We start from the raw sequence: 136,361 nt of genomic DNA, 5'->3' as shown, positions 1-136,361 counted from the left end.
ATTTCTATTGAAATATAATGCAATTAAACTTTACTATATCTATAAAAACAGTCATTTTGATGTAGTTGTTCAAATAAAATTTAAATAGCCTGAAAATTATGTGAAGCAAGAGAAAGGTTTACACTTGAAGTTTCTGAGTAAAAATTAATTGTCCAGGGGGTGCCTGGGTGGCTCAGTTAAGCATCTGCCTTCAGCTCAGGTCATTATCTCAGGATCCTGGGATGGAGCCCCCGCAGTGGGCTCCCTGCTCAGTGGGGCTGGTGAGGGGTATCTGCTTCCTGTTTCTCCCTGTCCCTCTCCACCACCTTCTGCTTGTGCTCTCTTGCTCTCTCTCTCTCTCATAAATAAGACCTTAAAAAAAATTAGTAATCAATATCTGGTCATTTTCCCTCGGTAACTCTTTTTTGATTTGATTATATTTTGTTTTGACATATTATGATTTTTAAAACATTAGTAATTGCCTTTGGAAAATTGCAATCATATAGTATTAAGTTAATGGCTATTTGCATGTATCTCAAGGTCTCTGAGAAATGGGAACATTACGATGTGGGTGGTCATCACAAATGCTGCTTGTCAATTATCTTTGGTTCTATATTCTATATGTCTTAGCACTTGTAGGATTGAATTTCTTGGCCCCTTGTGATTGAGTGGGACCATATGCATTACTTCATCTGGTTAAAGAGTTATGAGTAGAAATGAACTTTGTCACTTGTAGGCTGAGCATTTCATTGCAAGACTCTCCTGAGTGTCCTGCCCAGGTGTCACCCGGCAGCATTTGATATTGTGAGTGCTCTTAGCCGGGGTCCTTGAGTCATAAAAATAAGCAGAGTTCCTAACCTACAGTGGACATGTAATATATTAAGAAATGACCTTTGCAATTCAAAGGAACTGAGATTTTTAAAGATTATTTGCTATGTAGCATAACCTACCATACCCTCATTCGTACATTTGTGTCACATATAATCTATAAAATGAGAATGCTAGTAACAGGTGTATGAAACAAGGTCTAACTTTGGCATGAGTCAAAAAGAATTTTAAAAAGAGTTTGTCTGTATTTACAGGTATTTTTTGACAGCCAAAAAAATTTAGGATCTTCTTGATCCTCTGCAAAAAATTTAATTTTTTAAAAAATAGAACCAGGTCATTTAAAAATTTTTAATAACTTGATTGAAGTATAATTGATAGACAATAACCTGCACATATTTAGAGTGAACAGCTTGATACATTCGACATATGCATATAGCCTCGAGACCTTCATCACAATCAAAACAATGAACAATTTCCCTAATTCAAACTTTTCTTTAAGCCCTTTTCAACCACTTCCATCACCCTCATCTGAGTACTGATCTACTCTCCATCACCATGTAGTAATTTGCATTTTCTTTAATTTTATATAAGATCATGCAATATCTAATCTTTTGTTTAATTTCTTGGCTTCAGCATGATTGTTTTGAGAGTCACTATATTGCTGCGTGTGTGAACAGATAATTTCTTTTTATCGTTGAGTAATATTTTTTTGTTGTATGGATATAACATACATACCAGATAAATACACAGTACCTTCTAAATCCGTATGTTTATTTGGTCATCTGTTAATGGCCATTTGAATTGATTCCAGTATTTGGCTATTATGATAAATGTGTTTTAAGAATTCTGGTACAAGTCTTTATATAAAATGTGCTTTCATTTCTCTTGTGTAAATACCTAAGAGCAGAATGACTAGAATGAATAGTAGGTGTAAGCTTAACTTTTTATATTTTTATTTATTTTTTTATTTAATTTTATTTTTTTCAGTGTTCCAAGATTCATTGTTTATGGACCACACCCAATGCTCCATGTAATACATGCCCTCCTTAATACTCACCATCATCAGGTTCACCCATCCGGCCCCCCCCCCCGCCTCCCTTCCCTCCAAAATCATCAGTTTGGCTTAACTTTTGTGTGTGTGTGTGTGTATGTATTATATTATTTAGTGGTGATTACTGATTGTATTACTTTTTATTAATAGTAATGTTACTATCATGAATCTTGGCTTAACTTTTTAAAGGAACTCCCAAATTATTTTTCCAAAGTGGTTGCAATGCTACTAGCTGTTTATGAGAGTTCTAATCCCTTCACAGCTTCTCCAACACTCAGGATGGCCAGTCTTTTTAATTATAGCCATTCTGTTAGGTGTGTAATAACATCTAATTTTGGCTGTACTTTCATTTCCCTAGTTGCTAATAACGTCAAGTATCTTTTCATGTGTTTATGTACCATTTGTTTGTTTCTGGTCAAAGATCTGTTTAAATCTTTGCCCTTTTTTCAGTTTGGATTGGAATACTGTTCTTATTATTGAGTTTTGAGACTTCTTTACAAAGAGGCGAGAGAAAATCTGGGGAGGGAAGGAAATGTTCATTATGTTGATGGTTTCCCATATGTATACATATGTATACCTATGTCTAATGAAATTGTACATTTTAAATATTTAGGGTATGGCAGTTGTATCTCGAAAGAAGGGGGCTGTTCATATTTGTAATCTCAATATTTATAATACACAAGGAAATTTAATTCAAATAAGTTATATACATTGTACATTTAAATGTTTGAGTGATATACACACAATTTCAGGTTGCGACCTACCCATGTCATTCTGACTATTGCAATCTATAACATAGTTAAATTTGTCAATTTTATTACACTTATAAAAATTCGTTAGTACTGAAAAAGTACTTATTTGTTAAGTCTGCCAATTAAAATACTTTAAAGAGAAATTACATTTATAAATGTAGTTTTGAAGGTTTTAGGGTAGTTAATTACCTAAGCTTTAAAAAGGTAACAGATATTTTTCAGATGCCACTTAAAATGATTTTTAAAATTTGGTTAATTTAAAATGTTTTCTGAATGGAACAACAAGATTTGCAAACGAATTTAGTTACTTAAAAGGAAAACTCTAAGCTTTTGCTGCCTAAGGCAATTTTAACTTTGATCTGGAGAGATAAGCTGTTAACGCTGTGGCTTATACAGCAGACCTCAAGGTGCTACGAATGAAGGTTTGGTGACAGAACAGACAATCTCAGGACTTGCGGTATTGACCAGGAAAACCATAAAGCTAATGGCGCCAGAGGTGTTTTTCCCCTCACTTCTCACTGTGTCCATCTCCTTCAATGATCGCTTATAGGGCTGGTGAACAATTACAGTCACTATAAAGTTTACAGCATGCTGGACGTGAAGATGTAAATATATTGTATATACACTAACTGTGGCCTCCAGGCCTGTCAGCTCTGTAGAATATGACAATGCCTTATGTTAGTAATGGCTGAGGTGCTGGAGTTTAAAGTCTCAGCTAAAAACATCCTTGATATATAACGTAACACTTTTATAAATCATAATTTTTTTTACCAGATAAGTTCACAATACCTTCTAAATCCATACAGTTAGGACCCTTTCCAAGCAGTCTTGGTATTTTCCTCTTCTGGGCTACATCCTGGTCCACCTTCCTTTCCCTTTCCTATGGGTGCCTCTCTTGGCAAAAAGGTGATCTCAGAGAAATATTTAGGTTCTAACTGCATGAAAGCAAGTCTGTAACCTTGATATTTTGAGGAACTGGATGAGGGAATTGGTTTTCATCCCTGGCTGCTGAGCACTGCTTTTCTTCCTCTAAGAAAAGTGGTTTAAAAATATACAGTGGAAAAAAGACAGTCTCTTCAATAAATGGTGCTGGGAAAATAGGACAGCTATGTATAGAAGAATGAAACTCGACCATTCTCTTACACCACACACAAAGATAAACTCGAAATGGATAAAAGACCTCAACATGAGGCAAGAATCTATCAAAATCCCGGAGGAGAACACAGGCAATAACCTCTTCAACATCGGCCACAGCAACTTGACTCCAAAGCAAAGAAAACAAAAGTGAAAATGAACTTTTGGGACTTCATCAAGATCAAAAGTTTCTGCACAGCAAAGGAAACAGTCAACAAAATGAAGAGGCAAGCCATGGAATGGGAGAAGATATTCGCAAATGACAGTACAGACTAAGGGCTGATATCCAAAATCTATAAAGAACTCCTCAAACTCAACACACACAAAACAGATAATTACATGAAAAAATGAGCAGAAGACATGAGCAGACACCTCTCCAAAGAAAACATACAAATACCTAACAGACACATGAAAAGAGATTCATCATCATTAGCCATCAGGGAGATTCAAATCAAAACCACATTGAGATACCACCTTTCACCAGTTAGAATGGCCAAAATTAACAAGACAGTAAGCAACAAGTGTTGGAGAGGATGTGGAGAAAGGGGAACCCTCTTACACTGTTGGTGGGAATGCAAGTTGGTGCAGCCACTTTGGAAAACAGTGTGGAGACTCCTTAAGAAATTAAAAGTAGAGCTTCCCTATGACCCTGCAATTGCACTACTGCGTATTTACCCCCAAAATACAGATGTAGTGAAAAGAAGGGTCATCTGTAGCAGCAATGGCCACAGTCACCAAACTGTGGAAAAAGCCAAGATGTCCTTCAATAGACGAATGGATAAAGAAGATATGGTCCATATATACCTTGGAGTATTGTGCGTCCATCAGAAAGGATGAATACCCAACTTTTGTATCAACATGGACAGGATTGGAAGAGATTGTGCTGGGTGAAATAAGTTAAGCAGAGAGTCAGTTATATTCAGATTTCACTTACTTGTGGAGCATAAGGAATAACACAGAGGACATTGCAAGATGGAGGAGAAGTTAGTTGGGGGAAATTGGAGGGAGAGACAAACCATGAAACTGTGAATTCTGAGAAACAAACTGAGGGTTTTGGAGAGGAGGAGTGTGGTGAATTGGGTGAGCCTGGTAGGATATTATGGAGGGCACGTATTGCATGGAGCACTGAGTATGGTGCATAAACAATGAATTTTGGAACACTGAAAAAAAATAAATTTTAGCTAAAAATAATTGATCAAGGATACAATTCTTATTTTAAAATTCTAAATGTTTCTAAATCATAGAAACTCTAAACAGTTGTGCAACATAAAGTAAATTGTGGGGCAGTTATAGTTTAACAACAAAAACACTGCTTGAGGTCTAAGGCTAAGAGGCTGTCCGTACCTGGACATCATTTCCTTCATCTGTGCAAAGAGGTGCCTAAGGACAGATTTAGCACCAACATTGCTTGACCTTGATGAAGAAAACATAGTTGCATAGAGGCAGAGGGGCACCTAGAAGTTTTATATGCATTTGGAGATTCTCAAGTTGGTGCAAAGCAAAATGGAGTAGAGTATTGAGATTTGAGTTGAACTAGAGATCACAGAGAACAAAGATTTTGATTCTGAACATCCTTCTGAATCTGAAGGCTACTCATTAGAGGAAGCAGATTACCCTCTGGTTATGTAAATTGTTTTGTTTTTGTTCTAAGCTACCAAAACTAAGACCTGGTAAGGTCAGATTTCACCAAAAAGTCTTTAGCTTTTTGAGTAAGACCCCCAAAGGCCCAGGAAGAATTATAGTGAAGCTTACTTACTCCATCTCCTCAACAAATCTAGACTTGATGTAGACACAAGTCTTGCCATACTTTTTTGTAAAGGGTTTTAAGTAAGTATTTTTGGCTGTTGATTGCAGCTATTCAGTTTTGCCATTGTGACACTAAAGCTACCACTGGCAATACCTTAATGAATGAGTGTGGCTGTGTTCCAATAAAACTTTATTTATAAACCCAGACAGCAGTCTAGATTTGACCCATGGGCCATAGTTTGATGATCTCAGTGAGTCAGAAGAGGATTGGTGTAAAAATCAGTTTGTTGGTGGTTTGATCTTAATCCCGTTCTCAGCCAAGTGTGTAAAATCAGGAAGTCCCCCTTCCTTCTCTAGAATTCATAGTTAATGTTGAATGAACGTTTCTTATGTTGCCATAATTTTATGAGCCTCATCTATTTAATGCTCATAGCTTCTCAAAGCCAGTGATATTATTAGCTTAGAGCATAGCTAGTGAGTTTCAGAATGACAGTTTAAGCCAGGTCTGTGTATCTCTAAAGCTCGTATTCTCATTATAACCAAACTGTCTGCTAGTGAAGTGGTGAACTTGAATTTAATATTCCCTAATTGCTCTTCTGTAGTTGATACTCAGTTTTTGGTGGAAATAAAAGAGTTCTCTGTAGGATTGACTTCTTCTGTTCTGATACTTGGGACTTTTCTTAAGAGAGTTGCTGAATTTCTTTTGTTTTGCTTGTTAGGTATAAGCTCTTTGCATTTGGTCAGCACTGGAATGATACTTTAAGGAAACCCTGATATGTTCCTACCAAAAAATAAGGTTAACCAAACTTCCCCATCTTCTACAGGATACCTTGCCTATAATTGGCTGCCTCTTCCTAGCAGCGACACTTGGGCTTTAACTCAGAATTTGTGTGTCTCATTTTTTAAGAAACCTCATTGCCTTTTTTATATTCCCAAGCTAATGAGAGATAGGGCACAGACATTCATTAAGGCAGCTACTCCAAAGCCATCTAGGAGGCCATGCCTAATTTTTCTTCCCAGGACATGTAGGCATTCAGTGTTTATTAGCAGGACAATACAAATGTGAAATGCTCTAATTAGCCTGCACTCATTTAAAACAAATTTTCCCATGAAATATCTTTAGAAATCAGATTAAGTATAGGTCTAGAGAGGAAAAGCAAAGGCTTTAGAACTTGAGTAATATATTGAGCAATAGTAGGCACTCAGGAAATGACGGGATTAATTTTCTTGGCCATTGCTGTTAGGTTTTAATTTAAAGAAAACTATGTGTGATGAAATTAGTGATTTATGTAAGATTTATAAAGCCAGCTAGAAAATAATTTGCAAGGTTACATTACTGTGTATGTGGTACATTGGTTTTTTTTTTAATCTATTTTGCCTTTAGATTAACCAAAATATTTTGATATTTAACTGAAACTTCTATTAGAAAAAAAGCAGTGCTCTAAATTTTTTTCCATTCTTTTGGAAATTGAGGGCTAGGAGGGAATGGATGCCAGAAAGTCAGTGATACAGAAGGTGAAATCGAAAGATAATGTAAAAGTAGGGCCAGGGGAAAAGGAGGAGAGTTATGTTTAAGATAAAGATAATTCTTCTAGAATCTAACTGAGAAGGAGAGAGAAGCAAATGAGAGAAGAAACCGAAAGTTCCCAGAAAGTTCATGGAAATTGTTAAAATGCAGGAGGGCAATGTAGGACAAAAAGAGAAGCTAAGAAGGTAGGAGAATGCCGAGGAGAAAGGGAGATGGGGAGATCAGAACGGGGCATAGAGGAGAGCTTGGGTGGCTCTGTTGGTTAAATGTCGACTCTTGATCTCACCTGAGGACTTGATCTCAGGGTTGTGAGTTCAAGCCCCATGTTGGGCTCCATGATGGTCATGGATCCTACTTAAAACACATGTGCGCACACATGAAATGAGAAGCTGCTACAGAGTGAAAAATGAGGGCTAACAAAGAGCCAGCGCTCAGAAGGACATGGGCAGGTGAGTGAACAGTCACAGAGAGAGCTAGTGTGAAGAAAGAAGAACCTCAAGGAAAGAAGGAAAGGGGTGGAGGTGGAATGTGAGAGCAAGTTACAGGTGGCCCTCCCCAACTGCCTCTGCTTAAATTTCTCCCTCCCACACACTTCCACACTTCCTCTTCCTTCTCCTCTTCACTCAGTTTCAAACCTGACACCAAAAGGGAGCAACCTGGTGAGACACATGAAAGTAGGGCAGAAAGGCTTCAGGAGGAAGGCAGTAGTCATTATGTCTCATGACCTTCTCCAGATTGGCAAATGAGTTTCAGTTTAAATGCCACCTTTAATTGATGACAGTGCCCAGGCATTGAGTCGTCTCCTGGGCTTAGCAGAAAAGGGTACAGGGGGCAAACATGGAAGCTTCTCATGCCCTTGATAATAGCCAGTGGTGTAACTGAACAAGTATTTGTCATTTTGGAGTTAGACCCTGAAATACACTGACAATCCTGTCTCTTAAGACACTGGTTTTGTCTTTTTTTCCCTGAAGTTCTTTTCTGGTTTGATAATGATTTTCCTAATTCCTTATTCCCACCTCTAAACATAAATAAGTTCAAAGTTCTGTTTTTCAAGCATCTTTGCTCCTGAGGTCTTCTTAACTATTGTCATTTATCATACTCATTTAGCAAACATTGAGCCTTTGCTAGATGTCAAGACATCTGGTAGGAAATAGGATTTAAAAAATTGTAAGATGAAGTTCCTGCACCTAAGAAACTAGAGTCAAGTGACACGGTCTGGCCAGTAATAGGGCAATTATAATAGTGCCTCAGGAGTGAAAAGCTTGATGTGTTTTGGGACGGCCTAAGTTGGACATCTCATCCAGCCTTGTAGAATGAGGATCAGAGGGCAATGAATGTCAGAAAGAAAGTAGGACAAAAATTGAAACTTGGAAGATTCCTATGAGTAGAGTCAAAGAAAGAAGAGAAGGAAAATGGAGTTCTGTTGGCAAAAGAATCATGACTGATTGGGGAACAGAAGTAGTTCAGCATGGTTGAAAAGAAGAGACAGGGTGTGTTCAAATGATGTGTGATGTGGAGCACTGTTGTGTTGGCGAGGGGGAGAGCCTGGACCTGCCTTGTGGGCTGGAGAAAGCCATTCAGCGCATGGAAAAAGGAGAACATTCCGTTGTGTACCTCAAGCCCAGCTATGCTTTTGGCAATGTGGGGAAGGAAAAGTTCCAGATCCCGCCGAATGCTGAGCTGAAATACGAAGTACACCTCAAGAGTTTCGAGAAGGCCAAGGAGTCTTGGGAGATGAACTCCGAGGAGAAGCTGGAGCAGAGCACCATAGTGAAAGAGCGGGGCACCGTGTACTTCAAGGAAGGCAAGTACAAGCAAGCTTTACTGCAGTACAAGAAGATTGTCTCCTGGCTGGAATACGAGTCCAGTTTCTCTAACGAGGACGCCCAGAAGGCCCAGGCCCTTCGGCTGGCCTCCCACCTCAACCTGGCCATGTGTCACCTGAAACTACAGGCCTTCTCCGTGGCCATTGAGAGCTGTAACAAGGCCCTGGAACTGGACAGCAACAACGAGAAGGGCCTTTTCCGCCGCGGAGAGGCCCACCTGGCGGTGAATGACTTTGACTTGGCACGGGCTGACTTCCAGAAGGTCCTGCAGCTCTACCCCAGCAACAAAGCCGCCAAGGCCCAGCGGGCCATCTGCCAGCAGCAGATCCGCAAGCAGCTTGCGCGGGAGAAGAAGCTCTATGCCAACATGTTTGAGAGGCTGGCCGAGGAGGAGAGCAAGGCCAAGGCAGCAGAAGCCGCAGGAGACCATCCTGCTGACGCAGAGATGAAGGAGGAGCAGAAGAACGAAGTGGCGGGGAGCCAGCCTCAGGTGGAGACAGAAGCATAGCCTCTGCCCAGCCCTCCTCCCGCGGCTGCCTGCCTCCCTTGCTCCCTCCCCTCCTCCACCCTGTTAGTTTTGTAAAAACTGAAGAATTTTGAGTGAATTAGACCTTTATTTTTCTACCTGGTTAGATGGTGGCTTTGGGGGAAGGGGGAAAGGAGTAGGCTGGGGGATCGTTTTAGGTGGTGTCACCCCCTCGTCCCTTCCCCCATCCTCCATTACATGTGAACAAATGTCCATCCACACGCACACTCATCAGAACGTTAATTTATTTTGCTGCTTCTGTTCGCTGTGTCTATTTTTCAAATGGTAGAAGGGAGTGAGTGGTAGGGATGCTACGTGGGCTCTGATGTGAAACCAGGGTGGAGAGGGAGACTCCCGGGCAGCCATTTCCTCATCCTTCCCTCCTGCCGGTCCGTTCCCAAACACGAGGCCTCCATGTGGGTGCTAGGGGCATGGGAAAAACCACTGCTATGCCCGTTACTGCTCTCTGTTCCCATCCTCACCCTCGATGGTATAGCTGAGCTGTCTTCTGGTGTCCTGATGACCACCCCGTCCCAAAAACAACCCAAAAAACCAAAACTCTTATTTGTAACTTTTGTTAATCTCTATGGTGTAATTATTCCCACCATGGGCAAATTCAAGCTACTGACAGTTTATCAATGGAGTTGAAAAATTCCTGCCTATTTAACAATCATTTCCCAAAGGCCAAGAAGAACTGGCTCTAGAATAGCAGGAATAAGAAGTAGCCCGATCAAAATGGACCTCCCAGTCCTGGACTTTATCCCAAAGGCTCTGAAAGGTATTGATTCAATCTGAAAGTGGCATAATCACACTTTTCCTTTAGGTAGGTTATGCCACCCACTCTGTCTGGGGAGGGGCAAGGACAAGGCTGGAGGCAGCCTCTTACTTGCCTTCTGGAGCTTAAACCTTAACTCTGCTCCTTCTGTTTCTGTGAATTTGAACAAATCATTCTGTGGTCTCTTGTGTTTGTTCATCAAGAAAGTATTGGTAATACTACATAGGTTGCATTGTTGTTGTTTGGAGCAGAAAGAGATTCTATGGAAACACTTTTTAAATGTAAAATTATTAATTCATCCTTCCTTGACTTTCCTTGTCCCATCCCTTTCTCTTGCTCTTTCTACCTGTTATCCCCATAATCTTCTTTGTCACTGAGTGGTACAGAGAGCATTAAATTGAAAGCAAGTAATAAATTTGTTCTTCCTTAATATGCTAATAAATAGTTCATCCCCTCAAATAACTACCATAATTTCTAAATAGCAAGGAGTATTTATATTTCAAGTAATGTAATTTGTAAGTATGATTTCTGTTGGTGACAAAGTCAGAATATTTCTTGTATTAAAATGTATGCTCAATTTTAGTTTCAGATTAGTGAAAGCATTTAAAAATACTTTAAATGATTAGTAAATGTCATAAACCATAAAGACTAAAGCCATAAAGGTGAAAAAACTCCTGTAGAAAAAATTTAAGCTTCAAGTGTAAGGTCTGGGGAAGGTTAGATTATATAGACTTTAGAGATTTTTTTTTACATTCCTTAGATTTTATGATCTGTAATTGTAGAGGATGAACTATATCAACATTCCTCAGCCAAAGCAGTGTTGGTAGTGCGTGCCATTGTTGACAGCAGATAGTGCTTGTTGACCTAACTCTCTGCTAAAGACTATGGTAAGGGCTTGACATTGATCATTTTATTAATCTTTCTGACAAATTGTGGGTAGGCAGTACTATATTTATATTTTGCCAGTGGTAAAAGTAAATTACTGAAAGAATTTTTAAGCTACTAAAAATCTTATACATTTAGAAGTTGGGTGGTAAACCCACGTGCTTTTGACTCCAAAGTCTGTGTTTTTAACCATTTTATTAGTGTTTCCTGTACTCTAATCATTCTCATACTATTTACATGAATTTTTATCATATCACCTATACTATTTTGCTTAATATTTCTCTTTAAATTGAATGATCTTAAAAGAAAAATTCATATCACCATCATATTTGGAAAGCTTATATAACTTGACATAAATAGAAGGCACTCGTAAGAATATAAATAGAATAAAATGAAACAAAATTGCCCACTCTCAATTTCTTAAAAACAGATCAAGTCACAGAGATTCTAAAATTATAGTAACACCATCCTGAGACTTTCTCTTTGAAATAAGCAAAAATATTTTTTAAATTGTTAATGGAATTCCTTTTCGATGGAAAAAATGTGATTGAACGTTACATTGAACATTGATTGCAAATTGAGCATTGATTGAACATTGATTACAAATCAACTAAGTCTTCTTATAGGTGACAAGTGTATGAGGTCCCAAACTTTGGGAACCACTGCTCTGACCACCACAGGGCCTTGGGCTAAGATTCCTGGTGTAGAAAACACGAAGCAGCTATAACAATACTTGATCACTGTCCTAAGGAAGCAGAGACTAGGAGGTATAAGCATTTATCAGATGTAGTGGAGTAACACAGGAGTATTTCACTGGGACCTGCCTCTGCCATTTACTGCCTGGTTTTATCACCTATAAAAATCAAGGAGATTTAAAATATATTAGGGTCCCTTCTACCTCTGTGACTTTAATTTAGGAAGTGTTATTGAACTTGTTACTTTTTGTAGCCACACTTAAATAAAATTAAGAAGAACATTTTTTTATGTGTTATATTCAGTTTTGCTCCTCAAAGAGTTTAAGGATTTTGGGAAATGATAAGAAACTGTTTTCAAGGACACTGAAACAGAGAAATGAGAAGTGATATTATGTTTCCTTGCATTGATAAAGGTTTCTTTGCTCAGAGCTAGAAATCCCCAGAGCATTTGGTTGAGCTGCTTTCCTGAGTGGATCTTGGGATCATCCTTATGAAGGACAGGTTAGCTCACCAGAAGCTAACAGTAAAGAAACTGATGCCCAGAGATCAGACGTGACCTCTTCAAAGTCACAGAGTAAACTGGAGTCAGGAAGGAGGGGAAAAGCTCCAGAATTCTCAGGTATCAGCAGGTACTTCCACCCATGGTATAATTTTGAGATTGTTGTATAAAGCTTACACCTTACAGTTTCTAGCCAGTGGGTTTTCCTATCTATTCAACGAAGGCTTCTAGGTGGAATAACTTCCAGAAGGTCCTTGATCATGTGCACTTATTAGTAAGATTTTCACCTTTCCCCCATAATGATGTCTTAAATACTAGCGGGCAGAGTAGCTTAGCAATGCATGTTAATGGGTAGTAGGAAAAAAAATGCAACAAAGTGCAAAATTCGTCTCCAACTGAAAGATACTGATTCAGTGTCTGGATGGAGCTAAAGAATTTGCATTTTCAGCAAGCATCCCAGGTGATTTTGCTGTAAATAGACCATGGACCACATTTTTAAAAACTGTGATTGAAACCTTAAAAAGTACAGCTTTGGAGACATAAGAGTCTGAGCTCAATTCTTTCATCTCTTATTGTTTATATACCTGGGTCAAATTGCTTAACCTCCTCTGAGTTTCAGTTTCCTCATCTGTGAAATGGTCATGATAATAATAATAATAATAGTAATAATACCTGCCTCAGGAGCTTTTTGATGATTAAATAAGATTATATTTATAAAGTGGATAAGTACTTAACACAAGGGATCATGTTTATTATTTATTTTTAACTATTTAAGCTTTGGCTTCCATTTTTAATGATCAGAATATTCTGGACAGGATGTTTTCTGGATAGAGGGTTGTCTGTCATAGCTTCAGCAGACATATGTTATAGCTGGCTGTCAGGTCTTACTAGAGCTGCCCTTGGGAATCTAGCCCTGCTACTTATGTATGTCTTCACACAATTCCATTTTCCTGCTGGTGTGTAATGTCTATAATACTTAGGGTATTAAGCCCCTTCTACATAACAGAATTAACATTAGTTTCCACTCTGCTGCTGCTAAGCTGGAAGTCTGCATACGTTTATTTCTTGTACCGATTTATTATTTCTATGTAATAAATTTCTATGTAATAAATCGGTATATATATATATATATATATATATATATAATATATATATGGCTGTTTGTTAACCCTGATCTCATGTGTTGGACCATCCTCCCATTCTACTTTATATAGTATAGAAAGAAAAATATTGCATATAGTAATTTACATGTCTGTCTCCACCCTTTACCCACAATGCACACACCTTAAAGAATTTATGTTGGTATACTCACTGTCTAGAATAGCGCTCAACATGTAGCACTTGCTCAGTGACTGTTTTTTAAATTGATTAATGAACTTTGTAAATGAATTTACTAGAAATAATATGCTGTTACTGTAATTTTTAAATCCTTTACAAATGATAATTTTCTATCATTCAAGTTAATAGGCCACCGAGTTGTATAAATTGTATTGTCATTCTAAAAGGTTAGGCATTGGCTTCAATTTAAAAGAAATTGATAAAGCCAGTGCTGTCATCCAACTTTAAGACTTCCAGTGAAGCATTCCTTCTTGTGGGTCCTATTCCTGCACTGTAGATATGCCCATGTTTTCGCCTCCAGGGACCAGTGTTGTTTCCCTACTTGGCAGAATTCCACCCTCCTCCTAACGGAAGACTGATTTTGTTCTCTGCTCATATTTGCATGTAGCCTTGTGCCTCTGGGAAGCTGACCTGACCCACAGCTCCAGGCCCAGCCTGGCATGAAGGAAATACCATTCCTCTTGCCAGTAGTTAGTCTCAGGAATGACCTGAACTCAATATAGGCTGATGGTGTCAGTCCTGGTCTGGGAAAAGGTTCCTCTCTCCTAATGGGTGCCTGGAAGAGAGATGGTCTTTCTCCTTGGGCTGCATGCCTGGCGCTGCTGCAGCCAGTTGGCCCTTGCACCAGGATGATGCAAGCTGTGGTGCCGAGTCACCCAGTCCCGAAGCCTGCCCCACCTCTGGACTTCCTGTTATGTGAAATAATGACTCCCTTTCTGATTCAGATCTTCTCATTGAGACAGGAGACTCCTTTCGAACACGCCACTTTGCAGACCGTGTGAACATAGTGGTTCTCAAGTTCCTGTGGTGAGGAGAGGTTCCTAGGGTGTTGCAAGCTGCTAAGGGGTCTGTATGCACAGTAGGTATTGTTGGACTGAGTAAATGAAGATACAATTTCTGATTCATGAAGTCCTAAAAATTATTTGATAACTTAAAAACAGGGTGCTCTGAGAACACCAAAGAGTAAAAAAACAATAGCAATTCCCTCCGGGGAAATAAAATTTATGTCTCAGTTAGAGTCCTCAGTTCATAGTCTGGACTTCTCCAGTCCCTATACAGGGAACTCAAACAAAATACTTAATGAACTTTAGGTACTTGTTTGTAAAATGAGAAAAATACATCCCTGATTTGTCTTCCTTGCAGTGTTCTGAGAGGATGAGATGAGATACAACAAATAAAATGGCATTGAAAAATACAAAAGCACATTCTACATGGAAGAGGTAATTTTCGTTATGATATTATTGCTAGAGCTGATAATTTATTTATTCACTATACTTCCCCATGCCCACCCATGATTCTTTGTCACCACTTTTCAGGTAGCAATTTGGAAAACTTGACCCTTTTCAAAATTTGTCAGTTTTTTCATTTACTTTTAATGATAATACATCAGCATAAAAATGTCACTTCATCAAATCTTGAAATCCTAGCTTATGCTAGACTTTGTATACACCCAGAGAATTATAGCTGATTATTCCTACCCCATCTATAAATTAAAGACTCAATAAAATGACCACATCCTCAGTTCAAAGACTTCCAGGCTTTATGCCTAGGATTGGCACTTAAATTTCAGAAGGGAAAATTATTTTCTACAAGAAATTTTGGGAGGTCTGGGAAAAATAAACAAAACAAAAGGAAAATTGATTTTTTTATTTTACAAATGTAGCTTGAAACTGAAATCACAAAATAGAATACTGAGAAACAGAGCAGTAAGCCTTAATATCCACAGGCTCAGGCTGACATTGGCATGAAGTTCGGGTGTATGAACCTTGGCAGATACACGCAGCAGAAAGGGGAGAGAGATGACTATTCATAGGAGCTAAAACAAGGGCAGTCATGGTACACCCTAGAGGAATGCTGCCATTATGAGACAGTGAAGCTGATCAAATTAGGCACAGAAAGATAAAGCGGAAATACATACGAATCCATCCATCCAGACATGTATACATACATGTATACATACACACACATAAATGGTGCCTGGGATTTTTGTAATCACAGACTAGTAGTAATACTAATAATATGGAATATAAACTGTTGCTAAATACACAATCTCATATTTTCCTTATGGGCCTGAGGCTTAGACAGGGATTGTTAGTATTTTTACATGAAAAAAGGAAATGAAGTTCAGGAAGACTAACTGGTTTATCTCAAGTTGCAGAGCTGATCGTGTGTGAATTGGAATGTCAGTTGATCTCTCTGGCCTCAGAGTCCGAGGCTCATGCTCATTCCACTCTCCGTCCGGAGTCGTGGAGTCTCAAATGTTTTCAGGAATCTCAATGTGATAATAGTCTAACCCAACTTCAATTTAAGGACTAATCCTACATTTGATTAATTAGATGGTCACATCATCATTTTATACTTTAAAGAAAATAGAAATACAGTTCCTGTAGCCAATGGGATATATCAATTTTTCACCATCCCCCTTACTGAACAAATGTTCACAATACTAATAACACAGTAATACTCTAGTATCTTGCTTTCATTTTTCTCTAGCTCATAAATAATTGGGTTTTATCCCATGCTAATTAAATAAAATATAAAATAATAGTAAGAGCAGCTTTGGGGCACCTTGGTGGCTCAGTTGGTTGAGTGTCTGACTCTTGATTTCAGCTCTGGTCATGATCTCAGGGTCCTGTGATTGAACCCTACATTGGGCACCATGCTCAATGACGAGTCTGCTTGGGATTCCTTCTCTTGGCTTCCCCTCCCCCTGCTCTCTAAATAAATAAGTAAATAAATAAATAAATAAATAAGCGCTTCAGTTGCATAACTCCAGAGAGGAGGGACCAGCACACCGGATGCTGATGCCCAGCATTGACAGTGACTCACCATGTGACCCTGAGAAAGTCATTTTATTCTTTCTCTGCATCAGTTGCATCATCTGTAATGTGAGGGAGTTCCAAGAGATGACCCTCGAGGCTTTTCCTACCCAAAGGTTCTATACCACTCTCAGGAGCTGAATGGAGGTGATTGTATCTCAAAGCAAGAGCACAGAATGAATGGCTTCTGGAGGCCTTTTCCTTTCCCTTGTGATTTTCCAGTAAAAAATAGCAAGGATTAGATAGGAGTCTCCATATTCACTGATTCTTTTTTCAGTGGTGGTGGTTGATCCTTCTTCTCTAGAGAAATGTCGAATGTTGATGTGGCTTAGCCAAAACTGGTTAGGGAAACCCAGGGTACTCTAGGAGGAGAATTTATTTTATCACAATAAATTTTCAGTATCATGAACAAAATCTTTCCTTTCCTGATTGTTGTCCAGATTTACCTGAGATCTTACCTCACTATTACTTCAGTCCTTGTTTCTCTCCTACCATTAATTATATAATTTTATTCAAATCTACTGGGTCATACACTCTGGAACATTGGATGTTGCTATTTCATACACTGAATGGATTATTGTTCTACCATATAGGCCATTGTGGTACAAAGATGTGGTGAGTAAGGGTGAAGAGGTTGATAACACCTTAGCCTCAAGCAATTACACAGAACTGAACTTCTATCCACTTCAGTGTAAGGATGGATCAGACTCAGTGCATTTAATTTTCCGTATTCCTTGCCTAACTTAAATGTGTTTGAGGTGTACTTAATGTACAGTGTTTTGGTGTTTGAAAACTGAGTTTCATGGTTTTGCCCCTTGATAACGATATTAAACCCAGACTAGTCAAATTATCTGTGCCTTAGCCACCCTCATCTTGAGAGTGGGATTTAGGATCTATGTGGTGTCAATTTCACAGAGCTTTTGGGAGGATCAAATAGATGACGTGTCATGTAATTCCAAGCATAGCCTGGGTAACTTCAGTGGGATTTAATGACTGGGAGAGGCTGGAACTTGGAACTTCATCCACCCACTTGGATGGGACAGTGGTGGGCAGGGACTCAGCTGCAGCTGGTGCAGTTAGGAATTTTAGCCAGCCAATACAGTTCAGTTTTTCCAAGAGGGATAGAATGAGAGGCAGGTAGTGGTTAAGGTAGACTGTCTGGCTGACTTGTTTAAAACATGACTCTTCAAGTTTCACAGACCTTATTTCACATTTTCTACTTATTAGGTGTATAATTTGGATAAGTATTTAGTCTCTGTGGCCTCCGTTCACTTATCTGTAAAATGAAAATAATACTTTTCCTACAGCACTGTTGTGAGATGTGCATATAATTCACTTAGCCATCTCCCAGACACAGTAAATTGTATTGCTGTTATCACTAAGCTGTTAGCATGAAGGGAGTTTAATGTTAAATTTTGGGGATGTGGTTTCTCATGGGTGAAGCCAAGCATTATGGCAGGAAGTGGAGAGGACATTACTTGGGCATCACGTCTAGTGACAGAATCAGAGAACTCTATTAGCACATAGCTGTGTTCTGCCTCATGTTCTGTGCTGTGGGTAGGTGGAGAAAATGCAATGCAAATCCCCAACCTTAAAGGAGCTGGCAGTTTCTTTGGGCAAATTAGACCTGAGACCAAGTAGAAGTCAAGTGAGCTGCCCAGACCCCTAAGGGTGTAGGAGAATATTAAGAAGAATGCCTCAGGTGGAGTTCCTAAGAGTGCTAGGCTGGGGTGGATCCGAATCAGGAGCCCAGAAGCCTCAGCAGCTAGTAGAAGAACATCGCAACCCAGAACTAGCTAGTGTCTGATAACCAGATTCGGAAGACCATTTCAAAACTACAGAGTGCTAAACTTATGTAAGAGAGTATTAATAATAGCAGAAGGAATGTGGACTCAGTTTCTTTCCAGGAGAAAGAACATAGTAGGCAATGTTTGAAACAGGCCTGTGATGTCAGACAGACACCTGCAAGGAAGCGCTTGCTGGGGAAAGGATTTACATGGGCAGCTAGCCAGCCTGGAAGGGAGTTCCTGAAGCAGCAAAGACAGGATTATGATGGGATATTCTTCCTTACTGTAGTTTCGGTGTCTCAGTACGGTGATAGATGCTTGGTGTTCATTTTTCCTCTGCTCTTTTAAAGGAAACATAGACTTTGACTCTGCAGTGAATGAAGCTACATGGATAGACACTGGCAAACGCATGTCCTAGTTTTCATACGTCATACTGAGAATTTTAAGTTTCATTAAGTACAATTCCTTTATTTGATAGATGAGGAAATTGTGATGCAGTCAAAGGAATTTTGGCCTCTTAGCTGTGTGACCTGTAAGCCACTTAATCTTCCTGAGCTATTTTCTCCTGATAGGAGAAAGAAGAGAATCATGCCAATATAGTGCAGTGTTTTTGTTTCAATCAAATGAGATAATTCACGTGAAACCACTTATAAACGGTAAAGTATAATTTGCAAGTAAATGGTTAATCAGTGGGTCAGTTTCTGAGACACCATAAATCTGGACTAAAGGATCAGTTTGTTTCCTCTTTCTGGGAATATGTTGACTGGTATTAGCTGTTTGCTTCCTAATTTAGTGAAAGGTCTAAATCCTTGCTTTTTCTGTCCACTCCTTTAAGGGCTATGTTTATTAAATGTCATATTAATGAGAATTACCTGCGAAACTTGTTAAGAAGCAGTTTTTATAACCCTTTCCCTAGAGATTCTCAGTTGGTAGGGTGAGGTTAAGGGCCAGGATTCCAGTCCTGGGGGATTATAGACATTAAGTTACAGAAATATAAACTGAAATTTGTCCCTGGTGAATGAATTTGCTATGAAATGCTCGACTATACATGTTGCAACACAGGAGCCCAAAGTTGGGAATCTGGAGACCCAGACTTTATTCCTGGCTCAGGTACCAATCAGGACTTTGTACAAGGTGGGAGTTCCATAAATATCTACCTTAATGAGTGGATGAAATGACTTGTCCCATGACCTCAGATGTCTGCTACTTCCCCTGTCCAAGCATCTCTCTCCTCATCAGTAAAATGAAGGGGTTGAGCTAGATAATCTTCAATACCACTTCCAGCTTTGTGTGTCTTTGACCCTTCCAACTCTGAGGACTGCTGTGAAAACGAAGAATAGCTCCGTAGAAAGCTATGTATGCATCTTGAGAACCCATTTTTATTCTTTCCAGAAAATAAAGGTTTTCTGTAATATAATTTGTTAGGTTGGCATCCTGTTGAATTTTTTTTTCTTTTTATTTTTCTTTTTTTTTTTCTTTTATTTATTTATTTATTTATTTATTTATTTTTTAATTTCCAGCATAACAGTATTCATTATTTTTGCACCACACCCCGTGCTCCATGCATCCTGTTGAATTAATGCAATTTGTTAACATGGCTGATTTAATTTCAAAGAATGTCTTTAGCAAAAGGGAGGTTATGTTTGTTGATTTCTTATGTTATTATACTTAAATTTTAGAAATTTGGAGATAATTCCTTTTAAAACTTCCATACTTTTCTCATGTTATCAGTAAATGAGTATGTTCTGTCCCTGGTGAGTCCATTTTGGTCCAGATCCTTCTATCTTTTACCATAGCCTCCGGGGGCTTCCCACTCAATTCTAACCTTTTGTTCTGTTTTCACCATTCTTTTCCAAAAACAGCTCCCTCTTTTTTCATGGTATAAATCTTCAGTGGCTCTCGTATTAGGTTATTGGAATGACATTCAGAATGTCTCATTACCTCTCTAAATTTCCAGTGCATCCTCTTCTGTCATGACTCCTGTCTTTAGCCATCCTGGAAACTTGAACTTGTGATTGTCCATCATGCTTTAAGTTTAAGCTGTTTTTTTCTGCCCTGAATGACCTTCCTTTGACTCTATTTGTCTTTCTCAAAATTTAAAACCTAGATCAAATGTCATTTATACATTATGGCCTTCCTTGGCTACCAGCCTGAATTAAGCTTCTCCTGAACTTCCACAGTACTTTTAAAAGAGTATGACTCCACCAGGTAGAAAAAGAGAGGGGTCATTTCAGGCAAAAGAAAGAGCAAGAATCAAAATATAAACTAAAAATTAATTATATGGTATAGATTTAAACATTACTACATATAAATAGTAATAACAGCAATACTAATAGTATGTACGTAGACCAAGCTTATCCAGAATTAAGAGAATATAATGATTACTCATCTTAAGAAGTAACATATTACCAAATATATTGAAGCTCCTAGATCTCATGGCCTTCTCTTCCTGCCAAAGATAACCACTGTCCTGAATGTGCTGTTTGTAATTCTTTTGCTTTTTTACATATACATATAAAAGTTTGTTCCTTGTATGATAACTAGGTAAGTTGTTTAGATTTTTGTATGTCTTGATGTGCATATAAAATTTATTATACACTAGGGGCACCTGGGTGGCTCAGTGGGTTAAAGCCTCTGCCTTTGGCTCAGGTCATGATCTCAGGGTTCTGGGATCGAGCCCCGCATCAGGCTCTCTGCTTGGCACGGAGCCTGCTCCCCACCCCTCCCCGCCACCTGCCTCTCTGTGTACTTGTAATCTCTCTCTGTCAAATAAGTATATAAAATCTTTAAAAAAAAAGTTATTATACACTATATTCTTGCCACTTGCATTTTTTCTTAATGTTTTATTTGTAAGGTCTTATCTATGTTGATATGTACAGTTCTGTATATATCCCATGTTAATCGCTCTGCACTATTCTACCATGTGAATAAGTCTCAACTCATTTATGTAAAGCTCTTACTGATGAATATTCATATTGATTTATTTTTTCTCCCTTTTTTTTGTTGGAAAAACTGATATTTGAATATTTTTGTACATGTCCCCTAGTGTAGAGGTGTGAGAGTCTCTGACATGTTTATCTAAGGTTTGCATTGCTTGCTCAGGTGGTACATAGATCTTCAACTTTTCAAGACAGTATTGTTTTCCAAAGTGTTTTGGAAATGTGTAATATTAACCATTGGTAATTAGTCATGATTAAACTTTACTGTTTAAGACGACTATTAGGAAATAAAGCTGGAAAAGAAAGTTGGAATCACACTGTGCAGTAAGCCAGGGGCCTGGGTGTTTCAAAGGAAACCATCACTTGTGAGACCCTATAGGATACTTAACTTCTCTGAATCTTAGTTTCCTTCTCAATAAAATGGGGGCAGTAATGCCTTCCTCACAAGATTGTTGTGAAGACCTTAGCATGTGGTAACAAATCAATAAATTGTTAGATATTAGTATCAGAAATCATGGTGAACTGGGCATGATATAAATAGATTTATATTTTAGAACTTAATGGCATAGAATGAATGTTTTCAGGAAGATAAGAAGCTATGGTGATCATCTAACTGGTAAAAAATCCTCATTAATCTTTTAAAATATAATTCAGGGTTTTTTAGCTTTGACACAATTGAAATTTTGAACTGGCTCATCCTTTGTTTTGGGGGTGCTATCCTGTGCATTACTGGATATCCCCGGTATCTGTCTACTCAGTACCAATAGCAATCCCTCTCTCTCTCAATACGACAATCAAAAATGTCTCCAGATATTGCCCAGTGTCCCCTGAGGGACAAAAGTTCAACTACATGAGGACCTTTGCTCTAATTCCAATGTCAACTTCTCCATGAAGCCTTCCCAGTCTCCTTTAGAAAGATGGAATTGTTCTCTTTCTACAAGTGTGTTTGTATGGCGTCTGTTGCATGGTTTTCTCATTATTTATCTACTTCGGCACAAGGCCACATTCTTGTAAACCATATTGATCATCATTTGTAGGCCCTTAGAACTTACTAGGAACTAATGTAGATTTTTTAAATGTGAATTATCAAATGAATAATTCAACAATTATTACTGAGTATATCCCTTGTCCTAGAGACTGTATCAGGCGTTGTGCTGAAGCTATAGTGTTAAACAAAATGGCATGGTTCCTGATCATGTCAAATTTATAATATAATGGAAGAGAAGGAAAAGATATGTAAACAGTAAAATAAGAAATAGTTACAGAGGCGATAAATTCCATGAAAGAAATCCAAATGATGTTTTGACAAAAAAAATAATTAGGGCCTTTATTTATTTTAGGGCCTTTAAGTTTTTCAGGGAAAACAGTGTTGTTTAATTTGACACACGAAAGTTGACGTAAGTAAGTTGTAGAAAGAATTAGGTAGAAGAGCTTTCCAGGTAAAAGAACTAACTCAGAAATGTCCAGTTAAGGGGGGTTATGATAACTTAGAAACAGAGAGAAAGGTTGTACAATCAGAGCCCAGCCAACACAAGTAAGAGCAGCACAGGATAGAGATGAAGAGCTGACAAGGATGAGATCATTGTTGGCTGTACTAAACAATTTGTGTTTAATTATAAATGTAACGGAAATCTGTTGGACAGTTGCTTAGGAAAGGAGACACATGACCTGGTTTCATTTAGGTCTTTGGCCTGAAGCAACCTATTTTACTTCTCTAAGCCTTGGACCTCACAGGGGTGTTGTGAAGATGAAGTTAATTAACATGTGTGAAGCACTTCAACAGTGCCTGGCATGTATTCAATGTGTCTATATTATGATTATGATTATGGTTACCTTTTTAAAATGCAGTCTGGCCTTTAATATTTTTTAAATTTTTTTTCAGTGTTCCAAGATTCATTGTTTATGCACCACACCCAGTGCTCCATGCAATACATGCCCTCCTTAATAACCACCACCAGCCTCACCCAACCCTCCATCCCCATCCCCTCCAAAACCCTCCATCTATTTCTCAGAGTTCACTGTCTCTCCCCCTCTGATTTCCGCCAACTAACTTCTCCTTTCCATCTCGCAATGTCCTCTGTGTTATTCCTTATGCTCCACAAGTGAAACCATATGATAATTGACTCTATTTATTTCAATCAGCATAATCTCTTCCAAGTCCCATCCATGTTGATACAAAAGTTGGGTATTCATCTTTTCTGATGGAGGCATGATGCTCCATTGTATATATGGACCATATCTTCTTATCCATTTGTCTACTGAAGGGCATCTTCGTTCTTTCCACAGTTTGGCAACTGTGGCCATTGCTGCTATGAACATTGGGGTACAGATGGCCCTTCTTTTCACTACATCTGTGTCTTTGGGGTAAATACCCAGTGGTGCAATTTCAGGGTCATAGGGAAGCTCTATTTTTAATTTCTTAAGGTATCTCCACACTGTTTTCCAAAGTGGCTGCACCAACTTGCATTCCCACCAACAGTGTAAGAGGGTTCCCCTTTCTCCACATCTTCTCCAACACTTGTTGCTTACTGTCTTGTTAATTTTGGCCATTCTAACTGGTGTGGTTTTGATTTGAATCTCCCTGATGGCTAATGATGATGAACATTTTTTCACGTGTCTATTAGGCATTTGTATGTCTTTGGAGAAGTGTCTGTTCATGTCTTCTGCCCACTTTTTGACATGATTATCTGTTTTGTGTGTGTTGAGTTTGAGGATTGATCTTGGATATCAGCCCTTTGTCTGTAATATCATTTGCAAATATCTTCTCCCATTCCGTGGGTTGCCTCTTCATTTTGTTGACTATTTCCTTTGCTGTGCAGAAGCTTTTGATCTTGCTGAAGTCCCAAAAGTTCATTTTCATTTTTGTTTCCTTTGCCTTTGGGCACATGTCTTGAAAGAAGTTGCCGTGACTGATGTAGAAGAGGGTACTGCCTGTGTTCTCCTCTAGGATTTTGATAGATTCCTGCCTCATGTTGAGGTCTTTAATCCATTTCGAGTTTATCTTTGTGTGTGGTGTAAGAGAATGGTTGAGTTTCATTTTTCTATACATAGCTGTCCAGTTTTCCCAGCACCATTTATTGATGAGACTGTCTTTTTTCCATTGTATATTTTTTCCTGTGTTTTCGAAGATTTGTTGATCATATAGTTGCAGGTCCATATCTGGGCTTTCTATTCCATTCCATTGGTCTTTCTGTCTGGTTTTGTGCCAGTACCATGCTGTCTTGATGATCACAGCATGTGACCAGTGAGAGAAGTGGGAAATCAAAAACAAATGCTTGGTTTTTAGCATCTCTGACTGGGTGAATGGTGGTGTAATTCACTGTAATAGGACAGACTGTGGGTGGAGGTCTGGTTTGGGTAAAGAAAGTCAGGAGTTCTACCTTGAATGTATAAAAGCAAGTGAGCAGTCATGCAGTCATTAGTAATGAAGTTAAAAATACAAACATAGATTTGGGATTTTATGGATAGACTCAAGATGTTGTAATCAGTTAGATGTAGCTAGATTTTTTTAAAAAGTTAAAATTACTTCTACATTATTAGCTGGAGAGGCAAAGCTCTAACTGTAGGGAACAAAAGAAAAAGAGACTTGGGCATGAGGAAGAAATAATGAGTTAGGTTTGGGATGTGTGAGTAATAATGGCTGATGGAGTGTTAGAAGTTTAGATGAAGGGGAATACTGAGATAGAGACAGTGGTTTGGGGTTGAAACTTAATGGGTCAGGAATAAAACTATGAGACATACCAGATGTGAGAGCTAGGCAGTGAAGGAAAGAAAAATAAAGAAATGAGATTGAGAAAGAATGTTCAGTATGGCAGGAGCATAGCTGAAGAGAGGGGCACTGAAATGAAAGGCAGAGGGTTCAGGGGGAAGTGCAACAATCATGTCAAATGTTTTTAAAAAGATGTATTTATTATGAGAGAGAGGGCATGCATGAGCAAAAGGAGGGGCAGAGGGAGAAAGAAAGAGAATCCCAATCAGACTCCACACTGAGCACAGAGCCTGGCACATGGGGCTCAAACCACAACCCTGAGATTATAACCTGAGCTGAAATCAAGAGTTGGATACTTAACCAGCTGAGCCACCAGGCACCCACAGTCATGTCAAATTTTTATGGGAAATTAAATAAAACAAAAAAAGAATTTATTTTCAAATAGCTAATGCTCAACGTTTTTCAATACAATTGTAGGAAAGGGGCTAAATTAGATTTGGTGAATGCTGAATGAATGAGAGGCAAGGAAATACAATTCATAAGTAGACCCTGACCTCTTGAGGACCTTGGGAAGACAAGAAGCAAGGGAAAACTGAGGGAGTAACTTACAGAGAAAGATAAAGCATGTTTGTGGGTTAAAGGAAGAGCATCCTGTTGTGGTGAGACTATCAGAAGGAAATTTGATAGGGCAATTTTGCCTCTTGGGGGTGGAGAATATCCATGTGATGAGGAGGCTGGAGTGTGTTTATGTCATATAGGTTGTTATGGTAGAAAATTCCACAAGGAAACCTTCTAGAAGTATTCAAAGAACATGTAAACTGGGAGATAAAACTGCAGGGCAGGTAACCCCATGTATCATAATAAAATCCAAAGGTGTATCTGTATTTTATTTTATTTTTTTAAAGATTTTATTTATTTATTTGACAGAGACAGATACCACAAGTAGGCGGAGAGGCAGGCAGAGAGAGAGAGAGAGAGAGGCGGAAGCAGGCTCCCCACTGAGCAGAGAGCCTGATGCGGGGCTTGATTCCATCACCCTGGGATCATGATCTGAGCCGAAGGCAGAGGCTTTAACCCACTGAGCCACACAGGCACCCTTGTATCTGTATTTTATAGAGTTGTCAAAGATAGATAAAATTTTGTAGATTATTTTTTCTTCAAGGAGGCAAAATGTATGTGCATAGATTTTTAGAATATTTCCCTCTCCCCAGGTATGGTTAAGCCATATGACATATAAAAGGTAAATTCTGAATTATTTGGAAAACTTAACCATACTGAGTAAGTAATTGTGCAAGGTATTGGCTTAGTGATACCATGTTCTTTAAAATTATTTCTACTACTTGTGTACTCGCTTAATGTTCTGGCCCCATTGTTTACCTGATTTTTCTGTCATACATGGCCAAGTAGGCTATCTGTCTGTCAAGTATAGTGCCAATAAACACAAGGAGTCCTCAGAATCCTGAGAAATGTCTCTATTCTTTGGTACTTCAACTGAGCTGCCCTTCCACCATGTTGGGTAAGCTCTTCCCTTCTTCAGAGAACTACTTGGGAAATTCCCACTTGCATTCCACCTGAAGGTTCTAGCTGCTTCCCACCCACTCTGTATTTTTTTTTTAAAAGATTTTTTCTTTATTTATCTGACAGAGATCACAAGTAGGCAGAGAGGCAGGCAGAGAGAGAGGAGGAAGCAGGCTACCTGCAGAGCAGAAAGCCCGATGTGGGGCTCGATCCCAGGACCCTGGGATCATGACCTGAGCCGAAGGCAGAGGCTTAACCCACTGAGCCACCCAGGTGCCCCCCACTCAGTATTTTTAATAGCTCCCAAAATAGCTTCTGTCATCTATTTTTTCTGTCTTCCTCCTGATACAATTCCTCAAGTAATAAAAGCAATAATAAATACATATGGAACAGTTTTCAAAATGCTTCCATAGGCACATCTTTGTCTTCACTCCCAAGAATGAGAGAAAGCTCGAATTATTTTCACTTTACTGACTATTGAGAGATGTCAAATGATTGCCCAAGGTTGTTTCCTCCAGTAAATAAAGATGACCAGTGTGAAAACCTAAGTCTTCTGAAGTCACCTCTCATCCCGAGAGCTTCATTCCTTTAAAGAAATATGAAGTTTAGAGTTTGAAGGAAAAGGTTTTAGAAACCATCACTTGGAACCTTCCACTTACTGCTGATATCCCATCCTCAGTATCCTTGCAGGGGAGCTTTTGGCTCTTCTAGGCCCTTTACATTTTCATATGTAATATAAATTCAGCTACTCACTTTCTACAAATTGTCTTACTATAACTTTGAATATGCTGTTGAGTTGACTTTGTACATTAAATTTTGGAACATTTGAAATTTTTATAATTTTGAGTCTTTGTATCATGAATATGTTGCATTTCTCCATTTATTTCAGTGTTCTTTTCTTTTCAAGTATTGTTTCATAGTTTTCATAGAGCTTTTGCACATCTTTCATTATGTTTATTCCTAAAATTTTTGTTTCTGATGCTATTGTAAAAGACATTTTCATTTTTTATTTAAAAAAATTCTTTCTAAACAATTTTTAGATTTATGTTTTAAGTAAAGAATAGTTGCTGTATATTAGTTTCAGGTGTACAGCAGAGAGATCTGACAATTCTATGCATTACCCAAAGCTCACCTAGGGTAGTCACTGTCTGTCACCATACAAAGTTATTACATTATTGACGATATTCTCTATGCTATACATTTCACCCATGTGACATCTTTATTTTATAACTGGAAGCTTGTACCTCTTAATTCCCTTCAGTTATTTCTCCTATCCCTGTACCTCTCTTCCCTGTGACAACCACTAGCTTGTTCTCTGTATTTATGAGTCCATTTCTTTTTTGTTGTTGTTCGTTTGTTCATTTTTTAAGATTCTACATATAAGTGAAATCATATGGTATTTATCTTTCTCTGACTTGTTTCACATAGCACAATATCTTCTAGGTCCGACATATGTTGTGGCAAAGGGCAAAATTTCATACCTTTATTATGGCTGAGTAATATTCCTGTGTGTGTGTGTGTGTGTGTGTGTGTGAGTGTGTGTGTGTGTGTGTGTGTGTTTCTTTTTTATATCTTCATCCATTTATGGACATTTACATTGCTTCCATATCTTGACTATTGCGAATAATGTTGCAATAAACACAGGAGTGTATATGTCTTCTCAAATTAGTGTTTGTTTTATTAATAATTGAGAATTGATATTGATAATAATTAGATTTGGGTCTACCATCTTACTGTATATTTTACAAGTTTTCCCTCCTGGGATTTGTTCCCTTTTTCTCATTTTCCTGCTGTTTTTGCGTTGAGTATTTTTTTTTTAAAAGATTTTATTTATTTATTTATTTCACAGACAGAGATTACAAGTAGGCAGAGAGGCAGGCAGAGAGAGGAGGAAGCAGCCTCCCTGCTGAGCAGACAGCCCAGGACCCTGGGATCATGGCCTGAGCGGAAGGCAGAGGCTTTAACCCACTGAGCCACCCAGGCGCCCAGCAATGAATATTTTTTATGATTCCACTTTTGCTCCACTGTTGTTATACCTTTTTAAAAATTTTTAAAGTTTTACTCTAGTGTTTTCTTTTTTTTTTTTTTTAAAGATTTTATTTATTTATTTGACAGGCAGAGATCACAAGGAGGCAGAGAGGCAGGCAGAGAGAGAGAAAGGAAGAAGCAGGCTCCCTGCTGAGCAGAGAGCCCGATGTGGGGCTCGATCCCAGGACTCCGAGATCATGACCTGAGCTGAAGGCAGAGGCTTTAACCCACTGAGCCACCCAGACGCCCCAACTCTAGTGTTTTCAATATACATTTTAAGTTTTTGCAGTCTATGACTAAATATTATGCCAACGATTCATCATGTAATAATCTTATAATAATATGTTTTCATTTCCTCTCTCCAGTTATTCATGCCATTGTGGTCATGTTTAATTTCTTTATATATAATAAACCCACAAATATATTTAACTTTAGGGTATCACATCATTTATTTATTTTTATTTTTGTAGAGATTTAAAAAACTTTTTTGAGGATTTTATTTATTTGAAAGAGAGAGAGTGCAGGAGCAGAGGGGAGGGACAAAGGGAGAGGGAGAAGCAGACTCCCCACTAAGTAGGGAGCCCCCTCAGGACTTGATCCCAGGACGCTGAGACTATGACCTGAGCTGAAGGCAGATGCCCAACAGACTGAGCCACCCGGGTGCCCCAGGGCATCATATCTTTTATCAAAGTTACTAATTTTAAAAAATGTTCAAGTTTGGGTTTGGGAGTTAGTAGAAGTGAAATCTCATCTCATTTATTTTTGTTCCAGATATCATGGACTAAGTTTGACATTTTTCCTCATCCTTTAAAAAGATAGGACTTTTCCCTTCTATAATACATTTTTATTTTGTGAGATGTTAATATTCTAATGTAATGATAATTTAGTGGTTAAATGATTTTAGAAAATGCTATATACCTAGTTTTTCTCTAGGCATTTCACATGTACATTAGCACTTGAAAGATATCCTGCAGCTAAGCACAGCTATTTAATTTGTTTAAATCAAGATTGTCAAACCACATTTGACCATAAAAAGCTTTTATCTACTTGGTCTTGTATGGAATATACTTTGGAGATCAATGCTTTAGAATATATAAAAGATTTTTAATTTTATTGTTCCTAAATCCAGAGGTTAAATTATTGATCATATTTCATTCAATCATCCTTTCACACTCCCCCCTTACAAATAAACTGAGTGCCTACCATGTGTAATTTATACAAATAAAGGTGAAGTTGATCTTTAAATACAAATTATCTGCCTTCAAACTCAATACCCTTTCTTTTTGTTGTTGTTGTTTTTTAAATTAAAATTTTTTCAGTGATCCATAATTAATTGTTTAGGCACCACATCCAGTGCTCCATGCAATATGTGCCCTCCTTAATACCTACCATCAGGTTCACCAAACCCTCCACCCCCTCCCTTCCAAAGCTCTCTGAAAAACAAAGGTTTGCTTCTCAGAGTCCACAGTCTCTCATGGTTTGTCTCCCCCTCCAGTTTTCTCCAACTCATTTCTCCTCTCCATCTCCCAGTGTCCCCCATGTTATTCCTTATGCTCCACAAGTAAGTGAAATCATATGATAATTGACTCTCTCTGCTTGACTTATTTCACTCAGCATAATCTCTTTCAGTCCCATCCATGTTGATACAAAAGTTGGGTATTCATCCTTTCTGATGGAGGCATAACACTCCATTGTAGATATGGACCATATCTCAACAGGACAGTACACAACAAGTGTTGGAGAGGATGTGGAGAAAGGGGAACCCTCTTACACTGTTGGTGGGAATGAAGTAAATGAAGTTGGTGCAGCCACCAACTGGAAAACAGTTGGAAACTGTTTGGAAAACAGTTCCACCACTTTGGAAAACAGTGGAGATTCCTTAAGAAATTAAAAATAGAGCTTCCCTATGACCCTGCAATTGCACTACTGGGTATTTACCCCAAAGATACAAATGTAGTGAAAAGAAGGGCCATCTCTACCCCAGTGTTCATAGGAGCAGTGGTCATAGTTGCCAAACTATGGAAAGAAACAAGATGCCCTTCAATGAACGAATGGATAAAGAAGATATGGTCGACACCTTTCTACTGTGCTTTCCCGTAGTATGACAAGGGCCTCCATCAAAACTTCTCTACAAACCCCCTCCCCCCAGCAACAAGGGCCTCCATCAAAACTTCTCTACAAACCCCCTCCCCCAGCAACCCTCAGTTTGTTTTGTGAGATTAAGAGTCACTTATGTGCTGTGGTGAGTGCTGTGAAGTGTGTAAACCTGGTGATTCACAGACCTGTACCCCTGGGGATAAAAATATATGTTTATAAAAAATAAAAAATTAATTAAAAAAAAAAAACTTCTCTACAATTCCAGGTATTTCCAAGTCATTATGGCATGAAAAGTAAAATCCAAAACTAGCTTTTTCATTATTCCATGATCTTGGGTAAGTTTCTTTCTTGTTCGACAGAGCGATTTTCCACATTTTCGATCCTAAATATACTCCACAACATACAACAAAATGGTCTCTGAATATTATTCAGTAAAAGATGAGATTCCCACAGGCCTCTTAGTATATAAAGTTATTTTCTTTTTTCATTTTCTTTTTAGATACAGTTTTATACACTAAAATTTGTAAGTCTTAAGTATACAGTTTGATGCATTTTTATGGATGCATAGATCAGTATAGAAATTGCCTTAAAGGTTTCTTTGTGCCTCTTTATGGCCAATGCCCCCTCTCCCCATTCCTGCCCTCCCAACCACAGAGGTTCAGTTGTTTGAACTTCCGTCATCACAGAACGGTTTCATTTGTCTGGAACTTTATGTAAAAGGAATTACATACTATGTAGTCTTTTTTCTTTTTTTCTAAACAGGCTTAACCCACTCTACTCTTCTTGTATAAAAACATTACATGGTAACTATGTGGTCTTTTGTATCTGGCTTCTTTCACTCCACATGTCTTTGAGATTCATCCAAGTTGTTACTTTGTGTTTTAATGTCAATAGGGCTTCAGTCTCTTAATGCAATGAAAGAGGTTGGGCTAGATGGACTCTAAGGGCTCCTTGAGTTCTGACAGCAAGTGAGACGCTCTTTCCACTGTTAGGCAAGAATTAAAATGCAGGAATTCTGACCTGAATCAGTTGCCATGACACTGTAACAACATTAGGAATGACACCTTTGAATGTGTAATCCAATGAGAGCTTTCATGTTGCATGTCTGGGCTGGAAACATTTTATGCACCTGTGTTATGTAAGGACAGAAACCATAGTCTATCTCAGGATGCCCTCACTGACTTCTGGGTCCTCCCCTATTCAGCATTTTTTCTGTGTGACTTACTAAGTTGAATTGCCCATATTACACTTTTAAAATTGTTGATAAACAGGCTTAGAATAAAACTCTAGTGAAAAGCTCCCTCCTAATTTCACTTAGAAATCTGTATGTGTAGTGTTGAAGAGTTTAAGGGGTGCCTGGGTGTCTCAGTTGGTTAAGCGTCCAACTCTTGGTTTCGGCTCAGGTCACAATCTCAGGATCCTGAGGTCAAGTCCCACATGGGACTCGGTGCTACAAGCCTGCTTGAGATTCTCTCCCTCTCCCTTTCTTGCTGGACCTCCCTCCTCTCTGCCCCTCCCCTTGCTCGCTCACATGCTCTCTCGCTCGCTCGCTCACTCTCTCTCAAATAAATAAATACAATCTTTTTTAAAAAAGTGTTTAAGAGTCATCCATGGTGTTAGGATAATTCATATTCAAATTCTGAAACTTTATTCCTACCTGTGTGACCTTGGGCAAGTCTTAAACTCTCTGAGTCTGTGTTTCCTTACCTGGAAACAGAGATGAGGCTAGCTCCCTTACAGGGTTGTTGTGAAGAGCCAAATAAGAGAACATAGGCAGAGTGTTCATGGTGCCTGGCACACAGGCAGAGCTGCGTCTGGGATGCCTGTTAGCCTTGACGGACTGCAGGGTCACCTGCATCCACACTGTTTCATTGAACTTCCTTTGTACACCACTCCCATTTGTTCATGTTTGCTGGGACAAAGGTGGGCATAAGTAGTGGGTAAGGAACAACCACAGAATTGTTCACCAATCCTATGAAGGGGAAAATGTCCAATAGAGAATGGATTGGGACAGGTAAATGAGAAGAGCAAGCACTGGTCTACGGGATGAGAAACGGGTTCTAACAACTTGTCTGGTCATAAAACATTTCAGTCTTGACTGAAGCATTAAATATCGTTGGGGGTAGCAAAATAGTTGAATGGTTTAGTCTGTGTTTTTTTCATTCAAACCCTGTTCTGCCACTTATTCTCAAATTGCACAAACTCTTCAAAAGGAAATTTTTGTCATATGTGAAAGCGATATAATATAGAAGTTGAAAAATGAGGCTGGACTCAGACAAATTGGGTTTGAGTCCCAACGTTGTCATTAACAATAGCTGTACAGAATCATACCAGTTAGTTAATTTCTCTTCTCCTTGGCTTCCTGACCTATAAAATGTTAGTTGTCATGAAGATTGATTAACATAAGAAGAACACTTTTAACAGTGCCTGGTATGGAATGATCAGTCAACAAATGTTAGCTGTTGTTCCTGAAATGGGCCTGATGATACCCAGCCCTTCAGGTTATTAAGGGCATTTAAATGAGACACCAGAGATGAGATGACTGACACAGATACAAATGATACTTTGAGTCCTATTGCTGTGAAAAAAGTACAATGCATAAAAAGAGATCTGGTAATGTGATCAAGGATGAGAAGATTTAAGGAGAAATAAACATCATCAGTACCAAATTAATGGATTTACTATTTTTTAAAAAATGGAAGCATAAGAAAAAATGAATGAAAGAAATTGTGGTTTGTGTGATCTATATAATGAAATGCTCTTACTTTTGCTCTGAAATAGGGAAACCAAGTGGAAATTCTCAAGTCACACAATAAGTAATAATAATAATGACAGTGATAATACCATTAACAATAATCATGAAATACATCCTCAAGGAGTAAAATCTGAGAAAGTGTTTTTTCTCAGGGAATGTTCTATCTTTTATGGAGCCTATATTCTAGTGGAAAAGACAAATAGTAAAGAAGTAAACATTAATAATAAGAGGATTCCAGTTAGTGATTATTCTACAAAGAAAATAAACTGTCATGAAAATAAGAGTCATCCATGGTGTTAGGATTCCCGTATTGGGAATGCAGTAGGTGGAGGGTCTGTTTAAATTTGGTTACAAAGAAAGGTCTGTTGGAAAAAATATATATTTAAGTTGACTCTCATGTGGTAGTCAACCCCTCACAATTTAGGGGATGAGCTTTCCAGGCAGAAGGTTAAGCTCATATGAGATTCTAAGGTAGCAGTAAGCTTGCATGTTGGAGAAACAGGAAAAGGGCTGATGGTAATAGATTCTAATAAGTGAGAAGAAACAATAGTACAAGTTGACATTGGAAAGATTCATTAGAATTTTTTAGGTCAAAGTCTGGATCTAATTCCAGTGTGAGGTCTGATAGAAAACAGAAGCTCTGAGAAGGTGGTTTAATTGATCTGATTTGTATTTTTAAAAAAGATATCTCAGACTACTATGTGGAAAATTGACTAGCATGGGGGTCAAAATGGAAGCAAGGAAACTGATGAGGACGCTGGGAGCATCAGTCTTTATGAGAGATGGTTTGGGTCAGGCCACAATATAGAGACAGGTATACTATAGAAGAAAACTTGACTGGACTTAACTGGAAGATTAGGCTGAAAGGAGTCAGATAAGAATCATAGGTTTTCGGCTTAAGAAATACATTTACTGAGATAGGCTCAGGATAGGTAGGATAGGTAACAGAGTACAGTTATGGTTCAAAGGTCGATGAGCTCAAGCCTTAGCAGCTGAACTCTGTGGCTTATTTCACCATTTTCCGTTTGGTGTACATTTAAGTTGTTATTTGCTTGTATTTAGAGATACACAACTATCAAACTTATATGTTTAGGTTAGTGAATTTGATCTGTTGTGTCACTGGCATAAAGAAGTTAGATTACAGATTAAGATATGCATTTAAAATCCTTGTGCGTTCTCTATATTGCTTTGCAGAATGGCTGTATGGGTTTCCACAAACTCCTCCGCTGTTGTCAGTGTCTTTCTTTTTAAGCCTTGTGAATTGAAATTACATCCTTTTTCAAGTCATTAAATATTCAGGACCCTCTCTGTGGCCAGCTAATGCTAAATATTTTGGGAGGTTGCTGGTGAGAAGGTTATCAGAGAGAGCAAAGAATGAAATAATAATAACAACAAATACTGAGAACTTATGATTGCCAGGAATCATTCTAAGTACTTTATACATGTGCTAACTTATTTAATTTTAGTTATTTACTTAAGAGATAGCTGTTATTATTATCCAGAATTTCCATATGAGCAAAGGGAGGCAAGGAGAGATAAAGTAACTTGTCCAACCTTACACAGTTAGTGGCCGATGTAAATCCAGGCAATTTACTTCCAGAATCCATCCTTCTAATCATTACATTCTGTTGGCATCTGTAAGACACCTGATTGGTGAATGTTTTATATATATAAAGACAACAACGTGAGACAGAATCTGTGGCTCAAATGTCAGTCTGTATAGTAGTTAGGGAAAAAATACGTGTGGGTTGAATAAGTCAATATTGATTTAGTTAAAACTCAAAGTATTGAAAGAGAACATTTTTTTCTACTTTCTGCATCTCAGCTCAGTGACCAGAAAATCATCTTCCTCATTTATCACCATAACTGCCAACTACTGAGTGCCTACCATGTGCTAGGCCCCGAGTTATAAACCATATCCTTGCATTACCATCACCTTTTCATAGATGGAGCTAGATTAAGTGAAATCCATAAGATCCTAGAGGTATGAAGGGGTAGAGCCTGTATTCAATCTCAGTAACTGTAACTACCTTTAGAATCTTTAATCTTTCTACAGTGACAAACGGAGGGACAAAAAGATGTATTCAAAAGCTAGGTTGTCAAGGTCGAAGAATTCACTCAGATTCCCATGTATTCCAACAGGTAAATGACACACAAATTATTTGGTCTTTAAAAAGCAAAGATGAATAGGAAGATCTTGATTCTGAGGCTGGGAGGAGTCCCTGGAAGGTTTTTGTGGATGAAATCATAAGGTAAGATTTAAAAGTTAAGACTTTATATTAAATTTTTTTAATTTTTAATTTTTTATTTTTTTTAAGGTTTTGTTTATTTATTTGACAGACAGAGATCATAATTAGGCAGAGAGGCAGGCAGAGAGAGAGAGGAAGGGAAGCAGGCTCCCTGATGAGCAGAGAGCCTGATGCGGGGCTCAATCTCAGGACCCTAAGATCATGACCTGAGCCGAAGGCAGAGGCTTTAACCCACTGAGCCACCCAGGTGCCCCAAGACTTTATTTTTTAGAGCAGTTTTAGGTTCACAGCGAAGTTAAGGGAAAGGTAGAGATTTCTCATATATCCCTGCCAACCTGCCTACACAGAGCTCCCCACCAGAGTGGAACATTTGTTACAGTTGATGAGCCCAAGATATCATCACTGAAATCTATAGTTTACATTAGGGTTCACTCTTTATATGTTCATCCTACGAGTTTTCAGAAATGTGTGATGACATGTGTCCATCATTATGGGGTCATGCAAAGTATATTCACTGCCCTAAAAATCTTCTGTGTACTAATTATTCATCCCCAAACCCACTCCTAACCCCAGGCAAACCACCGATTTTTTTACTGTATCCATACTTTTACCTTTTCCACAATTTCATACAGTTGTAATCTGACCGTACCTACCCTTTTCAGACTGACTGCTTTCATTTAATAATATGTATTTAAAGTTCCTCAGTATCTATTCATAGCTTTTTCTTTTTAAAAGCTAATTTCTTTCTAGCCTGAATAATATTCTGTTTTTCTGGGTATACCAGTTTATTTATCCATTCACCTGAAGGATATCTTGATGGCTTTCAAATTTTAGCAATTACGAATGAAGCTGCTATAAATATGCATGTGCATGTTTTTGTGTAAATGTAAGTTTTCAGCTCTGTTGGGTAAACACGAACGCATGGTATTGCTGGATTGTATGGTAAGAGTGTGTTTAGTTTTGTACGAAACTGCTAAACCATCTTCCAAAGTGGCTGTGACATTTTGCACTCCCATCAGCAATGAATGAGAGTTTTAATTGCTTATATCCTAGCCAGCATTTGGTGTTGTGTCAGTATTCTAGATTTTAGCCATACTAATCGTTACATTTTAGTATCTTTCATGTTTTAATTTACATTTCCGTGATGAAATATGATATGGAGCATCTTTTCATATGTTTTTTATCTATAGGTGTCTGTCTTTGGCCCATTTTAAAATCAGATTGTTTCTTTTCTCAAATATTTTATTTATTTATTTATTTGAGAGAGAGGAAGTGTGCTTGTGGGGAAGAGAGGCAGAAGAAGAGAGAGAGAATCCCAAGCAGACTCTGCATTGAGCATAGAGCCTGATATGGGGCTTGATCTCGAGACCCTGAGATCATGACCTGCGCTGAAATCAAGAGGCAGATACCCAGCTGACTGAGCCACCCATGTGCCCCTCCAGCATCATTTATTTGAAAGATTAGATTTGCTTCCTTGTATGGCTATTGCCCCTTTGTCAAAGATCCATTCCCATATTTATGTCAGTCTATTTCTGGGCTCTCTGTTCTGTTCCATAGATCTATTTGTCTGTTCTTTCACCAATACTACATTGTCTTGATTATTGTAGCTTGATAGTAAGTGTTGAAGTCAGGTAGCATCACTCCTCCAACTTCTTTTTTTCACTTTGCTTTACTCCTTCAACACTGAATTGGCAATTCTGCATCTTCTGCCTCTTCATATAAACTTTGAATCACTTTGTTAATATTCACAAATAACTTACTAGAATTTTTATTTTGAAAATATGCATTGAATTTTTATTTTGAAAATATGCATTGAATCTATAGATCAGGTTGGAAAGAACTGACATCTTGATAATACTGAAGTCTTTCTATTCATGAACATGAGCTATCTCTTTATTTAGTTCTTTGCTTTCATTCACCATATTTTGTAATTTTCCTCATATAGGTCTCTAACATATTTTGTTATATTTAGACCTAAGTATTTCATTTCTCTGTGTGTTAATGTAAATCATGTTGTTTTTAATTTTAAATTCTATTTATTCATAGCTAATATAGAAAAGTGATTGACTTGTGGATATTAAGCTTGTATCCTACAACTCTGTCATAATCACTTATTAGTTCCAAGAGGTTTTTTTTGTTTATTTGTTTGGATTTTCTACATAGACAGTCATATCTGTGAAAAGACAATTATATGTTTTTCTTCCTAATCTATATAAATTAATATTTTGAGGAATGAATAGTAATTACCATTTACTGAGTACCTGCTAAAGCCTAGAAATTTTTAGATATCAAATAAGTCCTCATGATAGCTATAGAATAGTTTAATCTCAGCAAGACTCAGAAATTTCAATAATTTTTTGTTGCTTTCATGGCTGGTAATTATAGATTCAGGACCAAGAAACTGATTTAATTTCAAAGCCCTTGTTTTTCACTTGCCATTCTTCTCCGTCTTTAATTGATATAGGAACGTAGATCAGTAGTAGAATGTATAACATTGTGCAAGATTTGAGACAGTAGGAGGCATCAAACTTAATAATTAAAGCAAAAAGGTTTTGCAATGTCTGGGACCAATGTTAATGAAGGAAATTATTTTGCATGAACCAGAAAACATGTAATTGTCAACACATTCAAGGTATTTAAAATTTTAAATCTGAGAGAACACAAAAAAAGTTTCCCTTACCAGCATGTTTAGATACTCTATCAGATATTGTGGTTATGAACCTGTGTAAGGCTCTGTTAACTATGAGTCTTCTCTGTTAACTACACCTATGAAAACAAAAAACCAACTCATAATTTAATCACTAAAATTGTGTGTCAAATGGGTGATCAAATCAATAGGCTAGAGGAGGTCAGTGGAGGGAGTGTTCCCAGGTGGAGAGGAAGTCTTGTTGTAGCAACTGGAACTACCTTATTTTAAGGTAGCTGCTGGACTCCCTGATTGATCTTCTGCTCCCATGATAATATTGCATCATAAAAGTTGAGAGAAAAATGAAAAATCAACTAATCCTACTCCCTCAGTTCACCGAAGTGGAAACTGAGACTCAGAGAGGGCAATTTTAATGAAATCTAGCTTTTTGGATGATGAAATTATCCTCAATTCTGAATTATTCTGGCTTTCAGATTAGCATGTCTTTCCTTTTCTACAGGGTGTTTTTAAGTTGAGAGACCACTGAAAGGATGAGTTTTCTCATGTTTATGTCACTGTTTATATCCTGGCAATTTGATTTAAGTTGAGTTGTCTGCCTTAAATGCTTTGTAGAACAAGGTGGGATGGAAATAAATTAGAAAGTGAGCAGAAATAGACATGAAAGTCCTGGATAAAAATGACACCTTTAAATCTAAGGAAATCTTATATGATGAATCATACTTCATGCATTTCACATTATAATTTTACCTTGGAGAGTTTGATAGATATTAAACACAGTGTGATTTGATTCTAAAAAAGATAATAGGTGGGGGGTGCCTGGGTGGCTCAGTGGGTTAAAGCCTCTGCCTTCGGCTCCGGTCATGATCCCAGGGTCCTGGGATCGAGCCCCACATCGGGCTGTCTGCTTTGCGGAGAGCCTGCTTCCTCCTCTCTCTCTCTCTCCCTGCCTCTCTGCCTACTTGTGATCTCTGTCTGTCAAATAAATAAATAAAATAAGCAAAATCTTAAAAAAAAAAAAGACAATGGGTGGGATCAGGAATGGAAAAAAGAAGAGAAAAATAGTCTATTGGACATCTTTTATTTGCCAGTTATAGAGCTAGATTTCATGTAATGTTAATCCTAACATTATTCTATGAGATCAATGTCATTGTTGATATAGAATTCCCTATTAGTGAAGTGCAGAAGTTCATATACCTGGTCAGTGGAGGAGACAGGCATGTGTCCTTTCCTCTGCACTGGTTTGTTTTATATGGTCTCCAGATTGGCTGGGATCCTAGGTTTCTCTATCCGCAAAATAGAAATAGTGTTACATTTCTCATTTATCTCCCACATTGGAACAAAAATATGAAGATATGGGCTAAATATATGGAAGTGTTTTGAAAAATATCACATTATTATTTTCAGTAGAGGTGTGGGATAACAGCCCGTTGGAACTTTACATTTGGGAAGGCACACAATAGCATGGGCTGTGTGGTCACACATTTCTAGGTTTGAAGGCCGTCTATGCCACTGTCTAATTGTGTAGTTTGGGATAAGATTCTGAGCCTCAGTTTCTAATTTTAAAATGGAGATAATAATACCTCATAGGTTTTTGAGGAACATTAAATCAAATGACAGGTGGAAAAAATTGTATTAGTTAATTCTCTAAGTTCCAAGGAGAAGAGGTTTTACCCAAGCTACTTATGGCAACATGAATGTATTGTGAGGATAACATATGACAATATGAAAGAAGGATCCCAGAGGGAGAATGTGGCATATACATGCAATGGAATGATTTCATCAAGAAGGAAATCCTGGGGCGCCTGGGTGGCTCAGTGGGTTAAGCCGCTGCCTTCAGCTCAGGTCATGATCTCAGGGTCCTGGGATCGAGTCCCGCATCGGGCTCTCTGCTCAGCAGGGAGCCTGCTTCCTCCTCTCTCTCTCTGCCTGCCTCTCTGCCTACTTGTGATCTCTCTCTGTCAAATAAATAAATAAAATCTTTAAAAAAATAAGAAGGAAATCCTGTCACATTCTACAACATAAGTGAAACTTGGAAGACATTATGCTAAGTTAAACAAGACAGTCACAGAAAGATAAAATACTGCATCATTCCACTTACAGGAGGCGTATAAGGTAGTCAAACTCACAGAAACAGCAAGTAGAATGATGAGTGCCAGGGACTGAGGGGTAGGGGAAACGGGGATTTAGTTGTTCAGTGGATATAGAGTTTTAGTCATGCAAGATGAAAAAGTCCTAGAGATCTGCTATACAACATTGTGCTTATAGTTAACAATACTGACATACAATACAAGACATTTAAAATGTCTTAAAAGGGTAAAACCTCATGTTATATAGTTTCTAGCAAATAAGAAAAGGAAAGAAGAAGAAAGAAGGACCCTGGAAGGGCTTTGGTTCACAACCAAAATCAGTTCAAATAAAGGATCCTCTCCACCTTTGTCCACCTCTCTCCACTTTAGTAGTCATGCCTCTCCATTCTGAAGAACATCCTAGAATTTCTTTTTTGTCAAAGAAATTGGATGGGGCAATTTTTCGTAGACAGGTCTGACATCATGGAAGACAAAATTACTATTATTGTCATTATTTGAAACTAGAAGATTTTGGTCTATTCTCAGTATGGCATAAATGGATAATCTCTTTTCCAAGAGGAAAATGCAGTTTGTCCAAGGCCAAATGACTTATAATTAATAGCCAAGATTGTAGTTTTGGTCTCTAGATTTCCACTTCAATGTTTCTCCTATACAAGCTATTATCATTGTGGTATCAGCACTGGTTTATTTTTTAATTTTTTATTTCTTTTCAGTGTTCCAGAATTCATTGTTTATGCACCACACCCAGTGCTCCAAGCAGTACATGCCCTCCATAATACCCACCACTAGGCTCACCCACCACCCTCCTCCCCTCCGAAAACCTCAGTTTGTTTCTCAGAGTCCACAGTCTCTTATGGTTTGGGTCCCCTTCTGGTTTCCCCCAACTCACGTCTCCTCTCCATCTCGCAATGTCCTCCATGTTATTCCTTATGCTCCACAAGTAAGTGAAACCATATGATAATTGACTCTCTCTGCTTGACTTATTTCACTCAGTATAATCTCTTCCAGTCCCGTCCATGTTGCTATAAAAGTTGGGTATTCATCCTTCCTGATGGAGGCATAATACTCCATAGTGTATATGGACCACATCTTCCTTATCCATTCATCTGTTGAAGGGCATCTTGGTTCTTTCCACAGTTTGGTGACTGTGGCCATTGCTGCTATGAACCTTGGGGTACAGATGGCCCTTCTTTTCACTACATCTGTATCTTTGGGGTAAATACCCAGCAGTGCAATTGCAGGGTCATAGGGAAGCTCTACTTTTAATTTCTTAAGGAGTCTCCACACTGTTTTCCAAAGTGGCTGCACCAACTTGCATTCCCACCAACAGTGTAAGAGGGTTCCCCTTTCTCCACATCCTCTCCAACACTTGTTGCTTACTGTCTTGTTAATTTTGGCCATTCTAACTGGTGAAAGGTGGTATCTCAATGTAGTTTTGATTTGAATCTCCCTGATGGCTAATGATGATGAACATTTTTTCATGTGTCTGTTAGGCATTTGTATGTCTTCTTTGGAGAAGTGTCTGTTCATGTCTTCTGCCCATTTTTTGATGTGCTTATCTGTTTTGTGTGTTGAGTTTGAGGAGTTCTTTATAGATCTTGGATATCAGCCCTTTGTCTGTAATATCATTTGCGAATATCTTCTCCCATTCCGTGGGTTGCCTCTTTGTTTTGTTGACTATCATTTCCTTTGCTGTGCAGAAGCTTTTGATCTTGATGAAGTCCCAAAAGTTCATTTTTGCTTTTGTTTCCTTTGCCTTTGGAGACATATCTTGAAAGATGTTGCTGTGGCTGGTGTAGAAGAGGTTACTGCCTGTGTTCTCCTCTAGGATTTTGGTAGATTCCTGCCTCATGTTGAGGTCTTTAATCTATTTCAAGTTTATCTTTGTGTGTGGTGTAAGAGAATGGTCGAGTTTCATTCTTCTATACATAGCTGTCCAGTTTTCCCAGCACCATTTATTGAAGAGACTGTCTTTTTTCCATTGTATATTTTTCCTGCTAAGGAAGTGTTGAAAAAGAAAAACAAAACTGGGGCATCATGTTGCCTGATTTTAAGCTTTACTACAAAGCTGTGATCACCAAGACAGCATGGTACTGGCACAAAAACAGACACATAGACCAGTGGAACAGAGCAGAGAGCCCAGATATGGACCCTCAACTTTATAGTTAAATAATCTTCGACCAAGCAGGAAAAAATACACAATGGGAAAAAGTCAGTATTGTTTTTTTTAAAAATACTTTATTTACTTATTTGAACGAGAGAGGAGGAGGGGAGGTAGGGGAGCAGCGGGAGAAGCAGACTCCTCTCTCTGCTGAGCAGGGAGCCTGACACAGGGATCCAGATAGAGCTTGATCCCCGGACCCTGAAATCATGACCTGAGCTGAAGGCAGATGCTTGACTGACTGACACCCAGGCACCCCTGATAATCAGCACCGTTAAAGAAAACTAGCACATGGCAACTTTTTCTTAGCAGTACAAATCTGTTATTGTATTCGTCATAGTAGATGTTATCACCACTGAATGTCTGGATAGATAGTGAGAGGTACCACTCGATACAGACATATAAATATGCGGGTACCTTTAAAACCACAAACTTAAAGTGTTCTTTTTAAATAACTGATAATTTTTCATTTTACTTTTTTCAAAATATTATTCATAAAGCTTGCCTCATTTTCAGTGAAATTGTTTAGCCAGTTTCATTTTTAAATGTCATTTGTGTTAACTTTGGCCAAGTTTTTTTTTTTTTTAAGATTTTATTTATTTATTTGAGAAGTAGCACTCACAGGGGGTATTGGGAGGGGCAGGGGGGAAAGGGTGAAGCAGATTCCCTTCTGAACAGGGAGCCCATTGTGGGGTTCAGTCCCCAGGTCCTGGGATCATGACCCCAGCCAAAGACAGATGCTTAACCAACTGAGCCATTCAGGCACCCCATCTTTGGCCAAGTTTTTAATATTTCCTTCCTGATTATATGTACGTGATAATCATTCCCACTGATTATATTCTCTGACTTATAGAGCTATATTAAATTGCTGTTCAGTTTGCATGTCAATGTTGGTGTATACTCTGCAAATATTCAGAGCAGAATTGTTAATCAAGATGTTTATTTTAATAGAAGATTAATCCAGCCACAGAGTTCCTATAAAGAAAAAATTTTCTATTTAAAAATACCAGGTAGAGGGGCACCTGGTGGCTCAGTGGGTTAAGCCTCTGCCTTAGGGTTGGGTCATGATCTCAGGGACCTGGAATTGAGCCCCGCATTGGACTCTCTGCTCAGCAGGGAGCCTGCTTCCCCCTCTGTCTCTGCCTGCCTCTCTGCCTGCTTGTGATTTCTCTCTGTCAAATAAATAAATAAAATCTTTAAAAAAAAATACCAGGTACAAAAAGCCATGAGAAATAAAGCAGAACGAACTCAAGATTTGGGTATTGTGCCGTTTATAATCTGGTTCCAATATCCTATTCTAATTGTATCATTATTTTCATTCAGCTTTTATTACATCCTAATTAAAATCTACAATATCACTTTTCCTCCACAAATACTTCTGCACTCGGGGAAAGATAAAATTTTTAAAAATCAGAAATGAGAAACTGGTTAATATAGTAAGTCACGAATAAATAAATATTACTTGGCTTTTCTGACGGTACCCTTATACCCTCTGTGTGTCACAGCAGAATCCCTTGTTCCAGAACCAACTGTCTAATCACTAAGATACTTAATAAAACTTTGAAACTAATACTGGTTAAGAAGTATAGAGCAGGGTTTCTGAACATCTCTATGGCGTTTTGGACTGGATAATTCTTTGCTGGGAGTGGGAGGTGCTGTCCTGTGCATTGCAGTATATTTAACAGCATCCCTGGCCACTATCCATTAGTGCCTTAGAACATCCCTAATTGTAACAACTAAAAATGTCTCCAGACATTGCTAAATGTCCCCTGGTTCGGAGTCAAAGGGAGACAAAATTGCCTCCAGTTAAGACAGAGTAAACCTAATAAAAATGTAACCTGGAGTTCAAATCCATTACACAAAATTGCATATGAGATGAGTCTCAGCTTATTCCCAAAATACAGGGTGATGAAGAGTCCATCCCCAAATCAAGCACGAGTAGGTGATTGAAAAAGTGGTGTGGGAGAAAGCACATGAGGCTGGAGGTCAGGAGATGTGGAATGAGTTTTAACTCCGCCACTCTCTGTCCTTGAATCTAGCCTCGCCCATCAGCCTTAATGATAAAATGAAGATATTTGAATATACTGGAATATGCTAAGACCCATTCCCAGTCAAAGACTATGATTAGTTTGTGACCATTCATAAATATTCACCTGATTCTTTAGATACTGAATTCTCTCAAGGACTGTACATTCAAGAGGGCTGAGTATTTTCTTGTCAAGCCAAACCTAACAGGTTTCCCCTCTTTCTTTTTTTCTTTTCTAACAATGCTCATTGCTATAGCTACCCTCACTATTTAATTCTATAAGAAATGGAAGGGAGAAGTGTGTTCTGCCAAAGGCATCTGTTTTGCCTTACAATATTTATTTTATTTTCTTCCTAGAGAGGAGGCCTAGGGCTAAGCACTTTTGGTTATACAAGCACTTTTTGCTGAGCTCACAAATATAATCCAAGTGGGCAAAGAATCAAGAGTGAACTTCCATGGGAATTATGGGGCCCAGTTCACCATTTGCCTCTCTTCCCAGAAAACAAACGTTGGAGGATATTCTGCATTTCCGCCATAAGTAGGCTGCCATTTTCCATTGCATCACAACTTTAAGATGAGAGATTACTGTGACTCCAAAGAGTTGTTTTCAGAACACACCAGTTAATTAGGTGACGGACAGCTGGGTGGAGTGATACTTTATTATTCTAGATGTCTCCACACCCACAATGGATTTGGCCTGGTGCCACTGCCAGGCACCCTCAGAGCAGTGGCATCTTACTATACAACCACACCCAGATGACAACAAATTATATTTTTTAAGAACTAGCTTTAGTTAAAATTGCATATATTAATTAATCTAAGGGCAAAAAAAAAAAAAAAAGCTCTTCCTTTCCTTATTCCCCACTTCCCCTTTTTTAAAGATTTTAGATGTAATGAGTTAGCCTTGTAAGTGAGTATGATCGAGACAAGGGTTGAGGCAGCTTGAGGCGCACAATACCAGTATGGATCAAGAAGAGCAGCAAGCTTTTGCTTAGCTCTTCAGAGTTTATGGACTACTTCCACTCTTATTAATTTTATCTTCATGACAAAACTAATTTGTAGATAACAATATTATTTGTATGGTTTTTTTTCAAGATTTTATTTATTTATTTGATAGATAGAGGTCACATCTAGGCAGAGAGAGAGAGAGGAGGAAGCAGGCTCCCCGCTGAGCAGAAAGCCCGACGGGGGGCTCAATCCCAGGACCCTGGGATCACGACCCGAGCCGAAGGCAGAGGCCTTAACCTGCTGAGCCACCCAGGTGCCCTATTTGTATGTTTTAAATGAGAAAATGGGCTCAGTGATATAAATAAACTTGTTTAAAATCACATAGATAAGTTATGGGACCCAGTTTTTTTATTCCAAATCTTGTGCTTTTTTTCACTGTGGTTCCCTAAGTCACTTAATGATAGAATTTTTTTTTTAATGATTGTATTTATTTATTTGACTGAGAGAGACACAGCAAGAGAGGGAACACAGCAGGAGGAGTGGGAGAGGGAGAAGCAGGCTTCCCGCCGAGCAGGAAGCCCAATGTGGGGCTCGATCCCAGGACCCCAGGATCATGACCTGAGCCGAAGGCAGACGCTTAATGACTGAGCCACCCAGGTGCCCCAATGATAGAATGTTTTAATCAAAAGGGCCATCAGTTACTTCACTATCTACTGAATGCTGTTAACATTCCAGGTTATGCTGACTTTGAAGACAATATTTTTTAAAAGTTTTTATTTATTAGACTTTATTTTTTAGAGATGTTTTAGATTCAGAGCAAAACTAAATGGAAGTACAAAGGTTTCCCATATTCCTCCTGTCCCCACACATGCATGGCCTCCCCCGTTACCAACATCCCCACCAGAGTGATGCATTCATTACAATTGATGAAACTGTCTTGACATATCATTATCACCCAGAGTCCATAGTTTATTTTAAGGTTCACTATTTTTCTTAAAGATTTATTTATTTATTTGAGAGAGAGAGCATGGGCAGGGGGAGAAGCAGGGAGAAGAGGGAGAGAGAATCCCAAGCAGGCTTCCTGATGAACACAGAACCTGAAGAAGGGCTCAATGCCAGGGCCCTGAAATCATGAACTGAGCCAAAATCAAAAGTCAGATGCTTAACTGACTGAGCCACCCAGGTGCCCCACTTTAGGGTTCACTCTTGGTGGTGTAGATTGTGTGGTTTTGGACTAAAGTGTAATAACATGTATCCACTCTTACAGTATCTATGCAGAGTAGTTTCACAATCTTAAAAATGCTCTGTGTGAAGGCAGTATTTTTATTACATTTGTTGATTCTCTTGATTAGTAAAAATTAACTGGTCTACCCTCTTTTTGCCCCCATTGTCTATTTTCCAATGTGCTTCACGCATCATCAGTAATTTAGGAAATTAATCCATGTTCACAGTCTTGCTTCAGCTAAAGTGAGGACTGGAATTAAAATGCAAACTTCCTAATTCTTCATTAGATACTACTTGACTATATTCATGAACTTGCTAATGAGTTAGAGGTCTAAGAGGGACTCCCAACAGTAGGAAAAGGCAGTTCCCCAACCCCCATTTTCAGGTAGGTGATGAGACATTTCCTCTCTTTTAAAGGGGGAAAATATTTGAAAATTGAAGAGGTTAGAATGAGCCATTTGGTTTTCTGACCTATTTGAAAAGGAGTCACTTTTTCATGTCTCAAATAACCTGTCAATCCATCTAGCCACGTATGGCTGTTGTTCATAGAGGATGACCCAGTTCCTTGCAAAAGCCTCACCACCTGGAGTGCAATCAGCTGTCCAAAGGAAGGGGCGCTGATAAGGAAATGACTCTTCTACCCTGGACATTGTTAATTTGTGCCCCTAAAATTAGACACTGGTTTTTGACACTTCCCATACAACATTCAGTACTTTGAAAGACCCAGAATTGGATTTCACCACCGTGATCCCTAATTCAATATTGTCAAAAGGCTAATAATAAGACATTTCTAATAACATTTAACACTGCACTCTCCATACACGAGGTATCATTTTAAGTCTTTACTATGAATTACTTCCTGTAATCCTCATGGCAGTTACTGTTAAAATTCTCAGTTTAGCGGTAAAGAAATTGAGACAGAGTTGAGGTAAATTGTCACTGGTCACACATCCAAAAAGCCAATTTTTGAACCCAAGTAGTATCACTGCAAAGCTGAACACTTAACTTCAAAGTTTTATGTCCTTCTGGCTCTCAGGTAGTCTTCACGATATGATTTGCACTGTTCCCAGTATAATAGTTGCTTTAGGTTTTTCACATAATCGTCTCAGTCTGCTCAACAATGCTGTCAAATGGATGATACTCTTATCATTGTTTGCTGAGGTCTAAATGCCCTAAGTCTCATATTTCCAAAAAAATCACTAGTCTATGGTACAGTTTGGAGAACTGATCTTCTCTATCCAGACATTGGCTCCACCTGTAGATGGTTCGGGAAAATCCTGAAACATTTTACTTCATTTTGTCTGTAATCTTTTGTACTCTAGGTGTTTTTTCCTTCTTTTCTTTTTTTTTTTTTAATTTTTAAAAATTTTTAAAAATAATCTCTGTGCTCAATGTGCAGCTCGAACTCATGACCCCAAGATTAAGAATCACATGCTCTACTGACAGAGCCAGTCAGGCACCCCTCTCCTTCTTTTCTAACCCTTGAGTAACAAACAATAGAGAGGCATATATTCAGAAAGAAGTAAAGGGAACAGAAAAACACCAAATGCATGGGAAGAGAAAAATAAATATCATTTAAAAACAAAGTAAGATTTATGCTTCTGGTTACAACAGAGTAACAAGGAAAAGATATTTCCTCCTACCTGAAACAATGAAAAAAATACAGAGAATTGATATAGTTTTCTGACATGGGACATCAAATGGTGCAGGTCAGTGATCCCTGGGAGAGGGAAAAAATAACAAGTAAGCTACACATAGGGAGAAAACACAGGTGGAGACTACCAGTCTCCCTGAGATGCAGATACATAGCTTAGAGTTGGGGAGACCAAGGGAGCTAAAGAAACATAAGTAGCATTTTCTATGTGTGAGAAAAAAATAACCCCTACCTTATACTGTAGACTAAAGCTAGTTATTGCATTTTCCAAGGTTGCTTATGTGGTTGACAAGTAAAGTCCACTATTTACAGCTCCTTGAAATAGTAAAATTACTTTTTATTTTATGTTTTAAAAGATTGTATTTATTTATTTGACAGACAGAGATCACAAGTAGGCAGAGAGGCAGGCAGAAAGAGGGGGGGCAGGTGCCCCGATTAGCAGAGAGCCCGATGTGGGGCTCAATCCCAGGACCCCGAGATCATGACCTGAGCCAAAGGCAGAGGTTTTAACCCACTGAGCCACCCAGGTGCCCTAAGTAGTAAAATTACTCTTAAGGGAAAATATTTTCTTAACTAAACCAGTTTTTTAGTAAGGATTTGGAATGTATTCATGTCATGTTGGAGATATCACTCAAAATAAAACAAAAACCCACCAAATTCAAAATCATTCCCATATTCAATTTTAATTTCAACTCCTGCCTCTGTGTGAGATAACTAACCAGAGGTATAGTAAAAACTGAAAATGTCAGAAGAAATTACTAGATCAAAACTTTGATTCTCATAATTATTAAAGGAATGATTCATTCTGATTAACTGAAATTTTTCAGATAGGTGAGCTTATATACCTTTTTAATCCCAGTTCGTTTTTTTAAATCGAGCCTGATTTCATTAGGAAATCCCCCTCCAGAGTTTAAAACCTGTGTTATGTTAGCTTTACTCCATGGATAGCTTTTTAAAAAATACTTTCACACTGGGGCATCTGGGTGGCTCAGTCAGTTGAGCTGACTTGTTTCAGCTCAGGTCATGATCTCGTGGTAATGAGATTGGGCCCTGCATCAGGTTCCACAATCAGCACAGAGTCTGCGTTAGATTCTCTCTCCCTCTCTCTTTCCCTTCCCCTCTGCTTTCCCCTACTCATCCTTTCTCTCTCTCTAAAATAAATAAAATCTTTAATAAATACAAAATAAAAACAATTTCACAGATCTGACTGAACAATGATTTGTATGGTCATTTTCCACCTCTTCCACTAGATTGTAATCTCTTAAACATTCATGTCTTTTTTTATATGTATATATAATATATATATTTTTATAATCTCTTAAAGATTCATCATGTCTTTTTTATTCACAGATTTAGCATGAGGCTCTCAAACAGTGCCAGCAAATGTAGGCATTTAGTCAGTATTCATTGTATTCGTGTGGGGAGTATTACGGAATCTGTTGGAATACCATAACACCTCACTTTGGACTTACATTTTCAACTTTTTAAGTCACATTTTAGGAATTTGGCCCCTTACCTGAGAACTCTATGGTTTCTATTCATTCCTTTCTTGCCTTTTCCTGTCTAATGAATCAAGATTGTGGCACGATACAATCATTATGTTACATGATTAAATGAAATTTAAATCTTAAGACCTAGGTAGGAATCTCAGCTTAACCACCTACAAGCCAGGTGGTTTGGTGTAAGTCACTGTGCAGACACCTCACTGGTATTTCTCTGTGTGTTCAAATTTCTTCTTCTTATAAGGACACCAGTCAGTTTGGGGCAGGGCCCAACCCTAATGGCCTTATTTTAATGTAATCACCCCTTTAAAGGACCTATCTCCAAATCACCTCTTTAAAGGACCTATTCTGAGGTACTGGGTGTTAAGACTTCAGAATATGAATTTTGGAAGGACACAATTGAGACCATAACAGTTGAGTGTCTGAGCTGAGTTAATTACAGAGGTAGGTAATGTGGTCTCTGCAGTGTGTGGTATTTAAGGGCATGGGCTTTGGAGTTTGCCTTTATTTGTAATGATGGTTATCAGTTGCAAAGACTACTACTTACAGGCTGTATGACCTTGGAAAAGTTAAAGTATTTCACAAAACCTCAACTTCTTTACCTGTAAAACAGAATGAAATAGTTACCCTTTAGTTTTATTATTATACCTATCAGTAAGTGCATAATAAATGCCTGCAAATTTTTTATTTCTTTGCAAATGGTTTTATAAAGATATATAAGTCAAAAGCACATACATTATCTTTTCCAAATTTTGCTTATAAATATAACAATTTTATTCTTGCTTACTGTATACACAAACATATAAATATTTCACACATAAAATATGCAGTATTCTTTCATCAAAATTGCTCATACTAACTACTTCAGAGTTAATTCACTGTGATTTTTTTTTCAAGGACTGTAGCTCCACAAACTTCTGTTTTCTGTACTCAGAGTGAATCTAGGAGACTTTGGAATATACTGAATTTCCAGGTGATGGGCAGTGCGAAATCACATAACAGAGTTCCTGTAGCATCACATGTAAGGATATTGTATTTAAGAACCAAATATAAACCAAAACATAAAACTTAATGCAATTTAAAATTAGGTATTGAAACTTTCTTGTTTTTTTTTAATCCTAATCTAATAAAAGCAACAATTATATCTATAAATAGCAGGGTCTGTGATCCAACAGTGCCCATCCCATCTTGTTCTTCGATAAAAAGAGATGCTTATCTCTGTGGTTTCTTAGCTTTTGCAGACAAACAGAAAGGAATTCTTAGAGAGGGAGTAAAGTTGGCTGTTAACAGAACAGTGCAAAATAGGAAGGTGTGTAAAGGCTGTTTTCCAGTTAGTGTCTTTCAAAAAAAGAAAAAAAAAATACAGACATGCTAAATTATTGGGGGAACAAAATGAGAATTATAGGAAAGGAAATTAAGAGTTAAGAAAATAAATTATTTTATCTTCTAAGATCTGTTAGGACATACACTTTTCAGTCACGATCACAACACATTTCTTTTTGCCTTAGTCATTATGGGTATATGGGTGTGTGTGTGTGTGCACACATTTGTATGAACATGAGAGAGAAGGAATTAGGAGAACGAGCTACATTAGCAGTAGCATGCTCTCCCTAATTTATAGCACCATAATGTCTGGATTCTCTCTGAACCCCCTGAAAGGCTCTGGGTTAGCCACATTGGGTGTACAAGGTGAGAGAGTGACAAGGGTGGGATTACTTTCTACACTAGTACCTGCTCTGTATCTCATTTGTGGTACCATTTAGGGCAGGTAAGAAAAGAATACCTACTTTGCTACCTCACATTACTGCATAGGCAGATAAGAGAGCTAATAATGGCAGGTTGTTTTGAAAGATGCAGAAGGTGATCTTAAACTTTATGTTTAAACTTCTTTGATCATGAAGGATATCTCTACATAGAAAAAGAGAAGATTTGAACAATAGTCTGATAACTTTGGATTTTGGGAATAACCTTTGTATTCAGTAATGCTACTGGTCTACAAAACCTTGTTTACTTTTATAGTTTCTCATCTCTTCCCTCTGTGTCAGTATGCTTGATATGAGTTCAGATTCTGGGTCACTTGATACATGTTCTGAATTATAAAGTTTGTACTTCTTATAATCTAACTCCATTTGTGGTAAAGCAAGAAGAGCAGAGCAAGTCCAAAAATGAGGGAAAATCACTATGTGAGAACAAGCCAAAATCCCAGGCAAAGCCTGGAAGCCAGCAGTGGGTTGCAGAGAAGCACCTGGCTGGAGATTACATGCTGAGGAACGCAAAAGGAAAAAAGGACAGGGGTACCCCTTGATTTCTCCAAGGACTGCAGGACGACTTATAGGAAAGGCACTTGGGATACAAAAGTACTGATTGGAGGGGACACAGCAGCATTACCAACAATAGCCAAATAATGGAAATAGCCTAATTGTTAATCACCTGATGAATGGATAAAGAAGATGTGGAATGGGGTGCCTAGTTGGCTCAGTTGGCTAAGCCGCTGCCTTTAGCGCAGATCATGATTCCAGGGTCCTGGGACAGAGCCCCTCTATGCTCAGTGAGGAACCTGCTTCTCCCTCTCTCTCTGCCTACTGCTCCCCATGCTTGTGCATGTGCTCTCTCTCTCTCTGTCTCTCTCTTACTCTCTCTCTGTGTCAAATAAATAAATAAAATCTTTAAAAAAAAGATGTGGTGTACACAATGGAATATTACTCAGCTATCAAAAAGAATGAACTCTTGCCATTTGCAATGACATGGATGGAACTAGTGTGTATTATGCTAAGTGAAATAAGGCACTCAGAGAAGGAAAACTACATATAATTGCACTCATACATGGGATTTAAGATACAAAACAGATGAACATAGGGGAGAGGGGAAAAGTAAGGGGGAAGCAAACCATAAGAGACTCTTAACTTCTTAACTATAGAGAATAAACTCAGGGTTACAAGAGGGGAGGTTAGCAGGGGTGGGCTAAATGGGTGATGGGCATTAAGGAGGACACTTGTTGGGATGAGCACTGGGTGTTGTATGTAAATGATAAATCACTGAATCTTACTCCTGACACTGATATTACACTATATGTTAACTAACTAGAATTCAAATAAAATCTTCAAACACACAAAAAAGGAAGGGCACTTGGGCAGTGAGGAGATGAAAGAATGTGGAGATATGTCAAGGGCTCACAAAGAGCTAAGGAATAAAACAGAAAATGGGTAGTTTACATTGGATATAATAAAATGTACAAGATCCATTCTCCTTTCAAGGTGCAACAGCTGTCAGGGGAGTCAGGAGTGGAGGCAGGGGCCAAAGGGGCTTACATGATATCCCATATCTTTAATGCCTTTGTCATTCAACTCTGATTTCTCTGATGAGAATATTGCTGACCCTGCTTTCCCTGACAGGCTTTTGCCAGGCTATGCGCTTTAACCTTAGGTGTCATTCTTATTACCAGCAACCTTTTGACCCAACCACAGTGTTCTCAATCAGTAGAATTGTTTTCACTCATATACATGGAAGAGAAAGTCATGCAATATTGTAAAATAACAATAAAGAAGAAACATTTTTCAGAACCACACACAAAAAGCACTCTGATGACCCAAACCCCAATTTTCTAAAATCTCAATAACATTCACTTGAGTTGCATTTTGTGGTTTTCAGAAACATGGAGTGACTAACAGAGTATGCAATGAATCACCTCTGGATTTAAAACATTCCTGAAATGAAATGGAGAAAGAGTCATGATGCCAATGGGCAGCTGAGTATCCTTCTACTATTGCGGGTGCTCCTTGAATCTTCTTTTGGCTCCCTCTCCTCATAGAAGAGGCTCTCAGTTCCAAACCTCTTATTCATCATTTCAGGATGTCCTGGGTGGCAGCGAGGAGCACTTTTCCAGTAAGAAGGAAACCAACTCCTCAGCCTTTCCTCATAGCAGAGATTCTTCAGAGCTACAGTAATCTCTAGGTTCTTTTGTTCTACCCTCATACCACTTCCACTCCTGGGAATTATATCCATTTGGGCTAGATTTGGGGTTCATCAGAGCACATTACATAATCACCAATTCTACTGTGAGGTGCTAAATTTTCTTACGACCAGTGATAGAGTGTATTGTCGGGACTCATTTCATATGATCTGACGATCAGATAAAAAATAAAAAATTAATACTAGTAAGTCAATATTTAGAAGATACTTTTACAGAAAAAGCTGAGAAATCAATGCTGGCTGAAATCTTGCAATGACTTTGACAGGTTTTAAAAAGCAAATGCTTTGTCTACGGCCATACCACCCTGAACGCACTCAATCTCGTCTGATCTCGGAAAAAGGAAATGCTTTGATTTGTTTTAGGTATTGCGGTTTAGAACATAAAAAAATTAGAAAGAAGACTTATGTCTTGACTTTTTAATTTCACTTCATAATGTGTTGGGGGTCTCATTATATCCTGAGTAAGCTTAAAATCTTTTGATAAGGACAATGTCCAAGAGATCTTGACTTTTCTTGTATCTTTGAAATTACCTAATAATACAACTACATCATTGTAATGACATAAGAATTCAGGACCAGCTGTCATTAACTATAAAACTTATCACTAAACTCAAAATTGTCCTAAGCCTTACACACACACACACACACACACATGAATTACCTCTAACTCTTACAACAATTGTACAGTGTAATTTTATTACCCCTGTTTTGCATATTAGGAAGCCAAGGCAGAGAGAAAATAAATGACTTGCCCAAGGCAACATAGCTAGTAACTGGTAAGTCAAGATTTGAACCCACGTCTACATTATGTCAAAGCCAGGTTCATTTCCATTACACTGTGTAGTTGCAAGGACAGGAATAGAAACAAATTTCCTGACTCCCTGTTCCATTCTCTTTCTATTAAGCTATGATGGATTGAATTTTCTAATCTGTAACAATAATGTAGTTTGAGCTTGCTTTCCATAGACACTCATTTTACTAAACTATTGAAAAGAAACGAAGTACAGACTTTGAAACCAATGATTACACTTTAAGAGGAAATAAGTTATTTCATTTAAAAAAAGGGAAAGGAAATACTCTGGCTTTGATGGTATTCAGAATATTGACATCATCCTCAAATTGGCTAGCCTTAGATCAGTTTTCTGGAAGAATCTTTAAAAGGGCTTTGATCTCATAGAGTCCCAAACTTCCACTGTGAATGTGGAGACCCTTTGGAGTACTGGAATCAAACTGTTTGTCTCTATCTTAAGTCATTTTTGTGTAATTTTTCAGGTGCTTTCTTGAACTATTAGACTAGAATAAGCTGGTAGACAAAAGGCATTACTTGTAAAGTGGAAGAAGGAACCAAGGAGAAGATACTTTCTCTGGAAAAATGTTACAATGATATATTTTTAAGTATTTAATTCTTTCTTTTCTTCCTGGGAGAGTAAATAAAGAATTGATATTGGAGTAAACTTAATTTGGGGGGAAATTGATTTAGCCACATTTTTCAAACAGTAATTTGGGGAGTGATGGGCTATGGGAAGTTAAAGTTTGAGCTTCTAATGTTTATGAATACAACGTTTGGTTAGACTAAAAGATAAGGCTTTAGAATAGAAAATGTCCTTCAGATTGAGAATTTCTGGAAGTAATTATGTGCAAGCCATGATTTCACATAGTTTCTGCCTTTATTAGTGTGTGATAGAAGCATTGTATGGAGTTAAAAAAAAAAAGTGTTGAATTTGCATGGTCTTCCTCAAGTACCACCTCTGCCTCTTCCATCTAAACTATATGCTCTTGTGAAAGTCATTGTCCCTTTCCTGAATTTTGCCTTCACCATGTACTCAGTGTTAAAATTTTGCAGGGTTATCTCTTTGGGTTGTTCACTCTAACTTGTACATGAGCCTATGGCACTGAATTGAGACCCTTCAAAACACCTGCAGATGGAAACAACAGAAATTCTAGCTTCTCTTAGTCTCAGCAACTTTCTCCAGATGTGGGACTCTGTAAGTCTCTACCTGACTAGTAGGATAACCCATCTGTCTTCTTTCCTTCCCTCCCACTTATGAAGGGAGCCCAGTTAAAGATATGTTTATCTGCAGAGTTGTATGTCTGGTCTTGGTGAAGAATTCAGTTCTTACATAGGAGAATGGAGCATTTAACTTTAATAGAGTTCTTGGACTGAGTCTATTGCCTTTTGGGGGAGGTATCATGAAAACATATTAGAATTGTGGAAATAGACATTATCTGTTCAGATCTGCCACCTTGACAGGATGCTAAAGGATGGAAACTAAATTGATGTGGTATAGTAAGTCTAGCATGACCTAGAACAACTGGTTTTGTAATGTTGGTTGTTAATTGTGGGTGTTCACCGAGCATATAAATGTGAGCTGCATCTCCATGGGTTCAGTCTTAGAGCACCAGCTGGTGAGCAATGCTCGAAGCTGACTTGTAATCAACTTACATCATCTTCAATATGAAGATAGCCAAAGTGCCACTGCTTCTGACCCTGGCCCTTTGCCTCATACAAGGTGAGCAATTTGCATGTAATCTAAGCCTCTTGCCACACATGGCAAAGCCCTAGGCAGAGACTTGTCTCCCTCCCCCTGCTCCACAAATGTATATATGTATGTATATATGTTTGTGTGATTATATGTATTTGTGTATGTATAGTCTTGAAATATCTTGCCAGACACAGAGTTTTGAAAAATTATATATGTGGCTTAATAACTATTTTGTTAACTTTAGAAATGGCAAATAGTTTGACATAATCTGAATTTTCATCCTTGAGAAATCCTTCTGTTAATTCTATAATAGTTCTGAAAAGATAATAGATACTTCCTCATCTTCCTCTCGCCAAGCATATTAATTCATACTGTTAGGAATTATATATATTGTGCGTATATATGATACTAAGCATACCAATTCATACTGATAGGAATTATGTATATAATATTTAAAACTTAGATGTATATTTTATAAATAATAATGCTATATTTATAAACTATTAAAAATCAAATTTAACATCTATTCTTATTTTAAAGTAGTAGTGCCTTCTAGCGCATTTTATTTCTGTGTTCTGCAATCCTAAGTTGATTAAAAGCATTTCCCCTGGGCACCTGGGTGGCTCAGTGGGTTAAAGCCTCTGCCTTCAGCTCAGGTCATGATCTCAGGGTCCTGGGATCGAGTCCTGCATCGGGCTCTCTGCTCAGCAGGGAGCCTGCTTCCTCCTCTCTCTGCCTGCCTCTCTGCCTACTTGTGATCTGTCTCTGTCAAAGAAATAAATAAAATTTAAAAAAAAGGCATTTTGCCTAAAAGGTAAGATACTTTTGTGGGAAGTAGAAGGTAACTTTTTGTATTTGTTATTTGAATTTGAAGGGAACATTAATTTCCTAGACTCAGTCTTGCTCTGAAGCATTTGTATTTTTTTAGAAGATTTTTAAAATTTATTTAACAGAGAGAGGGACAGCGAGAGAAGGAACACAAGCAGGGAGACTGGGAGAAGGAGAAGCAGGCCCCATGCCAAGCAGGGAGCCTGATGTGGGAGTTGATCCCGGGACTCTGAGATCATGACCTGAGCTGAAGGCAGATGGCTAACCAACTGAGCCACCCAGGCTCCCTGAAACATTTGTATTTTTAAAAGAAAATCTCAGAGATGGAGTGTCATGAGATCATTATACATAAATGATGCCCACTTTCCTAAAATAAGTATATAAGTACAAAAGGGAGTCTGTTAATGAGAGAGTATCATAGCCTATGATTTTAATTATTCTTGATGTTTGTCAGATCTCTAAGTTTTGTAGCTATAATGAGGAGAGAGGGTTGTAAGAATTCAGAAACTTTCATTTTATGTACATATCTGATATAAACTTTATGCTACATTATACTTTTAAATTATAATTGACATGATACATTTATTATATTATAATTTTGAAAGAGTTCTACCATACTTTGCTGTGAAAGGATATCTTTGAAATTAGATATTTTGAAGAGGGTAAGAAAGTACCTGACTACTATTTTCCAAAGTAATTAGACTTTTATGAGTGACTAGACCTCTGTGAGTACATGTACTGATTTCCTGGTGAAGTGGCCTCATTTTATTTCCATGGTAAATTTTAACATGTTCAAAAGCAATTTGTGGTTTTATAACATGTAGTCATTAAAATAAGCAAGGCACATCACTGAGTGAATCGTTTATTTGTTGAATAGTTTACATTCCCTTAACTTTGGTTTCTGTATTTTTGTCCCAGATGCCGCCAGTGAGGATGAAAATCAGGTTAGTCCTGCTTTTTCTGTTCATTGAAACCATTCCAAAATCTTTAAAGAAAAACGGCCTGTGGCCAACACCTTCACATTAATAATACAGACATATTATACTGATAGGCACTAGTAGCTTTTGTTAAAAACACAGAAACAGGTCTTTATGAAGGAAGACATGAATCACACACAGACACACAAACATACATATACATCAATGTATTAATGATGATGGATGTCTGCAAGATGCAATCTACCATGTTACAGGAGTGCTTTCAAATTCCATAAACAAACCAGTGAATTAGTATTGTTTGACTTAATAGCTGAAAAAGTCATGACAGACATAGAAAGCAAAAATAAATGTCCTTGTGGTCGTTGTGTATAAAGGGGTTGTCTGTACCTTGTATATAGTCAGTGTATATATATCATTCAGTAAACATTTACTAAGCATCTATCATTTGTCAGACCCTGTGTGAGTTGTCAAGGATATTGGAAAATAAAGATAAATAGACAAGAATTCTCCCCTTGTGGAGCTTACATATTAGTGGAGGGAAACAGATAAGTCAGTAAGTAAATTAGTAAAATATATAGAACATTAAATGATGATTAATGTTAGGAGGAAAATGAACCAGAATGGAAGATGGGAATTTCTGGAGATAGAGGTGGTATCAATACTTTAGGATACTCAAGTACGTTTTCTCTGAAAAGATAGTATTAGACCAAGGATCTGAAGGTAAAAAGTCCTGCAGATTTTTGCAGGTGACAGCAGATCAGGGAGAAGAATTTGTAATGGTCGAGTCCTTGAGTCAAGAGGGTGCCTAGCCAACTATTAGAGGTCTTTTGTTGGAACAATAAAAGTATCATTTTCTTATAGAAGTTAATTTTTTTTTTACCTATTTGGAAAAAAAAAAAATAGACAGTGGGTTACATCCCAACCAGTACAGGAAAGAGTTTGGCTTTGGAGGGCTTTAGTTTTTCTGAAACCTGTGGAGAAAGCACAAACAGCAATAATAACAAAACAAAACAAAATGGAAACAAGCCAAAAGCTGGAAGGTGGAGTGCAAGTAAATACTTGCTGAAAAGCAATCTCCCCACCTCAGGATGCCTTTTTGGTGTAGATCTGTTCTTGTTTCAACCCTCTTTCATTGTTGGGTAATTGAGAGGACATTCCTTCTTTCTCAGGGAAAACCCTCCTCCTGCTTTCAGTTTGTATGGTCTTTTCCTGTTTTCCAAGAGAGTATGTTGGATTATTTCATAACTCAGAAAGCAGCATTGAGTTCTACCTTAACTAATTAAACTAATCTTGACCTTCTCTCTGGGTCTTGGTTGTCCATCTGTTAAAAAAAAAAAAAAAAAAAAAAAAAAAAAAAAAAACAGGTCTTTCTAGGAATTAGCCATTCATCTCATTGTGATACTGGAGAAATCTGCCCAGTTCAGGAGTTATCCTGATTGGTAATGTTCTTTTTCAACTGACCACTAAAAACTATTAAAACCTTCATTCTAGTGTTCAATGAATCTTTGTTTTCAATACTTTCTGAAGACCTGCCTCACAAGGGATATAATTCTATCATAAAAAACACCAGGCTCTTCTCTGATTGTATGACAAATTTTTATCTAGACTATATAGAATCAGTTACATCTGGCAAGCTAAGCAGTAACTTGCAATGTGGCATTAGATACTGTAGAGTCAAGAGACTAGACAGATCTCAAGAGGCCCAGTCGTCAGTCTGTTGCCAGAAATTATTGCTGTGCTACTCAGATAAGATCACTGGGTGGTGATAATAATTTTAGAGATATTTTAGTAGGTCGCCATTGGCAAAATTTCCCAGGGCTGGTCTCTGATATTATTTATTTGGTCTCTGATATTATTTATTTATTCTTCTTCACCATTAATCATTCTGCAAGTGCTACCAACTGCCTCCCATGTTTAAGGGGCTAGGTGAAGTACATCGTTACCCATTTGACGGTAAGCACGGTTTAGGTGAGGATGCTTCTGCCTTATTGCTGTATCCATGAACCTAGGCATATCCGTGTCACCTAGCAAAGTAAATTAATATCATAATGAGTTTTTGTTGACTGACTTAATGATTGTTATAAAGATACAGGGGGCTGGATAGAATACTTTTCTTTTTAAAATTCAATTAATTTCATAAGGATGTCTCTTCTAACCATGCAAGAAAAGCAAGGCAGGAACTGAGGATTTCAGCTCATACCTGGGCTGATCCGCTCAGACCTACTAGGAACAATGTTTCTCTTGTCCTGAACCTGGACCTCTGTTTACAAATGGGGTTCACACTCCAACATTCCTGCTGCTAGATCTCTCCTGGGGTTCCTATTGCCTAGGTCAAATAGGTTTTTGCCCATTTTTGAACCTGGTTCTGTAGCCTTCCTGCCAACTTTCTGAGCAGAGATGACTTTCTAATAATGCTTTTGCTTGTAAAATAAAAAAAATTTTCAATTAATTAACATACAATGTATTATTACTTTCAGAGGTAAAGTTCAGTGATTCATCAATTGTATATAACACCCAGGACTCATTACATCACAAGTCCTCCTTAATGCCCTTCATGCTGTTACTTTTTTGTTTGTTTGTTTGTTTGTTTGTTTGTTTTGGCAAAATTGAAAAAAAAAAAAAAGGCTTGCTCTAAAGGCCCACTGGATTTTCTAATAGGGAGTATAACTTATTAAATCAGTACTTAGTGAGATACTGCAGATGCTCCATTTATTTTAAGAGTGACATATAGAAAGTCTTCCATAAAATATATTGAATTAACTTGTTCAGCAATCTTTTTGTGTTCCTTTTGACAGTAATTACTATTGACCTACTGTGTAATAGGTATTTTATATGTGTCATATTCCAGTAATAATAATCACAACAATAATAAAAAAAAAAGAGGAAGAAGAGGGGAAGAGGATAATATAATTATTATCTACCATGTGTTGGGCACTTTGAAAGTTTTACATACTTATAATATTTAATCCTCACAACACATATGGTACATATGAAATAATATCCTCAGTTTTTATAGATAGGATAAATAAGCCATCAAGAAGTTAATTTGCTAAGACTATTGGGCTTGTAAATATCTACCCTGGAATATAAGGTCAGGTCTTTCCATTTCACTGTTTTAGAAGAAATCTTATTAAGTAGATTCGCAATCTCCAACGGACAGTCATTGTTTTTATTTGTGTTCTTCCTGATGATGGAGTGAATGGCTTCTGTACAAAGCAGGTATTGGTATTTAAATAGTAGTGCTGAAGGAAGTTCTTAGAGGGTAAAGTCTTGCTTTGATGAGATTTTAGTAAACATACTTTTTTTCATCTTTTCCTTAGGAAACATGTGATGAGTATAGGACATTGATGAAAAATGGAAAATTATTTTGTTCCCAAGATAAAGAACTTTTTCAAAGCCCTGATGGAAGAGCCTTCATCAGTAGATGTGCCATGTGCAAAATAATACTGTGAGTAAACTTTCTCTTTAAGTGTTTGGGTTACCTGCTATTCTCTGGACTAGTGAGTGTATTTTTGTGTTCTGTCAAATACATTTTTCTAACTTGCAAAGTTTAAATAAAAATGCTTAGCAGATCACTCTGACCCCTCTTCAGGTGGAGTTGGATAAGTGCCGCCTATCTGATAAGATTTTAACAATCACACAAATGGTATTCCAAAGCATTCCAGAGCATCCAGGGCTAATACCTTATGTGGCACTTAATAGTCTTTTGAAGAAGCAGTCCCAATTTGAGTTTTCTGGCTCTGGGGCAAAAAAGAATTCTTGGGTGGTGTGTTAAGCCCTGACTCTGTTGTACGCTTGGGACTGAGGAAAGACCCCTGGGAGTGATGCCGAATTCTCCTTATGGCAGCCAGCCAGTAGAAAAACTTAAGCGGGACAAACCCTAATCCTGTGAGTTGCCAGTGTTTTTAAACATTTCAGATTATGCTAGAAAAACATAGTCTAAAGAACTGATTTTAGATTCCACCTCCCAGCAGCTCAGGTAGGGTCAGTGTCCTGGGGTTTACTGACATCTATGCAATGCTCCTTAGCTTGATTTCCTTCTCTTTAATGACACCTAAAGGTGGAAGAAGGCTTGTTATCCATTGAAAAATCCTCAAATCAAACTGTTCTCATTGGTTTTCGAAAGGAGGTCCTCTTTAATGTTTGATCACCATCAAAACTTCAGCACTGATATCAAGCCTATACTAAGCTTATCCACATTATAATAATTAGCATTTTAAAATGCCAGGCGGTATGTCCTCAGGGGATTTAATTTGACATAGTCAGTAATATTGGGATAATGAAGCTGTGATCACATATGCTGTTCCTAGTGAAGAAATTGTGGAAGATAGAGAAAGAAAGGAAAGATTTAAGGGGTGGGGTTGGGGGGAGTCCCAGGGCAAGCTGGTCTCTTGAAAGCTGAATGTAAACCAGCAGATGTATTATTTACTATAAAGCTTCCTTCTTGTTATAGGATGTCTTCCTAGGAGACTGAAACTATGAAATATAGTACATTTACTGAAAAATAATTTGAAACAAAAAATAAAATACCTTGAGATATAAAAAGGCAGGCTATTTATCTCTTTGAAGTCACTCACTCAGTTATTGTTTCTGTCACCTATTTAAATTATGTTGGAATAACTTGGTTTCTTAAACTGAAAAGGAGATATACAAGGCATAAAAGCTCTTAAAATTTCTGAATTTGCCCTGTGGGACCCTTACAGTTTAGAACAAAACAAGCAGATAGATTTTGGTTCAGTGCGAATATGGTATTTCAAAGAGACTATTCCAATGATGGCAGAGATGGCTTTTAGAGTTGGTGAACACTTGGGTGTTGGAAGCATGAAGTGGTCGGGGAGCATAGTCTGTGTGGTGTGGCTGTTAAAGTAGAGATTCTTGCCTCCTGTAGAACCATGTCTGAGATATTTTTCAGCACTGAAGTAGAATCAATAGAATCATTTTCAGCACGGAAGTAGTCTGAGATATTTTTCAACACTGAAAAAAGAGATTCATGGTCCCTTAGCTAATTTCTGCACATACCTATCTCCACATCTGATATACTAGATTGAACTGAGAAGAAAGAATCAAAATTAAGGTTGGCATATATGCCATTATCTCCCAAGGTTGGGAAAAAACATTACTAAGCTATGCTACTCCCTGCTCTCTTCCAGGGAAAAGAAGCAAAATCCCAGAAAAGGGCCAGCTATTTAACAAGAGCCTCTCAGTACCACTGCCCCAGAAAAGGTGAGATTATTTGAAGTCAACTTGTCATTAGTGCTTTCAAGATTGTGTTCGACTCTATTTAGAGCTACTTGTGTATTTCCTAATTACTAGGTCATACCTGTTGTGAGGCCAACTCCTTAGGAAGCTGTTGATGAAGCTGGGGTTATCACTAGGAATTCTGACAAGTATTCGTATCACTCCCAGGTCTCCTGGATAGTTTTCTTCTCCAGTATCTCTTGCTGTTCCTCCTCTCTGTCCCTGACACATAATTAAAACAATCAGTGAAGGGAGATGCACCCAAATTACTGTAACACCCTGGTCTAACCAAGCTAAAAATTTTCCCCATCAATGTTACTTAGGAATGTCTGAGAATCTTAGCCTTCACAGTAAATCTACTTAACCACAATCTTTGCTTGAACCCAACTGGTCTCACTTTAAAACATAACACAGTCACCCTCAAGTGGTCAATCACTGCAAATCCTTTATCTGAGCAAAAGCGAGCAGCTTCTGTGCTCTAAAAACATCCCTGGAGATCAGAAAAGTTTCCTGGAAAGTTCCAATTCTGCCTTTAGTTGTCACATTTAGAGAGAGGCTCATTCAGTATGATCTATTCTCCTTCTCCACCCTCTCCTCCCATCTTTTTCCTTCATGACAAACTATTCAGTGATGTTTTAAGATAGAAAACACAGCAAATGACAAAAAAAAAAATGAAATACACATACATAACCAATTCTAACAAAACTATTTTGAAATATTTCTAATCATACATTTACTGAATTTAATCAAATAAAATTTTTAAGAAATAAAATTTTGGAATTCTAAGACAAGATCCTTTTCTGTTATCATTTTATGCCTGAGTTATAATTTTTAACCTCTTAAGTCCTTGTTATTACTTGCCTTGCTACCTAGGAACATACTTAACTTACAAATTAAGGTAGTCCATATTTGACTGCAGGCCCTTCAGGTAAAATTACCTGTTTAGATTTTTACTTGTTTGTTTTTGAATGGTTTCATGTAATTACACTGGTTTTGTTTTTACTTTCCCCCCATAAGAGAGAAAAATCTACCTACTTTCTCTGCTTAGATTCCTCACATGAAAAATCAACCTGATGTTCACTTTCAGAATAAGGTGCTCTACCTATTCAAGAATTTTCCTCCTACATGGGGCTCCTGGGTGGCTCAGTGGGTTAAAGCCTCTGCCTTCAGCTTAGGTCATGATCCCAGGACCCTGAAATGGAGCCTAACATCACGCTGTCTGCTCAGTGGGGAGCATGCTTCCTCCTCTTTCTCTGCCTGCCTCTCTGCCTACTTGTGATCTCTCTCTGTCAAATAAATAAATAAAATCTTGGGGGTGGGGGGGAAGAATTTTTTCTCCTACAGACAGCCTTTCTCACTTGCAACATCAATTTCTTCTTCACTAGTATGTCATCTTTTCACTTTCTGGCACTAATATCCAATCCATCTACAACTCTCATTGGTATTGTCTCCAAAGTCTATCCCAAATATGAAACCTCTTTCAACATTTTCATTTCTATCATCTGTAGTCCAATTCCTCATAATGTATTTGGTCCATTTAGAGACTTTTACTTTTTTTTTTTTAAACAGCTCCTTCCTCTTCTTTTTTAAAAATTTTTTTAAATTATTTTTTATTTTCAGCATAACAGTATTCATTATTTTTGCAACCACACCAGTGCTCTAATGCAATCTGTGCCCTCTATAATAACCCACCACCCTGGTACCCCGACCTCCCACCCCCTGCCCCTTCAAAACCCTCAGATTGTTTTTCAGAGTCCCATAGTCTCTCATGGTTCACCTCCCCTTCCAATTTCCCCCAACTCCCTTCTCCTCTCTATTTCCCCATGTCCTCTGTGTTATTCCTTATGCTCCACAAATAAGTGAAACGCATATGATAATTGACTCTCTTTGCTTGACTTATTTCACTCAGCATATCTCTTCCAGTCCCGTCCATGTTGCTACAAAAGTTGGGTATTCATCCTTTCTGATGGAGGCATAATACTCCATAGTGTATATGGACCACATCTTCCTTATCCATTCATCCGTTGAAGGGCATCTTGGTTCTTTCCACAGTTTGGTGACTGTGTCCATTGCTGCTATGAACATTGGGGTACAGATGGCCCTTCTTTTCACTACATCTGTATCTTTGGGGGTAAATACCCAGTAGTGCAATTGCAGGGTCATAGGGAAGCTCTATTAATTAATTCTTGAGGAATCTCCACACTGTTCTCCAAAGAGGCTGCACAAACTTGCATTCCCACCAACAGTGTAAGAGGGTTCCCCTTTCTCCACATCACCTCCAAAACATATTGTTCCTGTCTTGCTAATTTTGGCCATTCTAACTGGTATAAGGTGATATCTCAATGTGGTTTTAATTTAAATCTCCCTGATGGCTAGTGATGATGAACATTTTTTCATGTGTCCTGATAGCCATTTGTATGTCTTCATTGGAGAAGTGTCTGTCCATATCTTCTGCCCATTTTTGATATGATTGTCTGTTTTGTGTGTTGTTGAGTTTGAGGAGTTCATTATAGATCCTGGATATCAAACTTTTGTCTGTACTGTCATTTGCCAATATCTTCTCCCCATTCTGTGGGTTGCCTCTTTGTTTTGTTGACTGTTTCCTTTGCTGTGCAGAAGCTTTTGATTTTGATGAAGTCCCCAAAGTTCATTTTCGCTTTTGTGTCCTTTGCCTTTGGAGACATAACTTGAAAGAAGTTGCTGTTGCTGTGGCTGTTATCGAAGAGATTACTGCCTATGTTCTCCTCTAGGATTCTGATGGATTCCTGTCTCACGTTGAGGTCTTTTATCCATTTCGAGTTTATCTTTGTGTACAGTATAAGAGAATGGTCGAATTTCATTCTTCTACATATAGCTGCCCAGTTTTCCCAGCACCATTTATTGAAGAGACTGGTTTTTCCCACCGCATATTTTTTTCCTGTTTTGTTGAAGATTATTTGACCATAGAGTTGAGGGTCCATCTCTGGGCTGTCTACTCTGTTCCACTGGTCTATGTGTCTGTTTTTATGCCAGTACCATGCTGTCTTGGGTGATCACAGCTTTGTAGTAAAGCTTGAAATCAGGTAACGTGATGCCCCCGTTTTATTTTTTGTTTTTCCAACATTTCCTTAGCGATTTCGGGGTCTCTTCTGATTCCATACAAATTTTAGGATTATTTGCTCCAGCTCTTTGAAGAATACTGGTGGAATTTTGATCGGAATAGCATTAAAAGTATAGATTGCTTCTCGGCAGTATAGACTGCTCTAGGCAGTATAGACATTTTAAACAATGTTTATTCTTCCGATCCAAGAGCATGGAATGGTCTTCCATCTTTTTGTGTCTTTTACTTTTTAAACTGATTGATTCACTCATCAATGTTTCTCATTGATGTAGATTGCCAACTATGTAGGATATCAAGTCCATATGCGTGTATCTGTGTGTTTTCTGAGTTCCCTATTCTGTTCAGATGAGCTCGTTGCTTCAGTAACTAATAAGGCAGGTCCCTTTTCTTAATTCATCTTTTTCCAAGTTCACTTACTTTATGCATAGACACACTGTTTTCCATATACTAGAAATAAAAAGTTTATTGAGTTTATGTAAAATCCAACTTGAGTTTGGGAACAAAGTGATCAGGGATACAAAGAATTTAATAATTTGAGTTAAATTGACTTTTTGTAATATGAGTCTACCCAACTCAAGAGCACAGAATACCTTATCATTAATTCATAATCATTTCTGTCTGATTTATGAAATCTATTAAGTATTCTCAACAGATTTTTATAATTTTTGCTAATACCTAGGTAATTTGTCATTTTACTGATATTTGTTTGGTATTTTATTGTTTATGGTATTTCTGTCTGGTTATTGTTCTGTTGATTTCTACAGGTTAATCTTATATCGAACAGCTTTATGATATCTTGTGTTAATTCTGATAGTTTTTTGAGTCTTGTTTCATTTTTTTTCTTGGTAGTTGATCACATTATCTGCATAATAGAGAGATAATAGGTGTTTTATAACTTCCTTTTCCATTTATCATTCCTTTATTTCTTTTTCTTTTCTTATATGATTGTCTAGGATCTAGAATTCCTTAGTTAAACAGTAGTGATGATAATGAACATCAGCTTGCCCTCTCAATCATATATTAAAAGGAATATATCTAGAGTTTCTCCATAACTATACTTACTGTAGGTGTTTTATAAATAAACTTTAGGCAAGTTTAGAAAAATTCCTTTCTGTTCTTAATCTCCTGAATCTGTTTTGATTATTACCAAATGTCTTTTCTACAACTGTTGAAATAATTTTCTGATTTTTTCTCTTTCAGTCTATTAATATAATAAATTTCTTGATAAATTTGCTTATGTTAACTATTAATGTTTTCTTAAGGTAAATCATACTTAACCATACACATTTTTAATACACTGTTGAATTTGGATAGTATTTCATTTGGGAAATTTGAAAACTATTTTTGTAAGTAAAATGAAAACACTTCATTTTTCATTTACTGGAGATCTCATTTCATATTAGGTTACTTTACTTCATTTAAGGAGTGTAGCAAATCCTCTATCCAAAAAAACAAAAAAGCAGCTCTTCTGCTTACAGGTCCTGTTCCTGTACTTTAAATAAAACCAGCTTTTTTGCACCAGAAAAAAAAAAAGAAAGAAAGAAAAAGAAAACACAGTGAAAAAAAATCCCAGTGGAACCAAATGCTGGGGGTAGATGTAACTATATCCCGAAATTTGAATGCCCTCCCTGGTACATACAGGCCTATCTGCAAACAGTGGAAGCCTTATTAGCCTGAGGTGTTTTGAGCCCAAACTGTGTCTGATCATTGGCCAACCACTAAGTATAGAGAAATAAATAAAGAAAAAACCTAGGAGAGACAGTCTTAAAAAAATAAAAAACCATAAACATTTCCATGGGAGACACATCAACAGCTGTACACTATAGAACAGCAAGAAATCAGAGAGTTAGCCCAGCCAAAGATGCAAATAAGCAATAAGACAGCGAAAAGAATCTTTACCAGTGAAATCATTCAAAATGTCCGATCTTCACAAAAATTGTGAAATATGCAAAGTAACTGGAATGTATGACCCATACTCAGGAAAGAAAAGCCAATGGAAACTATCTGAGTGTCCCTGAATGTTAGATTTCACAAAGACTTGAAGCAGCTATTTTAAAAATGTTCAAATACTAAAGAAAACTATAGGTGGATTATTAAAGGAAAGTATAATGACAATGAATAAACAAATAGAAATTTTCAGGAGATAGAGATGGAGATAGACAATGGTATATATCTCAAATAGAAATTCTGGAGTTGACAAGCATAAGTCAAAAAATTGAGTAGAGAGGTTCAAAAGCAGCGTTGAGGTTGCATAAGAAAGAATTACTAAACTTGTAGAAAGATCAATAAAAGTTAACAATAGAAATAGAGAAAAATATTGATGAAAAATGGAGCAACAGAGTCTCTGAGGTAGCAGGCATGCCAAAACATGTGCAATAGAAATATCAAAAATAAAAAAGAGATTAAATAGAACAATTATTTCAAGAAATAATGGCCTGGGGCACCTGGGTGGCTCAGTGGGTTAAAGCCTCTGCCTTCAGCTCAGGTCACGATCCTGGGTCCTGGGATCGAGCCCCACATCGGGCTCTCTGTTCAGTGGGGAGCCTGCTTCCCCCTCTCTCTCTGCCTGACTCTCTGCCTACTTGTGATCTCTCTCTCTGTCAAAATAAATAAATAAAATCTTAAAAGAAAGAAAGAAAGAAAGAAAGAATGGCCTAAAACGTATCACACTATATGTTTTAAAAATTACTCATTACATTCAAGAATTTCAACAAGTCCCCAAATAGGATAAATATAAAGCGATTAGAACTTAGGCCATCATGATCAAAATGTTGACATCAAGAGAAAATGTTTGAAGTGGCAACAGAAAAAATGACACATTCTTTATACTGGTTACAATTGATGAACTGGCTTCTCATCTAAAATAATGAAGGCCTAAAGACAATGGAATGGCATGCTCAAAGTTCTTAAAAAAAAAAAAAGTTTATCAATATTCTATATCCACCAGAGTTAATCTATAAAAATTAAATCAAATAAAGAAATTTCCGAATCAGTGAAATCTGGGAAAATTTATTGCCTTCAGACCTGTCTTACAAGTAATAATAAGAGTAGGTGCGTTAGCTGAAGGGAAATGACTCCTGGATGGTAACTTGGACTTACAGAAAGAAATGAAAAAGCACCAGAAATGATAAATATATATATTAATATGAACTACTTTATAAATGTATTTCCCTTATTTTCATCTAGTTTCTTTTATTTATTTTTCATGTAATCTTCACATCCAATGTGGGGCTTGAATTCACCAAGATCAAGAGTCCCATGCTCAAAAAAAAAGAGTCCCATGCTCTACTGACAGGGAAAGCCAGGTGCATCTCCACCTAGTTCCTTTTAAAGATACAACATACAAAGCAGTAATTACAGTGCTGTTTTATTGGGTGTATTGAATAATTTTTTAAATTAATTAATTATTTTTTTAAATAACGTATAATGTTATTTTTATCCCCAGGGGTACAGGTCTGTGAATCGTGAGGTTTACACACTCACAGCACTCACCATAGCACATACCCTCCCCAACGTCCATCACCCCACCCCCCTCTCCCAAGCCCCCTCCCCCCAGCAACCCTCAGTTTGTTTTGTGAGATTACAAGTCACTGATGGTTTGTATCCCTCCCAATCCCATCTTGTTTCATTTATTCTTCTCCTACCCCCCTACCTCCCACATTGCATCTCCACTTCCTCATATCAGGGAGATCATATGATGGTTGTCTCTCTCCAGTTGACTTATTTCACTAAGCATGATACCCTCTAGTTCCATCCACGTCGTCACAAATGGCAAGATTTCTTTTTTTGATGGCTGCGTAGTATTCCATTGTGTATTTATACCACATCTTCTTTATCCATTCATCTGTTGATGGACATCTAGGTTCTTTCCATAGTTTGGCTATTGTAGACATTGCTACTATAAACATTCAGGTGCACATGCCCCTTCGGATCGCTGCATTTCTGTCTTTAGGGTAAATACCCAGTAGTGCAATTGCTGGATCATAGGGTAATTCTATTTTCAACATTTTGAGGAACCTCCATGCTGTTTTGCAGAGTGGTTGCACCAGCTAGCATTTGTATGGATAAAATATTTAAGATAACTATAGTACAAAGGGGAATAAAAGAGCTGTACTGGGGCAAAGTTTCTATATTTTACCAGAATTAAATATTAATCTTTAATAGATTGTGATAAACTAGGAGGCATACTGCAATTACTAGAGTAACCAGCAAGAAAATGACAAATATAATAAATAAATAAAATGAACACGATAGTTAAAAAGACACCCTAGAAATATTTAACCAAAAAGAAGGCAGTAGAGGAGGATTAAAGAAGTAAAAAAGCACAAAATCATCTTGAAAACAAATAGAAACATAGCAAATAAAAATATATCAATAATTATAATTATACTAAATTTAAATAATTTAAATATTCCAGTCAAAAAGTGGAGATTTTTGTCTGATTAAAAAAAACAGCTATAAATTATCTCCATTAGGTATTCCTTAAATCCAAAGACAGAAGAAGTGTGAAATGTGTACCAGGCCAAATATAACATGAGAGAGCAAGATTTTGCTACATTACCATCTGATAAAATAGACATTAAAAAAGGCATTTTTATTTTATTTTATTATTTGTCAGAGAGAGAGAGAGGAGTGAGAGCAAGCACAAGCAGACAGAGTGGCAGCAGAGGCAGAGGGAGAAGCAGGCTCCCTGCAGAGCAAGGAGCCCAATGTGGGACTCGATCCCAGGACGCCGTGGACCATGACCTGAGCCGAAGGCAGCCGCTTAACGAACTGAGCCACCCAGGTGTCCCTAAAATAGACATTAAGACAAATAATATTATTGGAGACAAACTGGGATATTTTGTAATACAAAAGTATTAACACACCAGGAGATATAACAATTATAAATGTATATGCTCCTACTCACAGAAGTTCAAATGTATAAAATCAGATATTCTTTAATTAAATGAAAAAATAGACAATTCAGCAATAATAATTAGAAATTTTAATACGTCTACTGTTAAAAATTGATAAATCTAGACAAAATATCAATGATAATAGAATACTTGACCAACACTAGGAACTAACTGAAATATACAGAGTGTTTCCCCAATGACTACAGAAGGTACATTCTTTTCAAGGAACAATGAAACAGTCTACAAAATAGATTAAATGCTAGGATATAAAATGTATCTCGTTAAATTTAAAATAATTAAAATCATACAAAATATGTTTTCTGAAAAACAGAATTGAATAGAAAACCAGCAAGAGCAAGAAATTGGAGAAATCCCCAAATATTTGGACAGTAAGAAGCAGCATACTTCTAAATAACTGATGGATAAAAGAAACAATCTTGAGAGAAATCAGAATATAATTTGAACTGAAGAAATATAAAAACTCAATTCAAGACTTATGAGCTTAGCTAAAGCATTGTATAGAGCTTTAAAAATACCTAAATCAGAGAAGAAGAAAGGTCACAAATTAATAGTCTTAACTTGTACATTAAGAAACTTAGAAAAAGAAGAGCAAACTAAACCTCAGTCAAGCAGAAGGAGGGACATACTAAAGAATAGAGCAGAAATCAATAAATATAAAACCTTAAATTAATAGGAAGTTAATGGACCAGATGTTGGTTCTTTGAGAAGATTAACAAGCTGGTATACCTTTAGACAAAATGCCCTAACAAAAAAGAAAAAAAGTGAAAGAAAACAAAATTACCAAATTCAGGAATGAAATATGAAATATTATTATATACCTTAGAGAAACTACAAGGATTATAGTAGAATATTATGAACAAATGTGTGCCCCAAAAGTAGACAACTGACATGAAATAGACAAATTCCTAGAAATACATGAATTACTAAAAACTGACCCAAGAAGAAATAAAAAATCAAAATAGATGTATAGCAAGTAAACAAGTTGAATCCATGATTAAGTGAAAGAAAAGTTCAGATTTTGTTGGTGACCCCCACCAAATAGTGAAAGAAGGAATATTAATCTTGTATAGACTCATCCAGGAAATAGAAGAAGTAACACTTTTTAGCCAGTATTATTTTGATATGAAATCCAAAGGAAGATATCACAACTACAGAAGACTACTGACAAATATTTCTCATAAACGTACATAGAAAATATTTAACAAAATATTAGCAAACACAATCCACAACAACAACAACAACAAAAGATAAAACCATAACCAAAGGAAATTATTCTAGGAAAGAAAGGTTGGTTTAACAACAGAAAATCTAGTATACCATATTGATAAAGGACAAAAATACCTCATTATTTCAATAGAGGCAGAAAAAGCATTTAACAAAATCTAACAGTCATTCAAGATAAAAACAAAACAAAACAAAAACCACTGTTCTGTCTCTCTTTCAAACATGAAAAACACACAAACTCACATGCACAAAAACTACTGATAGATAAAAAACTTCCTCCGCTGATAAATGATAAAGCTTTAACTTACATCTACTTAAGGGTTAGGGAGTGAATACTTTTACTTTAAAGACTAGAAGAAAGTGCAGATGATTGCTCTTACCACTTTTATTCAACACACCACTTCTATTTGACATTGAGCTGGTGGATATAGCCAATATAATAAGGCAAAATTTCTTTTCTTTTTTTTTTTTTTAACAGATTTTATTTATTTATTTATAATTTATTTATTTCACAGAGAGACAGCGAGAGAGGGAACACAAGCAGGGGGAGTGAGAGAGGGAGAAGCAGGCTTCCTGCAGAGCAGAGAGCCCAATGAGGGGCTTATCCCAGGACCAGGGGATTATGAGCTGAGTTGAAGGCAGATGCTTAACCGCTTAACGACTGAGCCACCCAGGCACCCCAAGGCAAAATTTCTTAATTAATTAAGATATTCTGCTTGGAACGAAAGTAATTTTTTTTCATTGTAGGTACATGATACTGTATATGGAAAATCCTAAGCATCCATAAAAAGAAGCTAGAGAATAAGTTTAGCAAGAAACTAATAAAAGAGTTTAGCAAGATTTCAGTATACAGATTTTTTTTTTTTTTTTTTTATTCATTTGACACAGAGAGATCACAAGTAGGCAGAGAGGCAGGCAGAGAGGCAGGCAGAGAGAGAGAGAGGAGGAAGCAGGCTCCCCGCGGAGCAGAGAACCCGATGCGGGACTCGATCCCAGGACTCTGAGATCATGACCTGAGCCGAAGGCAGCGGCTTAACCCACTGAGCCACCCAGGCGCCCCATATTTCAGTATACAAATCAGTAATGCAAACTGCATTGTATTTCTGTATAGTAGCAATGAACAATCCAAAAATTATTATCAAGATGGCAATTCTACCAAAATTAATCTATAAATTCTACACATCCCCTACAAAGTCCTAGCTGACTTTTTTTTTGGTAGAAATCAATAAATTAATTTTAATATTTATATAGAAATGTTGGGACACCCAAGAGTAACTGACTTCAAAATGTATTATAAAATGAAAGTGAACAAAACAGTGTGTTATTGGTTTAAGGACAGGCATAAAGATCAGTGCAGTGGAATGGAATTTATATTCTTTCCATTTATGGTCAGATATTTGACTGACTTGTCAAGATAAAACAAATGCTTGGAAAATTTAATATCCATAAAAATGAATTTAGACTCTTACCTTACATCATCCATAAAAATTAACTCAAAATGGATTAGAGTCTCAAATTTAAGAGTTGTAACTTAAATCATTTCTGGGCTAAAACGTAACAGAAGAAATTCATGAACTTGGGTTAGACAGAGTTTTTAAATATGAAACCAGAACCATGCTCCATGAATACAAAATTAGTAAATTGGATTTCATCAAAATTACAGGCATACTTCATTTTATTGCACTTGCTTTATTATGTGTCTCAGATGTTTTACAAATTGAAGGTTTATGACAATCTTGCATCAAACAAGTCTATTGATACCGTCTTCCCAATAGCAGTTGCTCATTTCATGTCTCTGTGTCACATCTTGGTAATTCTCCTAATATTTCAAAACTTCATTATTATAAATTTTTATGGTTATCTGTGATCAGTGATCTTCAGTGGAGAAGAACAATGAAATTAATGTTGTTTTCATGACCGCTAATGCAACATTCATTCTGCAGCCCATAGATCAAGGAGTAATTTTGACTTTTAAGTCTTATTGTTTAAGAAATATATTTTGTTAGGCTCTAGCTGCCATAGATAATAATTTCTTTAATGGCTTTGGGCAAAGTAAATTGAAAACCTCTAGAAAGGATTCTCTGTTCTAGATGCCATTATGAACATTTTGATTCATGGGAAGAGGACAAAATACAGTCTCAACATTAACAGGAGTTTAGAAGTTGATTCCAACTTTCACAAATGACTTTGAGGGATTTAGGAACTTCAGTGGAGGGAGCAACTGCATATGTAGCAGGAATAGCAAGTATTCTCCAGAAGTGCAGGCTGAGTGTGGCTGAATTACCGCAATCTCGTCATGAAACTTGAACCTATGAGCAGTCACTTTTTTTTTTAAGATTTTTATTCATTTAGGGATGCCTGGGTGGCTCAGTTGGTTAAGCAGCAGCCTTCGGCTCAGGTCATGATCCCAGCGTCCTGGGATCGAATCCCACATAGGGCTCCTTGCCCTGCAGGGAGCCTGCCTCTCCCTCTAACTCTGCCTGCCACTCTGCCTGTGCTCTCTCTCTCTCTCTCTCTGACAAATAAATAAATAATAAAAAAAATCTTTAAAAAAAAAAAGATTTTTATTCATTTATTTGAGGGGAGGCACTGGGGAGATGCGGTGATAAAGAGAGAATCTCAAGCAAACTCCTCACTGAGTACACAGGCCTACATGAGGCTCCATCCCATGAGCCTGAGAGCATGACCTGAGCCAGAACGAAGAATCAGGTGCTTAACCAACTGAGCCATCCAGGTGCCCCAAGGAGTCACTTATATGGTTTCTTGAGCTGGAATCTACTCCTGGTGAAGATGCTGTGAGGATTGTTGAAATGACAATAAAAGATTTAGAATATTCTGTAAACTTAGTCGATAAAGCAGGGTTTGATAAGATTGACTCCTAGTTTTGAAAGACGTTCTGCCGTGGGTAAAATGCAGAGAAATCATTCACAAAAGGGAGAGTTCATCGGTGTGACACACTTCATCGTTGCCTTATTTTAAGACATTGCAACAGCCATGCCAGCCTTCAGCTACCACCATCCCGATCTGTGAACCAAGACCCTCAACTAGCAAAAAGGGGAAGACTCACTGAAAGCTCAGATGATGATGATAATTTCTTAGCAAAAAAAAGTATCTTTTAATTAAGGTGTGGACATTGTGTTTTTTAGACATAACACTATTGCACCCCTAAAAGACTACAGGATAGTATAAACATAAGTTCTGCATATACTGGAAAACAAAAAATAATGCGTTTGACTTGCCTTATTGCGATATTTGGCTTTTGCGGTGGTCTGGAACCAAACCTGCATTGTCTCCAAAGTATGCCTGTACAAACATTTGGGCTTCAAATAAAATCACTGAGACAATAGAAAAACAAGTATGGACTGAGAGAAATACTCATATATAGGGTAAAAGACTTTTATCTACAATATGTAGGAACTCTTTACAACTCAATTATAAGAAGGCAGCTCAATTAGAAATAGCCATCACACTAAAAATGTAATGGCTAATGAGCACTTAAAAAGATGTTTTACATTATTATTATGTAGGGACATGCACATTAAAACTTCAGTAAGGTGCTATTATACACCCACAAGAATGGCTGTAAATCCTTAAAATGGAAAATACAGAATGTTGTTAAGATTGTGGACAAACTGGAACACTTAAGAGGTGGCAGGAAAGAGTATTCAAGAGTGCAACTACATGGGAAGACAGTCTGGCAGCTTCTTAAGTGAAACATAAATTTGCCATAAGACCTAATAAATTTGGTCCGAGGAATCTGCCCCATTGAAGTGAAGACATATGTCCACATGAAGCCATGCATGTGAATATTCATAACAGTATTCTTTTTAATAATCCCAAACTGGAAACAATCTAAATGTCTGCAGGTCTGCTGGTGACGGATAAACAAAATGAGCTACATTTATAGAGTGGAATTTTATTCAGAAATAAAAGGAAAGTACCCCTGATACTGTTATGACATGGATGAACCTAAGAAACATTATGCAAAGTGAAAGAAGCTGGAATCAAACAATTGCATATTTATGATTCCATTTATAAGAAATATCCAGAAAAGGTAAATTTTAACCAGAAAAATCTGTGGCTGCCTAAGGCTAGAGCTGGGAACTGGGATTAACTGTAAATAGGCACAGGGAAACTCTTAGGGTGACAGAAGTATTCTAAAACTGAGGTGATGGCTAAACACCCCCATAAATTTACCAAAATTCATGCATTTTACGGTATGTAAGTAAAACCTCAATAAAGCTGTCTACAATTATTTTTCAGTTAACATACCTTCTCAATTTTTGGAATAACTTTTAAATTATTATTACTCAGTACAAGTTTTCATTTTTTCTTAACAATTTAGAAAGTGGATTTTAAAGCTATTAGTACTTGGGCATTTGGAGGAGGGAGTATCTCAGACCAGTTTATCTGGATTAATGCTATTGGTCTGTTCCACTTTTCCTATCAAACCACTGTAGGTATTCTACACTTTTTTGGTAACGCTGTCTCTATTTCGGTTTTGCATATAGATACTGATAATATGTTTTTGCTGTATATATGTGTCAATTTTTATATAGTTACTTAAAATGATGATTGCAAGTGTTTTTAATTCTGTCTTCTCTATCTCTTACCAACTGTCATAGGAATTTAAGTATCAGCTTTTTGGTTAATCTCTATTCTTTTTGTTATCTGTGTTACTTGTTCTTATTTCTTTATGTTTTCTCTGGTGCATGTTTTGTAATGGATTGAGCATTAAAATTTTTAATTTTAAGATTCCATGACAAGGGTATGTAAAGATACTAATGATCATCTATCTCAAGATTTTTTTAAATTTATTTTTTATTTATTTTCGGCGTAACAGTATTCATTATTTTTTCACCACACCCCGTGCTCCATGCAATCCGTGCCCTCTATAATACCCACCACCTGGTGCCCCAACCTCCCACCCACCCGTCAATTCAAACCCCTCAGATTGTTTTTTAGAGTCCATAGTCTCTCATGGTTCACCTCCCCTTCCAACTTCCCCCAACTCCCTTCTCCTCTCTATCTCAAGATTTGTGCTTGAAGTGTTTCCGTTTGTCACTCTTCGCCAAATATTTCTTGGGCAGAGAGCATAGACCATATGACATTGATTCTTTGAATTTCCTAAGACTTTCTGAGTGGCCTAGTAAATACTCCACTTTTATAAATGTTTTCTATGTCTTGGAAAAAATGTTTATTTGCTATTTCCTGGATATAGTTTTCTATAAAAATCTAATGGCATAAGCATATTAATTTTTTTCCTTGATCTATCAGTTTCTGAAGAGTGTATGCTAAAATCCATAAATCCAGTTACTGATTTATCTTATTCTATCAAAATTTTTTGGTTGCAGTCTGACAGAGGTAGAGCCTATATTATTAAGTGAACGAATGCTCAGTAACTATTATACCCTTATGTTCTGTTTTCCCTTTTACTTTACATAGTGTCTTTTGTCACTTATGATGCATTTTGGGCTGAATTCTATATTTTTAGTATTAATATTACTGCATCTGCTCTCTTCTTATTTATTTTTACTTCATATCTTTTGTCTTATTATTTCAGTATCTGTGTGCTCTTTAATTTTAATTTTCTTTTATCATCCATACCTGCTCAATCCTGTTATTCATTTTTTAAAAATTTCTTTAAAGTACTTTATTTATTTGACACAGAGAAATCACAAGTAGGCAGAGAAGCAGGCAGAGAGAGAGGAGGAAGCAGGTTCCCTGCTGAGCAGGGAGCACAATGCGGGGCTCGATCCCAGGACCCTGAGACCATGACCTGAGCCTAAAGGGAGAGTTGAGGCTTAGAGGCTTAACCCACTGAGCCACCCAGGTGCCCCTAATCCTGTTTTTTAAATCCAATTACAAATTGTATTTTAATTTGTGTGCTTAGCTCATTTATAGTTTGTTATTTCGGTTGTATAGAACTTGGTTCTCCTAATTTTTCATATTTTCAGTTATCAGACTTAAAAAATTATTTTAAAAGTAGTTTTTTCCTTTCAGTTTTCTTTGATGATGAGTTAAAGGTTGCATATCTATTTTGACTCTTACTATGACTCCCCTTAACCAAATACCCATATTTATAATTATTTATCATCACTATTACTAATGCCACTGTTTATTGTTAAATCTGTATCTTCTCCCCTAACATATGTTAGTTTGCTTTTATTTGGTTAAAAAGCCCTAAACTTCAGGCACCTGGATGGCTCTGTGGGTTAAGCCTCTGCTTTCAGCTCAGGTCATGATCTCAGGTTCCTGGGATCGAGGCCCACATTGGACTCTCTGCTCAGCAAGGAGCCTGCTTCCTCCCTCTTTTTCTGCCTGCCTCTCTGCCTACTTGTGACCTACGACTCTCTCTCTGTCAAACACATAAATAAAATCTTTAAAAAAAAAAAAAAGCCCTAAACTTCTCTAATTTGTTATTGACTAGATTCCGTCTTTGAGTTGCTATGGCTGTTTCTCTGTTTCTCTTGTTTTTGTTTTTCATTTTTCATTGATTCTGGAAATGTTCCCTATTTCTTCAAATATTTTTCCTATATATGGTTGCCTCATCTGGGGACTTCTAATTCTATTCCCCATGTTGTTTAGATTTTCTCTTCTATTTTATTCATTTTCCTTTATGATTGCTTCTCTGAGAGTTTCTTCATCTAATCTTCTGGTTTACAAATTTATTAGGTACTTGTACCTAATGTTATGTTTTCTTCCTCACATATACAGGTATTTCCATTCTAAGATTCCATAATAGCTTTAGTTATTTTTTTCTGCTACACTGAGTAAGATGGTGTTCAAGGCTATGCTCTGTCTCTGCCTCTCTGGTGAGTGTAAGGATAGGAAAAGGGATAAAGCCTGGATCAGAAGGTTGTGGAACTAGCGTTACCCCTCCAGTCTGTTGCCAGTCCACCAGGTTGAGAATCCATCTGTAAGTTCTCAGAAACTGTTAGCAATAGGAAGATGTGTTCTTTCTAGGTTGTGACCTACCAGCCCTTGGAGTTTGGAGGGGGAGGAGGAGGTGGAGTAGTAAATACCCACACCTGTTCTCATCGCCTCACAGCTGGGCTTTTTATCTGCCCTATCATCACCCTTCCAACACCTGTGACCTAGTATGCTGCTGTTGCTTTTGCTGAAGAGGGAGAGCAGTGATTGTCCCAAGTTAATAAAATCAATCCATGCCACCCATGCATGCTTCAGTGGTTTCTTCAGAAATGACCTTAGAGAGAAAACCAGCAGCTCTCCTGCTTTTTCCTTATACTTCAGACACATTTCTTTGTGCCCCTTAAACAGGACAGTCTAGTTCCTATCACAGATCCTTTGCACTTGCAGTTCTCTAGGCCTGGAATGTCCTTCCCTCAGATCTCTAATGGCTGGTTTCTCCGCCATTTATCCCATTTCACCTCGAATGTTACCTTTACAGAGAAATCTTTCTTGACACTCTGTTTAAAATAACCACCATTCTAGTTATTGTTCCAGTTATTTTAAATAGCATTTATTTTAATTTAAAATTATATTTATGGTCTTTAACTTCTCATCAGAATATAAGTTCCTTAGAACATACATTTCAAAAAAAAATTTTTTTTTTTGCAGTGTCTTAGTCTGGTAGAAACTCAGAGCCTAGCAAATTTTGAGGAACAAATGAACAACCGAATAAATGCAATAATGCATATAGCCATTATTTATCTTTACTCTATTTTAACTTCTTCCCAAACAGATGACATGAATAGTGGGTTATTTCCATAGCTTTTTTTTTCCCCCCTAATTAAAATTCTTTTTCCAGGTCACCTGGGTGGCTCAGTTGTTAAGTGACTGCCTTCTGCTTAGGCCATGATCCTGGAGTCCCAGGATCGTGTCCCACATTGGGCTCCCTGCTCCAGCAGGGACTCTGCTTTTGCTGGTGCCCGCCCCTTCCCCCTCTCATGCTCTCTCTCTCTCAAATAAATAAATAAAATCTTAATAAATAAATAAATAAAGTAAAATTCTTTTTCCTTTTTTATTGTCTTTTGGAAGTATTCCTCAATGTAACATTTCGGTTCACAAATTCTCTATCTATTTGTATCCATTATTCTCTTATTTTTTTCTATTGTGTAACTTGCTAGGTCACAGGTCTATATTCTAAGTGTTCCATATCTATATTTAAAATATTTGTGTTATGACAATAACATCAAAAGTTTATTTTGCATGCAATATAATAACTGAAAAATTCTCCAATGTCATTCTTTGCTTTTAGATAGAAATTAAATTCAAGTTAAGTCTAGGTTTTCTTTAGTTAGCTCATGTCACAGTAGTATTGCCAAATAAGGTTTCCTAGGTATTTATTTGATGCTCAGCACAAATCTGTAGTACAGGTGTGAATTTCCATTTGTCAGATAAGAAAAGTAAGGTTCAAAGAGGTGGAGTGAGTGGGTGGCGGAGGTGAGAATCAAATTCTAGTTTCCAGTTACCACCTAGTGTAGTTGTTTTTCTCACCATACGGGTATGTCCCGAAGTATGTGTCATATTATTTGAGCTGAGATTGGGGATTTCTTCCATCATCCCCAAAACATGTTTCATGATTGGCTTGATTGTCAGTGTAGAAAATGTTCAAAATAACAACAGTAATAACAGTAGGTGGTTTTGACATGCTATGCGCCATTGTAAATGCTGTGCACATATTCGTACACTGAAAACCATTTAAAATGTTGAGAGGTTGGTACTATTGTATTTTGCAAATAAGGACACTAAAGCACAGGGGGATTAAGTAACTCCCACATCACACAGCAGTATGTGGCAGAATTTGAATTATGAGCCCAGCAATCTGGCTCCTGATCACTACCCTGATCTATAATAATAAAAACTTTATTGCAGCTTAGAGTTTATAGAGAGCTTTCCTATACATTATCTATTAGACTTCATTGCCACTCTGCAGAGAAGGAGGGCAGGATTTGATAAACAGTATATACAAAGTTTCAGAGAGGAGACTTAGCCTACCTCACCAGATGGCAAGTGGCTGAGATCAAAGAGCAATTCTTTGTCCTGAAATCTAATTACATCTCTGTTCTTGGGCCATGTTCTGTTATCCATAATGTTATCCATGCAATCTGTTTTGCTCTTAAGTTATATTGTTGTGGGTTTAAAATGTTAACCTATTTATGTATCTATGTATCTAACAAATATTTTATCTTTTCTATTTTGATGTTCCTTGATAATGTCTCTTGCAGTTGAATTGTGATGATTTCAGGAAAGAAGAGAGAAATGGGGATTTTATTTGTACCTTCGACAACGCAGCCGTTTGTGGCACAGATGGGAAAACCTACAGCAACAAATGTGCGCTGTGTGCTGAGAACGCGTGAGTATCTGCGGCAGGCTTTCTCCCTAAAGTATGCTCTCCATATAAGTACATGACACAGTTTTTTCTTCCAATCTTTAAAATATCAATTCATTTTGTGAGAGTTAGCCAGCCATAAATTATTAGCACCACTCCTTTTACTATTCTTACGGAAAAAATATGTAGTGCGACACTTTATATTTTACAAAGCACCTTTGTGTGCAGTTTATCAGATAGTTATCAGTATCTCTGTGAAGTAGACAGACATCTGATAGATCTAAATCTGTGTATCTACCTGTGTGTGCACATATAAGCACACATATATGTACATATACTTACACGTAACAGACATATTTCCATTTCTATCTATTTAGGAGTATATCTTTATTCACAGAATTATTTAATTATCAAGTGATTTTTTAAATTTAGTGCTTAGTAATTTATAATAGTAGATAGAGAATTGGAATTTTTAATATTGAACTTCTCCCCATTGATTCGACCTTTGTCACATAGCTAACGCATCTTCCTGTACAACATTTTGTCCCCATTTCGTTCTTTGTGTACCCTTAGTGCTAAGTTTGGTTGTCAGTTGTCTTCAGTCAGCAAGATGGCACAGGACCCAGCTTCACAGGTTCTAGCCTGTGGCCTCAGTCTTAAATTGTCTGCTCTTCAGTTTTTGCAAATATAAAGCAACCAGTGCTTTGAAGCCAATAAAGGGTATGATAAACATTCAGTCTTCAGGATTGTGCAAGAGTTATCCCTTCTTGTCATAAGTATCTTTACCAAAATACAACTGAATCAAATCACTCTGATCCTTTGCATTTTTGCATTTTCAGAGGTGCGGTCTGAAATTAATGTCTTCACCTCTTATGAGTGGTCAACATAAATGGAAAATAGAGACATACATACAGAGAACAGACAGGTTTTATTAGATATGTGTTTTGTAATACTATTATGAGCACACTGTACATTTAACTACTATTGTGTTTTATATGGAGGGTCCTGTGATAGAATGTTTAAATCTCATCAGGTCTAAGTTTCTCATCCCTAATTTCTGGTATGCTTCCTACATTATATAGTGAGAGTCAAACTGCTCATTGGGTTTCTTCCTTAGCTTTGTTTACTAGGAGACTGCAATAACATTGGGATTTGATATTTTTGTTTGTTTCCCTCAGAGGTTATCTTTTTTTTTTTTTTTTAAAGATTTTATTTATTTATTTGACAGAGAGAGATCACAAGTAGGCAGAGAGGCAGGCAGAGAGAGAGAGAGAGAGGAAAGCAGGCTCTCTGCTCAGCAGAGAGCCTGATGCGGGACTCGATCCCAGGACACTGGGATCATGACCTGAGCCGAAGGCAGCGGCTTAACCCACTGAGCCACCCAGGCGCCCCCAGAGGTTATCTTTTGATACAACTTTTTTCTTATCACTTTTAATAGCTTCATTTTTCTCCTTATATTGTTTTTCATTGTTATACACAGGCTGTGGTTTTAAGCTGCCTTACCTTTTTAAAAAGTAGGAAGTACATTTTACATTTATGGTTCTGTTTTCAGATAGCGTTAAAATTCTATTAGACTGAATCAACCTAATTCTTGGGACTTTAGGTACTTTCCATGACAACCAAAGTATGAGTCAACATAAGCCAAACAAAAAATAATTTAGTAGGATGTTAGATCTATGAACTTGAATTCATATATTCAAAACAACATCATCAACAACAGCATAGTTCTTTGGGGACATCTACTATCTAGTTATAAGGTGTACTTTTTCCTTCTCTTCTGATATGGATTCTCTTTAGACATAGGAAAGAAAATTCTAGAAATAATATTTGTAGATCTGACTCTTACTAGCCCTCCAACATAATTCTGTTTCTTCAACTCCAAGCTGTAAACAAAAGCTCTCATTAGAAAGAGTAAGTGAGGAAAAGAATGCAATGTGACATCTGTTTTCAAGTACAAAGGAGAATCATAATACAGTGACAATAAGTTATTTTTGAATGGTAAGAAGTTCTGTGATACTAAACTTCTGTGTCTCCTGACTTTCAATTCCAGTAAAACCAGGTCCCAAGTTGGCATAAAAAGCGAAGGGGAATGTGAGACCAGTAAACCAGAGCAGGTGAGGACAAGTGTCGAATGGTGGGAAATCTTGGGAGGCTGACTTTAGAGAGAAAGAAGATGCTCTCCTCTTTTTTCTTTGGTGTGGGGTGTTAGGAAGAGAGCAATTCTTGCTTTACATAAGATCGGCACTGCCTGTTTAGATGAAAAGCAGTTGATTCCTACAACTGGAGCAGGTAACGCTGGTAGTTAGAATGTTCAGCTCTATTTCTGCTTTCTATGAAAAAACAAAACAAAACAAAAACCAATCAGTCCATCCATCCATCCATCCATCAAAAGGAAACTACACTTGTAGTAGAAAGGGCATTATGAATCGGTCAATCTGAACTGAAACCGTAGCACTGTTACTTGCTGTCAGGAGACCTTGGACAAATTACTTACCACACTGTACCAGTGTTGCCATATCAAAAAATGAGATTCTGATTAAATAGCTTTTCTCTTTGCTAACATTCTGTGCACTTGTGATGATAGAAGAAAGAAATGAGTATCTCAGACATGTCACACTTGACTTTTTCTAGCTGAATATATTTCCTAAGTCAAGATTTGGTGCCCTTTCTATGCTCCTAGAGCACCTACTAGGACAGTTCATGCATCATATTTTAAATGTCTCTTTGTGTCATCCAGGAGATTGGGAGCAAGTTGAGTGCAAGGACTGTGTTCCACCTTAGTTCTAGCACATACTAGGGTATCTGTGTTCACTAATAAATGAATAAGTAAATGAGCACCATATGTAACCTCATGAATTATGCAACACTTACTAAGCTACTTCTAAGCATTGCTCTAGGTGGCTAGGATACATTGGGCAGAGAAACCCTGAGTACTATATGATTTATGAAAACCGTGGAAGGCATTACAATCAGGATGGTGAATGTTAAGTTCTTTTCCCTGTTCTTCAGGATGTATGTAGTGCTTTTCGGCCTTATGTGAAGGACGGAAGACTTGGATGCACGAGGGAAAATGATCCAGTCCTTGGCCCTGATGGCAAAACACATGGCAATAAGTGTGCCATGTGTGCTGAGCTTTTGTAAGTATCATCATCCCCACTCTGAGTAGGTGGACTTAAAGAGGACACACTTGGTTGCCTTCCTGACAGTCACTCCAGAATCACTTTTTTTCTCACTCTTTTTCAGAGAGATACAGTCCTTTTCATGAAGCATACAATTCTTTATCTTTGTAAGGTGAAATAATCCTTGCTCTCTGAATGGCTTCTTTTCTTTTTAATTCATATCATCTGCTAGAGTTTCTTAAAAGGCATGGGTAAGGTAATTATGTTAGTTCTTAAATTCAAGACTCTTCCTTTGCTTAATTATAGTGATAGGACAATGCACAGTATTTTATAAGGCACTATATATATATATATATATATTTTTTTTTTTTTAAAGGCACAATATTTTATAATTTAGAAAATACTTTCCTGGAATAAACTAGGTCGGTCCTTTGACAGGCATTGCTTCATTTGAATATGTACAGAGACTCTTACTAGAAGTGACAGTCTAATTTAAGATAATAACAGTAATGTCATGGGGCTGCCTTCTTATTACTGTAGAAGATGGAACTTTAGTAAAGGGAAGGATAGGGTTAACTTTCTCTGAGTGCCTAACAACTGTGAGTACTAAGGCTGAGAAGTAAAGATCCAATGAGTCTTTAATATTCTGATGGTTAAACAAGATATAGACTCTCTATATGTCAGCAGGCTTTTAAGTGCTCCATTTACATCCATGGATCTTTAAAATCAGGACAGAGAAAGATCTAACAGATTAATAAATTTCACACCTGCCTATGAAAATTACAGTGTGCTGCCAGAGAATTCAAGGGCACGTCCTATCAGGTTTACAAAACAGTGATTATCTGGTTTCCAGACAGGAAATAAGCCTAATTTCTACTTTTTTTTTTTTTAAATTTCTACATTCTTATCTAAGAGACATGTGCATTTAGTTTTCCAACCCACCCCAATTCTGTGACTTTCTGTTTTCATGCACTAGTAAAAAAGAGAATTTGACCTCCCTAACTCCTGGTTTCTTCCTCTGTGGAACTACTAATACTGCCTGTCTCCAGATGGGATTGTAATAGGTAACAGATACAAGAGGACTCAGAAGCTCAATGTCACTTTTTTTTAACTGTGGTAATTTTACGTGAAGGCAAACAAATACTTTACAAGGTATAGAAAAGGTTTACATAAGGGTGTGGACTGCAGTACTTCAAATGCTCAGTTTGGTCTCACCCTTGTCACAGCATTGTGTTAAAAAGCTCTTGGTTCTGCCAGTTAAAGGGAATTTTCCCCAACAATCTCCGGTTTGTCAATCAAGGAGTCACACCCACCTGCTTTTACAGACCAAAGCCTTTAATTGACTGTCAGTGAGTCAGTTTCACACCCTTCCTTATCTTTGGCAAATTTCTGGCTCCAATTGGAGACAGGGAAAAGCTTGTCTCTTGTAAGTGGATCTGTTTAACAAGATATGGCCAAGGATATGAAAGTGCCTAGCACAGAACTGGACCCTGAAAATATGAGTCAGAAACTGACCAACTGTTCTCTTTCTTAACAGCTTAAAAGAAGCTCAGGAAAATGCCAAGAGAGAAGGTGAAACCAGAATTCGACGAAGTGTCGAAAAGGTAAATTCCCCACCACATAATTTGATCTTGTGGCCAAAGTATTAATAAAGTTAGGCTTGACTCTTTGAGGTAGGTCAGTAATGTCATTGTCTTTAATTTTTACAATAAATTGTTTCCCTTAATTCCCAACTTCCACAAGTTGACTATTTCAAGTATATTAATCATTAGATTCAGATTTAAAATTTCATTTTCCCACCCGAAGTTCACAATATGCTATTTTTAAGAAAAAAGGGAAAGAAAAAATATAAGCCAGAAAATATGCAAATTAAATTCCACTGAATTTCCACCATCCGTCTCCCTGGCTTAGATTAATTTTGCTTTGAATAAATTTTTTTAATACGACATAATACAAATTAGGCAGGAATAACTTTAAAATAGTTCTAAGTCTTTTAAACAGTGTATCCACTGGTGTATTTTATGAATCATCCCACTGATACAAACTGGAGTTATTTGTTATGGTTATTACAGTGAGACCTACATTTATAAAGGTCTTGCTTCTGTTTAAACAAAAATATCAGACAAATACTGTGTTTTTTAAAGAGCCCTTAAAGTTAAGTTTTTTCAAATTATTATGTGGTTTAATTGTTTAGTATAAAAATTTATTCCTTTTAGTAATTGAGTAAACATTATAGGTCATACAGCTTGGATTTCCTAAATCACCAAGTTTATTAAACCCTACTTTCACTATAACTGATAGCAGTTACTTTGCTAAATGACTAACTTTCTGTTGAGAAGTCAACAATTTAGTTTTATCCATAGTTTTGTTAGGTTCTTGCTGTATGAAACTGACCAAGTCTTCTCTTCTCTCTGGGCCTCAGTTTCTTTGTTCCAAATTAAGAGTTTGGATAAATGACCTCAATTTTACTTTCTTGTTGTAATGTGATTCCACACCCTGTTCTCTTCTGTGCTAATACAAGTGTAGAGGCATCTTTTAGGCTAGAGGCTTGAACAATGGAAATTTGATCAAGACAAAAGGTCCCACAGTGATCCCCTGGCTGAATCCAAACAGGCCCATCAAGTGACAGGCTTGAAATATATATCAGCCCTAACTAACCAATGGGCTACTTAACACCCAGATATGGGTACCAAAAAAGGAAAATTCCATACATTCCCATAACTCCTCTCCTTCCCCCTTTAAATACAGCCCTTACCCACTACCACATGGAAGAGTCTTTCCTTTGCTGCCCTACCCCCTTCCTTGTGGGGTATCCAACATACTTTTATCTCTTTTGTTCCGCCTTGGGTAGATTCTTTTACTACCTGTGCCACCTGCCCCAACTCCATCAGGATGCCCCACATTTGGGGGCCCCCATCTGATTGGGAAAGATGGCACAACAAATATACCATTTTTGTGGATGATGGGCATGTGTTTTCCTAAGGATAGATACAAGTCTAGTTTTTGGTACTTCTACTTCATGATACTATTCACTCAAACAAATTTCCCACCCTAATAGGGTGTTCAACAGAGTTTCAGTGAAGGAATATGGAGGAGTTGGTCTTTGTTTAATACTAACTGAGGTTTGAAAAGCAATTCTTTTGGTTGTTAAATTTCAGTCAAAAACTTCGGGTCATCTTGTAATATTGAACATTTTACTCCTCCGTAAACACAGACAGTTCTTTTCCATTATCTATCCTCAGGTCTTGTTTATTTTTCCCTCTTTTCCTCTGTGGCTGGGGTCGTTGTTTTGGTGGGGTCACTGGACGTGATCGTGTTGAATGCGACTCCTTTACAGTGATGGCTCAATATCTGCTGCATAATTAGCCTGTCAGTGGGTTGTTCACAAAAGCATTTCTTCAGAATCTCCTTGGATGAATCACAACTTATAAACTGAAATTATCATTGTTTCTCTTATGGGAACCATTGAACAGTAATTTTCCTACCATGCTATGATTATCAGATAGATGATTGTCTTCTGTGTCTTTATTCCTGGATTGTTACAACCAGGAAGTTGGGAGCACACCCATTGCTCCTCCAAAAACAAATATCTTCTTATTAGGAGTCAATTAGGATTCTTTTTTTTTTTTTAAGATTTTATTTATTTATTTGACAGACAGAGATCACAAGTAGGCAGAGAGGCAGGCAGAGAGAGAGAGCAGGGGAAGCAGGCTCCCTGCTGAAGCAGAGAGCCTGATGTGGGACTCGATCGCAGATCTCTGGAATCACGACCTGAGCTGAAAGCAGAGGCTTTTAGCCCACTGAGCCACCCAGGCACCCTTAGGATTCTTTTTTTAAAGTGTCCTGATGAAATATGAGTTATTTTTTTTTAAATTTAGAAAATTACATATAGAAAGGGCCTTAAAGAACATTATTCCAGAAACCTCATTGTGTAGTTGGTAAGATAGAGTTGTCTCTAGTGTCTATGCCCATGCCCATGCCTTGCTGTGATTTCTGGAAATTTCACAGAGGCACAATCTAGCTGCTTAGGTCCAACTTCAAACCACACTCTTTATGCTCATGTTTTCTTGGCTGAAATGGGAAGATGAGGGTGCATAGTTGAAAAAGGCTTAGAGAAGCATATTTTTATGGATTGTGTTTTGTAGATTATATAGTAATACAGGCCATTACAAAACATCTTTATTGACCTGGAGATTCCTAAATTTAGAGTAATTTGAGGTAGATAGAGATATAAATATAGCTGTAATTTAGCCTTCAACTCAGATATTAGGATTTTCAAAACAGAGAAAAACCAAAAAGTCCTAAACTAAAGCATTGGGAAATCTGGAACAAACCTTTCTTGGGTTATTTAGAGGAAGTCACAGCCTTTTAAATTAAATTTAAATTTTAGTCTTGGTGTTTTACCTCTCTCCAGTGGGGAATGAAGGAAAATTAGATTCACTCTCTCTGTTTTCCACCTACTGTATTAGAAATGGATATCAATAAAGGAGGCAGAGCACATTAAAGTGAACATCAGTAAAGGAGGCCACAGATTCACAGAGAGGACAATGGATGCCACCTTATTCATTTTCCTTGCAAACCAGACCAGATTGTTCTTGATTTGATCCATATTAAATAGTGTTTAAGCATCTCATCTTACAGATTCTCTATTCTGCTTGTTGACATATTTTTCTTTTGTCTTGGCAGCTGCATTTTGTTATGTCTTTCTTGGAATTCATTGAAAGGTCTTTTTTTTTTTTTTTTTTAATCCTTTTTTCATAGACCTAAAAGTTAGTAAGAGTCATCTAGTTTTATGAGATGTTTGCTCAACCTTATTCTTTATAAGGCTCTTTTACATTTTTAAAAAGATTTATTTATTTTAGAGAGAGAGCGCGTGTGCAAGTTGGGAAAGGGGTAGAGGGAGAGGGGGGAGAAGCAGTCTCTCTGCTGAGTGTGGAGCCCAAGGGGAACTGAATCTGAAGACCCTGAGATCATGACCTGAGCCAAACCAGGATTTGGTCACTTAACCAACTGAGCCACCCAGGCACCATACAGTTCTTCTATCTTTTAATAAATAAACACATAGTAAATGCAGGTAACTAGTAATTTCATAACATAATTATTATTTCTTATTAATCCTCATTAATATGTTACACATTTACCAACACCTTCTAGGCCTGACATTCTTTGACTGTAAATCCATGATACACATTTTCTGTGTTAAGGAGTAGAAAAGTGCTAAATGTAATTACTCACCTTTTTGCAGGATTTTTGTAAAGAATATGAAACCCAAGTGAGGAATGGAAGACTTTACTGTACACGAGAGAGTGACCCAATTCGTGGCCCTGATGGCAGGATGCATGGCAACAAATGTGCTCTGTGTGCTGAAATTTTGTGAGTCCAGATGTGGGTTCTTTAGAGGGACAGGATGGGTAAAGTGGAGATTGGTGGGGATGGTGAATAAGAACAATGTTGAGGTGTAGCTTTGTTGTTGAAAATTTTTGAGCAGTTTTCTGTCTTCTGCAAATCATGATTTCACCTAGTAAGTAGATCCTAATGATATATATCTGTTTCCAAATACAAATGGATTCTGTTTTCCAGTTAGAGGGCTGGATTACAAAATACTTCTTATTGTTTCCTCCCACCACCTTTGTAAGCCTTTTTATAAGATAGTCATAATAGAGAATGAGGGCAAAACATACCAAGACTTTTGACTGTTTTCCTTTAGTAATTATCCTGAATGAAAGAACAGATGTTGTCTCCCAGGAAAACTTCGTGTTTATATGTGACTTGGATTAACTTTATTTTTTCATATCGGGAATCTGACCTGGGGGGAAGTGCAAATCCTGCAATAATTACAGCATTTATGAAGATGTCTCAGACCAGGTCTTGTCACTCTTTCAGATCCTTGAACCCTCGAAGCTCTCTTGTTTATGTTGTCCTACTGCCATGTTGTCTCAGTCTTGGCTACCCAGTGTCTCTTCTTCTGTGGATCACATTTCAAGATTATCCTTCTTTCGATAAGACTTCCTGAAATTCTTAATTAAAATCAGTCTTTATAACTCTTAATTTTATTTCATATCAATCAATACAGCTGGCAATTCTGTAATTACTTCTGTGACCATTTGTTGACTGGGTTCTAAGTTCCAAGAACAAGACCGGGTATGTGTCTATTTTATATATAGCACCAGGCCAGCGCTTGACAAAAAATAGTTGCTAGCCAAATGTTGAGTGAACATATGAATAAAGATCCCTGCTCTCAAGAAGCTTAAAATTAAATAGCAGAAATAAGCCATGGACACACGGACACACATATACACACACGTTGCAAGACAGAGTAAGAACTATGCCATAAGAGAATATTCAGCTATGAAAATACAATGGCAGATATACAGTTTATTTTCACTGTGAGGTCTGGTCTGTCTTCTTAAAGAAGGCAGAATTTAAGCTGAGATTTAAAAGAAGGCAAGATGACAAAAACGGTCATTGCAATGGAAAGAAATATCATACTTAGGGCAAAATAAAAGAGATTCTTTGGAGAAAGAGTGAGGATTTCAATCAGGAGCCCCAAGATGAATGGAAGATGTTTTTTTCTAGAACTCATGAACACGTGGCTGTTTTCCACCTGCACCTAAATGACTATTTTATTTTTGTTAAAGATTTTATTTATTTATTTATTTGAGAGGGAGAGTGAGAAAGAGAGAAAGTACAAGCAAAGGGGGAGGGGCAGGGGAAGAGTGAGAAGCCAACTCCCTGCTGAGCAGGGAGCCCTAAGCTGGGCTCAGTCCCAGGACCCTGAGATCATGACCTGAGCTGAAGGCAAACGCTTAAGTGACTGTGCCACCCAGGAGCCCCCTAAATGACTATTTTATAACATGAGGATTTAAAGCATCTGTACTCATTTACTTATTTTTGTTTTTTTCTCCAGCAAACAGCGTTTTTCAGAAGAAAAAAATAAAGCACAAGAAAACCTGAAGAAGACTGAGGAAAAAGTCAAAGTTAAGAGAGAAATTGAGGTGAGGATTAGTTTGATCAATTTAATGATGACTTTTGTGGGCTGTGTGCATTTTACTCTAGAACGCATTTTCAATATTCGTTTATTTTCCTCCACTACTGATAGATTTTCTGGAAAGTAGTTTATAGTTAGTATTTCATAAGCTTTAGAAGAATAATTCAGCATTATAATTTTTAGCTCTATTTGGAGGAAATTAATCAAGTCATATTAGTAGAATAGTTCCTAAATGAAGGTAATATATCAAAGCATTATCTGAATTCAAATTTTGATATGTGTGATATCACACATATATTTGGAGGTCTTCTATGTAACATTTTAATATTCTCTCTTTAAAATCATACCACATTCTACTTTCTAAACATCTCTTAGCTAGTTATTTGTCCTTTTTTCTCCTGCTACCAACTTAGCTCATACATCTAATAGATTTCCTTTGTGTTGATGCATTAGCATTCTGGCTGGTCTCTATGCTTCTTACCAACATCTTCCTCAATCCTCAATATTCAGTTCATCTTCCACATTGTTTTTATAGAGTGGGAAATATTTCCACGACTCAGTGACCTTATGAAAAGCTAACATTTGAGGGTATCTTAGAGGATATTTGGACCATTTCACTCCTATTTAACTTACTTTTAACAGTGAGTTACCCCCGCTTCTGTAGTGTGTGGTTCGCAGTTTCATAAAACAGCCTACTTCATTAGTTCCCCTTCTGACTTCATGTAATTCCATTAATATTGTCTAGGCCTCACTTTCAACTGATTTCTTTCCCTCAATCCTTTAATTTTATTTCTCAAATCAAGACATTCCTTTTATCATTCATTCTGGTTTCTTCCTTCCTCTTTGTCTTCCTTGTTCTTTTTCCTTCCTTTCTTCCACCCTCCTCCCTCCTTTTCTTTCCTTATTTTCTTCTATAGCTTCTCCAACTTTAGTCGCCAGTTACTCAAATCCTCACACATCCAGCTGGGTGGTCTTTCTAAAACAGATTTGCTTATGTTCTTCTCTTCTATAAAGATTTATCATTTTCCAATTTCCTAAGAATAAAGTCCAAATTCCCTTCAAGGTTCAGTGATCTAGTTTTGACTTACCATGAAGGTCTCCTTTTTGACCCCTTCCCAGACTTCCTCTCTTTATCCAGCTAATAGTTTATTCCTGACAATAATAGATTATCTCAAGATACTATGGTCTTTTATGCTGCTCTGTCTTTGCATATATGTCATAATTCCTCTTAGAGAACCTTTTGCCACACTATTTACCTGGACACATCCTAAAGATATAGAACTCAGCTATAAACTCTTCTTTGTACTTCCATGAATCATTCTTCCCTTTGTGCTTGTACAGATTTAACGCAGACCTTTGTCATATCTCTCAGCTTTTTATATTGCAATTCTTTACTCCTGTCTACTTGAGTGATAAAAGAGCTAAATCACATTTATATTTATATCCCCTTATTATATTTGTTGACTTAAATGGGTGTCTATTACACGGAGAGAAATACCACAAAATTTTGTGATGACCCTAAATCCTGTAAGTTTTATTTTTTATCCTTCGTTCCTTTTCCCTGATATCTTTAATTAACAGCATCTAAAATGTATAAACAGAGGGCATGAGGGTAGCTCAGTTGGGTAAGCAATCGACACTTGATTTTGGCTCAGGTCTTGATCTCAGGGTCATGAGATCGAGCCCCATATTGGGCTCCATGCTCAGCGTGGAATTTGCTTGAGATTCTCTCCCTCCCTCTCCCTCTGATTCCCCCCACCAACTCATTCTCACACTCTTTCTCAAATAAATAAATAAAATCTTTTAAAAAAAAATGTGCAGGGGGTACCTGGGTGGCTCAGTTGGTTAAGCATCTGCCTTCATGGATCAAGCCCCATGTTGGGCTCCCTGCTCAATAGGGAGCTTGCTTCTCCCTCTACTGCCTGCTCTTGTTATCTCTCACTATCTCAGTCTCTCTTTCTCAAATAAATAAATAAAATCTTTTAAAAAATAAAATAAAATGTATAAACAGAATAGGGAGCTGTATGTAAACTCTCTCATTTTCATTATTTAGAAACTCTGCAGTGAATATCAGGATCATGCAAAGAATGGAATACTTTTCTGTACCAGAGAAAATGATCCTGTTCGTGGTCCAGATGGGAAAATGCATGGAAACTTGTGTTCCATGTGTCAAGCCTTCTAGTGAGTATAGAATGCCAGTGTCTAAAGAATGCCAGAGAGAGTAGGGACTTAACAGAGAGTCTAATAGAATTAGATACTTTTGGAAATGGGGAAACTGTGGCTCAAAACAGGGAGGGGAGTTGAATAAGTGGAATACTTACACTGAGAATGTTGGTGGTAGAGCTGGGAGAAGAACCAGAGCTATTTACTCCAATATGTCTACTTCCCTGACTCTCATTCTCTTACCACTAGAACATCCTGGCAGCCCTGAGCTTGTGCAAATACCACATACTCCCTGCACTGAAGCTTCACATGTGAATCTATTGTACAAGTTTATAGGCAGCTCATCTTCCAGAGAGGCTGTGGTCCAAAGCAAAGCCCTGAATACATATATTGATGATTAGAGTTAATGTTGCCTATCAAGCAATCATGAGCCCTTACAAAATTAAATATTACTTTATATAACGTGACATTTCTCAGTAAGTTAGAATTGGCAGTTTGCTTTCAAAATTTGGAACTGCTCCCAGTTTATCTGATTGAACTAAGATTAAGTAGTTGATTTCTATTTCGAATCTATGTTCTTTTGTTTTGATTGACAGCCTTGTGTGGTTGAAGTAGCATTAGTTAACCGTACATTCTATGCAATTCTATTGTGCAAAGCAAATATAGGCTCATTTGGTTTATCAATGTATGGAAATTATTGGCCTTTTTCTACCTCTACTGTATTTTGTCTTTAGATAATGCAACTATGAATAAGCAATACATTTCAGGTGAATTAATAAAGCCAGGGTATGCATGATGTGATAGAGAGACTATAGACTTGAGAGACCTTGGATGATTATAGCACTGTCCTAAAAGTATAGCCAAAGCTTTCTCTGCCTCAGCTACTCTCTGTGAAACAAGGGAACCAGTCAGTGTCCTTCTTAAAGGCCACTTTCAGCCTTCAGGTATAGTGTCACAATGGTACTAGTTTTGGTATCTCCTTAATGGACCTTGATGGTATTTCTTTTTTGACCACAGGCAAGAAGGGTATTTTATAGAAAGCAAGCTTTCTAGATCCACAGTCACTATCTTTCTTTCAGTGTTAAGCCAAAAGTATGAAGAAGTTATGGTATCATACCATACTAAAGGCTGTTTTGTTTCTTCTCATTGATATGTAGTGATAAAAAGACAAAATTATTCTTCCTAAGGAGGGAGGACAGAGTAGCAATGCAAAAATGTGGACAAATAATTGCCTGTACTTGGTGCAGTGGATTCTTCTCATTTTTTTCCCCTCTAATTTAGCCAAGCAGAAGCTGAAGAAAAGAAAAAGGCTGAAGTAGAAGCAAGAAATAAAAGAGAATCTGAAAAAACACCGTCATATACAGTGAGTGGAATCCACCCATTGAGTCCTACTTGGCATTCTTTTTTTTTTTTTTTTTTAAGATTTTATTTATTTATTTGTCAGAGAGAGAGTGAGTGAGAGCGAGCACAGGCTGACAGAGTGGAAGGCAGAGTCAGAGGGAGAAGCAGGCTCCCTGCAGAGCAAGGAGCCAGATGTGGGACTCGATCCCAGGACGCTGGGATCATGACCTGAGCCGAAGGCAGCTGCTTAACCTACTGAGCCACCCAGGCGTCCCCTACTTGGCATTCTAATTTGAACATATTTCAGAGTCTAAAGAGTAGGGTACCATCCACTAAAAATTGCCAGGAAATCCTAACCCTTTAATCTGGAGATGACATTGAGATTAATGCTATGGGAACTTCATCAATTCTTGCTGCTTCCAAGACTAACCCTGTGAAGTAAAAATTATTTGAGGTCTGAAAAAACTGGGTTCTAACACTGGTTTCATCACTTACAGACTGTGTTAGTTTTTGCAGACCACTTCCCAGAGACTATATGTGTAAACTTTCTACATATGAATTTTTGAAATTTCACATATGAATTGAGATAAAATACCTTCATTCTGCACACAGAAGGCCTGATTTTTACTTCTGAAATTACAGTACTCATTTCCAAAGCCTTCTATAAGTTGTTACTGCTTATTATTTAGAAGATGAAAGTTTTCTACTTTTCTTTCTAGATTCTAGTCTTTCCCTTGTCCAGCTGTCCTCCCCTACTGAGCTAGAATAAAGCTTCACGATATTCATCAGATTGCAGTACTGTTCTGCTTAAATGCCACAGGTGGCTCATCATCAACTATAGGATGTACCTCAATCTCTTCTCTCTCCCTTCTTATTTGGTTTACCTTCATTCAGAGATTCATGCTCTGCTGTATGCCCATGTAGTTTCCTACTTTGTTTCCCAACTTAAGAGTCTTGTATGCATATTCCCCAATCCCGTTCTTACCCACAAAAATGCTGTTTACTCTTCAGTCTCACTCAAATTATTCTTGTTATATGACATCTTTCCCAGTTTTCACAATCAGATCTCATGGCTCAACCTCTGTGTTCTCAGATTTCCTTGTACCTGTATGTTTACACTTATTGTATTACACAAAATTTTTTTAAAGATTTTGCTTATTTACAAGAGAGTGGAAGAGCATGGGAGAGAGAAAGCATGAGTGGGGGAGGGGCCAAACAGAGGGAGGGGCAGGGCAGGGGGAAGGGCAGAGCAGGAGGAAGAGCTAAAACCAGACTCCCCACCAAGCCAGGAGCCTGACCTGGGGCTCCATCCCAGAGCCCTGAGATCATGACCTGAGCCAAAGGCAGACACTTAACTGACTGAGCCACCCTGGCTCCGCTACCCATATTTTAATGTGTTTAGATTATTGTGGAGTTTACTTGTCTACCTCTTTTATTATATTGTGACATCCCATTATGTCTTGTTTCCATCTCTTAGTTAAATTCTACATTTGAGAGAAACACAACTAAAGTCCTGGTGTCAAAGAAGCATAACATTAGTTTCTGCCAATGTTGATGTTCCAGTCTTCTGCTTAGAATAGGAATAAAATGTATCCCCAGCTTGCTTTCTCTATCTTGGCAGGAGCTGTGCAGTGAATACCGCAAGCTTGTAAGGAATGGAAAACTCCCCTGCACACGAGAGAATGACCCCATCCAGGGCCCAGATGGGAAAATGTATGGCAACACCTGCTCCATGTGTGAGGTGTTCTTGTGAGTAGCACTGTATCTGGGAAAATGAAGGAGAGTTTTGTCCTCTCTGCTTTGTTTTTGTTTGTTTCTTTCTTTGTTTTTTAAAGATTTTATTTATTTATCTGACAGAGATCACAAGCAGGCAGAGAGGGAGGCAGAGAGAGAGAGAGAGAGGGAAAGGGAAGCAGGCTCCCTGCTGAGCAGAGAGCCCAACGCGGCCTCGATCCCAGGACCCTGGGATCACAACCCGAGCCGAAGGCAGAGGCTTTAACCCACTGAGCCACCCAGGCGCCCCTCTGCTTTGTTTTTTGTTTTTTAATTTTAACTTTTTATATTTTATTTCTTAAGTAGTGTTTGTTTCCTGTCAATGGCATTTTTGCACAGTGTCATCATTATCAAAGAGTAATTTCTGCTCTGTGCTGCGGCGGGGCAATGAGGTCCACATGTAGCTGCTGCTCATACCCTTCTAATGCAGTCTGGCTTGGTCTCTGAGGTGCAGTGCATACTTCAAGCTCGTCTTTGTGTTCTAGGATTCTCAGTCATGTCTTAAATAGAGGTTGGTTGTTCTGGTGGGGGAAGGGAAGTTAACAACCACCTATGTTGCCATCATGGTCATGTCACTCCTAACCAACTCCAAAGAATCATTCTTGCTTGTCAATCACTAATTGGGTTCCTGTGGAAATACACAGGATGTAAAACAAGGATCTACCCTTGCAGAGAGGGCTATGAAGTCATCTGAAATCACACAACACATCACAAAGCAAACATACCAATATGTGAAACGGTACATTAGTTCAAAAACAGGATCTGGAGGAATGACTTGGAATAAGAATGATGAGTATCTGGTGGAGTTAGCCCCTCCCAGGTGTCTCATCAGCTTGAACAGCCATGGTAAAGCCTACTCTACATCCCTAACCCCACACTTTCTCCTTCATGGTAATCAGGACTTTGTTTCATAGCACTAAGCATGGTCAGTAGCTATAGATTGATATGTGTGACTATATATTCAACATCTCTCTCTTCTACTAGACAAATGTTGTTATGGAAGGGATTCTAGAAAATGTAAGCAGTGAGTTCAGATTAACTTCCTGCTTCATTTTTGTGTTCCATTATGAGAGGACTACTACAGCAGGAAAGCAAAAACAAATTTAGAAGAAATGTATAACATGGAAGACATGGGGAGATGGAAAGGAGAAGGGAGTTGGGGGAAACTGGAGGGGGAGACAAACCATGAGACTCCGAGGAACTAACTGAGGGTCTTGGAGGGGAAGGGCGTTGAAGGTTGGGTGAGCCTGGTGGTGGGTATTAAGGAGGGCACATATTGCATGGAGCACTGGGTGCATAAACTTAACAATGAATTCTGGAACACTGAAAAGAAATTTAAAAAATAAATAAAAATTTTAAAAAAAGAAGAAGGAGAAATTAATAAAACAGTGTCCTTCAAGGACTCTTAAGCCTCAGTACATTTAGCAAAGGGGGAGTCATGGTCTTGAAATTTCCAAGTAGCTTTTGTTTTATCAACATTAGTTCTTGGTTGTCTCTGTGCATAAAAGTGGGAACAATGAGTGAAAGCTCTGGAAGGGGTCTGGCTCAATGCCAGGAGCAACTTCCTAACAGTCTGAGGACTTAGGGGTAGAATGACCTCTATGGGGTTTCAAGGATGATATAAGTAGAGAATTTACTAGCAGATTAAAGAAAAGCTAGACAGTAATCAGACCTACTGAGTATTAGAAGTCTTGAGTAGTGGAAGATCAAAAAACTTCCTCTGGATTAGGGTTTAAATCTATAGTGTACATTTGTTAGTTCTGTGTCCTTGCGAAATTGATCATTCTGTCAGTTTTCTCATTTGTAAATGGGGTTATAGTAGTAGTTTAATAACATACAGTTTGGAAGATTTCATAGAATGAGCGCCAGGTCAGGCACATAGTAAGAATTTAGTAAGCTTTTTTTGTTGTTGTTTTTTGGGGTTTTGTTTGTTTGTTATTTTTTATTTTTTTAAAAAGAAAGCACAAGCAGGGGAGGAAGGTGGTGAGATGTAGAGGGAGAGGGAGCAAGGAGGCCAATGCAGGGCTGGATCCCAGGACCCCAGGATCATGACCTGAGCCAAAGGAAGATGCTTAACTGACTGAGCCACCCAGGGGCCCCAGAATTTAATAAGGATTAACTGTAATAATTAAGTGATATTTGAGGTCACTTTCAACCTGGACATTCTATGATCCTTACTGATGTCTTTTTTAATCATTCTTTTTTTTTAGCCAAACAGAGGAAGAAGAAAAGAAAAAGAAGGAAAGTGAGTCAAGAAATAAAAGAGAATCTGAGAACACAGCTCCCTTTGAGGTGAGGGGAACTTCTCCAAAAGTCAGAGGACCTGGACTCCATTGAGAGCATCCAGGAAACTCATAAATCCCCTGAAACTGTAGGAAACATTTGTACAGTTCATGTTTGTTTATATGTGAGCATATACCCATGTGCATGTGTGACTATTTCCAGATCAAGGGTATGTAACTTTTATCATTTAAAAATAGTCATGTCTTCCCAGGTAAGAACTATTCTAACATAAGCCAATTACTGATCCCCACTTAAGTAAAAAAGTTTAAACTTCAGCTCTTTCCAACTTGACCCAACCTGTGTTCAAAACCTCAAACTTCCTTCCTCAATTTCACAGGAATTGTGCAGTGAATACCGCAAATTAAGGAAGAATGGACAGCTTGTCTGCACACGAGAGAACGACCCCATCAGGGGCCCGGATGGGAAAATGCATGGCAACACGTGCTCCATGTGTGAGGCTTTCTTGTGAGTAGAGCCCAGTACTTCGGAAGGAGAGGGGGATAGAACTGAGGGAAGTTTTCAAACAATTGTGAATAATGCGTTTTTCTCTTCAGGGCAGTGGTCATTCTTAGGTGTCATATACAAATGAACTTAAATTAAAAAAAACACACACACACACACACAAGAAAACACAAAAACAAGAAGTGGAGAGCTCTCAGATAATGATTATTGTGATCTAAAGAGAACATAATTATTTCTTTTAGGATATTTTCAAGGTAACTCAAGATCTTTTATTCAGAGAAAAGACTGCTTTATGATTCAGTCTTCCCTGGTGAAGAGCATTATATATAACCCCAAAGATTGGTCCTTTAGTGTTTGGGCATGAAAGCACTAAAAACCGAATCATCATAACCAACATTTATTGAATGCATGTAATTGGCATATACTTGCTAAAAGCTTTGATACCTAATCCCATTTAAGCTTCACAAAAACATATGAAGTGGGTCTTTCTTGCATTATCCTAAGTTATAGATAACAACATAAAGGCCCAGAGATGTTGGGAATGATAGAAATATCAGTGCAGGGGAAAAAATGAAGAAAATTATGTTTTCCACTGTATGCTGTAGACATAATATAATCATTTAGCAATGCCTTTATAACTTCTGTTTATAACTTCTGTATTTCCCTGTAATTAGGCTTCTTTCAGTCTGTTTTTCTTTACCTGGACATTCATCTTTCAGTGACAAGGAAGTAATTCTGCCACCTAGTGATCAGCTTTGCTGCGTCCTCTGATAATTTCCCAGAATGGAAAGAAAATGCTTCTTAAATCTTTTAGTCAACTTAGACTCATGATAAAGTTTAGATCACCTTCCATATAAAAAAGTATGAGACACATCACAGTTTTGGGCCTATTTTAGTAATTTTCTCCCATCACTGTAAAACTTCCTTACCAAAAAGAAATAAAGATTTACTATGTCATATTTTGTGGGTATGTTAGCAAAGGCTCTTGGCTTTTTTGAGAATCATTTTCCCTCCATGGTCTTTTCTTGCACACGTTCATACCATATACAAACTGTCTTTTCACCCTTTTTTTTTTTTTAAAGATTTTATTTATCCATTTGAGAGAGAGAGCATGAGCCAGAAAAGGGGCAGAGGGAGAGAGAAGCAGACTCCCTGCTGAGGCCTAATCCCAAAACCCTGGGATCATAATCTGAGCTGAAGTCAAATGCTTAACTGACTGAGCCACCCAGGCGCCCCATCTTTGTGCCTTTTAAAAAGGTTTTAATTTAATAAATGAAAAAGTCTTATCTTGATTGAACCATAACATTTTTACATATTATTTACACATTCTTATATCTTAAAATGAAAACTTTTTTACATATTTAACAGGATTAAATTGTTTAGATTATAGATCCAGTTGTGCTAAACTTGATTTGCAATGCCATTAGTTTTCAAAAATGGTTAAGAGCTATCACTTTTACTTCATTTCCATCATATGCCTTTTTTGGGAGGGTTCACTCTTAATAATAATTACAGTGATGATGATTGTGATCATTTATATCACTTTTGTCAATCATCTCATATGTACCAGATACTTCTCTAGTTGCTTTATAGTATCAATTCACTTAATGCTCACAACAATCCTGTGAGAAGAATGTGGTTACTCCTCCTCCTATCCCTCCCTTCTTCCACATTTAAAGATGAGGAAGGCACAGAGAAGTTCAGACATCTCTTGTGTTCTTATAGCTCCGGGATCTGTCCTCTTAACCACCATGCTATACTGCCTCCTAGAAGCCAGATATTACACTTTATCGAGAGCTATTATAGATGCAAAAGAATCAGCCAATAGGAAAGTATTACTGCTCTGTACTTGCTGAGGAGCTGAATGGGTTTCTCATTAAGGGACTTTTTCTTGCACACTGTTCTCTTGAGGTGAAATGAATCATTTCAGTTTATCACCCATAAAATTACAAATTGCTGTGAGTGGATCTTTGGTGGTGCTTGAGAATTGTCAAAGCAACAGATGATCAATGTGTAAATGTTAAGAATCTACTCTACTGTATTAAGACCCATTTATTCTTTTGCTCTCTTTTTCTTCTCCTGATCCTTATAGTCAGCAAGAAGAAAGAGCAAGAACAAAGGCTAAACGAGAAGCTGCAAAGGTAATTTTTCTCAGGACTGTGAATGCTATGCCTTGACATTTGTTTCCTCCTTAAGGTATTCTAGGTATCTCATTAGCAGAAAGGTTTTCCTTTTCAATTGCAATTCAATTCAATTCAATTTCAATTCTGAAATGAACAACAACAACAAAAAAGCTTTCACCTATAAAAAGTGGTCTCAAGTAGAAGTTTGTAGAGTACCAATTTTTTTGCATGATAATTCAAATTTTGAGTTTCATTTTATAAGAAGGAAAGGGTTAACTTACTCTGTAGGGCGTATTCTCCATATTTGGCTTTTCTTAGATTTCTGTACAAGTAGCACAAGAAATCTGTCTGTATGTGATATTGGATTACTCTTACATAATGGCCATAAACAAGATTTACCTTTATGGATTTTATTACCTAATAAATGCAGAGTATAAGCCCAATATTTATTTGGGGAAAGTTGACACAGTTTAAAAGTCCATATTTAAACTGACTCACTTTCTCATGAACTTTCTTTCTGTTAGTTGAAGCCATCTTTTTATTGGTAATTTAGAATTGAACACTTGTTTTATCCATAATATCTGATCAGCTGCTAAATCACCTTAGATTTTTTTTTTTTTATTAAATTTATTTATTTTCAGCATGACAGTATTCATTAGTTTTTCACCACACCCAGTGCTCCATGCAATCCGTGCCCTCTATAATACCTACCACCTGGTACCCCAACCTCCCACCCCCCCACCACTTCAAACCCCTCAGATTGTTTTTCAGAGTCCATAGTCTCTCATGGTTCACCTCCCCTTCCAGTTTCCCCCAACTCCCTTCTCCTCTCTATCTCCCCATGTCCTCCATGCTATTTGTTATGCTCCACAAATAAGTGAAACCATATGATAATTGACTCTCTCTGCTTGACTTATTTCACTCAGCATAATCTCTTCCAGTCCTGTCCATGTTGCTATAAAAGTTGGGTATTCATCCTTTCTGATGGAGGCATAATACTCCATAGTGTATATGGACCACATTTTCCTTCTCCATTCGTCCGTTGAAGGGCATCTTGGTTCTTTCCATAGTGTGGCGACTGTGGCCATTGCTGCTATAAACATTGGGGTACAAATGGCCCTTCTTTTCACTACATCTGTATCTTTGGGGTAAATACCCAGGAGTGCAATTGCAGGGTCTCCAGTCGGTCTTAACACATTTCTTCTTCCCTCTGCTCCTATTGTACCTCTCCTGTTTGAAATCTGCATCCCCTATCCCTCTACTTTTTCAAGGAGCTCCCAGGAAGGTGTCAGTTTCTCCAAGGACTCACACTTGCCCTCTCCTCCATATCTTTATTTCAAATATATCTTTATCTTTTAGTTTGTGCATGTCTTTTTTTCTTTCTCAGCCTTCTAAAGACAAATCAAGACCTACCTTTTTTTTTTTTTGCTCATTCTTCTCATTTTAGCTTTTCTAGCTTTATTGAGATATAATTGACATATGACATTGTATACGTTTAACATTGTGTATATTGTCTTGATTTGGTCCACTCATATATTGTAAAATGATACTCTTATAGCATTACCTAACACTTCCATCATATCACTTTATGACATAAATACATTTCTTTTTTGTGGTGAGAACATTTAAGATCTACTCTCTTAGCAACTTTCAGTTCTACTGCATAGTATACTGTTGTATTGCTAACTATAATTACCATGTTCTAAAGCAGATCTCCAGAACTTAATTCATCTTATAACTGAAAATGTCCACCATTTGACCAGTGACTCCCTATTTCCCCCACCCTCCCAGCCCTTGGCAAATACCACTCTACTTTCTGTTTCTTTGAGGTCAGCCTTTTCAGATTCCACATACGAGTAAGGTCGCACTATATTTTTTTTTCTGTCTCATTTATTTCACATAGCAGTGTCCTCTGGTTTCACCCAAGTAGTTACAAATGGCAAGATGCCCTTCATTTTCATGAAGGCTTAGCAGTATTCTTCCAGGAAGTTTCTGCAGGAAGCCTCCTCCTCTTGGTCCATTGAACTCTTGCCCCTTTGATCTTTCATAGCTTTCATAGAGTGTTATATGTAACATAACACAAACATGTGTATTGTTCTCTGCCAATTTTGTCAGCCTTTTTCTGTACCTAGAGTGTAAGCAGCCTTGGGAGAATGATGACGACAACTTTTTCCAGATCCACTCTAGTGCAAGGACAGTTCTGAGTCCACGATGGAAGCTTTGTAAATACTTATCAATTTACTGCTCCCTGTCATCCGTTTTTGTTTTTCTTCTATTCTGTATCATTTATTCCTCAGAAGAGACAAAGGTACAGGAAAGGCAGAGAGTCATTCTGAGAAAATATTTTCCAGGAGCTCTGCAGTGAATTTCGGAACCAAGTGAGGAATGGAGTGCTTATATGCACCAGGGAGAATGACCCTGTCCGCGGCCCCGATGGCAAAATGCATGGAAACAAGTGTGCCATGTGTGCAAGCCTATTGTGAGTACCTACCCTCATCTGTCCCACTGAATCTCTTCATCATCGATCATGTCTGAGTCTCAGTTTCCCCAGAAATGTGTAGAATATATACCGTGGTGTGTATGCAGTGTAAGTTTAAAAGCACATGGACAAGACATGAAGTAATAATGGATCACAGTGACAGTGTGATTCTCCATCCAGTTATCTGTCTATCCTCTAGTTAAGCCATGGGAAAGTCTTAATTTATATTTTGAACACTTGATAATCATCATTCATAACAGAGCAGAAGTTTCATGATCTGGATGCAGTGATATCTTTGTCTCTCTCTCTCTCCTGACATTTTATGATTCTGTGAATATATTCAGCTATTGGCTAAGGGAAAACCAGTTGGACAGAAGTTAGGAAGCCAGTAGGAAAGAGGTGTTAAAATAACACAAATGAGAAATGGAATGGATTGCATTTATCCTTTCAGGAACATTACTGTGTATAGCTGAAGTAAACACTTTGATAAGTGGTTTAGTATAGAGAATAAAGCCTCTAAGAGACAAGCCCATACAATAGATGTTTACTGAAATATCTTCTTGTGAGCCAAGTCCAGGGACTTTTAGGCCATTTTTTTGGTGAGTGGGACCAAAGCTCCATTGGGTGAGACAGTACAGGAGAAATGGATTATTCCCTCCTCAGGTTCTCCTCCTTCTTAGACTCCTAATCCTCTAACAGAGTCTATTGCTAAGGTAAATGTTGAGGAAAATGTTTAAATAATATCTGTTGAATGGATAAGGAAAATGTGGTCCATATACACTATGGAGTATTATGCCTCCATCAGAAAGGATGAATACCCAACTTTTGTAGCAACATGGACAGGACTGGAAGAGATTATGCTGAGTGAAATAAGTCAAGCAGAGAGAGTCAATTATCATATGGTTTCACTTATTTGTGGAGCATAACAAATAGCATGGAGGACATGGAGAGTTAGAGAGGAGAAGGGAGTTGGGGGAAATTGGAGGGGAGGTGAACCATGAGAGACTATGGACTCTGAAAAACAACCTGAGGGTTTTGAAGGGGCGGGGGGTGGGAGGTTGGTGTACCAGGTGGTGGGTATTATAGAGGGCATGGATTGCATGGAGCACTGGGTGTGGTGAAAAAATAATGAATACTGTTATGCTGAAAATAAATAAAAAATAAATTTAAAAAAAAAGAAAAAAGAAAAGGTGCAAGGTTAATTTTGTCCCTTAACTTTCACATGTCCTTGTCCAATTTCAGGTATATGCACATAGTTCCTTAAAGGAGAGACTGAAAGACTAGGCCAGTCTACACAGTAGACTACACAGTAGCCTGACATTCAGGAAATCAAGACTCTTTTCTCGCTTGATCCATTTGTCCATGCTGTGGTGATGACTAGTTGGGAATGTGATCAGATTTTCCAGCTTTGATAAGCTGTGTATCAATAGAAAGTGGCAAGAAAGCCAGAAGCTTAGGCTCATGATCAACCTAACATATTAATTATTGAATCTTTTTGGATTTGGATAATTATTCTACAACTTGAACTTCAACTTAAATATTTATTCCCTTAAAATAATATCTAAAATTTTAATTTCATAGTGAAACACAGTTTATTTTGACTATGGGCTCATCATCTGACTTGGCATCACCTCTGGCTTTCATCACTGATATGGTTGTTATTTACATAGGAAAAGTTGCACAATTTTTAAAAATCAAGGAAACTGTGGCCTCTTTCAGATCATTGAAGTCACTGATGGGATAATATTGATGGAATCAGGACTACTTGAGGATCTCATATTGATAAAAGATCATGCTAGTTTTTTTTCTTAAAGCGGATTATATTTTATTATTATTTTGCTTATTATCTGCATTATTGGGCACAGTGATAATGATAGCATTTCTTAGACTGGATAAATTTTTACTGAAGAGTGAATCTGACCATGTCTGAAAGGTCCTTATCCCTTTTTAAAATACGTTATCATAGAAATGGGAAATTGTACTTAGCTTGTATCTTCTTTGTTTTTAATTGCAGCAAACTTGAAGAAGAAGAAAAAGAGAAGAAAAATAATGGCAAGGAAGGAAAGGACAAAGCAAAGCCTGAGAAAGTGAAAAGAGAAGCAGCACAGGTAGCTGTTTTAGATATTAGAATCACATAAATATTCCATTCCCCTAGACAAGCCTCCCAACTCCCACCCACCTCCTCATTCCAGTGTCCTTAGTGACTTCACAGAATGAGATCATGTATTTGGATCCTTGTATATAAGAAGATCCCTTCTTCCCATTCACACTAAGTATGATTTAGTTGCTTGTGCATTTGAGAAGAGGTCAGTCATCATTTTCTCCACTGACCATGTGAATAGTATTATCCCAAAAAAAGAAGTGCATACAGATGGCTGTCTTGTTGTCTGAATACAAACCAACAGAGGCAGATTTCAGATTTTTCTCTGTTATCTTTTTATGTAGGGATGGTTAGTTCTAAATAAGCAAAACAGAAACCCTTTTTTAAAACAATTTTTTATTTTTTTATAAACATGTAATGTATTATTAGCCCCAGGGGTACAGGTCTGTGAATCGCCAGGTTTACACACGGCACAGCACTCACCATAGCACATATCCTCCCCAATGTCCATAACCCCACCACCCTCCACAGACCCCCCTCCCCCCCACAACCCTCAGTTTGTTTTGTGAGATTAAGAGTATCTTATGACAAACCCTAAATTTTAATCCCAATTAATTTTCTGTGAGATTTGGGGGAAACTGCTTAATGGTATTTTTGAGCCTTGGGTTTCCATTCTCATATGATGATGATGATGGTGATGGCTGTTAATTATTTAGTTGCTGCTATATGCCATATGGTATAGCAATTTTAGGACTGATCTTTGTAGTAACCATTAATGTATGTATTGTTGTCTGTATTTTATAGATGAGGACTCAGAGGCTCAGATAAGAAGTTAGAAAATACATATAGTTAATAATTTGAGAGCTAGCAGTTGGTCCACAAGTTCTGGCTATAATGCCCATGATATACCTTAGATTTTGCACCCTGTCACCATTTGTAAGAGTCCTACAGGGTATGGTCAGCTCTTCATTTCTCCTCTCCTCTATCCTTTTATAATTTGGAAGACCTGACTTCTTACTGTTCTCCATGCTCTCACCTTTGTTCCCAACAATCTATCCTCAACTCAGAAACCAAAGTAATTATTTAAAAACAGAAGGCAGCTTATGCCACCCAGTGGCTATTCATCTCACTCCAAGTAAGAACCGGGCCACTAGAAAGTGGTTTACAAGGCCATGCATGATCTGCCCTCTGCTACCTCTCAGACCTCATTTCCTACTTTCTACCCATTGCCACCCTTGTGCCAGCCACAGTGGCCACCTTGTTGCTTCTTGGACATGCCAAGCATTAACTCAAGGTAGTCCATCTTATGGACTCAGTCACATATGGTTAAAAACCTGAACTCTGGACTCACTCTGCCAGGGCTCAAATACTGGCTGTGTCTCCCTCCCAGTAAGGCAAATAGTTTGTGTCTTATTTTCTTCACTTATAAAATATTATTATGTACATTTTTTTGTGAAGTCCTAGGAAACTTATACATGTATAAGTCTTCAGGATTATACATGAAATGAACTTTACTTTCTGTATGGCCCCCTCATACTGAGACAGGACTATCCTTTTCTTCTGTCAAAATTCTAGCTATTTTTCATGTCTCAGAATAAGTATTAGCTTCTCTGCAAAGATTTTCCCCATTTAAACAGTATACTTATTAGCTCTGTCATCTATTATGCCAGCAATTTTTTTTATTTCTCAATTATATCATTTGTTTTATTCTAACTACAGGTGCTTCTGTGCACTTTCTCCAAAGGCTGTAAATACTCTGTATTTGGTTTTTACGGTTGCTCTAACAGATTACCACAAACCTGGTGGCCTACAGCAACCCAAACTTATCATCTTTGGTTTTTACATTAAAAGTCCGACCTCGGTCTCAGTGAACTAAGTCAAAGGGTTGGTAGGGCTGTGTTTCTTTCTGGAATCTATAGAGGAGAATTTGTCTCTTTGCTTTCTCTCACTTCTAGAAGCCATCGTGCTCCTTAGCTCCTAGACCCCTTCCATCATCTTCAAAGCCAACAGCATCATGTCTCTAACTGTTCCTCTGCAGTTAACTCCTTTCAGTCTCTCCTGTCTCACTCTTCCAATTGTAGGAACTGACCCCTGCATTTACATTGGGGACACTAGGATAATCCAGGAGAATCTCCCCATCTCAGCATTCTTAACTTGATTATATTCACAAAGTCCCTTTTGCTCTGTAAGGTAACATTTTCACAGGATTTGAATATTAGGGCTTGGACAAATTTTGGGGGTAAGAAATACTGTTCTGCCGATCACAAATTTTTTTATGAAAGGAACAATAGATGATTCTTCATCTATCTCACAGTACCTAGCCCAGAATATATTTGAGTTGAATCGAAGGTTTTCTAATGAGATCAGTAACATAATCTTATTCTCCAGATAATGTGTGACCTAGACCCCTGAAAAGTATCTTGGTAACATTGACCTTCTACATCACTGTTTTGATGTATCCACTGTTTGGGAGCATTCTGTCACAGTTTTCAGAGGGGTAATGTGGAGGAGTTCTCCAGTATTTAGTTACCCAATTCTTAAATCCACCCTCATTTGGTAGGAGTTGTGCAGTGAATACCGTAACTATGTGAGAAACGGACGACTCCCCTGCACTAGAGAGAACGACCCCATTGAAGGCCCAGATGGGAAAATGCATGGCAACACGTGCTCCATGTGTGAAGCCTTCTTGTGAGTAGAGCCACATCCACTGCTGCTGAGTGTGGGAGAAAGATAGGCCTGGGGCAGGCAACGGTGGTCACACCGAAGGTTTTCTCTAGTAAGTAGATCTGGAAGCTATCTTTGCATGGACTTCAAGCATTTACAGTTATAAAACCATATACTTTGTGCATTTCTTTGAGGTATTCTCAGTGTTCTAACGTGTTCTTGGACCATGTGCTCACAGCAGATTCCTCCAGAGTTAATGGCATCCAAGGACTGAGATACCTGTTCTCTGCGTACATACTACCATGAATAATCCAAAGATGTGATCATTAGGTGCTACCAAATTGAACGTTTGCTAAGATCTAGTAAATATTTTCAAGCGTCCTCCTTGCTTTCTGAGAAGAAGGACAAGATCTTTATATTTCCAGAAGAATGTAGTGCTAAAAATTTGTTGGCTGGTTTCCTGTGATGCATGTGTCTTATTCTTTAAGCAACATTAAAAACAAAAAACAATATGGAGAGCTGGGCATTTACCTTCCTACTCCCATGCTCAGTTGGTAGAGTATGGAAATAATAGGATATTTCTGTCTAGCGAGATTTTCCCGTTAGGATAATAGGTACTGGGTGCCAGGAATGATTCTCCCTTCTCCCCCTCCTACAGCCAGCAAGAAGCACACGAAAAAGAAGAAGCTGAATCCGGAACAAAAGCTAAGAGAGAAGCTAAAAAGGTAGTTATCCTGGAAGGTTATTACCATAGTGAAGGATGAGGTCTTGCAGTTTTTCTGTTAAAAACAAACAAACAAACAAACAAAACAAAACAAAAACATAGAATTACTGAAAACCAAAGTAAGAGAACTCAAGGATCATCTAGTCCAGGAATTGATAGAATTTTCTTCAAGGACCAGAGTAGACATTTTAGATCGTGGCCATTCAGTCTCTGTTCCAACTCTGCTGTCACAGCATAAAGCAGCTGTAGGTAATATGCAGGTAAATGGGCATAGATGTGTTCCAAAGAGACTTTATTTACAAAACTAGGTGGTGGGTCAGATTTTGCTTATAGGTCATAGTTTGCAAACATTGGTTTTAACTCATTCCTGAATTTTTAAATGAAGATTTGAAATCCAGAGAGAAGGAAGAAATTGCAGTGGCACCATTGATGTCAGATTCCACATGTTCATATTTTCAAGTTCTCGTAGTTGAAAAATGGAAACAAAGGAGTTCAAACTTAGATCTCCAGACACCAAACCTAGCATTATTCCTAGCCCACTATGTCGGTTGGATGACCACATTGGGTCACATCAGTTGTGTTCCTCACTTTAATTATTTCTGGTGCCAGCATTTTGGGGAAAATAAAAATAATACATCGGGCACATTAGAATAATCTGGAATAATATTTTCTTGGTTTCAAAAAGGTTGATTCCAAGTAGATTTTTTTCAGGTTTGTGGTCATTTGCTTGCTCCCATCAAAGATGAGTGGCCAGTTCTCAAAGAAGCCAGGTTATTAAGGGATTCTTTCTTATGTGTGGGTGTAGATTCAGTCTGGATTTGGGGGCTAAATCTCAAGGAAAAAGAAAAGGAAACTTCTTATTAAGTCATCCATGTTTGGTAGGAATTGAATGGAAACAACTGCCAGGAATAAAAATACCCAGAGGTCATTTTCTGTACCTGTTTTACTAGAAATCTCTTGGAAGGAACCCAACAAAGTAATTTATATGAAAATATCCATGGCTCTTGCCTTTCTCCTCCTTTAGGATACATGCAGTGAATTTCGGAGCCTTTTGCAAAATGGAAATCTTTTCTGTACACGGGAAAATGATCCTGTGCGTGGCCCAGATGGCAAGACCCACGGCAACAAGTGTGCCATGTGCAAAGCTGTGTTGTGAGTGCTCAAATGATGGGGTGGACAGAGTTGGGGAGCCAGAGAGCCAGGAAGATAATGTCTATTGTGTTTCTCCTTTCTTTACATATCAAGGAAATAAATGATTCTCTGCAGAATGTTTTCAGGCAAATCTTTCTTATAAAGGCCAATATTAGAACCAGGCAATATATGACTAGGGTACTACATTCTCTGTAATTTCTGGAGTCAAGCCTACCTACTAATAGATCACAACAGGGTAAAATTTGAAGTCCTTTGCTGTCTGATGGATCCCTTTTTTACATTATCTTTTAAATACCTCTGGGAAAGTAATAAATATATTTTACTATCAGTCTAACTTTTCTACCTATGTTTTTTTAAAATATCACATTTTTCACAAAAAGAAAAAAAATCTTTACACAAAGCTCAGAAGTACACATAAAATATATCAGTCATCCAGTAGCCATTTACTGAACATCTACAGTGTACAGTGTGAATAATAATTGTACATAGATGGATGCAATAGACATGGGTACAAGTTCATATAATAGGAAGGAGAATAGGCACCTGGGTGACTCAGTTAAGCATCTGCCTTTGGCTCAGGTCATGATCTCAGAGTACTGGGATCCAGCCCCACATTGGGCTCCGCCATCAGTGGGGAGTCTGCTTCTCTCCCTCTCCCTCTGCCCCTTCCCCTGCTCTCTTTCTAAAATAAGTAAATCTTTAAAAAAATATGAAGGAGGAATTGCTGAATGATAAATGATATATTTGATGTGTTCTAGTACTTCGGGAAAGGGAGAGTTAATAAGAAGTTTTATGGGGGAGTAAACCTAGACCTTATAATTTGGATAAGATATAAACAGTCCAGGCAGGAATGAGAGGAGAAGGGAAAAACATAGGTAAATCTCTTAAATTAAGGAAACCGTATGAACAGTAAAGAGCAAGTCACTTAGTTTGTTAGAACTAAGCCATTTGCTGGGTTTGAATGCCAGTTCAAGGATTTTGAAGTCAACTCTATATATCATGGGAAACCGCTAAACATTTTCAGGTAGGAGAGTAAGTGGGATAAATATGGTTCCTTTGGGAAGATTCATTTATATCAGCAGTGGAAAGGGATAAAAGAGAAGGAAGGGACCGAGATTTGGAATTCTGCTGGTGGTGGAAGTGGTTTGCTGGAATCCAGGAGCAGTAACTAGTGTGAGAGAAACAGGAGAGGTGAGATGTGAAATCAGTGCCATGCTGGCAACAGCTGTGGGAGCTGAGAGCTGGGAGCAGAGACAGCTCCAGGGTTTTGTTTTTCCTGAAAGGTAGAGAATCCAGGAGCAGGAGCACATTTGGTGGAAAAGATAATTATTGTTGGACCTCTTGGCTCAGAGGCGTTTGAGAAGAATCCAGCTGAGAGTCACAGTGAGCATGTATGAAGGGCTAGTAAATTGCTCACATGGACTTGCTTATGCTTATGTACATGTTGGTTTCCCTCTACAGCAGGGAGAGCTCCTCCAGGCAGAAGGACTGCACGTAATTTGTCTTTCTGTTTTCAGAGAAGGGCCTGCAGCATGGTAGATGTTCAGTAAATGCTGGTGACTTTCTATACAGATCTAATCTGGTGACAGGAAGAGGAACTCACAGACATGCACTCCACTCTCTGTTAATCTATTCTTCCCTACCTCCCTCTTTCTAATTTCCAGCCAGAAAGAAGATGAAGAAAGAAAGAGAAAAGAAGAGGAAGATCAGAGAAATGCTGCGGGGCATAGTTCCCATGGTGGCGGTGGAGGAGGCAAAGCTCAGGTGAGAGGACCTCTAATTCCCACAGGCAGGGTGGACACAAGTCATTGACAAGGGCACCGCGGCCAAGCCCGTGGTAAAGGGGAATGGAGGTCATGCAGGGTGTGAAAGCATCCTGGGAAGGACAGGGGACTTTCCCCTTGAAATTGCAGGGTAATATCTCAGCAATTTTTCATCTCCTTTGGGTGTGTTTTAACTTCCTTAAACCTGGAATAATTAACATGATGACGTCATCTGTGTCTCCTGACCCCTTTTTACATAATGTCACTCTCAGGCCAGTAACTGATCCCAGGAAAGATAGTGGAGCTGTTCCCTGTTAGCATTCATGCTCTTCCTCTTCTCTAAAGTATTCTCTCTTTCCCTCAGTGAAGCCATATGTGAGAGGGAGACTTTCTGTTGATCCATGCAGCATATTAGGTGAAACAGCAGGGTTTTTCAGAGCCAGATAGTTTGGAGTACGACTCTGCCCCTGCCACACAGGACTTGTCCAGTGTGGAATAAATGACTTCATCTTGCTAAACTCTAGTTTCCCTTATTCAGCAGTGCTCTTTTTTTTAGTATATGTGCTGCCGAAGCGAGCACTTCAGCAGTGCTCTTATAGAGGATAAAATAAAACAATTTAGGCAAGTTTTTAGCACATTTCCTGAGACATTTTGAAGGGTCAGAATGACAGTAACTGCCTATAAACCCCTCCTTGGGCATGTGAACAGCACTGCTTAAGATGAGAGCTGCTTGGTCTCTCTTCTTACGACCTTGGGCTATCAAGACCATCTCTTTGCGTCCAGATCCAACACAGGCTCAGCATAAAACAGTCTTTGATAAATTCTGGCTATTCTGTTTTTCCATCTCTCCTTAAGGAGGCTATATCCTCACTTTCAAGGGGAAAACCTGGTAAGGCCTTTGTCTCTCTACTCCACAGTTCGCTTGAGCCTGTCTTCTTGGCATTTTGCATAACTTTGTATTTTCCTCCAGCATTTCTTTCTCCCTACGATCTACACCAGAGGTCAGCAACTTTTTTTTTCTGTAACGGCCAGATAGCAAGTATTTTAGGCATTCTGAGTCGTTATAGTCACTGTTGCTTCTATTTAGTTCTGCCACTGTTGTCGGAAAGCAGCCATAAATATACCTGAATGAATGAGGGTATGTTTCAACTTTTATTTATAAAACCCCATATATAAAAACAGACAGCAGGACAGATCAGTCCTGTAGGCTCTACTTTGATGACCTTTCATCCATGCTATTAAATCCCAGCAAGTTTGATGATTTCCCTGTATAGAATCTCAAAAGCAGTATTATTATCCATGACAACTGGCGTCTTAGGATATTGGTGATTCCAGTCCTCCCTTTCTCTGTAGCCATGCTAGATGTTACATATAAGAGGAGGTAAATCAGAACTTTTCTTAACTCAAATTGTTTTGAATTGAATTTGGTAAACTTAACAGCAATACAATAGATCAGGTAATCTGGAGGCCTACTCTCCTTTTATTCCTCAGGACCAATGTGCAGAGTTCCGGGACAAAATGCAAAATGGAAAACTCAGCTGTACTCGGGAGCGTGATCCCGTACGTGATGCTGATGGCAAGTCGTACAACAATAAGTGTATCATGTGTAAAGAGATACTGTAAGTACTTCTTTCCTCCAGCAGTCCAAAACATAGTCACCGTTTCCCCCTGAATGACTGGCTCTTTCTCATTTACTTACAACTCCCTCCAGGAAAATTACTGCTTTTGTTAATTCCCAAATAGTATCTCTTTCCCATACATTGCCTGAGGAACCACAAGCCTACCAATGGCAGCTAATCAGTGTCTGCTTCCTGCTCTATTTTTTCTATCATAATTCTGTGACCTGTAAGTGCCATCCCAGTAGATAATTGTGCTTTTGAACATACGATGCCTAAATCCTGTGGAGAGTCTGTGAACATCGTTTGGGATAGCTCACCGGCATAGTTTAAGAGGCCTGTTTCCTGTATGCATACAACACATTTATTGTATAATCCGGGGTGTGCTGCTTCTGTTTTCCCATGGTCAGTGGTACTGAATTGGAGTGCTTGATTATCCAACTCAGCCACACTTATTTGTGTTCCCGAGGCAAGTTAACAACATAACCACTGCTGTATATTAAGGTAGTTTTCTAGGTGATCTTGATGGGTACTCATAGTTCTAACATTGGATGCCTGTAGCACAATTCTATTAGTTATGTCATGTAATTGATACGTAATTAGTAAGTAATGCTTCCCCACAGATACACCTTTTTCACCTTTCTCTTTGAAAAGAAATGACAATCTTGTGATAGTATAGGCCACGTGAGAAAATCTAATTAGTATAAATGTTGCATTTTACAGATGAGAAAACCTGAATTTTTTTTTTTAAGTTCAAGGTTTCATGGGGGAGTGAACTTCAGAGCTGAAACCAGAATTCAGTTCCTCTGGATACCAGTCTAATATTTATTCACATTACAAAAAGTCTTTAATAGAAGCAGGGCAGTAGAGTAGAGCAGTGCTGGGGTTTTAGCATCAGATGATTTGAGCTTCATGTTCCAGGACAGGTTATTTCACCCCCCAGGCTTCTGTCTGCTTGTATTTATAATGCGGGTAGAGGCAGCAGTAATCATCAGAGCCACATAATGTTTCTTATGAACGTTAAATGAGCAGAACTATACAGTGCCTTGTACAAAGTTGGCGTGGGATAAATGTGTCCAGTAAATAATACATAACAGCATAATCACTGATTTTATGATCTCTCACACTATCCTATTACCCTTTTGTCCAACTTTAACTTTGCAAATACAACTAACACAATCGAGAAAGCTTTTCACTTATGACTTTGTTTCTTTTGTGTCACAAAGTAATAGGAGATAATTTGGTTAAGGAACAAATAATTCTCAGATGCAGAAAGTTATGAGATAAAATTTTGCCATTGTGACCAGTATCATCTATGTTAGAAGATACTTACGTGGAGTATTTTTTAAAAACACAACACAAATAGAATATTTCTTATGATCTTTGGAAATCATTCATCTGACAATAAATGGTTTTTGACTGCTATGTAATAGGCCCTCCTCATGGACAAGCATTCTTGATGTGAACAAGACAAAGTTCCTGCCATGGAACTATAATATAATATAGATTATAAATAAATAAGGAAATAACTACATAGCACAAGGCCAGATAGCAATGGGAAAGTAAAATAGAAGGCAGCAGAAAAGGATTACAGTTGCTGCTTTGTTTATGGTATTCACGGCAGGCCTGACATGTGAGGGATACTGGTAAAAAGTGAGTCAAGTGAACCATCTGGACATCTGGAGGAAGAAAGTTTCAGGCAGAGCAAGAACCAATGCAAACTTCTGAAGAAGAAAAATAACCAAGCTCAAGAAACAGAAAGGAGGTCTTCATGTCTCAAAATTATTGCATGGAAAATTGCAGGAAAAATGAGTTTGGAGAGATCAGATAAGGTTTTTTTAGACCAAGAGAAGGATGTTGGATTTTATTCTATGTGTGATCAAAGGTCACTGCAGGCTTTTGATCAGCGCCATGATTATCACGAGAATTCCACTAAACTGAATCATTATAGTACCCTCTTTTTCCAATAGAACTTGATTAAAATGTCATGACTTCATATATGCTTGAATCTCTAGGATATATTTTATTGCCACTTTACTACACAGGGAACTCCCTCAAAAGAATATATACATATTCAGGTTATATATATTCATACACATGTTTGTTTTGTGAACAAAACCAAACAAAACTTTGAAAGAGATAAAAGTGTTTTAGAGTGTTGCAGTATTTGGATCTTGAGCCAACTGCATTGGAATGACTTGGCTTGTTAAAAGTTAGGCTAGAATCCTAGTCTAGATCTTGCCAGTAAACCTGTTGGGATGGTCAGTGAATCTGAACTTTTAAAAATCTCAGTGTTTCTTAATGCACATGAAAACTTAGGGGGCCACTGACATCAGTATTTTATCTGAAAAATAAGAGATTAAAAAACAAACAAACAAACAAACATGATCCCAAGGTACTTTCTAGATTACTTGTCTTTTTTCTGTCTTGGACTCCATTCTTTAAGAAATAATATTCTAATGGGTTGCCTTACTTGTCAAGGCACTAGGATGATGAGTTGGTGGTGAATTAAAAACCACAACTTATGATGGAAGGATGAGGACACTGAGCTTAAGACCTGAAACTTGCCTCTAAATATCTGATGGGTTAACATCCAGAAGAGGTCATGGATTCAGCAAACCTGTTCTTGTTGTCCTGGGACTGTGAAGTAAGGTTGAAGGACAAAAGTTAGAGATAAATCTGGACACAAATAAAGGAGACTTTGAAATTACTTGAGTTGTTCTACCTATAATATCTACCTTATATACCCTGTGATAAGGAAGATTCCTAGTAACAGAGCTGGCTGTCCGCCTCAAGGATGCACAGACATTCTCTGTGAAGGAGGTGGTTTAGGATATCCGAACTGTAAGGCTACTTCCAAACCTGAGTTTGGGTTAACATGATGACTATTGACTTTTCTACTCCAGGGAAAAAGAAGCAGAGGAACAAAATAAGCCTTCTGGCTACAGATCAAATGGGACTGAATCAGCACCAGAAAAGGTGAGTCGTTAACTAGATTTTGACAAGAATGGTCTTTCTGTAGGTCAGCACTTGGCAACCAAAAATAGGGAAAGAAGGGACACCTTTGTGGCTCAGTCGGTTAAGCGGTTAAGGGTCTGCCTTCAGCCCATGTCATGATCCCAGGGTCCTGGGATCATGTCTAGCTCCCTGCTCAGAAGGGAGTCTGCTTCTCCCTCTACCTGCCACTCCCCCTGCTTGTGCTTTCTCTGTCTCTCTCTCTCTGACAAATAAATAAAATCTTTAAAAAAAAAAAAAAAAGGGAAAGAGAATGTCAGTGTTACCACCCAAGATCTTTGCCCTAAGATCAGAAGCCATCATACATGTCAGTATTGCTAGTAACTTGTTCAATGTAGATATTTAATACCAAATGGAAATCTTTCAGTCTAACATATTACAAAGCACTTTTACAAATAGTAGTTTACTTAATTGTCTGAATAGCCTGGTCAAACACCTTTTTTAACTTTACTTTATAGATGGGGAGAATGAGGCTTTAGTACTGTCACAAATTACTATCAAAAATGGCTTATCACAACACAAATTCTCTTTGTGGAGGCTCTAGGGAAGACCTGTTTCGTAGCCTTTTCTAACTTCTAGAGGCTGCCTGCATTCCTTGGCTCATGGCCACCTTTAAAGTAGGCAGTGGCCAGTTGAATTTTTTCATGCTGTCTTACTCTGATGCTGACTTTCCTGCCTCCCTCTTTTACTCATGAGAACCTTTCTGATTACACTGGGCCACCCAGATAACTCAGGATAATCTCTCCAGGTAAGGGCAGCTAATTAGCAATCTTAATTCTATCTTCATCCTTAGTTTGTCCTTACCGTGTCAACCTACATATTTACAGGTCCCAGGAATTAGAATATGAACGTGTTTTAGGTCATTATACCACCTCCCAGCAGGGTTAAGTGGCTCTCTGACTCTCAAATCAAAATCTTGGATTTTCAAGCTCAGTCAAATACTATGTGAAAACAACCATTTCCAAAATAAACTTTCCTTCTCTTCAGGACACATGTGATGAATTTAGAAGCCAAATGAAAAATGGAAAACTTATCTGCACTCGAGAAAGTGACCCTGTGCGGGGTCCAGATGGCAAAACACATGGCAATAAGTGTGCTATGTGTAAGGACAAACTGTGAGTATTTTAAAAAATGTGACTTTAATTGTGAATATTGAAGTATGATAATCATTTATCAATTTGAAAAATAATTTCTTTTCAAAAACATCTAATTATTAATGAGGTGCTTTTCATTTCAGCTGAAATGTTTTTTTCCATTTTTTCTTCAAGGGAAAGGGAAGCAGCTGAAGGAAAAAAGAAAGAACAGGACAGCTTGAGAAACACAGGAGAAAAGAACAATGAAAACCAGGTAGTGTGTGTTAAGATGTATTAATACCTAAAGCTGGAAGCTTGGGGGTAAGGTTAATTCATTCAACAACTATTTATGAAATGTCTGTCCCACTCTGTCCCACTTATTCTGTATATGATGATGAACAGGAAAGCATGGCCAGGTCTTGCAAAGAAATAGCATGCTATTCAATGCCCTGAAAGCAACCCTGATACAATTACCATCTATTTGCAGGACCAATGACAATCGTCAAGCTACTGTTATTATCAAGTGGATTTCTTCTCTGAAGTTTTATTTTTTTAAAAGATTTATTTATTTGAAAGAAAGAAAGAGCATTCGCCTGTGGGTGGGGAGGAGGGGCAGAGGAAGAGAATCTCCAGCCCACTGAGCACAGAGCCCAACATGGGGCTCTATCTCATGACCCATGAGATCTCCACTTGAGCCAAAACCAAGAGTCAGATAATTAACTGACTGGGCCACTCAGGTGCCCCTCTTCTCTGAAGTTTTAAAACAAATAATCAAGCAAATAGATAGCAAAATTATAAACAAAAAAGCAAATATCCAAAACTTGGAGCTCCAGAGGGTAAATTCTTGACTTGGCGTTCAAGTGCCATCTTGTATTCAATAAGGGCTTTAAAAATAATGTTCAGTGCTTTACAATACTAACACATAGAATATGACACAGCACAATCTCTTCTGATCCATCCATGGACTCTAAATAGAAAAGAGAAAATATGAAGTTTCCCCAGGAAAGTTTTCCTGTTAAGGAATATTAATGAGGGAACTTTTCATTTGGAATATACTGACTTATAAAATGAAACATTTGTAGTAATTTTCATTTTTTAAAAGATTATTTATTTATTTATTTGACAGACAGAGAGATCACAAGTAGGCAGAGAGGCAGGCAGAGAGAGAGGAGGAAGCAGGCTCCCTGCCAAGGAGAGAGCACGATGCAGGGCTCGATCCCAGAACCCTGGGATCATGACCTGAGCCGAAGGCAGAGGCTTCAACCCACTGAGCCACCCAGGCGCACCAGTAATTTTCATTTTTAAAAAATATGTTGGGAATATCTGTTATTTATTTTGGTAATTGAATGGCCTTGAGGTAAGATTGTGTCATACAACTTCAATCATTTCTAATAGCTGTCTATTCTATTTACAATCTTGGGCAGTATTTTTCTTTTTTTAATACCTGTTTTAGAAATTTCAAACAAAAAATATATATTCATATATTAAAATTGTCCAGACATTTTCTGTGTTTGTGTGGCAAAGAGACCTGTTGCTCTGAACAGAAGATTCACAACAGCTGTGTTTCAGTTTCAAAAAGGAAAGAGAAGTTTATTATTATAATAGAAACCTAATAGGAACAGAAGAAGAAAGGAATCTACGTAAATGAAAGTATTGTAGGCAATAAATGAGAATTAGGCAAGGTTACATCAAATCAGGTACTCGAAACATCTGACCTCATTAGATGGGGAAGCCCATGAGAATAGCCTGACTGGAGTCTCAGCTGGAGACTTGGACTGAGCATCCTCCCCTCAGGTGAGACTTCAGCCAACCCTCCCCATAAGAGCCTTTTTTATAGGGTAAATAATAGGGTTTGAAATTAAACATTTTCCACCTACCTGCAGTTTGCAGTGAGCTGTATTTCTATGTTACCATGTTTCTATATTTTCAAGGTGCCTGGGCTATGTCTGACTACTCCCAGATTCCATTCCAGGGGGCCAGCCCAGCCTTGAGCAGGAGGGGGTGTGAGACAAGATTTGTAGTGCCTGGCGCCCAGAACAGAGGGGCCATCTGGAGGCCAGATAATATATTTCAAACCACCAGGCTCACAGGATTATTCACACAACATGAGTCTCACAAATTTCTTAGCCTGCCTGTGTACATGCAGATCCAGGTGGTTGTCTCTGCAGGACAAATCATAATAACATTTATCTGTATGGACATGTGCCCAGGACAAGCTTCTAGTTCTAGAATAAATGTCAGGAAGCTATAATGTACACATGAAGAATACAGTCAGTAACATCGTAGTAACTCTGTATGGTAACAGATGGTAACTAGGCTTACTGGGGTGACCATTTTGCAAAGTATGCAAATGTCAAATTACTATGTTTATCTGAAACTAATATAATCAATTATACATCAATAAAAAATTAATAAGTCTTCCCAAAATCTGTGCAGCAGGTGGTATTGTTCTAGAGTTTCAGTTGAGAAAAGCTCAGATAATAACTACATGCAGATAATAAGAGAAGAGCTGGAGATTGCATCCATAAAGCAAAGATGGACGCACAGGCAGATGGTGCTATCATAAACATAATACATATGTGGGATTTTGTGTAGCTGGAAATGGAAATAAATTCTAGCAGCTTCCAAAAATGATTGCTCTGAGACATTTAATATTTTGATCAAGTATTCCAGAGAACTTTTTTAATACTGCAGATAAAAGTAGGTCTGGAGTTTTTTATAGATATCACAGTTTAAAGAAAGAAGGGTAGGAGCAACTGGCTGGCTCAGTCAGTTAAGAGTCTGACTCTTGATTTTGGCTCAGGTCATGATCTCAGGGTCATGGGCCTGAGCCCAGCCCCACGTTGGGTTCCCTGCTCAGCACGGAGTCTGCTTGTCTCTCTCCCTCTGCTCCTCCCTCAACTCACACACACTCTCTCTCTAAAATAAATAGATACCATCTCTTGAAAGAAAGAGAGAGGGAAAGAAAAGAAGGGAGGGAGGAAGGAAGGGTGACTGCCATCCATGTTACTAGCAGTATTTTTCTAAGTAATTTTCCCATATCTTTCCTTTGGCTCTTTGAGTTTTCATGTAATCTTATGACAGATTTCTGTAGATGTTCAAAAAGTTCATCAGAGGCCAGATCCTGTGGATTCATTATCACTGTCTTCTTTTTAAGGTTCTTATTTTTCAGTAGATATAAAATGCAGCTTTATCTGTTTACAAATGTTTAGGGGTTTTATTCTCAGCCACGTAAAAGCACAGAAAATAACAAAGCTCAATACAGATTTCTGATCACAACTCCAGCACTGACTTTACTTAATCTCTGAGACTCATTTTCTCATTTATAATATGAGGATAATGAGTGTTTATCATCTATAAAATGGGGATAATGAGTGTTTATCCTGTGTGCTCTTCAGTCCATTAGAGCACATAACAAAATGCCTGGCATATAATAAAAAAATTTATTTTATAATAAAATAAAATTGTTCTTGAGGAACAGAGCTAAATGTCTTGCCAAAGAGCATCTATCAGTTCATTCTGGGGCTTACTTATGTGTGGAGTGATGAGTATGCTGCAAGGAAACAGGTTTGGGGCTCAGCCCGCTAAAAATTGCATTAACACAGTACAGGCTGCCTGAGGTAGGAGTGAAATTCCATGAGGACGAGGTCATTGTTTGAGAGGGATGCTATGGAGAGAATTCTAACTTCCTACACAGATACTGAATAAAGAGTATCTGAAACATATTCCATCTCAAAAATTTTGTTTTTTCTAGATTTTTTTTCTTTCCCCTCTCAAGTATTATATGAGCTTATGTCTCACAAATTATGTTTTAAATTTTAGAGATCAGACTATTGTGGTAGCATCTTTTTTCTGTTCTCTTGGCAGGATCAGTGCCATGAATTTCGGAGTATGGTGAGAGAGGGGAAGCTTATCTGCACCAGAGAAAATAACCCTGTACGAGGTCCAGATGGCAAGATGCACGTCAACAAGTGTGCTATGTGTCAGAGCATTTTGTACGTGAGGAGGATTATCAGTCAGTTTGATGGGTGGTTCTTATTTGCAAGGACATGGTTCTTTTTAATTTAAAACCTAAGGCCTTGGGCATTGTACATGAAAAACCTACTAGGCCTTCACTTTAGAAGAGGAGAGTGAGCTTCTAGAACATGATCACAAGATATGTTTATTTTGATGATCACAATCATACCCAGAGCATCTGGGACAGGGAGACAGCTGTTGGTTGGAGCCCAAATCCTGGCTTTCAGAGAGGAAGTACATCAGCTGAGTAAAGGGCCATGTGCCATATACTTCCTCTTATATGTAAAGGAAACAATTTCTATATAATAGACTTTTCGCAAGAATTCAAGGAGATAATTTTTTCAGACATTTGTAAACTTGAAAGCAATATAACTACATGAAGAAAATCAATATTGGAGCTCAGTTCTAATTTAATATGAAAAAGAAAAGGAGAAATGAAGCAACTCTCCATGAGAGCCATATAAATACTTTACTAAGGAAAAAAATACAATGGACTTTTAGGAGCATAGCATTCTGAATGACAGTGTAGTAACTGAATTTCTGAAAGTTCATAGCATTGCCACAAATGCACTATGAAAATTTGAACAGTTAAGACTCGTTAGTGAAAAAACAAGTATTTTAGATATTTTTTAGATATGAGAAAATAGTGTTAGATTTGCTAAAGTTTAGAACTAGAGAAGAATTTTTAAAACAGTAAAAACAAACAAAAAATCTCAGTAAGAACCCTTTTTTTATTCTGCAGCGAGCGAGAAGCTAGTGAAAGAAAAAAGAATGATGAAGAAAAATCAAGAGCCAAGCCCTCAGATGATGCAAAGGTCATTTCTTAAAAGATGCAAAGATAACTGTTTCACCTTTCATCCTCAGAATCTGACATTCTCCTCCAGTTTTTTGGATAATCAGAATGTGTTTTGCTTCAAAGAAAATGGGTTTTGCTAATATTTCATTTTGGTTATAACAGTATTTTTGTCTGACTTTAAGGTTTAATACTTTTCTCAGTTTTATAAAGAATTTGCCCATGATGTGAATCAAATATTGCTCTCCTCTTTGGGAGAAATATGGATTGAAAAAATAGAGTGTAAGATTCTTTACCACCGCCACAACATGCTTTCCTCTGACACTAAATGTGAAATGAGGCTTCAGGTAGCTTGTTGACATTGATTTTTACAATTCAGGTAACATAAACTAATATCAAAGCCTCCCCTTTAGCTTCTCTCCTTGATATCTTTTTTTTTTTTCTGTTTCCTGTTTTCTGTTTCAGCATCAACAAATCAATAGTGTGTATGCGTGATGCTGCCTTTCTTTTTACTTTTCAAGCTTGCAGAAAAGACATCTTCAGTCAGTCCTTTGCAATGATAATCACATTTGTGGCATTAGATACCTGTGATACTGTCCTTTGCTCAAAAGTACAGCTCATGTGGAATGCTGGGGTGGCTCAGTTGGTTAAGTGTCTGCCTTTGGCTCAGGTCATGATCCCAAGGTCTTAGGATCAAGTCCCACACAGGGTCCCTTGCTTAATGGGGAGCCTGCTTCTCTCTCTATCTGCTGTTCCCCCTGCTTGTGTGCAGTTGTCTCTCTCTGATGAATGAATTTTTAAAAATATCTTAAAAAAAAAAAAAGAGTGCAGCTTACCTGGAAAATGAGGGGAAGGAAGGAAGGAATCTGGGAAGAAAAAGGTGAGGGAGACGTGATCTATCAGGTGTTCACCCTGCATTTTTAGGACCAGGAGGAGAGTTTCAGAATGAAGTGTTTAAAGTCTGGGCATTCCTTGGCTTCCATTGCCAGGATAAGGGCAGTGAGTCTGAACTCAGAGCTAAGAAAAAACTTAGCTAAAATCAAGTTTTGAAAGGGGAAAAATCCTGTTCACTTCCCCTTTCTCATTTTCTAGGATGAATGCAGTAACTTTCGGCAGTACGTGAGGAATGACCGGCTCACATGTACTCGAGAGAATGACCCTGTGCGTGGTACTGATGGAAGATTATACAAAAACAAGTGCTATATGTGCAGAACGATCATGTGAGTAGGAGGATCCTGTTCCCACTCCAGCTATTGGGGGGTTGCCTTTTTATTTTTTAATTTTAATTTTAATTTTTTGGTGTAAAGGTGTCTTTACTAAAGCATAGGGACAGGACCCATGGGAAATGCATCTTTAGAAGTTTGCCGATTAAATAAATGTGTGCTCATGAATCCATGGCATCCTTAGAATAAGTCTTTAGATTCAATGCTCTTAGGTTAAGAACACCTGATATGGGAGACAGGAAATCCAGATGTGAATTCTAATCAGAATATTTACTAGCTGTGTCACTGGAGGAAATTTTTTTCAATTCTCAGGATCGTAGCTACAAGAAATTCTTCCAAGTCTTTGTTCCACAACTAGATCAGACTCAACATAGAAGTCTTTGTTGAGAAATACAGATATTTTACCCCCAAAAATGTATTTGGCAGAAAATTCAGGGCTAAGGAATTTGTTGTTTAGAAGGGATTACTAGGTTATTTCAGTGAACAACCATATTTGGGCATGATTGATACTGATGATGATGATTATGGAAACACTGTGAAACTGTGAACATAATTATAATAATTAGTATCTTTTTTTAGCTCTTTGTAGTATGTTCCTGGAAACAGGAGTTACCAATACCACCTCTTTTTATGTTCTAGAAATCTAAGCTCAAGGGATTTAGGCAGCTTGTCCAAGGTCATACATCTATTAAATGATGAGTGCTCTAAACCAGTTCCCCATTATATACTTTCTTTACATCATCCTCTGGTTGAATGTTCTGTGGTTCTGTCATATTTTATTTAGTATTGCATAGCTTCCCACTGGAAGTTATAGGTTCTAGTCTTTATGGCTATAACTTTAAATTACTTTTTGTCTTCTTCTGTAGTCAAAAAGAAGCTTTGGAAAGGGCAAGAATTCGGGAGAAATCATTCCACATTAGATCTACAGAGGAAAACAGCCCAACTGCCTCCAGTTCTAGTCTGGTAAGAATGACTACTCCTGAAAAGCTACTTATTAAGTTAATGCCTTAAGTCTGTTGCCACTTCTCCTCCATGAACTTCATTTCCAGAGAGAGGCCTTGGAAAGGGGAATTCAGTGTAGCTCCAAACACTTTGTATGTAGTTCCAAGCTCAGTGAGAGTTCTGGGATGACTCATCAATGCATTTTTCTGTGCTCTTTTAGATTATTAGCCCTGTTCCAAGCCAATTTAGTACACTATTGAAATTTTAGAATGTGGGTGTGCCGTGAATGTGACTTACTGCACATATGGTCACATAAGTAGTGAGCCTCAATTCTGTAATTTCAGCAGGCCAAAAAGACTCCTCATCCAGCTTCTTCTCTATCCCTCTCCTCAAATCAACCCTCTTTCCAATAGCCTAGAGAGATGTGCAGAGCATTTTCACACTTGTGAAATTTCACTAATCAGCGATTCACAGTGACTAAAACTTGTTTATCCAAAATATAAGTTGATGGCCATCAGTAACATGTACCCTAGTGTAAATTAGCCTAAGAGGTTTGCTTTTTAGGGCTTTGTCAAAGTCAGGAATAGAAAGAAGGAAAGGGAATAAGAGCATATTCATGAAGTAGCATATCAAATTGGCCTCTAAAAGTGAAATTTTAGCATCTAGTCTGATGACCCAGAAAAAAAAGAAAAAGTATCAAACATGAATTTAATCTTATTATTTGCCCAATTTAAGTAAGATAGTAGATGAGTTACACTAGTGAAATATATACTAATTACAGATTTCTAGTAAATTAGATGCTACCCTAGGAATCCCATAAGCATGGAGAGAAACTATTCACAGAATCTCTTCTTTTTTTCCCCTAGCTTTATTGAGATATAATTGACATACCACTGTAAACTCAAGATGTACAGTGTGTGATTTAGTGCCTTTTTAAGTTGCAAAGTGATACCACCCTAGTGTTAGCGAACACTACCATCACCTCACATAATTACTATTTGTGTGCCTGTGGTGAGAACATTTAAGATTTATTCACTTACCAACTTTCAAGTATAAAATACAGTGTGATTAGCTATAATCACCATGCTGTACATTACACCCCCAAACTTACTCATCTCAGAAGTGAAAGTTTATACCCTTTGACCAATGTCTCCCATTACCCCAGTCCCCTCCCTCCACCATTCTTCACCATGTTTCTGAGATTGCATTTTTAGATTCCACATATAACTGATACCATACAGCATTTGCCTTTCTCTGACTTATCTCAGCGTAACACCTTAAAGATTTCATCTAAGTTGTCATAAATAACAAGATTTCTTTCTTTCTCGTGGCTGAATTATATTCCAGTGCTTTCTTGGTGTGTGTGTGTGTGTGTGTGTGTGTGTGTGTGTGTGTGTGTGTGTGTTTAACACGTATTCTTTATCCACTTACCTACTGATGGACATTGAGATTGTTTTCATGTCTTGGCTATTGCGAATAAGAAAAAAAAGCATTTTACTGAAGTATAATAGTCGTATAGAAGAAGTGTGCTTATCAGAGTGTACAGCTAAATGCAGTATTGCAAAGTGACCACAGCTGTGATATTTGCACCTACATCAAGAAATGAGACACTGCCAGGGCGCCTGGGTGGCTCAGTGGGTTAAGGCTCTGCCTTCAGCTCAGGTCATGATCCCAGGATCCTAGGATCAAGCCCTGCATCAGGCTTTCTGCTCAGCGGGGAGTCTGCTTCCCCTTCTCTCTCTACCTGCCTCTCTGCCTACTTGTGATCTCTCTCTCTCTCTCAAATAAATAAAAAAATCTTTGGGTGGCTCAGTGGGTTAAGCCGCTGCCTTCAGCTCAGGTCATGATCTCAGGGTCCTGGAATCGAGTCCCGCGTCGGGCTCTATGCTCAGCAGGGAGCCTGCTTCCTCCTCTCTCTCTCTCTGCCTCTCTGCCTACTTGTGATCTCTCTCTGTCAAATAAATAAAAAAATAAAATCTTTAAAAAAAAAATAAAAGAGAAATGAGACACTGCCAGACACCAGAAGCCTCATGGTTCTTCCTAATGTACAATCTGGTTTTGAGCTGAGCTTTCTCTTGGAGAAGAGAACCAAATTTATTATTCATTTTGCCATCCATTCATTCATTTTACAAATGTTTACCGAACTCCTACTATTTTCCACACATTATTCATGTGTATGAGAACAATAGTCATAAGCAAAGCAGACAGAACTCTACATTCATGGAGTTTATGTTTGAAGAATATAGATAGTAGATAATGTGAATAAATAAAATGTAACTCCAAGGGGAAAATAAAATAAAATAATGATACAGTAAATACTAGGATCAGGGTCAGGGTGGGGGGAGTACAGTTTTAAGTAGCCTGTACAGGAAGGCACTCTGAGGTGACATTTATACTGCAGCCTAAATGGATTGATATCATACATGTTAAGTTAGAGAACAGCATTCCAAGAAAAGAATAGCAGATCCCCAAGGAAGGGGTCAAAGGACAGCAAGGAGTCCAGGATAGTTGAAATAGAGGGACCTCAGAGAGATCCATAGAAGGGGAAGTCATTACAGTAGTAGGAGGCCATATTATAAAGGATTTTATAGACCGTATTAAAGATATTGACTATTATTCTGAATGAAGATTTTCAAAAAAAGGACTGATGTGATCTGGTTTGCTTTTTAAAAGACTAACTCTGGGGGCGCCTGGGTGGCTCAGTTGGTTAAGGGACTGCCCTCGGCTCAGGTCATGATCCTGGAGTCCTGGGATCGAGTCCCACATCAGGCTCCCTGCTCAGCAGGGAGTCTGCTTCTTCCACTGACATCTCTCCTCTCATTCTCTGTCTCTCTCTCCCTCTCAAATAAATAAATAAAATCTTAAAAAAAAAAGACTAACTCTGCCCGGTATAATGAAAATACATTACAGGGAGGCAAGAGCAAAATCTGGACAGCTGGTTAGTCATAGCAGTAGTCAATGGAAGAGATGACACTAGTTCATGCCATGGCAGTAGTGGTAGAAGTCATGAGAGGTGGTTGGATTCTGAAGGTGGAATCAACCACAGTTGGTTCAGAGTTGATGTATTATGTAAGAAAACAGAGAAGCAGCCTGTCATTGCTTCTCTGTAATGATTTATCCTAATGGTTTTGAATCTTGTAGTGGCAGATACCTGAAATAATACTAAGGATATATCTGGTTCATTCCTACCTTTGCCAGTGATTCATTTGAAGGTGCTTGTCTAAATTCTCCCTGAGTATCTGTCAATATGGAGCTCAACATAATCTAAAGCAGTTCATGGGATGTTTTAAATTTTATTTTAGAGAGAGAGATATATATATATATATCCTTACCCTTTTCTTACATAGTCTGTCAACTCTGAACCAATTATGGTTAAATCTTAAAACTTTCTTCTTTGCCAATCATGTATTTAGTTACAACTTTCCCTCAAATCACTGCTTTAGCTGCGGTGATTTGGTAGTTTATATTTTTTTTTGGTAGTTTATATTTTTATTATCAGTCCGTTTAAAACACTTCTACATCCCATTATGATTACCTTCAGTCATGAGTTACTTTTATAAGTAAGTGTGTTGGTTGATTTTTAAATACTGAGTTTCTATGACCTATGTTGCTGTTTTTTACTAATGTTTTAATCAGATGCAATTGAGGAAATCAAAATATTTTTCCAAGCCCAACCCTCTTGAGTGCCATTGAGTAAATATGATTTGTTTTACTCCTTCAGGATTCTGAGATGTGCAAACACTACCGAGTATTGCCCAAGATGGGTTACCTTTGCCCAAAGAATTTACAGCCTGTCTGTGGTGATGATGGCCAGACATACAACAATCCCTGCATGCTCTGTCATGAAAACCTGTAAGTATACAAGTGACAAGTGACACTATCATATCTTTGAGTGTAGAGGTTCTTGACTATGGTGTTGATCCACAGGCCTGCACTCTATCAACTTGAGGTGTGTTACACCAATTTACTAATCATAGCAGTTAAAATTCAAATTTTGTGGATGATCTTATTCAAATATAAAATAGAGAGGATTGGAGGTTATCTTTTTGATTAAGTTGCTTATATATTTTACTGAGTGGAAGAGAAGGAAAAAGTGGTGGGGTTACAACAATTAGAGAAAGTCTCTATGACTTACTCTATGTACAGTCATGGCAATGTGAACATCGTCCTTGTGTTGTGTAAAAAGAAAAAAAATTGAGAATCATTACTGTGTTGAGTCTGTCCAGCCAATAATTTCTACTGGGCCCTCTGACTACCTGATGGTCACATATTTCCATCCTCTCCAAGTCTTCTTCTTGGAGCAGAAGTGGTATCGTTCAGGAGAAAGCCCCCTGGAGCAAATGGTGGGCTTGGTGTGGGCTCGGATTTATTACTGCCTGTGCATCTGTGGGCATATTATCTCATCATTCTCAGATTCACTTTTTCCACTGTGGAAATGCAGATCACTGCAGAAGTGCAGAAGTTCTCTGAGCCAGCTGGCTCCACTGAGTTTTTAAGAAGAATTGCCATTTTTATTTAAAATTCAGTATGAGGGATTTGTTTTAATACTGTCATTATGGATTTTAGCTTTTTACTTCTCTGTTCAAATACTATCTTACCCTCACCTCCAGTCACATGCCTCATGTTTGACTACCTGTCTGTGAAAGCGTGACGACAAATATTAACTCTTCTATCCCACCCCAAGCCTACCCCAGACTTACACTGTAGTCCATGTATGTTCTTGCCTTCTGGGGACACCATAGGCAAAGCTCAGAATGTGAGGATTGGGCACTCTACAGTTTATACATTTAGAATCATATCTGAATGTGAGTGCTTTATGTGTTCTGACATCTGTAGGTAAGACACTCGCGCATTCACTCTCTCACTGAATCATCACTACATGCTGTGAGTGCTATTATCTTCACTGTACACAGGGTGAATCTGAGGTTCAGAGAGTCCAGGTAATTTGTTTAAAGTCACAAAGCTAGGAAGTAGATCGGACAGGATTTTAACCTTGTTGGTTTGGGTCTAAATACAGTTCTTTTTTTTACCACACTTCTTTTATATCCAAGGCAGTAGTTCTTTAAACATTTGGGGTTCAAAAGTTCCTTTGATGACGTGGAGAAAGTTACCTCTTTCTAGACAAGAAAAGAAAATGAAGCAACATTAACAATTTGTATGCATAGTATTTATGGGCGCATAAATCTCTTGAAATCCAGAAGCACCTGGGTGGCTCAGTCCATTAAGGGTCTGCCCTTGGCTCAGGTCATGATCCCAGGGACCTGGAATTGAGCCTCCACGTTGGGCTGTCTGCTGAACAGGAGCCTGCTTCTCCCTCTCCCTGCTGCTCCCCCTGCTTATACTATCTGTCAAATAAATAAATAATTTTTTTAAAAAAATCCATTCATGAATATTACAGATTTTTAGGAATCAAGAAATCTCCATTTAAGAAATGAATGCAACCAGGGAGCCTGCTTCTCCTTCGGCCTCTCTGTCTGCCCGTGCTCTCACTCTCTCTCTCTGACAAATAAATAAATAAAATCTTTAAAAAAAAATAAAAAAAGAATGCAACCATTCAGGAACTTGTTACAATATATACCTTATCTTCAGCCCAGAAATTCTTCAACTTCCCTTTATTGTAAATGTCAGGGCCTAAATTACCCTCCCAGTGTTCTTTAAGCATTCCATTAACTGTTACAAACCCATAACAAATGATACTCTAGTCAAGGGAACTTTAGAATCAGAAACTTTGATGTTACAAATATTAATAAGGCATGCCTCAGGATGGATTGTTTAGCAAAGGAACTGGTAGTATATATTATAGAGAGAAGATCCAGGCTATCCCAGGCAAGAGGAAATGGTATTGGTTTCTGTAGTCTTAGAGGGAAGCCATTTCAACTTGAGCAATGTCCAAAGACAAGTCAAACTGCCTTAATAGATAGTGAGTTTCCCATCACCAGAGGCAAGCAAGCAGATGTTTGATATGCAATATTTCTGAAAAGAGAGGCATTAAAATTCATACCTTTTAAGATTTTTTCCAGCTATTAAATATAAACTGTATGATTACATATTTTGTGTTTTATAAAATCTATATTCTCTATATATTTTATATATTTTTATCTTATATATATATTGTATTTTGTAATCACACATTATAGGTATTCAGTAAAATGAGGCTTCTCTGTGGGATCCAGTTTTCCCATCTGTAAAATAATGGCTTTTGGAATAGATGGTCTCCAAGTGTATTTCTAACATTGAACAATTTCATGAGTATATAGGTGAATGAAAGGTGATGGAATGAATCCAGGCCTGGGGAATGAATCTGCAGCTAAATCCTGGTGATACTGGGAGGTATTTGAAGTCAGATCCTGGGTCCTACCTGTAATTTCAGTTCTGGTTTGATGCCGGGATGTCATCCACATTGATCCTTGTTTGTTTTCTTTTCTTATCCTGTCAGTTTCTCCATCTTTTTAATTTCCTCTGCTCTGTTTTAGAATACGCCAAACTAATACACACATACGCAGTGAAGGGAAGTGTGAAGAGAACAGCATCCCAGAAACAACCCCTCTCGACTTGCCAGCGTCCGTAAGTACACTGGGTTCGCAATTACTGGGCCAGAGCCAATTGGTTCTGCTTTGTGTCTGCCACCGACCGATGGACATTTCTCTGCCAAGGGCAGTGATACTGGGTTATATAATCCCAGAACTGGTCACATCTTCATTGTGACAATAAATATGCAATCACTAAAATATGCAAGGATAGTAATAATAGTTCATATTTTAAGTGTTTACTATTAACTGGGATCATTAATAGATTATTTGTGAGCAATGTCCCTCACATAACACTTTTGCAAAGTAGGCTTTATTTCCTGTGATTTACTATAAAGAGAGAAGAGAAGATTAGGAGAGGATGTGATGGAACACACATAGTGATGGAACTGAATTTCAGCCGTTTCTGAGTAACCCCCATGTTCTTGCACTTCACATTGTTTCCCACTTCACATTGAACTGTTTCCCAACATGAAAAGCTGGGCTTGTCATTTAAATCCCTGCAACAACTTTTTTATTATTATGCTCAGTTAGCCAACATAAAATACATCATTAGTTTTTGATGTAGTGTTCAGTGATTCATTAGTTGTGTATACCACCTACCGCCCATAACCACACGTGCTCTCCTTAATACCCATCACCCAGTTACCCCACCCTCCAACACCCCTCCCTTCTGTAAGTCTCAGTTTGGTTCCCAGCTTCCAAAGACATGGTAATGTCCTCAAATACAGTCACCAGGGAGAATAGCAAAATCGATAATGTCTGTCAGAACATCCTTGTAACCTGAAAAATTGACAGACTTTGTAGAGTTTGCCATTTTCCCTGGTGACTGCATTTGAGGATGCTCTTCCACAGGCAAGATGGTATGTAACTTGGGGGGAAGTGTAGGAATTTTGTTGTAGGAAATTTAGGAATGCTTGTTACTAGGTAAGTATGGGTTTAAATTCTGCTTTTTTATGTTCCTCATATATGAGACCTTTGGCAAGTCAAAGATCTAAACCAAAGATCTCACCAAGTTATTGAAAATACTCAATAAATACTGACTTTTAAGCATTTAGCACAGTGTCTACAAACTAATGGCATTGATTATTATTATCACTGTTATTATTATGCCAAAGAGACCAAAGTATGAACTTACACCAAGAGAAGAGTTCGTAGTGTAAACTTAGAGAAAGAGATCCTGGTACAGTGCTTATGTATGTTTAATAATTACAATGGATTATAGTTTAATAACTTATATTTGATATTAAAAATATACTTATTACATTCAATAAAAATGAAATAGTGTAATAAATTACATTGATGAAATAAAAATTTATTATTATTCACAACTGGTTTCACTTCAACTGCCACCAAAAGCTCTGGCAATAATGGAATTGGAGAATACTTGGCGAGATTTGGGGCTCCTGAGGAACAGTAGATGAGAGCACATTCATAAGAACTACTCAGGGGTACCTGGGTGGCTCAGTGGGTTAAAGCTTCTGCCTTCAGCTCAGGTCATGATCCCAGGTCTTGGGATCAAGCCCCACATCGGGCTCTCTGCTCAGCAGGGAGCCTGCTTCCTTTACTCTTTCTCTGTCTGCCTCTCTGCCTACTTGTGATCTCTGTCTGTCAAATAAATAAATAAAATCTTTAAAAAAAAAAAAGAACTACTCAGTGAATCTTGATATGGGACACTGAAAAAACAAGAGATAGAAACTCAGTGGTTTGGGTTTCCCGTTAGCAGCTGGAAGGTTGGATAGAGTAGGGGGAGTATTGGGGTGAAGCCAGAAGACCTTCATCTTTCCTCCCGTGGGCCCTGACAGGCATCGGTGTATTTGAGGTCTTTACACATCCATAAAGAGATGGTATCGTCTTTTGTTCTGAGGTCTTTACACATCCATAAAGAGATGGTATCATCTTTTGTTCTAGTCCTCACATTGTGTTTGCTGTCTTATTACATATAAATTCGTAGTGGTTAGCTCCTTATTTTATTAACAGAATATAGTATCCTTCCCACCTCACAAATATACCTGATTACATGTAACTCAGGACAGTAGGTAAAAATAATCTTTATGTGAATCTTAAAGATCACTTTAGACCACATCTTGCTGTACTCTCATGTAGACAACTTGACAAAAACTACTTTAGGAGAAATTTGCCATAGGATTACTAATAAGGTGTATTTATTCAAATATGGAAGAATCTTGACAGGGCTAAGCGTAAAAGGTTTTGTAAGAGAGTTTCTTTTCCTTTTTCAGTGTTTTCTTTCCACTAGAATGACACAACACATTATTAATGACAGGACTTATTTGTGGTGTTAGATGATGGAATAAATCATTAGAACAAAAGGCGTCATGAATATGGGTTCAGTTCCCTCTGTATGATTCAGGGGTGTGATCTTGGATACACTAAGGTGCTACAAGTGGGTCATGGCCCAGCGTTGCTCTGACAGCTATGACGCATGCATGTCCTGGAAATTGAAAGCGATTGCCTGAACTATATAGAAAGATTGTCTGAGAGAGTCTGGAATCTGAAGAATGAATGAAAGGCCAGGCAGTCACAACTCTCCTAGAAAAAGAGACTGAAGATTCTCGAATGCATACTCATGCTTAGTATCTAAGAAGTATTTTCTATTATACAAAAACTCCCAAGATTTATGTAACTCAGAGTTTTATGTGCTCTCTCTTGTGCACATTCTCACAGTAGGCCTGTGATTAGGCAGGGATTATTATCTTTCCCATTTTACTGAAAAATCAGCCTGGGAGAGATACTGCAATTATCAGAGTTATTCAGCATTCTATGTTGCATCTGGTATAGATCTTCTGGCTTCATGGCTTCTGCGCTGCCACCTTCCCTTAGTTGTCAGGAAATTCTGAAAACCAGGGGCTCTAGAAAAGGGATTATATATCTCAATTAAATAAAAATTAGCTACCTTGAAAGGACATTTCTCTGTTAAGGAAAATACCAATACTATTTTGTGAGTTGAATAAATGACTATTCTCAGTTCCATGGTAAAGCTTTTCAAGATATCACAAGACCATAGATTGCCAACCTCAAACCAAAGGAAATCTCCTGGGGTGGATGTGAGAACTAAAATGGAGTTCTGGGTTTGGAATGATAGTGCTACTGGTTGACGCTACATGGTTATCTGGGGAAAAAAAAAAAAAAAAAAAAACTTCCTGAGACCCTTGCTTTCTTTTGAAAAAATGTTTAGGTGTTGATTTGATATTTTAAATGTCCATTTCAAGAGCATATGAATATTGGATGGGTCAGGCAAGGAAGTTAGCTGATGAAATCCGTATGGCCGTAAACAGCTTGTAATAGTAAAGCATTAGTGTTGGAGGAATTGGATTTAAGTTCTGACCCAGTGTGAGACCTTGGCAAGTCACTAACCTTCCCTGGAGTTCTGTTCCCTCCTCTGTGAAATGATGTTATGGACACCTACCTCTTTTCATTGCCAGGGTCTGGTCACACATGATCACACTTGATGAGGGTCACAGATGACCAAGGGCAGAGTTAGTATTTATATCTACTGCTGCAGGTAGTGTGCACTAGGTGCCTGGTACTCACTGAACCAATTGAATAAAATGTGAAAGTGATCATAAATGGTGAGCTCTTGGCAGACTGCAAGGCTGTATGGGTTTCTTTGTCTTACAGTACACCTTAAATGTATAACCCACATTTCTATAATATCTCTTAGTTTCTAGCACCTAACCTATTCATCTTCTCTTCCAGGACAAATGATGAAAGAATTGGTGAAAGCCATGAGGAAAAATATATGCCCCAATTCTGAATCACCTAACCCCTCACCATCTGTACAGAGAAAGAATTCTTCAGAGCTTGTCTTATTTACTACAGAAAACCATACAGAGCTATTGGGGGAATGAACTCACTGACCTTCAGTCTTTCCCATCTCTTTCCTCCTAGATTCTGTGATCTGAGGGCACAGAGACACCTCCATCTGTCTGTGCTTAAAAACTTCCTGATCACAATGCTGTCTAATACTTGTTCAATAAAAGTAAACCCAGCAGAACACCCTTTCCTGGGATTCCTCATCACTGCCTGGATAATAGGAACGTCTTGTTTGTTTGTGTGTATGTGTGTGGGTGTTTTTTTTAACAGAAGCTGAAACTCAACCGCTTGGCTTGTTAAGCTATTGGTGGACACAGAATGCTCACTTTTTTCCAGATTCAAATTGCTTTCATAGTTGGGAAGACATGTCTAGAAGAGAGATAGGGAGGTATGAGGTCCCTGGCTTTCAAGAGCTGTGTAAGACCAAACCAGCTATGAATCACCTCGGTACATGTCACCTTACCAGCTCTCCTGCTTACC

The 136,361-nt window shown here is 37.8% G+C and overlaps 2 protein-coding genes and 1 long non-coding RNA gene across 3 annotated transcripts; all 3 read left to right on the top strand.

Moving 5' to 3' along the window:
- Nucleotides 1-8,521: 8,521 nt before the first annotated feature.
- On the top strand, nucleotides 8,522-9,631 carry LOC116587214 (peptidyl-prolyl cis-trans isomerase FKBP4-like). The gene has a single exon (XM_032337924.1). The coding sequence runs from the start codon at nucleotides 8,522-8,524 to the stop codon at nucleotides 9,350-9,352; it is 831 nt and encodes a 276-aa protein (XP_032193815.1). The 3' UTR covers nucleotides 9,353-9,631.
- Nucleotides 9,632-25,608: 15,977 nt separating this feature from the next.
- Nucleotides 25,609-44,781, top strand: LOC116586383. The gene is made up of 3 exons (XR_004284012.1): nucleotides 25,609-25,658; nucleotides 35,357-35,466; nucleotides 44,742-44,781. It is a non-coding gene; the product is annotated as an uncharacterized LOC116586383 (long non-coding RNA).
- Nucleotides 44,782-56,086: 11,305 nt separating this feature from the next.
- SPINK5 (serine peptidase inhibitor Kazal type 5) lies at nucleotides 56,087-136,062 on the top strand. Its single transcript, XM_032336243.1, is given in 34 exon segments — nucleotides 56,087-56,191; nucleotides 57,911-57,936; nucleotides 61,251-61,382; nucleotides 63,081-63,134; nucleotides 63,136-63,153; nucleotides 81,603-81,730; nucleotides 83,757-83,820; nucleotides 84,716-84,843; nucleotides 86,363-86,429; nucleotides 90,071-90,198; nucleotides 91,733-91,820; nucleotides 93,867-93,994; nucleotides 95,258-95,339; nucleotides 96,939-97,066; nucleotides 99,301-99,382; nucleotides 99,711-99,838; nucleotides 101,928-101,976; nucleotides 104,310-104,437; nucleotides 106,452-106,545; nucleotides 109,099-109,226; nucleotides 109,861-109,927; nucleotides 110,951-111,078; nucleotides 112,743-112,842; nucleotides 114,333-114,460; nucleotides 117,364-117,436; nucleotides 118,460-118,587; nucleotides 118,741-118,819; nucleotides 122,413-122,540; nucleotides 123,305-123,377; nucleotides 124,448-124,575; nucleotides 125,445-125,541; nucleotides 129,242-129,372; nucleotides 131,994-132,084; nucleotides 135,765-136,062. Coding segments are annotated over 34 exon segments (3,195 nt in total). The 5' UTR covers nucleotides 56,087-56,136; the 3' UTR covers nucleotides 135,774-136,062.
- The last annotated feature ends 299 nt before the right edge of the window (nucleotides 136,063-136,361 follow it).

This window comes from Mustela erminea, chromosome 3 (genome assembly GCF_009829155.1).
Source record: "Mustela erminea isolate mMusErm1 chromosome 3, mMusErm1.Pri, whole genome shotgun sequence".
Lineage (NCBI taxonomy): Eukaryota > Metazoa > Chordata > Mammalia > Carnivora > Mustelidae > Mustela > Mustela erminea.
The sequence above is the reverse complement of the archived record's forward strand: the minus strand, read 5'-3'. Positions and strand labels throughout refer to the sequence as shown.

Excerpts from the sequence above, each read along its gene's own strand:
- LOC116587214 (XM_032337924.1), top strand. The coding sequence starts at position 8,522 with ATGTGTGATGTGGAGCACTGTTGTGTTGGCGAGGGGGAGAGCCTGGAC.